Consider the following 144,179-nt stretch of genomic DNA (forward strand, 5'->3'; position numbering starts at 1 on the left):
GCTAGATTTAAAATTAAATCTGATAATTTATTTCTTGCCACTTTTGGACCCAAAAGCAGGACCTCTGTTTTGTTGCTGTTTAGAAGGAGGAAGTTACGCAACATCCAGCCTTTCACGTCTTTTACACAGTCCTCTATTTTCTTTAATCTGTGTCTGTCATCGGGCTTGGCTGAAATATACAATTGTGTGTCGTCTGCGTAACAGTGAAAGTTAATGTCATGGTTTCTTATAACTGTGCCTAGCGGTAACATGTATAATGTAAATAATAATGGTCCTAAAATAGAGCCTTGTGGAATTCCAAATCTTACTTTAGAATAATTTGAATTTAGATTGTTTACTTTTACGAATTGATAACGTTCCGTTAAGTAAGATTTGAACCATAATAGGGCTGTCCCTGTGATTCCAACCATGTTTTCTAACCTTTCTATGAGAATATTGTGGTCTATTGTATCGAAGGCTGCGCTTAGGTCAAGAAGCACCAACAGGGTTACGTGGCCTTGATCAGAGGCAAGAAGAAGAGCATTTGTTATCTTGACTAGAGCTGTCTCTGTGCTATGATGTTGCCTGAATCCAGATTGGAATTTTTCATATATATGATTCTTATGTAGATATGATCTAAGTTGTTGGGCCATAGCTCTTTCTAAGATCTTGGACAGAAATGGCAAATTAGAAATAGGCCTGTAATTAGACAGTGTACTAGCATCAAGATTTGGTTTCTTGATCATAGGTTTAATAACTGCTAGTTTAAAAGCTTTGGGTACATGGCCCAGACTAAGGGATGAGTTTACTAGAGTTAAAAGAGGATCAATAATAGCTGGTAGTACATCTTTGAGCAACTTTGTGGGAATTGCATCAAGTGTGCAAGTTGTACAGTTTGCGGAGGTGATAATCTTCTCTAGTTCTAATTGTGGGAGTGGGTAAAAGGTTTCAAGTCTTTCTTTTACAGTTACATTATATTTTATATCATTCACATCGGGTGGCAGCCAGGATGGATTTGATCCTGTGGCTTGAGTTTGTTTTCTAATATTCTCAATTTTATTATTAAAAAAGTCCATAAAATCTTTACTGGTGAGAGTTGCTGGAATTAGTTGTTCAGAACCTGCTTGATTTTTTGTAATTCTAGAAAACACACTAAACAGTGCTCTCGGATTATTTTTATTATTGGAGATCAGCGAGGCCAGATATGCTGAGCGAGTGTGATGATGTACAGTACCTGTGACACATCACCAAGAGAAACCATTATGTATACTTACCTGTACTTACTCACCTGCATACGGGTCATGTGAGAGGGAAAAGAGTACTATCTCTTGATGCTGAGTTTTACTTACCTGGTTGAATCCATCCTCCACAGAGGGAAGGGGGAACTAGCATCTAGAAGAGGGAAAATATATTATCTAATAAATATTGATATTATGAATGAACGTTAAACATGCCATGGCTGTAACTGAATCTTGGTACAGTTGTTAGTTCATTGTTAATTTTTATTGTTTATGAAACTTGTGTATCGAAGATACAATAACTTTTACCTCTTCAGGGAATGGTATATTCTAAGGGGCGGGGCTACCTATATATATACCACACAAGGGTAAAAGAAGAAGACTCTGCTAGACCGTAGCGAGAGGAGCATAACCTAAGGGCATAATAAGACTCATGATTTAATTGTCTTTATCCTTTTTGTCTCTGCTTATAGAGAATTTTGTTTTGTTAATTTTTTTTGTTCACAAGGAGCGCGCGTGTATATATATTGTAAATAGTAATTTAAAGTCTGGTGTGTAAATAAAGGTGGAAGGGAACCAAAAATCGAACCTCTCGGTGTTATTTCGAGTCGACCTTATAACATCTCAGGCCTCTCGCCCGACTCTACCCATAGAGAACACCTCCCACCATTTCACTTTGCGATGGTGTAGGGGTGAGCTTTATCACAAATGGTGGCAGTGACTACGAACCTGATGACAGCAACCACATATAGTCCAAGACAAGAAACGAGAGAGAGGTACGATGCCGAAAAGCAGAGGAGCGTTGTGCAACCCCAACAATTACCACTAGGAGAAGATGGCTCCCAAGAAACCACCAGTCACCCAGACAGAGAGCGAAGAAGAGGAATGCGAGTCAACCACCGACAAAGGGAATACAGTGGAGATCACTAACTTACAGCTGATGCTCGAAAGCTTTTTCAGCTCTCAACAGCAGAGAGATGAAGAACTGCGGAGAGAAGCGACGAAGCAAGAGCAGAGGTGGCGTTCCCTATAACACCAGTTCGGCCTTCTACAGGAAGAAGTACGGAGGGGCCAAAGTGGAGTACAACAACACAGGGAAATGGAGCATTCCGCAACAGCATCGCACACAAGAATATACAGACCCGCGATTCCGGCAGTAAGTGCATACGACGCGATGGGAGAACAATTAAGGTCAACACAGGTAGCGTGGCCGAGACTCCCGCAACTTAAAGATGACGATGACATCGAACATTACTTCATAATGTTTGAGCGGTTAGCGCTAGCGGCTAGATGGCAGAAAATGGACTGGGCTTTTCATCTGGTCCCCTTGCTGGAAGGAAAGGCAAGAGCAGCCTACGTCGCCATGAGCGTTGAAAAGATAAATGACTTTGAAGCAGTAAAAGAGGCTATTCTCAGGAAGTTTGAGATTAACCCTGAGACTTACAGACAGCGTTTCCGTAAAGGGCACGTATTAAAGCACGAGACGCCGAGGGAACTATTCACGCGGCTCACGGGACTTTATGAGAGATGGATACGTCCAAAAGACAAGACAAAAGAGGACATCGGACAAACCATCGTTCTGGAACAGTTCCTGAGCGTAATCAATCCAGAATTGAAGAGCTGGATATTGGAACGCAGCCCGACTTCTGCGGAGCAAGCGGTTGAAATGGCAGAAGCTTTCATCGCGGCACGGCAAGCCGAGGGAGAGTTCCAGCTCGGAAAGTCAACCTTCACCAAACAGACCAGTAAGTTTGAGAGACGTGACTATGGTAGTGGTGTTGAACGTTCAAAGCCAGCCTTTAAAATGCAGTGGCATAAGTCCAGTAAAAGCTCAGCTGAAAAACCAAAAATAAGATGTTTTAGCTGGAACCAAATAGGACACAAAAGCTCTGAATGTCAATATCCTCCCACTAGCTCTAACCAACTGTGCTACACCCCTAGAAAAGAAAATCCCTTTAGTACACAGGAATGTAGTGATGAAACCACAGTAACTGTTAAATTGAATGGCAAACAGTTTAGGGCTTTATTAGATACTGGGGCAAGCCAAACTTTAGTCACACAAGCATGTCTTGAAAACTCACAATATGGCCTTACAGGTACATTAAAGGTCAGATGCATACATGGTGATGAGCAGATTTATCCTACAACTGAGGTTAATATATCAATTAAAGGGCAATCCTACCTGGTACGCGTAGGCGTGGTACAAAACGCTCCATATCCCATCATATTAGGCAGAGACATTCCTATTTTGATTGATTTACTGAACTATAAAAATATAAAAATGGCAGAGGCTATGGTAGTGACCAGGCAAAGCAGAAAAAATTTAGCCAAAGATACCACAGAACTTTTTAAGGAATTGCCTTATGCTGCAGAAACTAAAAAAAAGACAAGGAGAGATGTAAGAAAAGCTAAAGTTATGGGAACCAAATGTCTGGAGAAAATAGAACTGCCAGATACAGATAACATTAGTTTACCCATTAACTTTGAACAACTCCAAACATTAGATGAAACTTTAAAACCACTATTTGAAAAAAGCAAACACTATAGTGACATCTCTGATAAAGGTTGCCACTTAGCGATTAAAGATAACAAACTATATAGAATCACTGATAAAGGTGAGCAACTAGTACTCCCGGTAAGCCTTAGGGAGAAAGTGCTTAAAATGGGACATTCAGATCCCTGGGCAGGCCACTTCGGGCAAGCTAAAACATTCAGCCGCATAGCATACAGATTTTACTGGCCAGGTCAGTATGCAGATGTGATTAAATACTGCAATAATTGCCCGGAATGTCAACTCACTGCAACTCTAAAAAAGTCAGACAAGGTGCCTATGGTGAGCATGCCTATAATAGACATACCATTCTCTCGCATAGCAATGGACGTAGTAGGGCCGTTACCTAGAACAAAAAACAGAAACCGTTACATTTTAGTAATATGCGACTATGCGACAAAATATCCAGAGGCTTTTGCCCTCAAAAACATTAAAACTCGTCAAATTGTCAATGCTCTGATACAACTTATTTCAAGAGTAGGGATCCCGAAAGAGATATTGACAGACAAGGGCACAAACTTAACTTCAAAACAAATAAAGCAAGTGTACGATTTATTAGGCATTAAAAGTATTCACACCACACCATATCACCCTCAAACTGATGGGCTAACGGAACGTTTCAATAAGACTCTGAAACAAGCTTTACAGAAGGTGACGAACAACAACGGTACAGACTGGGACATGTGGTTACCCTATGTGCTGTTCGCGTATCGTGAAGTACCTCAAGCTTCCACCGGCTTTTCCCCGTTTGAACTCCTTTACGGAAGACAGGTGAGAGGTCCGATGGACGTCCTGAAAGAAGCTTGGGAAGGTGAGCAGAGTGAACAGAAACTGAACATTTTAACGTATGTCTTGAAGATCAGAGACAAGTTGAGTCAATTGACAAGTACTGTCCATGAAAACATGGAGAAAGCTCAAGAACAGCAAAAACACTGGTATGATAAAGTGGCAAGGAAGAGAGTTCTGCAAATCGGGCAGAAAGTACTTATTCTACTACCCACCAGTGACACTGGGCTTTTAGCCAAATGGCAGGGGCCATATAAAGTGCAAAGACAAGTTGGAGAAACTACATATGAACTCCACCTGCCTGACAGACGGAAGAAATTTCAGAGCTTCCACATTAACATGTTGAGACCCTGGAAGGAGCCTGAGAATAAGAGTTCGGAGCAGCTATGGATAAGGGCCGTTCATGATGAAGACGAGGTGGCCGAACAGTATTTCCCCACAAGAAATGAAGGTTTCGTTCTTCCAAAGGTGCCCCACTTAACATCACAGCAACAAAAAGAACTACTGCACGTGGTCCCACCTAAGCTTTTCTCAGATGAACCAGGATTAACAGACGTGACCCAGCATAACATCAGACTCATCAAAGATGAACCGATTAGACAGTTCAACTGCAGAGTTCCAGCACGACTTGTCCCACAGTTGAAAAAAGAAGTTGAAGCAATGATCAAAATGGGAGTAATAGAACCATCGAAGAGCGAATGGTGCAGCCCTGTCGTCTTGGTCCCCAAGAAATATGGAGGCTTACGGTTTTGCATTGACTTTTCAAAGCTAAACGCCGTGTCCGCTTTTGACCCATATCCCATGCCAAGAGCAGATGACCTAATAGAGAGGCTAGGGAAGGCTAAAGTTCTGTCCACGGTGGATTTATGCAAGGGATACTGGCAAGTTCCACTCAGCCAGTCCGCTAAGGAATTGACTGCATTTAGAACACCATCAGGACTATACCATTTCCGTACAATGCCATTCGGATTACACGGTGCGGCTGCAACCTTCCAGAGGTTAATGGACGACGTTCTCAGAGGTACGGAGGACTTCGCGGCAGCTTACATTGATGATGTGGTGATCTACAGTTCATCATGGGAAGAACATCTACAACATCTAGGCATTGTCCTGAGGAAGATCGCAGATGCAGGTCTAACAGCAAACCCCAGCAAATGTCATCTCGCTCGTGAGGTCTCATATCTAGGTTACATCCTTGACGGAGGTCAAATAAGACCTCAAGTGGACAAAGTAGAGGCCGTGAGGGCAACACCCCAACCTAATACAAAGAGGAGGGTACGTTCATTTTTAGGTCTTGTGGGATGGTACCGCAGATTCATTCCTAATTTTTCGTCTAAAGCAGCAGCACTGACGGATTTAACCAAGAAGGACATGCCTCAAAGGGTTAAATGGACAGAGACCTGTGAGTACGCTTTTAAAGACCTCAAAAATGCATTATGCCAGGAGCCAGTTTTAGCCAGCCCTGATTTTTCGAAACCTTTTATTGTGCAGACTGATGCATCAGGTACAGGGTTGGGTGCTGTCTTATTACAGGGGGAGGACGATGAGAGAAAACCTATCCTGTATATAAACAGGAAACTGTTTCCACGTGAGACTAACTACTCTACCATCGAGAAGGAGGCTCTCGCTATCAAGTGGGCGCTTGATTCTTTAAAGTATTACTTGCTTGGACATGACTTTGTTCTAGAGACAGATCACAAAGCTTTGCAGTGGATCCAAAGAATGAAAGACTCTAATGCTAGGATCACACGATGGTACTTGTCATTACAGCCCTATCGTTTTGCTATAAAGTATTAAAAAAGGTACCCAAAATGTAACAGCTGACTACCTGTCCCGCCGCTGGGAAGGCGTTGAGCTTAAAGAGGGGGGTGTGTGATGATGTACAGTACCTGTGACACATCACCAAGAGAAACCATTATGTATACTTACCTGTACTTACTCACCTGCATACGGGTCATGTGAGAGGGAAAAGAGTACTATCTCTTGATGCTGAGTTTTACTTACCTGGTTGAATCCATTCTCCACAGAGGGAAGGGGGAACTAGCATCTAGAAGAGGGAAAATATATTATCTAATAAATATTGATATTATGAATGAACGTTAAACATGCCATGGCTGTAACTGAATCTTGGTACAGTTGTTAGTTCATTGTTAATTTTTATTGTTTATGAAACTTGTGTATCGAAGATACAATAACTTTTACCTCTTCAGGGAATGGTATATTCTAAGGGGCGGGGCTACCTATATATATACCACACAAGGGTAAAAGAAGAAGACTCTGCTAGACCGTAGCGAGAGGAGCATAACCTAAGGGCATAATAAGACTCATGATTTAATTGTCTTTATCCTTTTTGTCTCTGCTTATAGAGAATTTTGTTTTGTTAATTTTTTTTGTTCACAAGGAGCGCGCGTGTATATATATTGTAAATAGTAATTTAAAGTCTGGTGTGTAAATAAAGGTGGAAGGGAACCAAAAATCGAACCTCTCGGTGTTATTTCGAGTCGACCTTATAACATGTCAGGCCTCTCGCCCGACTCTACCCATAGAGAACACCTCCCACCATTTCACTTTGCGATGGTGTACGGGTGAGCTTTATCACAGCGAGCTTTAGTGAGGGCATTTCTATACTCTATAAGGCTGTCCTTCCAGGCAGAATGGAACACTTCAAGCTTGGTTGAACATTTACTAACTGTCTTTAGGTGCTTGTTGAGAGGTATGTTATGCATATTTCATAGACTAGCATACGACACTGCTGCTATGACATTCACGTGAGGGTTTAGTCAGAAATGTGTAGCACTGCTATTCAAAACCTGTTCTGTAGATGCAGCAATGTTAGCTGAGCAGACTTAATACCTGGCAAGTTATGCTACCATGTTAGATCGTGCTACCCAGTGTGTATTTACAGGTTTAACTTCCAAAATACAAAGGACACGTGAACGTCGTTAGACCTGTAATTCTTTAATTTTCAACAACGGTTCTGTCTCCAGTTAGCCGTTGGCTATCGGTCTGTATTGCTTTCTTGACAGAATTCGCACATATAGTGTTGTCAACCGTTCCGTTTTTGGACACAATTTTGAACCGATATGAGACGCATTATGTATTTTTGATGTCACACTTTTATGTTTGAGACAGAAACACGCAACTCTCGCTCAGTAGCCTGTTCTGTAGCTGCAGCAAAGTTAGCTGAGCAGACTTTATACCTGGTAAGTTATGCTACCTTGTTAGATTGTGCTACCCAGTGTGTATTTACTGGTTTAACTTCTAAAATACAAAGGTAACACACGTGAACGTTGTTAGACCTTTAATTCTTTCGTTTTCAACAACGGTTCTGTCTCCAGTTAGCCGTTGGCTATCAGTCTGTATTGCTTTCTTGACAGAATACGCACACAGTGTTGCCAACCGTCCCGTTTCGGAAACATTTTGAACCGATATGAGACGCATTTTGTTATGTATTTTTGAGGTCACACATTTATGTTTGAGACAGAAACACGCAACTCTCGCTCAGCCAGAACGAGGGGCAGATTCTCCATGGCTCAACGGAGAACACGCTTTTCATTGGGTGTCACCTTTATTTATCCAATCAGCAGTCAGAGTTATCTGCCCATCATTCAGTGCTGCAGCCAATGGAGTCACAGTCCCTCCTACAGGGGGCGCTGAGAGCAGCAGGTCAAAGCTGAAACACTGGGAACTACAGCTCTGCTTTAGATAGAACTAATGTTATCTTAAGTCCCTCTGGCTCTGCTTAATCTGTATCTTGTCAAAGACATTTATGGGAGAATTGACAGTTAACATAATTAAAAGTCAGCACTTGAAGTGGGTTTGCATTCGCACAGTGTGGACCTCACTGAAATTTGAATTATGGCCCTGAGTGAGGCTTATAGTAAAATAATAAAAAAAAAACATTAAAGTTCCTGTAAATTTGCTTGTCCTTGCATTCTTGAGTTTTAACTATCATTGTGTGGCGCAGCAGGTAGTGTCGCAGTCACACAGCTCCAGGGACCTGTAAGTTGTGTGTTTGAGTCCGGGTGACTGTCTGTGAGGAGTTTGGTGTGTTCTCCCCATGTCCGTGTAGGTTTTCTCCGGGTGCTCCAGTTTCGTCCCATGTGTTAGTGTTAGTAGGTGGATTGGATATATATACATACATATATGAAAACAACATTATATATATATGCACTGAGACTGATTACTTTGTCTTAAACCATTTATGCTTGATGCCTGTTACTGTATTTAAAAATGTTAATTAAGGTAACCTTATTGTAAAGTTAATCATTATTATAAAGTTTGCACACAGGAAAGTGTAATATTACTTGAGGGAGTCTACTATAGACCTAAAAGCAATATGGAAATGGGCCAAATCATGTTAATTAAACATGCTCTGAACTTTTATGTTATAATAAATGCTTTTCACAAGTGTTAACTAAAGGAATTAAGTAGATTATTTACAAACGTGTATTTCTAAACTGTATTTTACACATTACTCTTAGAAGAAATCTGCATGGATATTAAAGTAAGAATACTTTCTGATGAAGTCTCTGGTAGCTAGCAAAATAAAATAGCAGTTTAGAGCATCACCAAGCTTTTCTTAAGTAGCTATCAATCGTAAGTGCATTATAAATCATCACTGCTTGCCATTTGTGTCTTACCTGGTGTAAAAATTGATTCCTTTATTAATCCCACAGCAGGAAATTCACAAATGATACAGAAGCAAAGGGACTGCAATAATAAGATAATATGCTAAGCTTAAACATTGAGTTCTAATAACTGAGGTTTGTATTATTTCCATTAAAGCAAGGCTTAAAACACCCCAACCTCTAAAACTGAGAAGGCACTTACTACAGCAGTTGTATATAAACAATGAACAGTTGGTTGGGAGTGTCTCCACTGCATGCTTATCTTGCCGCAGTGATAAGCAGGTTTGGCCTTCATGGCAAACAGAATATAATCTGTTTTGATGTGTGCTGAGGTCCTGATAGCCCGGCTCCATGGCTCCTGGAGTTCCAGGAGTTATTTCAGTTGTTCCACTGAAATAAGGAGGGAACTGCCCCGACTTTCAACATCCTTTTTCTCTGTGATTTACTGATAATTTTGTTGCTACTAAAAGCTATGTCTGCTGAATATTGTGTGACTGGTTAAAGTGAAACAATCTCATCTCATTTTGTTTAACGACTGAAGACAAGGTTCAAACTCTTTTGGAAAACAGTGGAAGCTCAGTACAGAGTCAAATAATCTTTCACTGGGGCACAGTAGAACACAATAGTGACAGAGGAGGAAAATAATGATCTGTAACAATTAATTCTGAAGCCACAACTTGAAAATAATAAACAAAATTCCATGAACAATCAGTGGCATCTTTTATCACAGTTCAATCACACGTCTCCAAATCCCCAACAATTACACAATTCAGCTTTAAGAATAGTTTTACACTGAATGTGACCCAATCGCATTAATCTCTCGCTCGGTGCTACTGCTTCTGTTCTGGGTGAACGCAGTGATGTTTTCGAACAGAACTCCGACGAGTAAAACTCTTCCCACACTCTGAACACTGATACGGTTTCTCTCCTGTGTGAATGCGCTGGTGTTTTTGGAGACTACTCTGTACAGTAAAACTCTTCCCACACTCTGAACAGTGATACGGTTTCTCTCCTGTGTGAATGCGCTGGTGTTTTTGGAGACTACTCTGTACAGTAAAACTCTTCCCACACTCTGAACAGTGATACGGTTTCTCTCCTGTGTGAATGCGCTGGTGTGTTTGGAGACTATTCTGTTGAGTAAAACTCTTCCCACACTGTGAACAGTGATACGGTTTCTCTCCTGTGTGAATGCGCTGGTGTTTTTGAAGATGACTATGTACAGTAAAACTCTTCCCACACTCTGAACAGTGATACGGTTTCTCTCCTGTGTGAATGCGCTGATGTATTTGGAGACTACTCTGCTGAGTAAAACTCTTCCCACACTCTGCACAATCATGAGTTTTCCTCTTGTGTTTAGTCATCTGAGTTTTTCTGTCAGATGTGTGGGGAGGAACCAAGCATGTTTCCTGAGAACTGGAGCTTCTGCCCTCCATATCCACACATTTAATCCCTCCTGATCTCAACATTGTGTTGTATTCCACTTGGAAATTATTCTTGATACACCAGTGTAAGAACTGTGGAACTCAGGAACTCAGGAACTCCTGGACAAGGCTTATAGTAAGAAAAACAAAAAACATTAAAGTTCCTGTAAGTTTGCTTGTCCTTGCATTCTTGAGTTTTATCCATCATTGTGCGGCATGATGGCACAGCAGGTAGTGTCGCAGTCACACAGCTCCAGGGACCTGGAAGTTGTGTGTTCGAGTCCGGGTGACTGTCTTTGAGGAGTTTGGTGTGTTCTCTCCGTGTCTGCGTAGGTTTTCTCCGAGTGCTCCAGTTTCGTGCCATGGTCCAAAAACTAGTGTTATTAGGTGGATTGACGACTAAAAAGTGTCCACAGGTGTGAGTGACTGTGTGTGTGTCGCCCTGTGAAGAACTGGCACCCCCTCCAGTGTGTGTTCCCGCCTTACACAGGGTGACTCCTGGTAGGCTATGGACAGTGGTTAGAGACAAATTAATGTATTAATGATCTTTTTAATTGTTCTCCATGTTTTTTTTTTTTTTTTTATGCCTTTTTGAGGTTCCAAACCATAAAGATATCACATTCATATTCTGGGGTTAATTTTTTATTTGTTTAATTTTTAAAACTAGAAGCACCAAACACCAGTCACTATCACATCGGTCACATGTCACAGTAATAATATCTAAATTGGCAATCTATCATGTTTCAAAACATTAAGATGAATGATGGAAGGACTGAAAAATTGAAAGACAAACCTAGTGGTAATTTTATATTAGTAACATCCTTGTATAAATTCTAGGTGGATTAGGACATAGATTCACATTTGGGTAAAACCAACACAGCACTTGTAGGGGGGCAGCCATGGGCATAAGATTAGAGAAGTGAGCTTGAGGCTGGTTCAGTTCCCGGGAGCACCAAGGTAAGATTTGTCCATGGCTGAGCATTGCCCTTGGGAAAGGCACCTAGATCCCCAAACTGCCGAGGTGGTCACAGCCTTCTGCTCCGGTTGTGTGTGTTCACTGCCCCTAGTGTTTGTGAAGAATTGCTCACAAGTGTGTGTTCAAGATCACGGATGGGTCAAGTGCAGAGAAATAATTTCCCCAAGTGAATCAATCCTTATTTTTCTTAAACAGATGACTCGTTTGACTCTTTTTAGGTACAAGTTAGTCAGACAAGCACAGTGATTAGTGTTAATGATGTGCATTTATATATACATGCATATAAATGAAAATAAGAATTATATATATGCACTGAGACATTACTTTGTCTAAAACCATTTATTGATGCCTATAACTGTATTAAAAATCATTAATTAAGGTAACCTTATTGTAAAGTTAATCATTATGATAAAGTTTGCACACAGGAAAGTGTAATATTACTTGAGGGAGTCTACTATAGACCTAGAAGCAAAATGAAAATGGGCCAAATCATGTTAATTCAACCTGCTCTGAACTTTTATAATAAATGCTTTCCACAAGTGTTAACTAAAGGAATTAAGTAGATTATTTACAAATGTCTATTTCTAAACTGTATTTTACACACTACTCTTATAAGAAATCTGCATGGATATTAAAGTAAGAATACGTTCTGATGAAGTCTCTAGTAGCTAGCAAAATGAAATAACAGTTTAGAGCATCGCCAAGCTGTTCTTAAATAGCTATCAATTGTGAGTGCATTTTAAATCATCACTGCTTGCTATTTCTGTCTTACCTGGTGTAAAAATTGATTGATTGATTCCTTTATTAATCCCACAGCAGAGATATTCACAAATGATACAGAAGCAAAGGGACAGCAATAATAAGATAATATGCTAAGATTAAACATTGAGTTCTAATAACTGAGGTGTTTGTATCATTTACATTAAAGCAAAGCTTAAAACACCCCAACCTCTAACACTGAGAAGGCACTTACTACAGCAGTTGTATATAAACAATAAACAGTTGGTTGGGAGTGCCTCCACTGTACACTTATCTTGCCGCAGTGATAAGCAGGCTTGGCCTTCATGGCAATCAGAATATAGTCTTTTTTGATATGTGCTGAGGTCCTGATAACCCAGCTCCATGGCTCCTGTTCTCTGAGAAAGAAATTGCTCCACCAACGCAGATCTTTAACCTTCCAAGTGTATACAGTCCAGCCACAGAAATAAGGACGAATGGTGATGATATGGCAGACGGCCAGAACTGTCTCCTCCCCCAGCTCCAGGAGAAGCTGCCCTGAGTCCCGGCTGTGCTCCAGAGCATTGCAAAGCCCCTGCAGGACCTCCTTGTCAGCTGTCTCCTCATCTGCATCAAGGTCTGACAATGACAACATGACAGTTTGTCAACTCCACACTGTACCCATGTCCCTCATCCGTTTGCTGGATGATCCCCTCAGGCTCCTCTGGGTCAGACTGGATGGGTGGTGTGCTGGGCTGTGTGTGGTGCTGCCGATTCCCGGACCGTGTCTGTGGTTTAGTGTAGTTGTTCCACTGAAATGAGGGAACTGCCCCGACTTTCAACGTCCTTTTTCTCTGTGATTTACTGATAATTTTGTTGCTACTAAAAGCTATGTCTGCTGAATATCGTGTGACTGCTTAAAGTGAAACAATCTCATCTTATTTTGTTAAACGACTCAAGACAAAGTTCAAACTCTTTTGGAAAACAGTGGAAGCTCAATACAGAGTCAAATAATCTTTAACTGGGGCACAGTAGAACACAATAGTGACCGAGGAGGAAAATAATGATCTGTAACAGTTCTGAAGCCACAACTTGAAAATAATAAACAAAATTCCATGAACGATCAGTGGCATCTTTTATCACAGTTCAATCACACGTCTCCATATCCCCAAGAATACCACAATTCAGCTTTAAGGATAGTTTTACACTGAATGTGACCCAATCGCATTAATCTCTCGCTCGGTGCTACTGCTTCTGTTCTGGGTGAACGCAGTGATGTTTTCGAACAGAACTCCGACGAGTAAAACTCTTCCCACACTCTGAACACTGATACGGTTTCTCTCCTGTGTGAATGCGCTGGTGTTTTTGGAGACTACTCTGTACAGTAAAACTCTTCCCACACTCTGAACAGTGATACGGTTTCTCTCCTGTGTGAATGCGCTGGTGTTTTTGGAGACTACTCTGTACAGTAAAACTCTTCCCACACTCTGAACAGTGATACTGTTTCTCTCCTGTGTGAATGCGCTGGTGTTTTTGGAGACTACTCTGTACAGTAAAACTCTTCCCACACTCTGAACACTGATACGGTTTCTCTCCTGTGTGAATGCGCTGGTGTTTTTGGAGACTACTCTGTACAGTAAAACTCTTCCCACACTCTGAACAGTGATACGGTTTCTCTCCTGTGTGAATGCGCTGGTGTTTTTGGAGACTACTCTGTTCAGTAAAACTCTTCCCACACTCTGAACAGTGATACGGTTTCTCTCCTGTGTGAATGCGCTGGTGTGTTTGGAGACTATTCTGTTGAGTAAAACTCTTCCCACACTCTGAACAGTGATACGGTTTCTCTCCTGTGTGAATGCGCTGGTGTTTTTGAAGATGACTATGTACAGTAAAACTCTTCCCACACTCTGAACAGTGATACGGTTTCTCTCCTGTGTGAATGCGCTGGTGTGTTTGGAGAATATTCTGTTGAGTAAAACTCTTCCCACACTCTGAACAGTGAAATGGTTTCTCTCCTGTGTGAATGCGCTGGTGTGTTTGGAGATTACTCTGTTGAGTAAAACTCTTCCCACACTCTGAACAGTGATACGGTTTCTCTCCTGTGTGAATGCGCTGGTGTTTTTGGAGACTGCCCTGTTCAGTAAAACTCTTCCCACACTCTGAACAATGATACGGTTTCTCTCCTGTGTGAATGCGCTGGTGTTTTTGGAGACTACACTGTACAGTAAAACTCTTCCCACACTCTGAACAGTGATACGGTTTCTCTCCTGTGTGAATGCGCTGGTGTGTTTGGAGATTACTCTGTACAGTAAAACTCTTCCCACACTCTGAACAGTGATACGGTTTCTCTCCTGTGTGAATGCGCTGGTGTGCTTGGAGACCACTCTGTTCAGTAAAACTCTTCCCACACTCTGAACAGTGATACGGTTTCTCTCCTGTGTGAATGCGCTGGTGTTTTTGGAGACTACTCTGTACACTAAAACTCTTCCCACACTCTGCACAATCATGAGTTTTCCGCTTGTGTTTACTCATCTGAGTTTTTCTGTCAGATGTGTGGGGAGGAACCAAGCATGTTTTCAGAGAACTGGAGCTTCTGCCCTCCATATCCACACATTCAATCCCTCCTGATCTCAATATTGTGTTGTATTCCACTTGGAAATTATTCTTGATACACCAGTGGAAGAACTGTGGAACTCAGGAGCCAGAGTTCCACTCAAGAACTCCTGGACAACAGGAGCCAGAGAAAATATCCAAAGAGATGTTCTTCTGTCCTGGAAGAAAAAGAAGACACAAAAACAAATTAGTTAAATTCACTCTCCCCTGGCGACCAATATTCTGCTGAATGTGTAGTCAGTTCCACCTTCAGTACTGTAACTGAAACATCAAAAATAAGCCAGTGTTGCCTAATGGTGCAAGAATCGAGCAACATTCCTATCTGTTTTCATAGTTCTGAATGTTGGTTGGTTCTATTCCCATGACCAGAAGGAATATTGTGGGTGGAGGAGCGATAATAAAATTCACATTATTCAGAGGATGCTCCTTGTCTAAACAGTTCTCTTTGTTTATTTTGCTCTCATGGTAACCAGAAGATGGATTTTGCCATTTGAATCCCCCCCCCCAACAGTCCCACGTGGCTCTGACCAATCTTTTCCTGTCACTTTTGTTTCAGCAGCACCCACTTGTTGCTAATACCCAGAATTCTGTGCAATTTTTGTGCAAACACCAACTGTATACAGTGCTTTATAAATAAAAAATTCTGAAATATGTAGCACTCTGCTCTTTTCTTCCTGGATCATTCTGCTCTGCAATAAAAGACTAAAGATCCAGAGAAAGAAAGAGACAGAAACAGAGTTTTAATGTTAAAAAAAATATATTAAACAGCATGAGACAGTCTCTTTCTGATATTTAACACACACTTCCTTTCAGGACAACATGGTATAAACGGTATGTTACAGTCCCTCTTTGATCTTTATCTTCTGTAAAACTAGTGGTATAAACTAGTGCTGGGCGATATGAGCACAAATCAACATTATGGTTAATTTTACCATGATCTAACACAATTACAATTACTTGTTGTTGTATTTTTGACCCTCATAGTTCAGTGACGCGGCTGGTGCTGTAAACATGCTCCAGTATTAAAGCTGCGATATTTTTCTAATGTTGCTGGGAGCTTGATCCTTTTTTGAGCACCATTTGTATTTGGTGTGTGATTGTGCTTTGGCTGAAACTGTTTTTCCCCCTCAGCATTTACATTTGACTACTTTTTGTTCAGTGTCGTCTTAATTATAGTCAAAACACAGCACGTACAAACCACAGACACTCTGTTTTTACTACAACAGTGTGGAACATAGTTTCACAGGCACTAGGACTGTTTAAATGAATGATTCCCTAAATCTTGACTTAGAATTACAGTGAAAAGATGCATACAACTCATTTTGTACGTAATTTACAGGAAGCATGAAAAACCTGTTATATTGTGTAGGCATAAAGTGCCATGAGAGCCATATGAGATGCATTGATCAGTTTTGATCAAATATACACAAAACCAAATATTTGACTATACAAAATGTGATACCAGTCATACATAGTGGTGTTTAATGCAGAAACCTGCCAATTATATTTCAGCTGTCACCCATGCATTGAAGACTTGCCTCTATTAGAATCAGGAATAAAACCTGGGATAGTGTAAAATGATCAAAAGTACAGAGAACTTTCTTCCTGACATCCTTGTTAATGTAGATGATGCCACACCAGAGAAAGAGAGCTGGCATACCTCTGAGAGAAACTATATGGTCTTTTTGCAGCTTTGTGTGACCTTTTGTTATACCTCTCAATCCCATCCCCCGTTCCCACCCATCATTCCCCCCCTTTTACATGATACCACTCCTCTCACACCTCTTTCTCCACTTCCTTATTCTCATCAATGCTCTTACCCCACCTCAAACTCCTCTTCTTACTTCTATTCCTTTCCCAATTTTCTCCAGAATATATAAGGCCCTTCTAAAATATTTGGTGTCAGACTGGATTGGGAAAAGATTGGACTGACAACTGAGAACAGACTGAATTGGGCACAGAACGAACTGGCTATAGACTGACAAACTGATGACCAAGCTGTGCCCGTGCTTTTCTGCATGCACGTGAGGAAACCTCAGAACCTCCAGTTTCCAAACTTCTGATCATCCTGAGATAGAATGAAATCACCCAGTTGTGCTCATACATGATCCTGTGTATGTGTAAATAAACTCCACTCCACACCAATCTCCAGTCTCCAGACTCGTCAATGCTGAATTTCAAACACCTCCAAAATGATGGGGAGAAAAAGAACAAGAAAGGAATTCAAGAATTGGAAAATACAATCTCATCTACAAAAGTAGTCAGCGAGCAGCTTCTTGTCTGTTGTGAAGGAAAGGTGGTGACGGATCTAAATGACTAATACATTGACTTAAGTATTAAACATTGAGTTACATAAATTAAAGAAATATTGATGTTTAAAGTAAAATATTATAATTAATAATGATGAAATTGTGAAGCTGGTTCTCTCTGAGACCATTGGTCTGTGTGCTCTGTGAGGCCTGAGAAAGCTTAACAATGACACTGAAGAAGCCCATTGTAGTTCATTAGAATTCTGGTAAACATCACATACACTTTTACATGAACAAAGGCTCTTACAAAAACTGAGTCTTATTATTGAAACACCTGCCTGATCCAAAGGTATTGTTATTATTATTAACCATAAAGGCCTATTAAAATCCTGGGGGTATAAATAAATAAAATCATTAATCGCAATTTTTTGTATGACAAAAAATCGTCAGTTAAATCGACAGTGGCCTTGGCTCTTTTTGGGAGAATAAGTAAATGAATACATGAATAAATGAAAGCAATGCAGGTATGTTGCCTGGTTTTGTTGCTTGCACCACTCTTAAGCATGGAATTAATGGTAAATTCAGCAATAGCTAGGCATCTGTTTTGTTAAGTTTTTAAATCCATTTGTTGGATATCAGAGTTAACTTTAAATGTTTAACTGATTGAAATATGTTCAGATGTGGACTAAATTCTCTCTCTGATCTTTATCTGCAGTAAAACACTGTATAAACGGCGTGTAAAAATCTCTCTCTGATCGATAAAAGTTCTCCCAGTGTTAATCTGAAACATTCCATGTGAACGTTAAATGAACATTCTTTTAACGTTTTCTTACATACGTGTTTTACATCAATGTTTGAGATAAGATACACATTGAAAGATGTGGATCCATTGATTGTGTTCAACTACATACATTTTTTGTCCATTTCAATAATATATTTAAGATAATCTATTACTTTTTATCTTTTACTTTTCCTAAAGTTTCCCACCTGAAATGTAATAAAAACCGCTGTTAGGAGAAATAACATATTTTGCTCCGGGCAGACCATTTGCATACTGTTGCCAAGGTTATAGAGTTTTGACGGTTAGAGGAACCAGTTTTATCGGATGGATCCAGTTTTGTCTGGTACTTTCCAGGCAGGACCCTCTACAGGCAAGGTAAGAAATGAGGAATAAAATAATGTTGTTGATGTTATTACCTGTTTTATGAGATTTGTGCGAGGTTTGTAGAGCATTTTATAAATACATCCAATGGATTTAGTACATTTTAGCTATTTTAATTGATAAATTCAAGTTAAAATTGATTTTAGTTTAACAGCAAACATAAGTTAACGGCTATTTACCATTAGCTATCTTGCTAGCTAACTCAACTCTGCATTAGTCATGAAGTAAAAAAAATATTTGTGTGTGCGCTAACAGCCACATAGCCAAAGAAAAACAAAATGCACTGTTTATATCCGCGAGTATATCTCAAGTATTACAGGTCCAAAGTTGACGGTCAGTGTACCAAATTTAAGCGTCAAGTCTCTTTCATTGATTTTGCTAATATGTAATATTCGATAAATAAGTATTTTTGGTCGAAGTCTAGCTACCTTGCCAGGACAGTTGTTATGAATAAATATTAATCATCTAGCTACAGTATATGTAGTTGTCGCAGATAAATGTGTGATTTTTCAAATAATTCAGAAACTTTTGCACAGAAATGTTTGATGTGTGGTGCTGAGAGATTATACTGAAATAATGTTTTGCAGTTTTCATATTTGATTTGCATAGTTTTGAATGATAATGCTCTCTGCTTTTCAAACCAGTAGTGATAACTTAACATTGAATGGAAGATTTACTGTGGTCATGTGATCAGTTGGGTTGGTGGAAGAAAATTATGACTGCTAATTTTATTATAACTACCGGCAGGAGATACACGAGGACTGAAGTGTTGTTCCTGAAGAGAGACAATTCAGCGTTAAAGGACTGTAACAACTCCTAAATTTCTGTTCAGAAGGTGCATATGGTATGTGACTGTTATTCCTTATGCCTTCATGTGACTCATTGTTTAGTGGGGTTTAATATGTCATGAACAACTTGTTGTAATGAAAAGGCTACGTGGCTAATTGAGTAGTCATAGTTAAGGGGATTTCACTGTAAGAAAAACTAGTAATGTGTTTATTATTATAAAGGGCAATATTTCTTTTATTTCAGTTTTTCACAGTGTTTGAAGTGGAATGGAAGATTAATAAAAGCTTGACAAACATCAGTAACAGTGTGATCTTGTTTGTAAAAAAAAAAAAAAAACAAAAAAAAAAACAATTGGGAGCAGTTATATGTATTCAAAATTTTTGCGGAACCACATTTACGTTAATGTTTACATACATCACTGAACGGGCAGACTCACATGATTATGAGGATTATACTGTAATGCGTTGTCTAAAAGATAAAATCCGAAAGAAATGGTTACTCCAAACGTCAGAGCTCATCCTTAAATAAACCCCAAAACCGTTGCGTCTTGAAGCCTGAAGAACTCAGAAGCCACGAACACAAAATGTATACCAGCGCTTCAAAACGAGACCAAAAATGAGTATTTCCCTCAAACCGTTCATTAGTAATCCTCATGTTTGTGTAGATTATTGCCAATAAAAATACAATAAATAATTACAAAAAAAAATATGATCCCCCACGTTCCATGTGAACGTTACATGAACGTTCTTTGTATGTTTTCTTACATACGTGTTTTACAATGTTTGAGATAAGGTACACTTTGAAAGATGAGGATGAGATCTGAGCTTGTGAGAAGCATACAGACACTAAGGGAAGCTTAGTCTCTCGGCTTTCCAACATCACGTTAATCAAGTCTGTAGACCAGTCGGGCAGAGTTATGGTGATGCACACACAAGGAGGGAAGGACCAACACAGACCCATATTTCAGCAGAACGCTTTAGTTGTCAGCGAGGAACAGACCCAGACGCTTTGAGAGATTCAAACAGATATATTTGGCAGCCTCAAGTTCAACAAACAATGGCCAAGACAAACATGTTTTCAAAGCTTAGATTTTTTTACTAGATGCATTTCCCCCACTGATGCCATTTAAATACAGGAAGGGGTGTGAGGGAGGTTGCCTCACATTACAGCCAATCAAGGTGAAACTCCCGACTCCCAATGCCTCTGGCATTTAAAGGGATAAAACTGGTTTAGAAACACGTGTAAACACCAGAAATAAACTAGATAAATCGGAAAAAAATACACCATAAAGTTTTTTCTTGTTTTGTGAGGGTAAAAGGTCACTAGGAGAGGTACATGAGACTAGTTTCTACATTGTAAGAAATTGATTTAGGTGCAGACAAGATAAATATTCTGTATTTCTGCAGTAAAGTAATAATTTTCCTTATGGTGAGCTTTAGAGACTCCAAAGGGACAATTGAAGAGGCCACCTGCTCACTGTCTACTCCAGCGAATAACTTCAAATCAGTAGGAAGTATCAACTTCAAAGAAAAGCCTATGTTCTAGATAGTTTTGATCAGATTTTGGTTACTTAAGATAAATTTCAATACCTCTAAATGGTTATTCTTACAAATTAACGGCTTTCTGTAAAATTCAATCATGATACTGCCTGTAGTTTATTCACTGACTGAGCAGGAAGCTTCCAGATTTGAGTATGTAATTTCAGGCGGAAAATGGAAAAATAATTAAATAATAAAAATAAAGGCCTGGATTTTATAAGGGGTTAAATTACTATTAATTTGTCACAGATGTATTTTAGATACCATAGCTTCATAGCTGTAACATGTATAATGGCATGAGTACATATACATTGGAAACAAAACAATAAGAAATAGATAAGTTTCTATGAAAAGCACAGCTTTGTACAATTTGTTTATTGTGTTTTAGAGGCTTGGTGGGTCATGCACCCCAAGGGGGCGTCTAAGGTTTTTGAAGAGTGTATTGGGGACACCTTAAAATATGCACCGAACATGGGAACAAGGGTAAGTCACATAATTGGTCATCAATAGATTTTTTTCTTTTTATTTGTTTAAAGAAACATGTCATACTTCAAGGAATGGGTCTCCAAACATTTTTTAAAGGGGGCCAATCTGGATCATATCAATTTTTTAAGGGCCAGTCTCTCTTTTGAAAACACATTCGCACACTTGTATAGAACTTGCACATTCGCAAACCAACATGTCAATCTGTGCAGTGCGCATTACACACCTGTAGAAAGTCTCCTCAGTAATATATATATATATATATATATATATATATATATATATACATATACATACACATACATATGATATATATGATAATTTAGAAATATAAAATATGATTAATCCGTTTTAAAAATGAACACATTAGCCTTGACAGCACTATTTTAAATCTTAAATAACAGGCTCCATTCAATAGGTAGTATGTGCCACACCGAAAAAAAAATTCTAAATGTTTAACTGTAAAACCTATCTAACATATTATTAGCTAGTTTAATCTGCCTTTCTTTCCTCTCCTCCATTTCTCCCCCTCTCTGGCTTGCTTGTCAAGAGATAGATGTGTAGTGCGTTATGCGTCAAAAACTGCTGTGTAACTTAAAAAAATGCTGTGTTTTAGCTGCACCAAATGGCTTGGGTAGATTGGAATAATGCTTTATATGAACTGATATATACAAAGGAATACTTAATAAATCTGTTTGTTTACTTTGCAGGTGGAGCTTAAGGAGACCCCCTAAAGTTTATTTTTTGATGTTGATGATAATAATTAAGGGCGGCACAGTGTCGCCAGTGTCGAGGGAACATTCTAGTGTAATAACCAATAACCAAAACAGAACATTATGGGAAATTTCTAAGAACATTCCTAGAATGTTAAATTACTGATGGAAATAATGTTGAGGTAATGTTCCCAGAACGTTTTTGTAACTTGACAATAACGTTATGTGAACGTTAAAAAAATGGACAAAATCACGTTGAGGGAACATTCTAGTGCAACGTTACCACAACCAAAATGGAACGTTCGGAGAACGTAATTTTGTTAGCTGGGTCTTCAGTAAAACACGGTATAAACGGCGTGTAAAACACAGTAAAAACATTTACCTTCAGTAAAAACAGGTCCTGATTTCTCTCCAACACAGCTCTCGTGCAGAACGGACGCGTCTGATCGCGGAGCAGCGAACATTTGAGCAGAACTGAACGTTATTCAAACGAGTCCGGCCAACGCAGTGCGTCTGTCCAATCAGAAGAGAGCTGGTGTTTGAGTGACGCCTCTACAGTGCAATGAATGAAGACTTTTTTTCTCAGTTCAAAATGACCGTGATTCTGGTTGGACGACGCAGGGCCCACTATTCCGGCCTCACATCCGCCCCCTGAGATACGATTGGCTGGAGTTTAATAACAGCTTGTCTCTGATTGGACATTCCTCATAAAGACAGTGTCCTCAGTCCAATAGGAGCTTTTCCACTGGAGAACACGCATAGTAAGAGGTAAGAAACGAGAGTCTTTACTGTTAGTTTACGTGAGTTATTATGTGTGAGTATAACGAAAACTCGTTTACAGCCTTCCCAAGCAGCAGAGCTTACACATTTACATGGACGGCAGAATAGGCAGCAATATAATACATAAATCTTTGAGGTAGATATTTACAATATTAGTTTTACATAAACTGTAGGATGGGTAGTGATTTCCAGATTCAAGGTTACAGCATATGTTCTGTTACAGTTCTCACCAACAGTTGAGAGGTTGAGTTACTGTGTAAATAAGGAGCAGTTTGTATGTCCATCAGAAAGTGCTAGAAGCAGAATACACATTAATAACAGTTACGAGTAATAAATATCGCTGCTTTAAAGTGTCATTGCACTTACTGTGAAGTAGACACTACAGAACAGACAGAGCATAGAGTTGTTCTCTGTATGTGAGTGAGTGTTCACTGACTGCAAATGAACAGAATGAACACATTCAAAGTGTAAGTGTCACAGATGATCACTGCCACAGAAAAAAGGCAGTCAAGTGCAGGTTTAATAATCCAAATACGTAGTCATAAACAATCCAGGTCAATACCAAATAAACATTTCAAAGATCAAGACAGACTATCCAAAAAACACAACCCCAAACTCATAAAACAAAAACCAAAGCAGAATGTCAAAACCAGGAGAAAAGATCACAAGATATATATGTCGCTCCGAATCGTAGAACAGAACCAAGAACAAGACTTCACAAAGAACCTACTGCACCATGTGCTTTATATATATACACACACAATATGACCGCCAACAGGAACCTGATTAACACTACCATGGTATTCTGGAGAGAGTGACCTCTGCTGGTGTGGAGGGGAACTACCTGCTGCAGACCTGACAGTAAGGTCCTAGTTTATGGGGGTGATGTGGTCAGGAAAGATGGGGGAGTCAGTAGGGTTAGGACACTAGGTTAGGTGTTTGTTTATGTGAACACAGGAACTTCACATTCTCCACACTGCTTCTCCAAATATGTGGAGGTGGGGGTGGTCTGGCTGCTTTGTTCTCCTGAAGATGATCTCCTTTGTCTTAGAGGTGTTAAGTGCCAGGACCTAGTCATTCCACCTCATTCCTGCAGGCTTCTTCATCACCATCTGAAATGAGGCCCACTATTGCTGTGTCCTCTGAGAAGTTTATGTTGTTTAAAGGTGAATGGGATCTACAATGTGCACTGCACAGAGAACAAAGAGTGATTGGAGGTGTGGGTGACAGAGTAAATGCTGTGCATGCTGAAAGATCAACAGTGTTTCAGTAGGAGATTAAACATGGAGTGTTTCTACACACAGCTCAGATGCCACTTAATGGAGTTTGAAATGTTTTTGAGGACTCAACTGAACACATGCAGAAACACTGGGTTAAAAGTTCTCTTTGTGGTTCACTGCTGAGAAATCATCCTCATGTAGAATTTACAGTAAATAACTGGCAAAAAGTTGACAATAATCTACTGTAAAACATACTGTTCATGACTGTAAATCAAATTAGAGTACCCACTGTACACAAGTAAATACTGTTACAAACTTGTAAATACTTGGATACAAACTTATTTTTTTCACTGTAGATCAACTACAAAGTATTTAATGGTTTTTTACAGTAATTATTCATTATACTGTAATCCATTTTACAGTAATTTGGTGTAATATTTACATATACAGTAGTTTACAAGCAATACAATTTGCCAATAAAATTCTATATTTACCATAAAAATGTTTAAAATTACACTGATTTCGAAATCGTTCACAAAACAAGACAACCGACGGTTACAAAATCAAATTTTGTACGATTTTTTTTACAATTTATTTATATAAACATGTCCAGATGGAGGGGTGCACCAATTTTTTTTTAACTTTTTGTAAGTCCGCATCTAAGTAATTCTGCAATGTAACAAATGGTTTGAAATGCTCCATGTGGTCTGAAGTGTTTTTCTTTAAAAGTGTCTATACTTTCTTTCCAAGCATATACAAATTAACATATCAGTATAGATAGTAAATAAAATATATATGATTTGCAGACATTCCTATCACCACCACTGCAAAGAAATCCATATGTGGTGTGGTGTGATCTCCCTGTGTCTGCGTGGGTTTCCTCCGGGTGACTGTCTGTGAGGAGTGTGGTGTGTTCTCCCTGTGTCTGCGTGGGTTTCCTCCGGGTGACTATTTGTGAGGAGTCTGGTGTGTTCTCCCTGTATCTGCGTGGGTTTCCTCCGGGTGACTGTCTGTGAGGAGTGTGGGGTGTTTTCTCTGGGTTTTTTATTTTTATTGTTGTAAAAGAAAGCTTTAAAATCTGAATTGGCCTTTTTTGTTTGTTTGTTTTTCCTTTTTAAACTAAAGACTATATGCTTTGTTTTATTCATGTTTTGTTTGATTATTTCTCATCGAGGAAAAAAACAACTTTGTTTAACAGTTAACCAAGGAGAAAAACCTATCACTATCTGATCACTTTGTGCTCATATTTGGTAATATATATATATATATATATATATTAATGAGCTTTTGAAAAACTCTACACTTTTCTTTTGTGAAGTGCATTTTGAACAGTAATTCCAGTGCTTTTTTAGTTTTTATTCTGAACTGTATCCTGTGTCTGTACAGGATGTATGCCAGTCCATATTTCAGAGTCATTGCCTGTGGGCTGTTTGACGCAGTTTCACTGTGGAATGAAGCAGTAGTGGACCTTGCACTTGTCACAGTACTCATGTGTTTTCCCAGTGTACAGTGGAAATTTACACCTGGTGTCTTCTTTATAAACATTTTATTTTGGCATGTGGTCCAGCACGTCCACGCGGACCTCTTCAGTTGGCTGTTGTTCAGCAGAGATTTTCCAGTGCTAGGGCTGTGCGATATGACCTCAAATCAGTATCACGATCCAAAGAAACCTTTCCTCAATTATGATTAATGAATGATTATTTTTCTTTTTTCCATAGTTTACTAACACAGCTAAATGTATTAAAGCTGAGATATTTTCCAATGAATCGGTGCATATCTTTGATTGTAAAATAATTGAAGGAAACACACTAACTATTTATGGTTATTTAAGTTGCATTTCTTGTAAACAAAATAAATGTGAAACACTGGCTGGCAAAAATAAGAAAATACCTTTAATCTCCTAAAACAAATGTCATTTTAAATAATGTCTCGTCAAATGTTGAAAATAACTTGCCTCTCTGACAGTCATAGAGATTCCAGGTTGTGCAGATATAACAATATACATTATATAAAATACAACATACATATATTACATTATATAGTTTTATATATTTATGTGTATTTACTGTAGGAATTAGGAGTAATAGCGTTGAAAACTCATAAGAAATCTTAGATATTAAACTCAGGGTTAAATATCATATCAATATATATTAAATATCAGGGTTAAATCAAACCAATACCAGACCACTGTAGTTTTGAAGAATATCTCCAGGTTTCACAGCTTTTTTTTTCTTTTAATAATTAGGTGTAATATTTAATATTTAAATATTTTCAGAAATATTCTGAAAAGTATGGATTAATTGTGTAAATGGTAGAATCTGCCATCAAATGCTTAAAATAAACTCTACTGCATTCTTCCAGGTAAAAGGCTCTAATATTTAAACATATGCACTGTAGGATTTGACAGTGACAGTATTATTCCATACATTGCAGAGTTTAAATGCCATAAAAGGGATCACAATTACAGCCTTGAAATATTCACACAGAGAGGAAATGTATTCATTATTTTTTTTTTTTTTGGCTCCTTGATGTACATTAACACAGTGGTCATTAACAATGTGCTTGCTGTATCTAAAGTGATTCTCAGTCACACAGGTCATTCCAGCTTGCAGAATGAATACATTAACATAGTACTCTGTATGTTGTTGCTGTGGATGTTTAGTTTACTATATCATCTGTGAGATGTCCTTCACACTGTGTGTAAATCTCGTGACGAATGACCAATAGAAATGTTCCAGAATTCCTCTGAATTAAAATATTCTCACACTGACTTCTACTGAAGGTTAAGAAGGTCTTTTCCTTCTCCTGTAAAGTTACTATTTTGAGAGATACATGTTTTTCTTTGGACAGCAATAATATTCATGTATTTGCAATATTCATGAGATGGTGCAGTGGAGGCTTAATTGTTCAAAGAAATGATCTTAAAGTTAGTAGGTGTAATTAAATGTAATCTGCCTGTTCTCTTCCGTCTCACTTGAAGAGCTGGTGGTGTTTAAAGGTTTTGGTAGAGAACCCTCAGGCTGAAAGAAGTGAATTTATGACACCCATTTAAAACATTAGCTGCATCTATTTGACAAAAACCTTAAGAAGCGTGTAAACGTGTAATCTTTGGTCACGTTATCACAACAAAATTTTGTGTTAGCATGCAAATTTTTAATAAGGTGTTAATGCGCATGTGTCCACACGTTTAGAGCCCAATGACGTTCCATATGATACACGAATGTGACGTATATCAGGACCTTTTACTGCTTCCCCTGGAGAAAATAGTAAATATGCGTTGGTATTGTTTCATTATGTGTGTTTTCTGTAAATAAAAGTCAGATATTATGATCAGATTAGTTATTATTCAAATAGTTTAATTATTATTTAATGATGCATCACTTGTTCAGAACATTTTCTGTACACTGGGCAGATTTTCAGCCAAACAAGTCGTATTGTTGTCATGCTGCTACAGTGATAATGTCAGCAGTGCATGTTTTCTTGGACCCTGTGAGTCTGTAATGTCTCCCATTCCAGTACTTATCAGAAATAGAAAAAACAGGGAGTACACAACAGATGGTGTTAATATTTCCAACCTAAAGTATGTCCTTAGACATCAGTCAGATCTGGAACCCAATAAAACTATAGTTTTAATAGTGTATGTAGAGAAAACAGAAAAAGTGGTTGAATAGCTGCCCTGTTTAAAAATATATTTCAATGCAAGCATGCAGTATTTGGTGACTACCTTTCTATTGAGTATCTAAGTACTGTGCTAAAAGGTACACCTCAGATTGTAATACTTGTCTTTGGTCTGTCCCAGCTGTGAATGGACCTACCCACAACCATGGGCACACACTGGACTTGGTCATCATCTATATCTGTGAAAGATTTAGGGATCTCTGACCACTTCTGTGTCTTTTTTAATATTGAAACCACTCCAGCTGTTCAAATCAGGTCTGTCAGTGTGAAGAAAAGATATTTTACTGAGAACACAAAGGAGCTGTTTTTGGAGGCTATGTCAAAAACACAGTGCATAATATCTCACTCTCCTGAAAGTGCTCTTGCGAACCTGAACTCCAAAGCTCTGAGTCTTATTGACTGTTTGGCCCCTTTGAAAACAAAAGCTGTATCTGGTAAGAAGAAAGCACTATGGCGATGCAGCATAGAGGTAAAATACAAGAAAAACGAGTGCAGAAAGGCTGAGCGTAAATGGAGGCACACTAAAATTCACAAATTCACATAGAAAGGCCAGACATACCTACTTCTCTGAGATCATTAGTAAAAGCCCTAACAATGCCCGCTCATTATTCACAATATTTCATCCGCTGAGAAACCCACCATCACCGGTAAACCCAGAACTACTGTCTGTGGAAAAATGTAATGAATTTGCAGCTTTTTTTTTTTTTTTTTTTTTTTTTTATATTTTGTTTTTGAAATCACATAAAACAAAACACAGAAATTAAAGACCGATACACACTTGAAAAAATGTACAAACACAGACCTAACTAAAATAGAACACGTACACACCTGTACGCCACCATAATAAACTAAATAGAAAAATTAATTTAAGAAAATAAAAAATAAATAAATAATAATAAAAAAAATAAATAGATAAAATAAAAATAAGATATTTAGGCTGTCAGAAATGTATGAGTTATAAATAGGTTAACAAGTAATACATCAACATAGTGTATAATTCAAGGCAGGGCTGATGTTGGCTGGGCCCGCTCCAAATAGTTCAGAACCTGTCCCCACACACTACAAAAGCGTTTTGGTGCTTTTATAGATTCTTTGCAATATATCTGATCCATTTCTATTATAAATAACATCTCATTTAACCATCTCTTAAAGCATGGCTCAACTGGTGATTTCCATAATAATAGTATAACTTTTTTGGCTGCAACCATACCCGCCAATAAGGCTTGCTGCTGTGCAGATGACAAAGAGACAGAATTATCGAAATAGCCAAAAATAGCCAGTTTATAATCTGGAGGAATACCCACTTCAAATGCCTCTGAGAACCAGTTGAAGATGCTAGCCCAATAATTAATAACTTACGGCAGGACCATATTAAGTGAGATAAGGAACCTTCTGAAGTATGGCATCTATCACACATAGGGGAAACAGAAGCATAGATTTTGTTCAGTTTAGTTTTAGAAAAATAAAACCTATGTAATATTTTAAACTGAATGAGTCTATACCTGGAATTAATTGAGCAACGATGAATACTGGATAAGCTCTTCTCCCACATATCATCCATGACTGCAACCCCCAAATCTTTAGCCCAACTATCCTTTAAGGAAGTGGTATTAGATGATGATGATAATACAGAAACGAAACTAGACACCAAATGTCTGGTGTCAGGAGGGGATGTGAGCAAGTCATAAAAAAATATGTTCTTTTGGTTCAGATGATGTTTTTTTTAAAATAGTGCCTAAGCTGCAAATATCGAAAAAAGTGGGAAGAAGGAAGATTGAATCTTGATTTAACCTGGGCAAAAGAAACAAAACTGTTGTCTGTATAAAAATCTTTAATGCACAATAAACCCTTATCTCTCCAGGTAGCAAATACCTTATTTGACTGAGCTGGAACAAAAAAAATGGTTGCATGTAAAAGGAGTATGTGTAGAAACTAGAGGCAAGGAGAGAAACCTTTTCATTTGATTCAAAATCTTCAAAGAGTTTCTGATGATAAAATTATTGCCAAATGTTTTGATGGAAGGATTTGTCATAGAGAATAATAAGACCGGTAATGAAGTTTTTGTTAGAGACTGGGTCTCTATTCTTAGTCACAGTGGAGTCTCAGAAATTGAATGGTCTATAGCTCCCTTCTGCCAGTAAGTGAGAACCCTTGCGTTAGCTGCCCAGTAATACTGTTTAAACACCGGTAGACCTAACCCTCCAAGTGCTGTATGACGTAAATGTCTTCTTGCTATACGGGGAGGTTTATAGGCCCAAACAAAAGCACATAATTGAGTCTAGTTGTTTAAAAAAGGCTGAGGGGAGGCAAATAGGTATGTTTTGGAATAAATATAGAAAACATGGTAAAATCACCATTTTACTAGCATTGGTGCGTCCAATCATCGAAAGGGGAATCAACTTCCGGCTCTCAATATTTGCTTTTAATTTGTCAATCATATGCAGAAAATTCAATTTAAAAAGATATTTTGGATTTTTTGGAATTTTAAGGCCTAAATATGTGAAATGATCCTCAACTATTTTAAATGGCAAAGAATAAAAAAAAGTAGGACTAAGGTTATTGGTAATATTTATGAATTAACTTTTGGTCCAGTTAATTGAGTAACCTGAAAGTTTACTAAAAGCGTCTATATAATTTAATAAATTAGGCACAGACAGCACCGGATCAGATATAAATACCAACAAATCATCTGCATACAGATTCACTAGGCTCTCAACATCACCAGATTTAATACCATGTATATGTGGATGATTCCTAATCCCTATGGCCAATGGTTCAAGTGCTAAATCAAAAAGAAGATGAGACAACGGGTCCCCCTGATGAACCCCTCGACATAGGTCAAATGGACTAGAGCACTCTCCGTTAGTGAATGGCGGCTTCTTTATCTTTTAGTTTATTTGAGTATAAAATGTTAAGAAGTAGGTGTGTATTGGCAAATGGGAATCTACCTGGTATACAACCGGTCTAATCTGTATGAATTATTTTGGAGATATGCTTTCCCAGTGTAATCGGTAATACCTTGGTCAGCACTTTTTGATCGAAATTCAAGAGAGCTATTGGCCTATAAGAGGCAGGGTCAGACTCCACCTTTCCTTTTTTTAATAATAAAATAATGTTTGCCTCATACAGAGATTTAGGGAAGTTAGCATTCCTAATAGAGTCATTTATCATCCTCAGCATATAGGGGACGAGTTTTCTACTAAAAGCTTTGTAGAATTCGCACCCAAATCCGTCCGGACCAGGACTTTTGCCTGATGGGAAAGCCTGGATAGCCTCTAAAAGATCCGTTTCTGATATCGGAGCATTTAATTCTTCTTTGCAAGACTCAGGCAATTGTGGTATTTCAGATTATCAAAAAAACTGGTTAAAATCTGCCTCAGTGACAAAAAGAGAAGAAGAATATAGGTCAGAGTAGAACTCCCTAAAGCAACTGTTTATTTATTTTGGATCTGTAATTAATTCTCCAGAACTTGAAATAATTTTGTGAATGGCTTGCTTAGATTGTATCCCTTTTAACTGTCTGGACAATAATCTTTCAGGCTTATCCCCAATTCAAAATATTTATATTTTAGTTTAAGCAAATAGATTTCCACACCCTGGCTGAGAATTGAATTGTATTCATATTTTAATTTTAAAATTTGATTATAAATTGATTGTGCTAGAGAAGATCTGTATGTTTTTTCAAGTGCTGTAAGTTCCGTTTGAATTTCCAATAATCTAATGTTGTTGAATTTCTTTTTTTTTTGTGCTTCAAATGAAATAATATGACCTCTCATGACTACCTTCAGGGTCTCCCAAATAGTACAATCTGAAACCTCACCATTATCATTTATCTCCAAGAATTCATTGAGCTTTGCATTAATATATTCATTAAATAGTGGATCTTTAAGCAAAAGAGGGTTAAAGCGCCATCTATATTTTTCTTTGGCCATATTACATTGGAGTTCAAGAGTGACTGGATAGTGATCTGAAATCAAAATATTATGGTACTTGATGTCTTCGATGTTACCAATAAGTTCAGAATTTACCAAGAAATAATTGATCCTAGTAAATGATTTGTGTACATGAGAGTAAAATGAAAAATCTTTGTGAGTGGGATGCTGCAGCCTCCAAATATCTACCATATTTCTAGACTTCATCAACTGGTTCAAAACAGTGACAGACATTAGTGACGATGGTGGACTCTGAGAAAGCCTGTCCATATAGGAGTCTAGGTAACAGTTGAAATCACCTCCCATTATGATGTTCCTAAAATTATCTACTGGGACAGCATCAAACAATTTATTTAAAAAAAACAGGAGCATCAAAATTAGGGCCATACACATTAACCAGAGCTAAGGGAAAAGAGTTAATATGGCCAGAGACTATAATATATCTGCCCTGTGGGTCCGCCACCATAGTTTCTAAGTGAAATGGTATATATTTACGAAAAAGAATAGCAACCCCTCTGGCCTTAGAAGTAAATGGAGCTTGGTAAACCTGGGATACCCAGTCAACTCTGAGTCTACATTGCTGTGTCATACTGATATGGGTCTCCTGAAGAAAAATTATATCAGCCTTGAGAGACTTTAGATGTGAGAATACCCTACCTCTTTTAACAGGGTGACCCAGCCCCTTAACATTCCAAGACACAAAGGTGACCCCCGCTCCATCATTATGAACTACAGACATCTAAGTTTGAAGATAGAAGGAAAAATGTATAGTGACAGCCTGGGGGAAAAAATAACACAATTCCACCAACCACATATAAGACATCCCACCCAAACTCACTAAGCATCTACAAAAGAGAAGCACTGTATTTACCCTTATAGACAGGAACACTAAGCGCACAGAGATAACAATGTATCTGTGGTATATACTACTACTAAATTACACCACCTATTGAGCATCTCCGCACTTTGTTTGAATATATACACAATGTAATACCATCTGCAATGAACGAGGAAAACAAAAACCAACTGTTAAAGAACCTAGCCACTGAAACACACCAGAAGCTATAAAGAACCAACAACACCCATTTAAACTTGTTTAAGCTCGGATTCCACAAATTTCGCCGCTTCAGAAGGGGATGTGAAGCTCCTGAGCTGACCTTCATGGCGAACACAGTGTTTTGCGGGAAAGCGGAGCATGTGTGACACCTTTAGTGCACGCAGCGCCTGCATGACATCCTTGAAGATCCAGCAGCTAGAACTCTTACCAGAACCAAGAGAACCGAGAACATCACTCCTGTCCTCAGGTCACTGCACTGGCTACCAATTAAACACAGAATATATTTTAAAGTGTTATTAATTGTTTATAAATCAAAAAATTGCCCCGGACCAAAAATGAACCCAGTAGGCCCCTCAGATCACTCGGGACTGGTCAGCTAGTAGTGCCCCGGGTCAGAACCACACAGGGGGAGGCAGCTTTCAGTCACTATGCTGTCTGCACCTGTGTGACACCTTTAGTGCATGCAGCGCCTGCATGACATCCTTGAAGATCCTTCTCTGATTTAGAACCTCAGCCGTGTAAAAATGAACACTTTGTGGCTGTTGTAGTCGAGGTTGCGCCCGGCTCGAAGCCTCAAAATTCGCTCCTTCTCGGTGTAGAAATGAACCCAGGCGATAATTGTGCGAGGTCTTGCTCCTTCTGGAGGTTTGGATTGAAGCACACGATGGGCCCGGTCGATAATGAGTGGTTCAGTGAAGTGTGTAGCTCCAAGTAGCCTGGGAAGTAGGCCGACAACAAACTCTGTTGGTTTTCCCTTTTCCTCTTCCTCTGGCACCCCGACTATTTTAATGTTGTTGCGGTGGGATTGACCCTCCAGGTCATCGAGTTTAATTTTGAGAGCTTAATTTTTCTTCTGGATTTCGGTCAAAGAAGTTTCAAGTAAGCTAATGCGCTACTCATGATCCCGGATTTGTTCCTCTGCCACGTCCATTTTCTCCGTGACAGAGTGCAGCGCAGTTTGTAAAGTTTGAAAAGACAGTTCAAACTTATCGAACCTCTCATTTATTGACTTTAAGATCTTATTAGCAACTTTTTCCCAGATCTGAGGCAGGTCCTCATCGCTTCCTTGGCTAGCACCCCGGCTAGTATCATCCTCCATGCTTACTGTCACACGCTGAGGCTCTTTCGGTTGTTTTAGGGCTTTTGGTGGCATTCCGAGGGCCAGAAAGTGTAAACGGGGAAAGTTCAAATTCAGCTTGTTATACAAGCATTAAAAAAATGATTAACAGACGGTGTTAAGAAAAATTGTAAAAAAAAAAGACATTTTGTGCGGAGGAGCTCCGTAAAACATGTCTACTCCATACGACACTCACTAGCGCCTCCCATTTGCAGCTTTCTTTAGCAATAAAACATTCTAAACATCTGGCAAGTGATCTTCAATACGTCTCTTGAGTGTGTGCCCTGTCTGAATTCACCGCTATTGATCTGAATACTCTAGAGAATACTGTCTAGCATCTAAAACCATCCACATGCACATTAGACGTGTTGCCTGTGCATTTTATGAAGGAAGTCTTCTGTCTATCTGAGGACATACTGCAAATAGTAAATGTGTCTCTACTTTCAGGGATCTTCCCTCAAGCATTAAAAACTGCAGTAATCAAACCTCTCTTAAAATAGAACAATTTAGACAGCACTATCCTGAACAACCACAGACCAATTTCTAATCTTCCTTTCATAGGCAAAATTACTGAGAGAGTTGATTCTATTCAGCTCAACAAATTTTTACATGAACACTGTTATTGTGATGACTTCCAGCCAGGCTTCTGTCCACATCACAGCACAGAAACTGCCCTCATAAAGGTCCTAAATGACATCCGTCTGAACACAGACAGTGGTAAGGTATCTGTGCTAGTGCTTCTCGTTCTTAGTGCTGCATTTAATACTGTTGATCACAGCATCCTTTTAGACAGACTAGAGAACTGGGCGGGTCTTTCAGGAACCACTCTCAGCTGGTTACCACTTCGACAAATTCTTAAAAAAAATAAAATGGCCTATCATAGTTATGGAGATGACTCTCAGATCTATTTAGCTCTGTCACCAGGTGACTATAGTCAGTCAAAGTGAACTTTATTGTCATTTAGACAACACACAGCAGTGCACAGCTAAACGAGATTCCGTGTCTCTAAACTCCAATGTGCTATGCAAAATAAGACAATATGTAATTTAAATGGACAAACTCGCAATCAACTATAGGCAATACAACTACACAGAATAAGGCACCATATCTATGAAATTAAATAATAGCAGCAAGGAATGGCAGTATGTATATATATAAATAAATAAATAAATAGTCTCTCTGCAACTGCAGTAAATAACTGAATGAGGGACAGTTTCCTTCAACTAAACAAAGATAGGACAGAGGTGATTGTGTTTGGCATCAAGGAGCAAAGACTTGAGGTCACTACTCAGCTTAACAACAAAGTTCTAAAGACTAAAGGCCAGGTCAGAAATCTGCATAATCCTGGATTATTGGCCAAATAAAGGTAATAACAAAATCTGCATTTTATCACATTAAGAACATATCAAAATTCAAAGGGTATGTGTCACAACCAGACTCATTCATGCATTCATCTCTAGCAGGCTGGACTACTGCTATGGTCTCTTTACTGGACTTCCCAAGTCCACAGTCAGGCAGCTGCAGCTTATTCAAAATGCAGCAGCTAGAACTCTTACCAGAACCAAGAGAACCGAGAACATCACTCCTGTCCTCAGGTCACTGCACTGGCTACCAATTAAACACAGAATATATTTTAAAGTGTTATTGTTTCTAAATCAAAAAATTGCCCCGGACCAAAAAATATTTCAGATCTGCTAGAAGTGTATGAACCCAGTAGGCCCCTCAGATCACTCGGGACTGGTCAGCTAGTAGTGCCCCAGGTCAGAACCACACAGGGGGAGGCAGCTTTCAGTCACTATGCTGTCTGCACCTGGAATAGACTCCCGGAAGACATCAGATTTGCCCCAAATATTACTGTCTTCAAATCTAGACTAAAGACTTTCCTGTTCTCCTGTGCCTTTGAGTAGTGCTGCACTTAGATATGATTTAAAAATGTAGATTTACTTATTTTATTTCTAGTACCATTTTAATAACTGTCCTTATTCTGTTTTTATTGTTTTTACTGAATAGATTTTAATCATTTTTATTTTTATTTTATATTCTGTTTTAAATCTATATTATGCTTTTTAATTGTTTTTATTTTCTTTTACTAAATTCTACTGTAATTATTCTGTATCGCACTGTTAGAAATTCGGCATTGAAGAGTCAGGAGACTGGAGTTTGGCGTTGACTGGAGTTTATTTACACATACACAGGACCATGTATGAGTACAGCTGGATGATCTCAGTCTATCTCAGGATGATCTGAAGTTTAGAAACTGGAGGTTCAGAGGTTTCCTTCACGTGCATGCAGAAAAGCACGGGCACAGCTTGTCATCAGTTTGTCACCAGTTTTCAGTCTGTTCCCAATCCAGTCTGACCTCGATCCAGTCTGATCCCGATCCAGTCTAACACCAAATATTTTAGGAGGGCCTTATATACATTGGAGTAGTGAGAGAAGGGAATTGGAGGAAGAAGAGGAGTGAGAGGAGGGGTATGTAGAATGAGGGTGATGAAGAACGTGTAAAACAGAGGAAGGGGGGAAAAGGTGAGAGAAAATGGAAATCAGGGGAGGGATAGGAGGAAGAATAGGGTTGAGAGGAGGGGTAGGTGTGATAAGGGTGATGGTCAAGGAAAGAAGGAACAAGAGGTGTGAGGGGAGGTGTGTGATGAAAGACATAGTTTCTCTCACTCTGTAAAGCACTTTGAATTGCCATTGTACGCTAAAAATAAATTTGCCTTGCAAAGTGTGCTTTTGGACTGTGGGAGGAAACCGGAGCACGCGGAGGAAACCCACGCGGACACAGGGAGAACCCACCACACTCCTCACAGACAGTCACCCAGAGGAAACCCACGCAGACAAAGGGAGAACACACCACACAGACGGTCACCCGGAGGAAACCCACGCAGACACGGGGAGAACACACCACACTCCTCACAGACAGTCACCCGGAGGAAACCCACACAGACACAGGGAGAACACACCACACTCCTCACAGACAGTCACCCGGAGGAAACCCACGCAGACACAGGGAGAACACACCACACTCCTCACAGGCAGTCAACCGGAGTGGAACTCGAACCCACAATCTCCAGGACCCTGGAGCTGTGTGACTGCGACACTAACCTGCTGCTCCACCGTGCCACCCATATATTTTTTCTTGAATTTGTCAATTTCAGTTAATGTATAATTGTATTGTGGGAAGGGCTGGGAGCTCCCCCGTGAGGACGAGCGGCTACCCTCATGGAATGTTTTTGGGATGCTTCTGTTTGGGGGCACACATTAGATGTTATTTGCATAACTGGGGATATGATGCATGGTATTTGTGTGCTTATGTGATGTATGTTGTTTGACACATGCAGGGCAGTATCCACTGTCAAGGGCAGTTGGGTGGCTGTGGAAACACTAAGCCCGAATGATTGCCTGGTGACTTCTGCCTATAATACCCTTGTGATATCACATAACACCTTTAAAATGTACATACTTTACACTGAATAAGTTTGACTATGTTTCATTGAAAATATGGTCAATATGAAAATGTGATGGGCGGTACAGTGGCGCAGCAGGTAGTGTCACAGTCACACAGCTTCAGGAGCCTGGAGGTTGTGGGTTCGGTTCCTGCTCCGGGTGACTGTCTGTGATGAGTTGGTGTGTTCTCCCCGTGTCAGCGTAGGTTTCTTCCGGGTGCTCCGGTTTCCTCCCACAGTCTAAAAACACACGTTGGTAGGTGGATTGGTGACTCAAAAGTGTCTGTAGGTGTGAGTGAATGTGTGTGTGTGTGTGTCTGTGTTGCCCTGTGAAGGACTGGCGCCCCAGGGTATATTCCTGCCTTGCGCACAATGATTCCAGGTAAGCTCTGGATCCACCTCGACTGGATAAGCGGTTACAGATAATGAATGAATTAATGAATGATGTGATATGCTAATGGAAATGATACATGGTGAATGGTGGTAATGAACACTATTAGACCTCACTGCTAACTGGCTATTCAGTTACAGATTCATCAGAGCTGACTGAAATTATAAAATGTACAACTACTGATGATGAGAATACACATAACAGGCAGCTCCTGCTGTCCAAATGGTGGTTGCCCTCGCTGATTTCTGGCTGTTTTGACCAACAGGCATCTGCCACTGCCACACACACACACACACTCACCTGGAGTTATAACCATATACAGCATTTACCATCAACGTGAAATGATCATTGGGTCACATTAAATATAGAAACATTGCTAGTTTGGAATGTACAAACCGGATTCCAAAAAAGCTGGGACACTAAACAAATTGTGAATAAAAACTGAATGCAATGATGTGGAGGTGCCAACATCTAATACTTTATTCAGAATAAAACACAAATCACAGATCAAAAGTTTAAACTGAGAGAATGTATCATTTTAAGGGAAAAACATGTTTCAAAATTTCATGGCGTCAACAAATCCCAAAAAAGTTGGGACAAGGCCATTTTTTACCACTGTGTGGCATCCCCCCTTCTTCTTACAACACTCAACAGACGTCTGGGGACAGAGGAGACCAGTTTCTCAAGTTTAGAAATAGGAATGCTCTCCCATTCATGTCTAATACAGGCCTCTAATTGTTAAATCATCTTGGACCTTCTTTGTCGCACCTTCCTCTTTATGATGCGCCAAATGTTCTCTATAGGTGAAAGATCTGGACTGCAGGCTGGTCATTTTCAGTACCCGGATTTATCTTGTTGAAAAATGCAGGGTCTTCCCTGAAAGAGATGACGTCTAGATGGGAGCATATGTTGTTCTAGAACCTGAACATAGTTCTCTGCATTAATGGTGCCTTTCCAGACATGCAAGCTGCCCATGCCACAGGCTTCTGAACGGAGCGTTGATTACAACTTGGGTTATCCTTGTCCTCTCTGGTCCGGATGACATGGCGTCCCAGTGTTCCATAAAAAACTTCAAATCGTGACTCATCTGACCACAGAACAGTCTTCCATTTTGCTACACTCCATTTTAAAAGACCCCTGGCCCAGTGCAAACATCTGAGCTTGTAGAGCTTGCTTAGAAATGGCTCTTTGCACTGTAGAGTTTCAGCTGGCAACGACGGATGGCACAGTGGATTCAGTAGAGTTTTACGGCCTTGACCCTTACGCACAGCAATTGTTCCAGATTCTCTGAATCTTTTAATGATGTTATGCACAGTTGATGATGATAACTTAAAAGTCTTTGCTATTTTACGCTGGGTAACACCATTCTGGTATTGCTGCTCCAATCTTTCTGTGCAACAATGGTGGAATTGGTGATCCTCTTACCATCTTGGCTTCAGAGAGACACTGACACTCTGAGAAGCTCTTTTTATACCCCAATCATGTTGTCAATTGACCTAATTAGTGTTAATTGGTCTTCCAGCTGTTTGTTATATGCTCAATTTCCTTTTTCCAGCCACTTATTGCTACTTGTCCCAACTTTTTTGGGATTTATTGACTCAACATATTTTTCCTTTAAAATGTTACATTTACTCAGATTAAACTTTTGATCTGTCATCTATGCTCTATTAAGAATAAAATATTGACGTTTGCCACCTCCACATCATTGCATTCAGTTTTTATTCACAATTTGTTTAGTGTCCCAACTTTTTTGGAATCCGGTTTGTAATAGTAATGGCTGCATTTTGTAGTCACTGGTCTGACGCAGTTTCACCTTTAAGTTGTTTCCGCCAATGAGAAGCCATTTTCTGACATATCTGCCAATGAAAGATAAGTGGGCGTTCCTGTTATATGCGTGTTCTTGATTTACAGAAACGACTTGTTTAACAGAGCTGTTTTCTCTGTTAAAGCTTCTGTGCCAGAGTCTACCCAGTAAACATTTAGCTGTTGATTCAATGTTGAAATAACGTACTTGACTGTCGTCTAATTAACGTTTTCTTAAGGTTGAAAATGAAAGTTGAAAAGACGTCCAAACACAGACGTTGAAAAGACGACTAAAAAAGTCACATTAAAGACATCCTTTTAAAGCCGTTATTTCAACGTTGAAATCACGTATCTAAATGTCATTCAATAAACACTGAATTAAAGTTGAAAAGACATCCAAACATAAACTTTGAAAAGACTAGTAACAGAGTCACATTACAATTGTACTTTCAAAGTACAGTAGGTTTCATTAAGAATTTAATGGTTCAGACTGTTTTTTAATGGTGCCTACATCTAATAGTTTCCATCATGTAATCCCTTAGCACTTAATGGTTCCTAAGAGTTTAACTATTATTTCTTTAATATTTTCCATTATGTAACACTTCTATTAGTATTTAATTGTACCTGTCAGTTCACAATCCTGGTTGGAAAAAACATTACACCCATAGGTAAAAGCAAAATATTCATTAACATATTTGCAAATTTTTGTAATTAGCCCAAAATATATGAAACAAATATGGCATACAATTACATGTATAAATGTGTATATATATATATATAATAAAAATGTAAAAAAAAATATTCCGTATTTGATTACACATATAAATGAAACAAAAATTGACATACTAAGAAAATGAAGTACAGATTTGAAGAAAGTACAAAGTACAGAGTGTACAAAAGCTTGTCACTGGGGCTGTACCACTTTTAGGTACAATACAGTACCTTTCAGTATTCTTTTATGTAGTCATGTTTTTGTACTAGTTAATGTACTTGGAACCATAAGGGGCTAAAATGTATCATTAACATTAGCTTTGTATATACCACCCAAGTTTATGAAATTGCAAATGTAAATGGAATTATTGAATTGTAATTTTGAGAAAAATCTTCAAACTTAGAATTTTATTGCCATTTTGCATATTACATTTTCACTTTTATTTTAATACTGATAAGCTTCCATAATCAAAAGTGTACAAAACAATTACTTAAGTAAAAAGGCAAAATCAAAAATATAGCAATTTTTTAAATTAATAAAAATCCACCTGAAGAGGAAATACGCAAAATTGTCATTTTAATATACACATTAAATTTGACCCTTTTTTAAAATCTGTTTAACCCAATACATTTAATTAATAAAAATATGACAGTGTAAGGAAAATTATTGGTTGTGTTTTCAGTACACATCTGGCAGTCATATACCACAGGTTATACTATACATGTCCACGCACTGGCCAATGTGTTGTTTGAGTTTGGCAAAGATAAACTTTTTATGCAGGAATTGTGTGCATTGGTTCAGTGGAGCCATGAAAGGTTTAGTACAGGAGGTTGATCACTTGAGTCACACTCTGCAACTCCATGTTTAAAATGCATCTCTGGAGAAATGTCATGATGTTTTCAGGTGTGCAGGGTATTCAATTTTGAAGTCCTGATACATACTGGAGTTTGTGAAGAAGGCCTCGTCTACTGCACTATGACAGCAAACCTCAACTCAGCTTTCACCACACTCTGGCTTCCTCTGGAAACACCAGTTTCCCAGTCCTGATCTTTCAGCTGAATTATCAGATATAATGTTGTAGGTTCACCCTACAGAAAAACAGAAATAGACTTGGCATGACACACTAAGGGGCGGCACGGTGGCGCAGCAGGTAGTGTCGTGGTCACACAGCTCCAGGGACCTGGAGGTTGTGGGTTCGATTCCCTACCCGGGTGACTGTCTGTGACGAGTTGGTGTGTTCTCCCAGTGTCTGCGTGGATTTCCTCCAGGTGCTCCGGTTTCCTTCCACAGTCCAAAAACACATGTTGGTAGGTGGATTGGCGACTCAAAATTGTCCGTAGGTGTGTGTGTCTGTGTTGCCCTGTGAAGGACTGGTGCCCACTGCAGGGTGTATTCCCGCCTTGTGCCCAATGATTCCAGGTATGCTCTGGACCCACCATGACCCTGAACTGGATAAGCAGTTACAGATAATGAATGAATGACACACTAAGACATATTACTGACTTTCTGTTGACTGTGACTATTTCAGTTGGTGTGGTAACAGTTTACTTTATCATACTTAATGAGGGGGTCAGAGTTGTAAGTCAAGAAAAACAAGTTTATTCTTGAAGTCAATGCCTATACATCATGAAGATAATAATGCTTTAATAATGATCCCTTAACCTATTAACTATCAATTTACATTGGTGCCCTCCTCAGGAGTTTGGTGTTTTCTTACTGTGTCTGTATGTGTTTCCTCTGTGTGCTCCTGGTTTCCAAACACTCATTGGCAGGTGGATTGGCTACTCAAAAGTGTCCATTGTGTGAGAGCGTGAGTGAATGTGTGGGTGTGTGGTGCCCTGTGAAGGACTAGTGCCCTGTCTAGGGTGTGTTCCCACTTTGTGCAGAGTGACTCCAAATAGTATGTAAATATTTTGTACCAACCACAACCTTGAACTGGACAAGCAGACAATGAATGAATACATGAATGACAGAAAGCACATTGGTGCAATAATTGCTAAATTATTATTTAGGTCAAATACCAACCTGTAAGCTTCTTTGAGGTGGTGGAAGTGCTTCCTGAGGAAGTAGAGTCTCTGTTGTGCCTTCCGCACTTGGGGTTGGGTGTTGAAGGCCCATGTGAGGTCAGCAGAGATGTGTACTCCAAGGAACTTGAAGTGCTCCACTCTCTCAACCTCCACTCCATTGATGAGGAGGGCCGTGGTCCCGGTGCGGGTGGATCTTTTGAAATCCACAACAATCTCCTTGGTTTTATTTGGGTTCAATTTCAGGTTGTTGTTCTTACACCATGCTGCCAAGTGCCGGACCTCCTTCCTGTAGGCTGATTCATCATTGTTTGTAATCAGTCCTACAATGGCGGTGTCATCAGCAAACTTGATGATTTTATTGGAGGTTTGAATGGGGGAGCAGTCATATGTGAAGAGTGAGTAGAGGAGGGGGCTGAGGACAAATCCCAGTGGGGTGCCTGTGTTCAAGGTGAGACTTGAGGATGTGCGGTCTCCCATCCTGACACCATCTGGTCCAGGAGTTTTCTAGTGTTGGTCCTGTGCAGAGCAGATCGGACCTGGTTTGAGTGAAGCTGAATGGGGGTGTCCTTGACTGCACGTCTAGGCTGGCTGCTGGCATCTGGTTTGCTGTTATTCTTAATGTCGAAGCGAGCAAATAAATGAATCAGTGTGTCTGGGTGGGTTCTGTCTGTGGCAGTTGTGGATGTGGTACCGTATCCAGTGAGTGATTTTATTCCTTGCCACATACCTTTGCAGTTATTCTGGTTGAAATACTCCTGGATGCGCAGTTGGTATTTGCATTTGGCTTTTATGATGCTCCGTCTCATGTCAGTCCTCGCTCTTTTGTAGGCCAGCTGGTCCCAGAGTCTGAAAGCAGTGTTCTGAGCAGGGTCCTCAGTTCTTTGTTGAACCATGGTTTCTGATTGGGCAGCACTTTCACAGTAGTGGTCTTGGTCTCACAATCCGCACAAAAGTTGATGTAGTCCAGTACAGCTGATGTGTGTCCATTCAGGTTTGTCCCCTCTGCAAAAACTTCCCACTCTGTGTCCTCAAAGCAGTTCTGTAGGGCTGAGGTGGCTTCTTCAATCCATACTCTGACTGTCTTTGTGGCTGGTTTTTGTCTACAGATGAGTGGTTTATATGCTGGTGTTAGAGACAGGGACAGATGATCAGAGAGACACAGATGTGGTGAGGGTCTGGCTCTGTAGGCATGAGGAATGTTCCAATAGACCTGATCTAAAATGTTCCTCTCTCTTGTGGGATAGTTTACATATCTGTGGAAATTAGGCAGGACAGGCTTCAAGTTGGCGTGATTGAAGTCCCCTGCTACGAAAACAATGCTGTCTGGTTGTACCGCTAGGTGTTTGCTAATGGAGAGGTATAGTTTTTCCATGGCTAGTTTAGCATTAGCCTGAGGGGGTACATAAACAGCAAAGATGGCCACCGATGTAAACTCTCTACTCAAAAATATCTGGGCATTCACACACTAAAATACTTTTTACGTTCAGCAGAGATGCACTGATTGAAATGTTGAAATAGAAATCAGCCTATTCTGAATTCCGATTGTCTTTGCATATTTTCTGGACAGAAAGAGTTATTTCCACTTTTCTTTTAAAGGAAAATTCCTACATCAACATAAAAATATGCTCTAGGTTATAGGTGAAGTTCAGACGTATATCTGTGGATTAAAGGTGTAGTCTGTGGTTTGTGTTTTAAATGAAGAAATGGAATGAAATGAAGGAATGAGACCTTCTGAGAATGAGAGCTACCTTCAGCATCACGTTGTCCTATTTTTAAGGTGGAACAGAATATTCAATAAGTGTCTGGGGAATAACTGACACATTTAAGGTGGAAATAAATATTTTTACATGAAAATTGAGAATAAGGAAATGTCTGCCTCCTAAAATGACATTGTAAATAAGCAGTTCTTATTCGATTTTGTCTCACCGTCTCCTCCCACTCCTTCTGTTTTCTCTCCATCCACAGCTGTTCACTGTCACACAACTCCAGGGCTCTGGGTTTGAGCCAGGCTCCAGGTGACTGCTTGTGAGGAGTGGTGAGTTCTGTGTGTGTGTGTAGGTTTCCTCCAGGTGCTCCGGTTTCCTAACACAGTCCAAACACACTGTCCTGACCTGGACCTGTAACTGATAAACTACTGACAGCTATTTCATTTTTAATTGAGTGTTTATTCTAATTTTTATAACTTTTCTAGTCATTACGGTACAGGTTTAATGGTCCATCCATCCATCCATTATCTGTAACCGCTTATCCAATTTAGGGTCGCGGGGGGTCCAGAGCCTACCTGGAATCATTGGGCGCAAGGCGGGAATACACCCTGGAGGGGACGCCAGTCCTTCACAGGGCAACACAGACACACACACATTCACTCACACACTCACACCTATGGACACTTTCGAGTCGCCAATCCACCTGCAACGTGTGTTTTTGGACTGTGGGAGGAAACCGGAGCTTAATGGTCCAGATATTTGTCATTTATTATTTTTCCAATTTCGATATATACACTGCGGTTCACTGGAAAGAACCAAAGTTCCAAGAATCAGGAACAGAACCTGTTCATGAACCAGAGTTCTTTTGGTGGAAATGTGCCATGGTTGACAGCAACAAATCAGTGTTCTGATTGGTTAAGAAAACCACGCGATCTGATTGGTCCAGCTAAAGCTTTCCTATTGGTCCATCAATTGTCCATCAAAACAGGGTCAAATATCCACAACTGCAAAAAGAGATTCACACACAGCAGAGAAAGTGAATGTGTGGATTTTCTCCACCGTATTCAAAAACTCCCACTGTCACATTTGGAACCTTAAAAAGGTTTGCTCTGGAACATTTAAGCTGTTTGAGAAGGTACTGATTCACACATTCACAACATTTGATTTACAAATGCAAATCTATTTTATTCACATTTGTGAATTTAAATTATTATTATTGTTGTTGTTGTTGTTGTTTTAAATTTGTACATTCCAATACTTGTAGATTTTAGTTTTACGTGTATGTAGTTGCTCAAAGTCCATTACATTTGTGAGTATTGTTTTACAAACTCAAAATCTTTTTGACCCTTTCTTGACTCCATAGGTTTTAGACAGACTTGATTTTTGCTGGACCTGGCAACCCTGCTCTCGGTTTGCTGGTAGAATTGCCAACCTGCTCTCATAAGACATTTACTAACTGTCTTTAAGTGCTTGTTCAGAGGCATGTTATGCATATTTCATAGACTAGCATACGACACTGCTGCTATGACATTCACGTGAGGGTTTAGTCAGAAACTTGTGGCACTGCTATTCAAAACCTGTTCTGTAGCTGCAGCAAAGTTAGCTGAGCAGACTTTATACCTGGTAAGTTATGCTACCTTGTTAGATTGTGCTACCCAGTGTGTATTTACTGGTTTAACTTCTAAAATACAAAGGTAACACACGTGAACGTTGTTAGACCTTTAATTCTTTCGTTTTCAACAACGGTTCTGTCTCCAGTTAGCCGTTGGCTATCGGTCTGTATTGCTTTCTTGACAGAATACGCACACAGTGTTGCCAACCGTCCCGTTTCGGAAACATTTTGAACCGATATGAGACGCGTTTTGTTATGTATTTTTGAGGTCACACATTTATGTTTGAGACAGAAACACGCAACTCTCGCTCAGCCAGAACGAGGGGCAGATTCTCCATGGCTCAACGGAGAACACACTTTTCATTGGGTGTCACCTTTATTTATCCAATCAGCAGTCAGAGTTATCTGCCCATCATTCAGTGCTGCAGCCAATGGAGTCACAGTCCCTCCGACAGGGGGCGCTGAGAGCAGCAGGTCAAAGCTGAAACACTGGGAACTACAGCTCTGCTTTAGATAGAACTAATGTTATCTTAACTCCCTCTGGCTCTGCTTAATCTGTACCTTCTCTTAGAAATTTATAGGAGAATTGACAGTTAACATAATTAAAAGTCAGCACTTGAAGTGGGTTTGCATTCACGCAGTGTGGACCTCACTGAAATTTGAATTATGGCCCTGAGTGAGGCTTATAGTAAAAAAAAAACATTAAAGTTCCTGTAAGTTTGCTTGTCCTTGCATTCTTGAGTTTTATCCATCATTGTGCGGCACAGTGGCACAGCAGGTAGTGTCGCAGTCACACAGCTCCAGGGACCTGTAAGTTGTGTGTTCGAGTCTGGGTGACTGTCTGTGAGGAGTTTGGTGTGTTCTCCCTATGTCCATGTAGGTTTTCTCCGGGTGCTCCAGTTTCGTCAAGTGTTCGTCAAAAACAAGTGTTAGTAGGTGGATTGGCGACTAAAAAGTGTCCACAGGTGTGAGTGTCACCCTGTGAAGAACTGACACCCCCTCCAGTGTGTGTTCCCTCCTTGCACAGGGTGATTCCAGGTAGGCTCTGGACAGTGGTTACAGACAATGAATGTATTAATGATTGTTTTATTTGTTCTCCATGTTTTTTATTTTATGCCTTTTTGTGGTTCCAAACCATAAAGATATCACATTCATATTCTGGGTTAATTTTTAATTTGTTTAATTTTTAAAACTAGAAGCACCAAACACCAGTCACTGTGACAGATGTGATGTCATAGAGTAAAAATATCCAAATTGGTAATCTGTCTATTATCTTCTAAAACATTAAGATGAATGATGGAAGGACTGAAAAATTGAAAGACAAACCTAGTGGTAATTTTATATTAGTAACAACATCCTTGTATAAATTCTAGGTGGATTCTAAGTGCTAGACAGCACTTGTAGGGGGCAGCCGTGGGCATACGATTAGAGAAGTGAGCTTGAGGCTGGTTCAGTTCCCGGGAACGCAAAGGAAAGATTCATCCATGGCTGAGCATTGCCCTTGAGGAAGGCACCTAGCCCTCAAACTGCCGAGGTGGTCACAGCCTTCTGCTTCGGTTGTGTGTGTTCACTGCCCCTAGTGTTTCTGAAGAATTGCTCACAAGTGTGTGTTCAAGATCACGGATGGGTCAAGTGCAGAGAAATAATTTCCCTAAGTGAATCAATCAAATTTTTCTTAAACAGATGACTCGTTTGACTCATTTTATGTACAAGTTAGTCAGACAAGCACAGCGATTATAGTGTTAATGATGTGCATTTATATATACATGCATATAAATGAAAAAAAATTATATATATGCACTGAGACATTACTTTGTCTTAAACCATTTATTGATGTCTATTACTGTATTAAAAATTGTTAATTAAAGGTAACCTTATTGTTAAGTTAATCATTATTTTAAAGTTTGCACACAGGAAAGTGTAATATTACTGAGTGAGTCTACTATAGACCTCAAGTAATAAAATGAAGATGGGCCAAATCATGTTAATTCAACCTGCTCTGAACTTTTATGTTATAATAAATGCTTTTCACAAGTGTTAACTAAAGGAATTATGTAGATTATTTACAAATGTCTATTTCTAAACTGTATTTTACACACTACTCTTAGAGGAAATCTGCATGAATATTAAAGTAAAAATACATTCTGATGAAGTCTCTACCCTGCTGAAAAAAAAAGCACAGATCAGCATGATGCTGGACTTGGTTGTGACCAGCGTTTGTTGTGTTTTTAGCATGTTTTTGTTGGGAATGCTGGTGACCAGCACATACTGGTTTTTGTTGGGAATGCTGGTGACCAGCACATACTGGCCTTTGCTGGTGATACTGGTGATGAGCAAATCATAACAAAAATCTACTTGTAGTTTGTCACATCTTGGCACGTTCCTGTTTGTTTTCTCCTTCCATGTGGCTCTGTCTGTTTCTTGTTTTTCCTATCTCCGCCCTCGTTCCACTCTAGCTCCACCTTTTTGTTCCGCCTCTTTGTCATTGTCCTTCGTTATCTGTGTCAGGTGTCTCTTGTTAAGTTCGTTTATTTAAGCCCTCTTCCCTCACTTCCTGGTATCGGTCATTGTGTTTGTGTTATGTTTCGTTGTGTTTTCGTCCTCGTTCTTGCCCGTCTCTCTTGCTCCTTTCATGCCCCATTCGTGTTTAACCTCTAGTTCGTTTGTTGTTATATTAGTGTTTGTTTTTCGTTTCTCGTTACTCGTTCCTTGTTCAGACTCCTGCCTGTTTCCTGTTCTTTCCTATGTTTATAAGTACTGTTATTTCGTGTTTATCGTCAAGTTAGTTTCGTGGTGTCATCTCGTTATTAACTGTCTGTGTTGTAGCGAGTGTGTCCGTCTCCGTAAATCCACTCTTCACACCCCCGTGACAGAATGACCGATCACTATAAGGACACAGCTAGCACGGACTACTCTCTTAAGAGATGTGTTATTCGCCGGACTCCATTTCACACAGGCCCCAAAGATCCCGTGGAGGAGGCGTTAAGAGCGGCCTCGGAATGAAGTCAACGGCTGCAGCTCATGCCCGGTGCGGTTCCTTTCCCCCGAACAGAGGACTCGATTCATGAATCGAGTAATTGCTCCAGCGGGAATCGACGGATCCTGAGGAGAAAGCGGGCTGGAGTCTCCCCCTCGCTGCAGGAATATCCCCTCAGGTCTGGGGAAATTCTTGGGGGGGGGGGGGGGGGGTTAAGGGTAGGGGCTGTTAGCCTCCTACCTCAGGACAACGGAGGTGAGGCTAACAGGGGTGCACCTCTGGGGGAATCCCTCAAGAGGGCGCCCATCAGACCCCCTAAACCAGATAAATCCACAACTCGTGCTCGGCGAGCAGCACGAGCACCTGCCTCATTGGACGTCTCAGCTCCTGTTCCTGTGAGAGCGGCGCCTCCGGCCGCGCCTGTCCTCGTGAACGCGGCGCCTCCAGCCGCTCCTGTTTCCGTGAGAGCGGCGTTTCCGGCCGTTTCTGTTCCTGGGAGAGCGGCGTCTCCGGCCGCTTCTGTCTCCGAGAGCGCGGCGCCAACGGCCACTTCTGTCTCCGAGAGCGCGGCACCAACGGCCGCTTCTGTCTCCGAGAGCGCGGCGCCAACGGCCGCTTCTGTTTCCGTGAGAGCGGCGCCAATGGCTGCTCCAGTCTCCGAGAGCGTGGCGCCAACGGCCGCTACTGTCTCCGAGAGCGCGGCGCCAACGGCCGCTACTGTCTCCGAGAGCGCGGCGCCAACGGCCGCTTCTGTTTCCGTGAGAGCGGCGCCAACGGCCGCTCCAGTCTCCGTAAGCGCGGCTCCTCCAGCCGCTCCTGTCTTCGTGAGTGCGGCACCCGCCTCTCCTGTCTCCGTGGACGACGTCGCTGCAGGGCCTCCTGTTTCCATGGACGTCGTCGCTAGGCCCCCAGTTCCCAAACACCTCTCTGCACTCCCTCCTGACCTCCAGGAGAAGCTTACAAGCCTCATGGCACGCCTGGAGGTCTCCTTGAAGGCGACGTCCGCCTCTCCTGTCTTCGTGAGCGCGACGCCCGCCTCTCCTGCTTCCGTGGACGATGTCGCAGATTCCTCTGCCTCCGTGGACGTCGTCGCAGATCCTTCTGCCTCTGTGGACATCGTCGCAGATCCTTCTGCCTCCGTGGATGTCGTCGCAGATTCCTCTGCCTCCGTGGACGTCGTCGCAGATTCCTCTGCCTCCGTGGACGTCGTCGCAGATTCCTCTGCCTCCGTGGACGTCGTCGCAGATTCCTCTGCCTCTGTGGACGTCGTCGCAGATTCCTCTGCCTCCGTGGACGTCGTCGCAGATCCTTCTGCCTCCGTGGACGACGTCGCAGATTCCTCTGCCTCCGTGGACGACGTCGCAGATCCTTCTGCCTCCGTGGACGATGTCGCAGATCCTTCTGCCTCCGTGGACGTCGTCGCAGCTTCCTCTGCCTCCGTGGACTTCGTTGCAGCTTCCTCTGCCTCCGTGGACTTCGTCGCAGGTCCTCCTGCCTCCGTGGACGACGTCGCAGGTCCTCCTGCCTCCGTGGACGACGTCGCAGGTCCTCCTGCCTCCGTGGACGACGTCGCAGCTTCCCCTGTCTCCGTGGACGTCGTCGCAGCTTCCCGTCTCCGTGGACGTCGTCGCAGGTTCCCCTGTCTCCGTGGACGTCGTTGTAGGTTCCCCTGTCTCCGTGGACGTCATCGCAGGGTCTCCTGTTTCCGTGAGTGCGGCTCCCTCAGCCGATCCTGTTTCCGTGAGTGCGGCTCCCTCAGCCGATCCTGTTTCCGTGAGTGCGGCTCCCTCAGCCGATCCTGTTTCCGTGAGCGCGGCTCCCTCAGCCGCTCCTATCTCCCTGACTGTGGCTACGGCCGTTTCTGCCCCTGAGACTGTGGCTACGGCCGTTTCTGCCCCCGAGACTGTGGCTACGGCCACACCCCCGGTCATACCCGTAGGACGGCCCCAAGGACTTCGGGGCCGATCCCCAGAACTGTGCCCAGGCTGGTCCCTCAGACATTTCCACGGACATTTGCCAGCCCTGGGCACCCACATGTTATATTTGTTCCAGTATCTGTTCCTGTCTTGGTTCCTGTCTCTCTTCTTGTCCCTGTACCTGTGTCTGCTTTTCTTTCAGTTCCGGTCTCTGTCACCGTGTTAATGTCTGTCCCTGTGAAAGTCCTGGTCCCAGTTCCCTTGCCTCAAGTCCAGTCCCCTGTTAGTTCTGTCCAGTCTCATGTCCAGTTCCCTGTTAGTCCTCTCCAATCATCAGTTAGACCCTCTGTCCAGACCCATGTCCAGTTCCCAGTCCCATCACCTGTCTTGTCACGCGTGTTTTCTCCTGTCTTCTCTCGTTCCCCGTCTCCTGTTTCTAATTTTGTCCATTATCCGTTACGTTCTAGTCCCTTGTTCCCATCCATTTCCTATCTTGTCCTGAGTCTTTTGGTTTCATTTTTGTTTTGTTTCTTCTGGCCCCTCCTGTGCCAGCTCCTGGGGAGTCTAGTTTTTCGCGCTCCGGGAGTTGCGCGTCTTGGGGGGGGCGTCTGTCACATCTTGGCACTTTCCTGTTTGTTTTCTCCTTCCATGTGGCTCTGTCTGTTTGTTGTTTTTCCTATCTCCGCCCTCGTTCCACTCTAGCTCCACCTTTTTGTTCCGCCTCTTTGTCATTGTCCTTCGTTATCTGTGTCAGGTGTCTCTTGTTAAGTTCGTTTATTTAAGCTCTCTTCCCTCACTTCCTGGTATCAGTCATTGTGTTTGTGTTATGTTTCGTTGTGTTTTCGTCCTCGTTCTTGCCCGTCTCTCTTGCTCCTTTCATGCCCCATTCGTGTTTAACCTCTAGTTCGTTTGTTGTTATATTAGTGTTTGTTTTTCGTTTCTCGTTTCTCGTTCCTTGTTCGGTCTCCTGCCTGTTTCCTGTTCTTTCCTATGTTTATAAGTACTGTTATTTCATGTTTATCGTCAAGTTAGTTTTGTGGTGTCATCTCGTTATTAAACTGTCTGTGTTGTAGCGAGTGTGTCCGTCTCCGTAAATCCACTCATCACACCCCCGTGACATAGTTTTATGCCATTTCAAACTGTTAGCTGACTCATGGAAATGGCCAAGATTATAAAACAACTGACTAAAATAATTTTTTTTTTTTACATTAATCAATTTACATTTTTTCTATCATTTTCTTTCTTACTATTTTTAGACATGTGATTGTCTTCTGAAAATGAAAGCACAGAATGTGAGTAAATAAAATTTTATTTTAATCAAAATAGTTACAGATTAAAAATGAAAAACTCTGGTATAAACCTACCAAATGTCATCATTGCTTTACACACACACACACACACACACACACACACACCAATTTTCAGTATTACTATTTTCTGATTTCCATTAACTGGTGTAACTGAGCAATGCTACACCTAGATTTAATGGTAAAATTTGACTCAGTAACCTTATTCTGTGTAACATAACTCAGTTTAACATTAGCCTTGCTCTGTGTAGCCAAACACTAACCCTAACACTTTAACCTCAATAACTAAATGTATCCTTAACAGAAGTAACCAAAACCAAACAATTTTTTTAAATAGTATGTTCTCTCCAGGAAAATACACACACACTACTTTTTTTTTTTTTTTTCTTTTTTGTTGATGTCCATAATTTTTTTAGTTATATAGCATCCTGATTTTGCCATTCTCATGTCCAGATCCCACTTCGCTGTGTTTTTTTTAATAAGCCAATTCTGGAAGCATCCTTCAAGAAAAAACAGAAAATAGAGAGAATAAGTTTTAGTGGAATAAATTTTTGCTGTAATGGGTTTAACTTATATAAATCCATCTGTGCAAACACCAAAAACAAAATAAGCAGGGTGCTTTAAAATTTTGCAGAGCAAATTATTTGAAACAAAATACCCTTCAGTGCTGCCAACTTCACAGGTGTCAATGGCTGTCTAGTAGTTTTTGTGCTGGGGCACATTTTTCCTGTCAGGCTTCTATCTTTCAGGGTATCTGTACTCCATATTGCCACTGCCAACTCTTTCACAAACAGAGAATCCTTGGAGGCTCTCTCAGTTTTGTCCCAGGCCTCTCTCCTCACCCAGACATCGTGACCTATATTGATCTGAAGACAAAGTGGAAAAAATCTGATCACATTTTGTTGTCTAGTGCCGTTTTATGTTCAAGGACAATTCTTGTGATGTAGATCTAAGACACATGCATATCTGGATCTCCAGCAATCATCTTAAAAACTAATTAATGGTACATCAAGGAACCTGGAATTTCACTGGAATTTGAATGTCTAGCTGTCAGTAAATAGAAATGAATATTGAGTAAGGAATGAGAGAAGAAAACATTATATATATATTTTTCAAGGTACCTTCCCATTCTTTTCTAAAAGGTTTGAAGGGTGCATGGATTGTGGTGGGTCTTGCTCTTCTATGGGTCTGTCAGGCATGGTTGGCTGTAGCACCAATGGTGGTGACACAGTTGCAAAGCCAGATTCCTGGCAGGATGCATAAACTTCTGTGAACATAAAAATATGAATGCTGTAACAAAGCTTTCCCCAGATTTTTCAGTTTATGTTAAAATAGCACTATGTAACTCTGATGTTGTGATGATGTACAGTACCTGTGACACATCACCAAGAGAAACCATTATGTATACTTACCTGTACTTACTCACCTGCATACGGGTCATGTGAGAGGGAAAAGAGTACTATCTCTTGATGCTGAGTTTTACTTACCTGGTTAAATCCATTCTCCACAGAGGGAAGGGGGAATAATAGAAGAGGGAAAATATATTATCTAATAAATAGTGATATTATGAATGAATGTTAAACATGCCATGACTGTAAATGAATCTTGGTACAGTTGTTAGTTCATTGTTATTTTTATTGTTTATGAAACTAGTGTATCCAAGATACAATAACTTTTACCTCTTAAGGGAATGGTATATTCTAAGGGGCGGGGCTACCTATATATATATACCACGCAAGGGTAAAAGAGGAGAGACTCTGCTAGACCATGGCGAGAGAAGCATAACCTAAGGGCATAATAAGACTCAATTGATTTAATTGTCTTTATTCTTTTTGTCTCTGCTTATAGAGAATTTTGTTTTGTTAATTTTTTTGTTCACAAGGAGCGCGCGTGTATATATATTGTAAATAGTAATACAAAGTTTGGTGTGTAAATAAAGGTGGAAGGGAACCAAAAATCGAACCTCTCTGTGTTATTTCGAGTCGACCTTATAATCTCAGGCCTCTCGCCCGACTCTACCCATAGAGAACACCTCCCACCATTTCACTATGCTCTTACTTTTGTTTGTACTTGTCTAGGTCTCGCTTTTTTCTTTTTAGTTGTAGTTTGTCCTTAGTTCACTGTGAATCTTTTCTGGAACAACTCCCATATTATTATTATCATCATCACTCTCCGAAATGCTGTCTGTTAGTGTTGCCTCCCTCTTCCTCTTTTTTTCAAAGGTGCAGAGTGGGGGCAGGGTTTTTGCTGCCTTTTTTTCAGCCAAGATTTGCATGAGGCTTTTTCTTTTCTCGTTATCCACTGTTGTTTTCTGGGCTTTCTATAACGTATAAGCCAAAAATATAGAAAAATGTAGTATTGCAGTATGTGTATGTATCTCGTGTGTGTGTGTGGTAATTTAACATACTGGTTCCAAAACAGAAATGGATCCCATAACTATTTCAGCACAATTTAAGTATTCATTTTTCACAAGATAATTATTATTTTTTTTATTTATTTATTTTTAATTATTATTTGTGGTGTATGTTTGTGTGTGTGTGAAAGAGTGTGAGAGAGAAGCACCGTTTAAGGTAGAAATAACGAAGTCAACTTCAGTTTACATAAGAGGGAGGCACGTAACATTGTTTACTCATGTATCCAGTCTGATAACAACTTACTGCCTTCTTTTTTGAAGCATCCTTTCCTTTAGCAGACTGCTCCTCGTTTGTTTTGGTATCAACCTCCATACGAACCTTTGGTATTCTGACCCTTTTGAACGGGTTATCGACTGCCTTTTCAATCTCTTCACGGGTTTCTGAAAGGTACAGAAGGTGAGTTAACTTATTTATTACTAACGTGTTAACAGATTTAGCTACATGGTGAATTCACTGTGAAGTATTGACCCACCACCCCCTCGCTCTGGAGGACTGTTATCCATCCATGTGAGGAACTTCGCTCATACGGTCCTCACAGACCGCCGTCACGAGAATAAATCCGCTTGAAGGACTGGTGCCCCCTCCAGGGTGTATTCCCGCCTTACGCCCAATGATTCCAGGTAGGCTCTGGACCCACCGCGACCCTGAACTGGATAAGCGGTTACAGATAATGAATGAATAATTAAGTTTAAGTTTTAATGGTTTTGTCGTGATGTAAATTCCTATAGTGAAAAATTTACTGAGATAACTTAGCTAGCACTCTCTAGGTTAGGCAACTTTTCACATAAAGGTTACAACTTATCTTTCAATATTAACACTTGACCTTTAAAAAAAGTTCCTTCCCAAAGAATGGAATACAGACGGTTTGTCTTTAATGTTTCTGGTTCGAAATCTTTAATATCAGATACTGAAACAATACACTTGTAGCCGTCTGTGTACTTGACATAAGCAAACATCCTGAGTGGAAAAAGTCTGTCAGACAGATGAAAGGCTGGATTGGTTTCAACGGTGTGCTGAACCCCTCTAGCCAATCATGGAGCGTCTCTCGCGACATTCTGCTCTGAACATCGAGGGAAAAACAGTCAGGGATGGTAGACAGTGAGTATTGACACTTAACATAAACAAATATTTAACGCAATATTCTAGTAAAAGTTTCTACTCTACAAATTAAAGCTTCCTCTGTCCTGCACATTTGTTGGGATTGAGATGAAGCTAAAGGCCTGTTTCAAATGAAAAAAAAATGCACAACTGGATATGAAAATTAAAAAGTATATAAAAAATGTAATAATAAGGTATTTTTTTCTTTTGGTAGAATTCAAAATTCAAAATAGAGTCAAAATAAAAGTCCAAGTTGTTTGGTTATATTGCACTGTGATTTATAGCGAAAAACAAAACATTATTATTTGTCTGACCTTGACAAAAAAAATACACAGTCTATCTAAACCATATATATCAAAACCGTATAACACAACGTTTTAACAATTATTCTGATGATTGATCCGTCTGTATTCCATTCTTTGGGAAGGAACTTTTTTTAAAGGTCAAGTGTTAATATTGAAAGGTAAGTTGTAACATTTATGTGAAAAGTTGCCTAACCTAGAGTGTGCTAGCTAAGTTATCTCAGTAAATTTTTCACTATAGGAATTTACATCACGACAAAACCATTAAAACTTAAACTTAATTATTCATTCATTATCTGTAACCACTTATCCAGTTCAGGGTCGCGGTGGGTCCAGAGCATACCTGGAATCGTTGGGCGCAAGGCGGAAATACACCCTGGAGGGGGCGCCAGTCCTTCACAGGGTAACACACACACTCACACCTACGGACACTTTTTGAGTCGCCAATCCACCTACCAACATGTGTTTTTGGACTGTGGGAGGAAACCAGAGCACCCGGAGGAAACCCACGTGGACACGGGGAGAACACACCACACTCCTCACACCGGAAACCGGAGCGCCCGGAGGAAACCCACGCGGAGAACACACCACACTCCTCATAGACAGTCACCCGGAGCGGGAATCGAACCCACAACCTCCAGGCTCCTGAAGCTGTGTGACTGCGACACTACCTGCTGCGCCACTGTGCCGCCCATAAACCATCTTAATAACCAGAAAAAATTAAGAAACGTCATTATGGTTTGTTCTAAATCACACCTTCCAGGGTATGGCAGAAAGTAGGTTAATCTAAATTACTGTTTTAGTCTGATTAGCCACATATTCTTATAGTAGGTTTCCATTATGAGAAATAACTTAATAATAATTTATATATTATAGCATATATATAATATCTAATTATTGTAAAAACAAGATCTTCAACACTTTATTTTTTAGTATATAGATGCCAAAACGGAAGTATAGGAATTACCTGGAACCCAGCAGCAGCGTGCAAATACCAAGATGTACGCTCAGAAGGATTTGTCATTAGGGGTTTGCCATTGTGGTATGTGTTTTGTAGCTTCTTGTACGCACAGCAGTCATATTTTGATATTAGGAGGGATGGATATGCGATGTGTATGCATTATGACTGAGGTAATGACTGACACAACATACATTATGACTGAGGTAAATACTCTGCAGTGATTGTTACATTACCTGTAATATATCACCTTGCCTCATCTAATGGATTTTATAATTTTTTTTTAAAGGATGAGGTTCCCTCAGAGGACGAATCATCACTTTCAAAAGGACAAGAGAGAGACAGCAATATGATTGAGGTAAATACTCTGCAGTGAATGTTATGACACCTGTAATAGTTCACCATGTCCTGTCTAATGTTTTTTTTTTTTTTTTTAGGTTTGAGGTCCCCTCAGAAGATGAATCATCATGTCCAAGAGGACATGAACACAAGGCATTACAATAGAGGTAAATACTCTTGCAGTGATTGTTACATTACCTGTAATAGATGACCTTGGCTCATCTAATGGATTTTATAATTTTTTTTTTAAAGAATGAAGCCCATTCAGAGGACGAATTATCACGTTCAAGAAATAGCACTGGACATGAGATGTACAGCATTACAACTGAGGTAGATACTTTGCATTATAGGTTATGTTCAAGCTTTACACAGGCGCAATGCAGTCAGACAAGTACTGTTCTCCTGGCAATCACCACACCTAGACTAATCAATCAGATTGTCAGACGAAGAAGCGTGATTTGTCATTGTATAGAGCACGTTTCTACTGCTCTAGATTCCAATGGTGGGGTACTTCATACCAATGCATTCGATGCTTTGCATTGCACTTGGTGATGTAAGGCTTGGATGCAGCTTTTACGTGGCCTACCACTTCGTGGCTGAGTTGATGTTGATCCCAATTGCTTACATTTTGTTATAATACCACTGACAGTTGACTGTGGAATATTTAGTAGCAAGGAAATATCACAGACACACACGCACAGTGTCTGAAACCGGAAAGTTTTTGCTATTTTGTAGTCCAGTTATACACTTGTACCAAGTCAGAGGCATATAAATAAACTAAAGTCCATCCATTATCTGTAGCCGCTTATCCAATTCTAGGGTCGCGGGGGGTCCAGAGCCTACCTGGAATAATAAACTAAAGTAATTATAATAATTTAAAATGGTTTTATAATAAGGGTTTTGGTAGTTGTTATTGTGAAGTTTAAACAAAGCTACATCATGTAAATGTTAGCTGCTTCATTAGCTTTGAAGCTCCAGAGTCATGTGTGTCTCTGACAAATGAGTGATTTGCAAGTCACGGTTTAGTCCCTAATTGACTTGATTGGAACTAAACTCGCAGGTACCAGGTACAATATTTCACTAGTGGAAAAGCAGAAAAGGGGAGCAGAGTAATGTATGTACCATGCAGTGGAAAAGCACCATACGTGGTTAATTTATTTTCTGTAATGTGTTGTCTCTCACTTTAAACAAGGATGATGCCTCTTCAGATGTAGGAAGTGCCACTGAATATGAGACACATTCAGAGACAAATGAGGTACTTTTGTTTTACATGGTTTACATGTACCTTACTTGTCGTTAAACTTTAAGCCTGTATTTTTTTATGCACATTAATCATATGATCAAATTTTGTCCTAGCCTGCATCCCATAAAACACTCCAACGAGTCTAATAACAGATTAGTGATTTTATTTAGCAAAATAACAGCATTGGATTTCAGGTAGTTCAATTTACGTTTATACTGAAATTCATGTTAAATCACTTGACACCACTTTTCCAGCATGGATTCTGTACCTTTGTGTTACCTACTCGCTTTAATATCCCATGGCTTTAGCTTTCAAATAACTATTGAAACTTATTTGAGTCACAAGCTGCATTATGCTTTTCCTTTAAAGATCATGTTTCATTGTGTCCAATTCCAAAGCTCTGTTATTTACACTTTTGAGTAGATGAAGATATTCTAATTCAGAAATCATCAAAACTGCATTAAGATATAATAAAATAAAAAACAGTCGTCCTTTATTTGCTTTTTCTACCTTCAAATTTACAAGGAAGTTCTAGCATTTCAACATGCAATAAATCATGATTAATCACACCACTAATATATATATATTTTATAATGTGATTGTCAGCCTTGGCATTATTTGTTATTTAATCAAATGATGGCACACCATCTTCATTCATTCATTATCTGTAACCAATTATCCAGTTCAGGGTCACTGTGGGTCCAGAGCCTACCTGGAATTATTGGGCGCTGGCACACCATCTTTGAGAACTAAACTACATAATACTGTCAGATTTTGAGGTGGCTATAATGTGTATGTAATTTAATGTGCTTAATTGTGAAATGCCAAAATATCTGTAATACACTTAAGACTTCTTTTCATCCTAGACTTCAGCTTCATCAAATGAAGAGGACAGTTCTTCAGAATATGATGAATTGCCATCAGATGACAGTGTCAACTCATCAGAAGGTGAAGACCGAGTGTGACCAGATGATTTGTATAGTATTAGAACTGACAATGATATAGACACCCCACTGATTTCTGCAGGTACAACAACAAAGGCAGAAGCACTACTTATGGTACTGACATTTGCTGCAAAGCATCAAATAACTGGATCACAGCTTGATGATTTGTTGAAGCTAATCAATTGTTTGTTTGGACAGGATGTTGTGCCAAGATCAAAATATGCTTTTAAAAAAGTTTTTAAAAATGATCTAGAAAGTGTAGATGTGGCCTTGGCTAGTGTTTAAATTAGTGAGAGCCTGACTACGCCACCTAGGGAGTGTCACCCTAGGAAATAACCCCAAGTACTTTCCCAGAAGCACACAGGTATGTTCCGAAAAGAGAAGAGACACGAAATGTTCAGCGTACAAAGTCCTTTACTTAATACCAGTTGTCTTACAACATTTAACCTGTTAATAACAATTTTATTAATAAGTTTAAAAAAAAATAAACACAAGAATACAGTGGGGTTTTACCTATTCACTACTGAAAATAACCCCAACAAGGTTACTGACTAGATTGGCTCACCATACGATCCCACCATTGGCATATATTTTAACTAGTTTCCCAGCAGACGCTCTCCTATACAGAGTTCCAATACTAGAGACTATACAACCCACACACACAGGTTACTAACAAGAGTCCCCATAGGGTAGTGACTCCACACACCACAGATCAAGTGCCCAGGAAAAAGGAAAGAAATGTCCAAAGAAGATAACCAGTCAACCCAAAGAAGGACACTCATGCACCAGGTTGCTCTGCAAGAACAGGTAAAATACACAATTATGTCAAACAGGCAGATCAAAGGTTTAAAAAGGACTGTAATCCCCACAGCCCAAACACAATCCAAAATAATAACCAAAATAAAGGGTTAATTTAAAAAGGCAAAGAAAAACAAAAGAACTCAATAACAAAACAAGAAAAGCCACAAGGGCAAATAATCAAAATAAAAGAAACAACCAGATAAAACAAGATAAAAAGTGGTTCGACCCCACAATGTATCCACAAAGGCAAAATCGCAGGAGACTAGGAGAAGCTCTGCTCCACACCACCTGGGCCACCTCCAATGGTGACACCCCAGAGCACCTAATAAAAGGAACATTTTAATCATAAACATATAAAACCGTCATATAATATGTGGGATAAAGCTAGCCACGTGCTAAGAACACATACCCTCCGTGCCTCAAGCCCTTAAACCCATCTATAACTAAAACATACACCAGCCTAACTAAAAGAATGGAATTCGTACCTTGATGCAGCTTGCCAGCCCACTCGTTCTCAGGCACACCAACATACACCTAAATACGACATTTTCCTGTTAATTCCCCTCCTATTTAGTCGATCAACTTCATTAAAATAGGTACGGTAGCTCCTTATGTCTACTGTCCAACCAATCGTACTCACCAACTGCTTTATATGCACTGTCCCAGATTAAAGCTGCCGCTAACGGCTAGCTGTGTGGTGAATCGACAGGGAGAGTGGCACCTGTCTTCTTTCTGGTAAAATGTCAGAGACGCTCAGCAGCAAGTACTGCGACCCAAATGATAAAAAAGTGGGAGCTTAGCCTACCACATGCTAATTGCTTGTATATATACACTGGAGCTAATGAGCAACAGCATGACCCAGGAGAGAAGTGGGGGGGGGGGGACTACGGTGGCTGCCCAAGCCCAAAAATAACTAATGGCCCAGTGACAGTTCTACCTGCTACATAGATTTTCATTGTTACTGTAAACATTACTGTGGAACACAAAATGATATGTGAATAAACCGCGTTACACATTGTCTTGGGTGTAACTCTGAGGTCAGTCCAAAAACCTTAAATGATGGCTGCTTTTTTATCAATGTTATTTCAATGTTCAAAACAATCAATGTTAATTCTAGAAAATCCAGAACTTCAAAGCAAGCTAAGCTACAAAACAGATAGGCCACAAATGGCAGAGAATGTAATAGCAAATATTTATGATGGTGAGCTGTATAAAGCATTATCAGCACCACAGGCAAAATTCTCTCAGATATTAATAATGTCCTTTACATTCAATTCAGGTGGTGCACCTCTTTATAAGTCGTCTTAAGTTGTCAATCTGGCCTATTCATCTTTACCTAAACGAACTTCCACCAAAGATTAGATTTAAACATGTCATGTTAGCAGGGCTGTGGTTTGGTTCAAGAGAACCTGAGATGCGTATGTTTCTAAAGCCTTTTGTTAAGCAGGCAAGTGACCTAGCATCAAAGGGAGTTTCATGGAAAAGGGAAGGCAGGGTTATGAATACCAAAGTTGTCGGTGCCTGTTGCTATGTTGACAGGCCAGACCAGCAATGCAGAATTTTACTCAATTCAATGGGTATTATGGTTGTAGCTTCTGTTACCACCCAGGCACACTTGTTGATAAACAAGTTAAATACCCAATCTCAGCAATAGAATATCCTGACAGGGATCCTGAAGACATGGTATGTGATATGGAACAAGCTTTAATTCAACAACAAAGTGTAAGAGGAGTTAAAGGGCCATCTCCTTTGATTAATATGCCTTACTTTGACATTGTTTGGGGCTTCACACCTGATTACATGCATGCCATCCTTTTGGAAGTGGCAAGGCAACATACAGCTCTTTTGCTTGAGAGTAGTGATAAAACATATTACATGGGAAGTCCCACTACATTAAGACTTTTGAATGAAAGAATCCAAAGCATCAAATCCCCTCATCTTACCACTCGTCTTCCTAGACCTATCTCTGAGTTCAAATATTGGAAGGCCTCTGAGTGGAGGGGATGGTTGTTATTTTACAGTTTACCATGTTTACAGGGATTTTAGATGCTCAGTACACCAAGCATTTTGGCCTTCTTTGCTCAGCATTATACCTGCTTTTACAAGATGAAATAACCTTTGAAGAGATCAACCATGCTGATGAAATGCTGTTAGAATTTGTCATAAGATTTCAAAAACTGTTTGGGGAGTCTCACATGACATTCAGTATACATCTTCTAACTCATCTCGCGAAGGCTGTGAAGTATTGGGGCCCCTTGTAGACACATTCTGCCTTTGTTTTTGAAAATGCCAATGGTAACCTACTGAAATTAGTGCATGGTACAAAGGGTGTACATGTACAGCTTGTTGTCAAATTCATGCTTTACAGATCACTCCCTTACTTGACATCAAATTTAAGTGCCAGCGATCACGTGCTCCAGTTCTGCAGTGAAGTGAACACATACTGTAGGGTCAAAAAATCTAAAAGAGGTCAAAATGCAGTTGTACTAGATAATGGAAGGGCTCAACAAGTCCCTCAGACGCATGAATCACTCTTTGTTGCAATATGGAAAGTGCCACCAAATGAAGTCCTAGTACACAAACGAATGATCTACAATGGCCTTGTTTTCACCAGTCACGGATACAGTCGAACCCAGAGGCGCAATGATTGGTGTATTAGGCTGACAAATGAGTGTGGAGGGGAGATTCATCAGATCAGTTCATATTGTTCAGAAGGTGGAACTGAAATTGCCTTGCTTTTCATTCCTTTTCAGATATATTCAGAGGCCTTTCCCCTGCCACAATGTCAGAGGATTGTCCCACACATAGCTTGTGTTAGACAATGTGGTGAAGCTCAAATGCATCTGGTTACTTTAGATCAGATACACCAGAAGTGTATCACTGTGGTATCTGCTGGCAAGATGTTTTTGTGTGACTTTCCAAACTCACATGAAAGGGACTAAATTATACTTTATTTTTTTGTAATTTCTTGAGTAAAATTAAAGAGAATTTCTGCATAATAAATGGTTAAAACGTAAACATTGAAAGTAATTTGTTGTGAAATAGTTTTAGTCAGAAATGTTCACAGTGGTGATAAATGTAAAGAGACATCAACCTCTGAATTTGAAATTAAGTAGTTATGAATACACTGCCTAATGACTGAGAAACTCTGTGAAAGTTTTTGACCAAAAATCTAATGTAAAGAACTTTCCATGGCTGAGCAGTTGCATCCAAGCTTTACATCATTAAGCGAGTGCATACTTTTGACAATATAGTGTATTTATTGTTATCCACGGTAGAATATATTAATGGAAAAATTTTATTATCAGGCAACAGTCTCAAAAGGTGTGTCTATCTCTCCCTCTGGTCTGTACTGCAAAGATTTCAGTTTCAAATTTGTCAACATGGCAAACAACTTTGACTATATTTTCATAGAACGAAAGGGGAATGGAGGAATGATGTCTATTATATACAGTCATTTTATTTTCAGATTTATGATTAAACAAGCTCAGAGAACATTAGGATCAAAGGAATCGTATTTCTTTTTTAAGATGGAAATAATTCACTGTCTCAATGTATTGACTTTGAATTTTAAAACAAATTCCATTATTTTTCTACTTACCAAATGAGAAAAAAAACTGGCTATATGCACATAAAAAACAAGTGACATGAAGCACAAACACACACATTCATTCATTCATTATCTGTAACCGCTTATCCAGTTCAGGGTCGCGGTCAAACACACACACACTTAATTTTTATATTTTCCTCACATGCAGTGATTGATTTGTCCATACCTATTTACGTTATATGCTTAGAGTTTTGCTCTTTTGTTAATCTGCACAAGTGGCAATAATAATAACACTGCCATTATTGTTGTTGTTGTAAATGTTTCCTGTGTGAGCAATTGAATGACTGTATGATGTGCTGAAATCTCCGTCCATTACATTGGTTTGGATAGCTGCATCTCGTAAATCAATAAATGTGATATATTAACCAAAATCATTATGTGAACTTGAATAATTAGTTCAAATATATCTTTTGGGGGTGGCACGGTGGAGCAGCAGGTAGTGTCGCAGTCACACAGCTCCAGAGACCTGGAGGTTGTGGGTTCATGTCCCGTTCCAGGTGACAGTCTGTGAGGAGTGTGGTGTGTTCTCCCTGTGTCTGTGTGGGTTTCCTATGTGAAGTATCAATATTTGTGAAGTATTTTGTTCGATTTGGGTGAAGTTTGTTGTAGTTATAGCTCAAAGAGTGCATCGAGCCCTGCCCATGCATATTTGTTAAATAACTGCCACAACAGCATGTCAAAAGTTCAAAGTTTTTTTGATAATTATTTACCTACAGTCTATACAGATTTCAAAAATACCAGTTGTTTATTGATAAGACAAATTTCCAGGGAGGAGTTCGAAAAGCTCCATTTTCACATACCTGAATATTGTGGATAATAGTTGTAATTGCAAAGTTGTAAGACTATGCAGAGTATGCAATAAATTAAACAGCTTGTCAATATGTTTAATTTTCGCAGAGATATTCCATATTTTCATGTTGAAAATTTGAATTGCACCCCCTAGTGGGTATCGTTATGAAACTTTTTATGGGCTTAAGAAGTGCTACCATGGACATGCTATGGAAGTCTCATGATGAAAGGACTTTGTTATGGTCAGTTGCACAACCAAGTACTTATGTCTTCCAACCCTTATAGGGATCAAGCATGTGAAGTATCGTAACATTCGGAGAAAGCGTTTGCGAGTTATAGCTGTATTTGTCTGATATTTGGAACGCAAGCTCCAACCGTGTTTTTGAGTCTGGAAGCTGAGCAGAGATGAAATTCCAACTTTTTTTGATAATTATTAAAGTTCAGGTTCTTAGGATTCTGCTGATACCACATATGTCCATATTGGGTACATTTCCAGAGACTAGTTCACGCTCAAATATTTGTGTGCACTTGTATACTGTGAAAATTCAGGACAAATTCAAGAATGCACACCTTCGACTTCAGGACGTGTTACAACTTCAGGACACAATTGATGTCCTGATTTTTCCAAGCTATTTTTTTAGCGCCACGATGCTCTTTGGCCTTAAAAATGGCTCTTGAGCAAAAAATTTAATTTGTCTCAAATTTTCACAAAAAAATTAAAAATGTGTGTGTGTGTGTGTACTGAAATTTACTCAAAGTGTGTCCTGATGTTGTAACATGTACCAAAGTCGAAGGTGTGCATTCTTGCATTTGTCCTGAATTTTAACAGTGTATAAGTGTTCACACTTGCATTCTACAGCAGAAACATTTCTGCATCAGATGCGCTGTCAACGCAAAATGTGCCATGTGCATGGATTGGCACCTGTGCAGGATATAGTCAGTTTAATGCTCTGGATGAATGTTGTGGGTGGTTGTGTTCACATATACATCTCTTCCGGATAATCTCCGGAGCACTCCTGCATTACCGTGCATAGGTGAAATGGGCTTATGACTGACTTAATTTGGAAGATTAGGGAGCAGTAGCTAGCGTTAATTAGTTTCTGCTAATGCCGACCTTTCACACAGCGGCAAAATGGGCAGAGTTGATTGTATCAGAAACACCTGTGTGGTTCATTAAATTGTTTGTAATATATATATAACACACACCTTCTTCATGTGTTTTGTAATTTGTCCAAAATTAAGAAGGTTTGTGTCTGGACCATTCCAGCACTGCAGGGGAGTTCAAACTTGTTTAGGGGGGCATGAATTTAAATGGAAAAGAAAAAAGTTCTTAAAACTGATTCTCAGAAAATCTTTTTTTTTTTCGTAATTATTTAACTTATTCTAAGTTTAGCTTAGTCATGGTACTGTGTTGAAACAACACTTATAATATACTTATACTAACTGCACAAGCAGGGATGTGGCAGATTTGGCTACAAATCCTATGACATTTATCTCCACCAAACTTACATATGCCAGCCACCCATGTTCCCTCTCTTCAGCCGCCAAGTCTGCATACTTCAGCATCTTCTCTTCGAATGCTCTCAAATGGAACTGTTAACTCTTTGAAATAAACTATCCATTTACTTTTAGAGTAGCACACCATGTCTGGCCTCGGTGTAGTTAACACAATACTGTAGTGGAGTATGGATCGAATAAAGAAATGAAAACTTCTAAATGAAAGACTCTCCACTCCGATAAGGATTTTTTGGAACCAAATCCCACATTCCACAGACTACGTGTGTGCGAAAGACTCTGCACCCCCCCCCCCCCCCCCACACACACACACACACACACTCACGCACACACATAATGTCTACATCAAAGACTGACCAGGACACTTTCCAATGACCCCCGTCTTCTCCAGGGATGTAAAGAAAACAGACCCAGTTTATGACGCTTTTAGGCCAGAAGGAGATCAAACAAAGTTTGGAGACCAGGATCAAAAGGGACCATGGGTGCCTAGATTGGCGTCAAGATGGCGACTAATTATCTTCCGCAAATCACACAGATGGCCCACAGAGCTGACCTTGCGGTGAACTCCTATAGCCCGGCTAAAACCAAACAAATAGTATGGACCAAAAGTGCCCCCAAGTGGACGTTTGCGAAATCATGTTTCGCCCTGCTGTCTTCTAAATGCATAACGAACGCAACGAGTGTTTATAAACATGTTTATATGCAATATGTATGAATGTTACTCTCTGTTATTCTCAAGTGAATGTCTACTAACTAATGAAGTGATGTGTATTACTGTTTCAATCATGAAGGAAAATTTCTGTCTCTGATTAGGAAAACGAATTAGTTTTTAACTTCTAACATAATATTGTAGTGGGGTGTAATCGTAAAATACCCAAAATATATTATTCCATTATTATCTGTAACCGCTTATCCAATTTAGGGACGCGGGGGGTCCAGAGCCTACCTGGAATCATCGGGCGCAAGGCGGGAATACACCCAGGAGGGTACGCCAGTCCTTCACAGGGCAACACAGACACACACACATTCACTCACACCTACGGACACTTTCGAGTCGCCAATCCATCTGCAACGTGTGTTTTTGGACTGTGGGAGGAAACCGGAGCACCCGGAGGAAACCCACGCGGACACAGGGAGAACACACCAACTCCTCACAGACAGTCACCCGGAGCTGGAATCGAACCCACAACCTCCAGGCCCCTGGAGCTGTGTGATTGCGACACTACCTGCTGCGCCACCGTGCCGCCCTCCCAAGATATATATACACAGATATTTGATATTAATAATCCAGGACACTCATTGTGCTATAGTATTTTTTACTTTATTCAGTTTTCTGTGTATACGCGACTCTCCTCCCGCTCTGAAACGTGAAACAAGTCACGTGAGCCTCAGACCCAGGATCCAATCAAAGAAAGGAGACCTCCCAAATGGGCGTGACCGCGCCACAACTGAAAAGGGAGTGCCCAACTCTGTTCTGTTTCTGCTACTCTGTTCAGCCTTTTTGCTACTCTGTTTCTTTCTGCTACGCTCCTCACATCGCACTCTCTTCACTTCACGTGCGACGCTCTACTTCTTCTTACGCCGATGAAACTACTCTCCAACAGAACTTTATAGAGGACCTCACTCAACTTCCAAGGGACGCCTTGTGCTAGTTAGCAGTGTAATACAGAAACTACAGAGTAATGTCGAGCAATTTTCAGTAATCTTTTCTTTGTTTATTTGTGTTCCTGTTTGTCGCCCAATCAAAGTTTTAATTTTACGACTGATCAAAGCAGGTGAAACTTATTCATGGCCAGAATAAAAGACACCGATAAGACAGAGGAAAATCGTAAAATAAGTATAGAATTTAATAATTCAAATCTAGTTCTGGAGATAGGAGGAAAGTCAGCAAACTTCCATCGTGAAGCCCTTCTATCGGGAAGTATAAAACCAGCTAAGCCAGCAACTCTCTGTGAGGGGAATCCCCGGCTGACGTCACACTGTCCGAGGGACGCCAAAAAGGGGCTGAATCATCAGGGAGGGAAGCTCCCCACTGATCCACCCAACTTGAGCCTTGACAAGTCAAGGCCCAGTGAAACAACAGAACGAAGATCTGCGGGACATCAGCAGCTGTGATCATAACCCCGAAATCAAAAGGAAAGTAAGCATAAATTCCTCATTTCCAGAGCTGAAATTTGAATTAAATCTCTTGGTAACATAATCTTAATCAGACCATAGCAACATATCTTTTCCAGGTCATATCGCCTAGCCTATCTCAAAGTGAGGGATCTGACTTGGTGGATCTCCTATTGATTCAGGCCGGATTTCAAGGCAGCAACACTGAGCTTCCCGGTGGTGTGGGGTGCAGATGGGCAAAGGCTCACGCACTTGTGCCCAGATTTTTGACCTTTTGAAGTCAGTCAGTGGTTTGAAGCGATTAAAGAGATCTTTGCCGATGAGGAAGGGAATTGTTTCAAGAGGAGACACATGAACTGGATGCACTAAAGTCATTGGTCCAATGGCTAAGTGTATTAGTGCCATAGATTGGATCGTGAGGCCTGCATGTGAATATGGCTGAATTTTAAGAGAACAGTTTTGGAGCTGTATCTTGCGATTTTCACGCCGCGCAATGGCTCGAACCTGGTGGAACAAGGCAGAAGACATGAGAAAACCTTCCTTACCGTCTAACTGAACAACCAAGACAGCACTGGAGGGTGTTTGTGAGTCACCCCCCTGTACCATTTGGTCCTCAGCGCTTGCCTGGGTCACGAGGAGATTGCACGGTACGCTAGAAGACGGAGCTTCGCTTGTCACTTCTCCTATATAACTCTCTAACATTTCTGGGGTGTTAGAGGATGGCTCTGGGTCCGACCGCACAGAGGTGATAGAAAGAACATCAGGTTTTTCCTTTTTCTCTTTGCAAATCATTGCAAGCTTTCGGCGGATGTCCTCTAACTCCTCAGAGTTATATTCCTTGCCTTTAAACTTGTCTTTGGCGTGATTTTCTTTATTTTGATATCAGTATTTTTCTTTCTTTTCTTTATTAGAATCAGAAAGCTGGTTCTGAGCTGTTCGCTCATATCCCTTATGGGGATGTGCTGGTTTTCCATGGCCCGCACCGCGGTTTTCTGCAGGGTAGTAGTCACGACCATACCCAGCCCTGTCCCGAGGGTTCCAGAAATCTTTGCCGCGATTTCTGTCTGGCCTGCGAGGAGGGTAGCGCTTGTATTGGTGTGAGGGCTGAGGAGATTTTGGGCCCTCACTGGCCCACGGAGTGGGGGAAGGGTCCCGGGCAGATCTTTGTGGATCGGCCTGGGTGGCACCCTCCAACTCTAAATGCGGGGAGTTGGAGTCGACGTTAAAGACTTGGGGTGTTTCGGACCGTCTGTTGGGATTTTTGTTGTGTTTTTAGGAAACCTCTGAGTGCTAAATCACGCAGCTATCTGCTAGACAGGGTGCAAGGGCAAGCTGAGACTCCCAGCTGATGACTGGTGTGGGGATGGAGGTTTTGGATAAATAGTGATTTAAAATTTAACTCTTCCTCCATTCCGGAGTCATTTCTAGGTCTGAAATACGCCTGTCTGAGTCGGTTATAATACTGCTGGGGGGATTCCTGGCATTGCTGTTTTACGTTCAAAGCAGCGGCCAGTCCTGTCTGTGACAGGTAATTTGAGAATTCTTCCTCCAATGCTTGGCACAGCACATCATATCGCGCTTTCACATAGTCTGGCTGACGTTCAATGAAGTTACTGACGTCTCAGTTGGAGGTCAGTTTAATCACATATAGTTTGTCATCTACTGTGATTTCGGGGAACCGTTGGAGGTAGAAATCGATATCTTTCAGGTAAGAAAACATATCATTAGAACCATCTGGATTGGGATCAAAGTGGGTTATATTACGCGCGATTTTGTCCAGGTCCTTGTATGAGGGACCGGGAGAGGGTAGAGGTTGAGGGGGCCAGGCACTGGAGTTTGCAGTGCTCTGGGTCTAGCAGGGCGTTGTAAGGGACGGCTGTCAGGAGACACAGGGGAAGGCGAAATACCTGTTGATACCAGAGGAGGTGCTGCAGCAGCTCTAAAGGTTATGGTCCCTGAGTCTGGTTCCTGATCCTCACTATCTTCCAGCTGGTCTTGTCTTTCTGGAGCGGCACTAGGTGACACATCAGGAGTGACCTGGGGCAGTGTGTTCCCTTCAGCCATTTCGTAGTGGAGCTGACTTAATTCTGCCTCCACCTTTGCCCGCTGTCGCAGTGATACATCAAGTTCACGTTCACTGGCCCTGAGCTGTACTACAGCGAAGATGGCTATTTGACCTAATGCCTCAGTTAGGGACTGGCCCTTGAGCATGTAGGTTAAGTGGCTCTCTATCCACTTGGCCACCATGTGGTCATGACTGACCTGTGAGGCTTTCTGCACTCCAGGCATCACATCACTGGTGAGGCTGGTCAGAACAGCGAATGCATCATTCCACAAGCTATCTAGATATACTTCCAGGGGAGAAGTCCCTTCTGCCATTTAGCTGTGTTTCTAACTGCTAGGTGTACCTTAATTCTATTTAATTAGGATTAGTTCAATTAATCCATTTTAAACTAAACTGAACTAAACTTCACCTGTACCGAGTGCTCTAAGAGTAACTGCTAGTCTGTATGGTGTTGGAGTTCACTTGTGAATCTCTAAAGGAAGTCTGTTAATAGTAGAGTGTGGAGTGAAATTTGCTATATGCAAGTGAGCGGAAAAAAGTAATAATTTTTTTCAATAATTAAAGAATTATTAAAACAAAAATTTTGAATTAAAGAATTGTCAAAATTTCTGATGGGAATTTCCACTGTAGCGGGAAGTTTTAACACTAGAGGGCATTATCAAAATTAAAATCTAAAATGGGAACAAAGATTTCAACACTAAGGTACGTTAAAAGAATTTAATTTGTAATGACAGCTTTTAAGCACCAGAGGGCTGCTAAACACTTAAGGTTGCCTCGGCGAACAACCTCCCAACCACTAGAGGGTGTACGGGAATCAAACGTCAAGGGTAGCACCACACTTGACCACAAGGAGGCGCACGGGAGGACACGCTTCAATAGACGCTAGTTATGAAGTGATTTCCCTGCAATCACGCACTTTAACAACAAGAGGGAATTAGTCTTCCTCTGTTTTGGGGGCGTTTTGAATTTCCCTCCTTAGTTTTAGCTCCGCCCATTCAAAGGGGTCCCTGAATTCGCGTTCAGTTCGCCAGGAAGAGCTGAGCAGAGCAGACTGCTCCCTACACAAGCCGTATTTTCGGCTGTGCTCTTAATTAACCTCCAATCGCCTAGCGCACGATTCATTATTAACGCTGGTAGCGACCCAGTTTTAAAACAAGCAGAGGAATTCTGTTCGGTGGTCTTTCACGCCAGAATCTGCGGCCGAGGGTCGAACCGTGGCAATGGCCCACTGCGGAAAACGCGCAATGGGGGTGCCGAGGCCTTAGTTTAATGCATGCAAAATGGTGCAGAGCACTTCAAACAGCGACAAGTTTATTTTTTCAACAGTATATACCACAGAACAGATTTTCAACAGTAACACACACAACACGAAATTGCCCACATCAAGCTTTGAATTTCAATCGTTATTTAGCAACATAAACAGCGGAAAGCATTTCTATAAACCCAAGCTGAGATTATTTATCAGTGTTTACAGTTTATCCATTAAAAAGACTTTTTCCTGCCCCACGTTGGGCGCCAATATATATGTAGGGTTTTGACCTTATTCAAACTCGTTCTGATTAATGACGTTTTAACTAATGATAATAATTGTTATTATTATGATTGACTTAAATAACAAAAACATTAACAAGTAATTGGAGAGTGAATACTGTCATCGCTACGTGAGTTCTTCAGGATTTTCAGACTCTTAATGAACAAGCTCCACACACTGTTTCTATATGATTAAAAATAATGGGAATATTTTATTAAGAGAAAAAAGAATATTTAATAAACATAGCACAATCATAAAAATTCTCACGGGATCAACGCAGGTCAAACCGGTTCAAATTTAGAGGAAGAGGAAACGGAGCCCATAGTGGCCACATCAGAGACTGCAGTCTCTTCCTGGCCCCTTAATGCCATGTTAGAACAGCGGAGCACATTTCTGTGCACTTTCACTAAGCCTACCACAACAGACACTCCTGGCCTTCCCATCATGAATGGTCTCACAATGCAGGACCATCATGTGGACAATGTAGTTCTGGCTCTGTGGACTGACAAGTCCGCCATAAGCCAAACCCTCTTTGAGACCCTGCGCCTCACTCAACCAAATATTCATTTGGTGAGCAGTCCTTGTCGCTTTCCTCTCGACCCGACATCAAAAGTAATGTCACCCACTGATGGAATTTGCGCTCTAACCATCCAGTGGAACAAAAGGGTACTCACCCATTATTTTTTTGTCGTCCCTAACTTGCCACATGATGCTTACATTGGAAGTGACTTCTTGGTGTGCCTTGATGTCCACGTAGACACCCTCAATATTGTGCTGTGGTCCTTGACTGATGTTTCAAAAGAAACCTGGTCCTCAGATCCCAGCAACCTAGGCTCAGGACAAGCTATTCCCGAGGTATGTCAGGTTACTAACCAAGGTCCACTGATGGTACTGCTTGGTCATGCGACCTGGCCAACACTTAAGCCACGCGCATGCACCCTTGACAATTCCTCATTCATCTCCTCTGGGTTGGTTGGTCAGTACGAAATTCCATGACTTCGAGTTGCGAATCCCGATTATAGGACCAATGTCTGAATCCCTGCTTCTTGATCATCCAGAATCAAAGGTGTTCTATACTCATCAGACACGAGCTGTTGCTCTCTTCTCGGCTCTGGACATGGGTAAAGACGGCATTTGCAGAATAGATCTTGCTGATGATGATCAAATGACGGTCATGGTTCTTTCTTTAGATTCATCCCTGGAATCCTCCTGGAAACCATCTCTTCTCCCCGAAACGGGAGAAGACACTTTAAATTCATGCAATTCGAAAGAACTATCTGACTCTGAATTTAGGATTCAAGTCAAACAAGTTCTAAAGGAGGCAGATGCCCTCCAAAGCGAAGAAGAACGCGAGAAACTCTGTGAAGTAATTCTTAAATACCAAAAATCTTTTGCTAAAGATTCAACGGACTGTGGTCTCACTGACATTCGTTCAGTGTGCATTCCCACTCGTCCAGGAGCACCACCCACATTTGTCCGCCAATACAAAATTCCGTTGGCATCCTATGAACCGGTACAAGAAATCATTGATGACTTGCTGGAAAAGGGCATAATTCGACCCTGCAACAGCATGTACTCGGCACCATTATGGCTCGTTATAAAACCCAATGGTAAATGGGTAAATCGGAAACTAAATCAACAGGTTCCCTTGTCTTGGTGGCCGATGACACAACTAGAGCAAGAACTTCCCTCGGTCTGAAACACTAAATACTTTTCCACCATCGATGTACCCTCTGGCTTCTGGACCATCCCAGTGCAAGCAGAAGACCAACACAAGCTAGCCTTCACCTTCGCAAACCGACAGTACACATTCACTCGGTGCCCCTTTGGGTATGCCAACTCTCCAGCGGAGTTCAACATTTTCTTGAACAAAGCATGACCTGATGCCCGCGAGCGAGGCACCCTCATATATGTGGATGACATACTCATGCGTAACCACTCCCTACAGGCACACATTGATGAGATTGATCATGTTCTTGACCAGCTCACAACAGCAGGTGCGAAAATATCACTCTCCAAATGTCAGTGGTGCAGAACAAAGGTGAATCGGTCTGCTCGTAGGCACTGATGGTGTTGAACCACAAGTGAGTCGAGTGCAAGGGGTAACAGACCTCGCAGCACCCACCAATCTTAAGGAACTCCGCAGTTTCTTAGGAGTATGCAACTACTCATGCCAGTTCATAGAAAACTATGCGGATCTAGCTCATCCACTGTATGACCTACTAAAAAAGGATACTCCATTCACCTGGGGCGAAGCCCAGGAACAAGCCATGCAGGCACTGAAATCGAAACTGTGCACGGCCTCATGCCTTGCCTATCCTGACAGTAGCAAAGAATTCTACCTAGAAGTAGGGTTCTCTGACCACTGTCTCAGCTCCTGTCTGTATCAATTACATGACAGAGACAAACGTGTCATAGCCTATGCTAGTAAAACTATGCTGGATGCTGAACACAAATATAGTGACTGTGAAAAAGCACTACTAGCAACAGTGTGGGCAGTCAAACATTTCTCCAACTACCTAGGTGGTCAGAAGGTGATTGTTGAAACTCATCATCAGCCAGTCACATTCCTGAACAACCAACAAATTCAAGAGGGTGTAGTAACTAATGCTCGAGTAGCCTCCTGGCTAATGGCTCTCTAAAGCTTTGATTTGGAGGTACGTTACGCACAAAACTACAAGATCCCCCTAGGCACAGGCCTTGCTTCCTGCAGGCGATGTGAAGGAGACATTCCTTCCCAAGTGCCACAGGCTCCAGAAACCCTCTTACCTACCGTGGCTAACCACCACTATTTCGACCCTAACACATGCAAAGACCTTGTCACTGCATATGTAGATGGTTGTTCGTTCCGCCGAGAACACACCCTAATGGCAGGGGTGGGTTTTGTCGGAATAAACGGGTGGCCTCACGAACCCCTAATGTTCAAATTGGGTGCTCAGTCCTCCCAATATGCTGAAATAGCAGGAATTCTCATCACAATTCAGGCTGCGGTCCAGAAAAGCGTAAAAACGTTGGTGATCTAACAGACTCCAACTATGCGCGCCTAAGCTTCACATGCCACTTGAAACTGTGGAAAACCAACAACTACACCACATCAAACAAAAAGCCAGTCAAACACAAAGAGCTTTTCGCAGCTTGTGAACACTTGGTAGACACACATGACCTGCAGATCTACTGGAAGAAAGTGAGGGGTCACTCCCGAGTCAAAGAATTCAAGAATGACAAAGAATTCAATGACCAGGCAGATAGCTTAGCCAAACAAGGGGCCCGCGAAGGCACATCATGGACATTCGATCCCTCCCTTTATCCAAACCCACCCGACATCGAAGTCCTAGCTATTACATGGTCTCAAACTGTAGCGACGGCGTCGCCTGACAATACTAAAACTACCATTGTCTCTATTAAACCTGCTTTTTCTGACGCTGACTTAGTTACTCTCCAAGCTCGAGACCCTTCTATTTCTAAAATGCTTCTGAAAAAATCTCTGACCCATCTACATGTCCCATCTCAGCCCAAGATCTTGACACCATACCAGGCCTTAAAAACCTATACTGCGCCAGAGCGTCCCTCCAAGTCGTCAAAGGCTTGCTTGTTCATGCCACTGACTCGCCCACTTCACCTGCGTTCGTGTGGTGATGCTGATGCACGCCCATGACTCCCCATCTGTGGGACACAAAGGGGTCAAAGCAACATACCATGCGCTCCGGCAGGTGGCATATTGGCCCCACATGGTAAAAGATGTGGCTGATTACATTAAAGGCTGTCTGGTATGTTGCCGATTTCAACCCTCAAATCCTCTTTATAGAGCCCCCTTGCAAAAGAAAGGGTTATCCTTCCCTTGGTCAAACCTCCAGATAGACTGGGTTGGACCACTCACTCGAACAGTAAGAGGTAACAAGTACTTCCTCACAGTCACGTGTGCATTCACTAAATGGGTAGAATGCCTCCCCGCACCGAATGACACAGCGCTAACCACTGCATACTTACTGATGAACCATGTCTTCTCAGGGTTTGGCCTACCCAGCCGTGTCGACTCTGACAGAGGGACACATTTCACAGCTGAGGTCATGCAGCAGCTCTGGCAACTCTTAAGAGCAAAAGCCAGCCTTCACATTAGCTACCATCCTCAAAGCTCAGGTCAGGTAGAGCGAGCCAACCGAACTGTTGTTAGCATACTGAAAAAGTACGTAGCAGCAAACCAGCGAGACTGGGATGTCAAGCTACCCCTTGTACTGATGGCCATACAGGCGACCCCACATGATGCGGTTGGGGTCTCACCCTTTGAGTTGATGACAGGGAGACAGATGACTCTGCCTCTACATCTGTTATATCAGCCAGGTGAAGCTAGCATAGCAGTAGCCTACACCACTCATCAGTATATGGAGGATCTGCAGAAACACCTCAAATCCACTTTTGTCTTTGCCCAGCAGAAACTGGAAAAAAGTGCAGAAGGTCGCAAAGCGTACTATGATCACAAGGCATCCCACGACGAACTCCAAATAGGGGACAAAGTATGGTACTACATCTTTGTCCAACCTGTTGGAAGGTCGCAAAAAACGGGGGAATCTGGCCCGCAAATTCCTACCCCGATGATCCGGTCCCTATAAGATCACAGACAAACTGCCCCCGTTGTTTACAGAATCAAGATAAACAAAGTTCGAGGCAGTACTGAGCTCAAGTGTGTCCACCGCAACCAAATCAGACCACACACAACTCCCATGGGACTTGTAGGGGATACTAACGCTTGTGTTAGGTCATAAACAATAGAATCAAAGGCAAGAAGGGTGTTGGTTAAGAAACAACTACAGCCTTCTACTCACACCTTAGTTCATCTATCTCTTTTCTCCCTTTCCTGTCATTCTTCAGCAGGCAACAAGCTTCTAACCAGACTGAGGACACTCAGGGTGCAAGACCCTAGTCCCTCATCGTCAATTATTGTAGAGTGTTTATTCTAGGAAAATTTTATCAAAAGGGGGGTATAGTTAAAAATTGTATAACTTGTCTAAAACGACTCTCCGTAAATACCCTAAATCTAACCATGAGCATCTCCAACCATGGCCCCGCTGCTCATTCTCCTGATCGTTGGCTCCGTAGGAACCGCCGTGCTCCCTGAAGTGATTGAACCGGGTCCTGACTTCGGAATAATACTGAAAGACCAGCCGGGACTGCTAATCACTAATTGTCGCCTCCATACCCAGAGAGTATTCGTACGGTTGAAGCATGCCGAAGCCGAAGCGTGTAGTAAAAACCTACCGATAACCACCTTGCAAACTGGCCGGAATGGAGTTAGATGGACTGAAAAAAGCTATCAGCCATGTCAAAGCTGACGTAACTCATATGCTCCACCAGCTACAAAAGTTTACCATAACGCAATCAGAACTAAGTGGTTTTAACAAACGGTCTAAACGTTTCATAGGCGGATTGCTAATGGCTGCTGCAACTGTGGGATCGCTACTGAATGTCGGAACGTCCGCCGTCAATGTAGCCACTGTCAAACGTCAAGTAGGAGAATTGCAGGTTGAAATTCCAAACATTAAAACCCAATTAAACAAGCAGCAGCAACACCTACAAACAATTGGGCAAACCCTACGTGGCACCGTCGTAGTACTCAATGCTCACAGTGTCGCTTTGAACAAGAATATGCTATTGTCTGATATGCTACAAGAAATCAGCTCCTCTGTGGATAGCCTAGCCATGGGGAGAATTCCTCCCTATCTGGTGCCTCTATCCTTAGTACAGGAGATTTTGTCTACAGCAACTTGAGATGTAGTTACTGATCTCCAGGTCCACCTAGCCTATACCTTAGGTAGCGCCATCCCAATTTATGTCAATCCTCAAGACAGAGAATTAGCATTCATCATTAACCTTCCCATAATGGCGCCTGAAAACATCTACCGTTTGAAAGATGTTGTCAACGTTGGCTTCTGGCAAGATTCTGCCTATGTTCATGTAAAGACAACATCTCTTGTAGCATACCAAGATGATAACCCTGACCTATATCTGGTACCCAACTTGCTTATGTGCACACTCACTAAAGACATCCACTACTTGTGCTCTAGCAAACCTTTTATTCGTGACAGTGCAAATGGGATCTGTGGCCTTAAGCCTATGATGAGTAATACTCAATGCCCGGTGGTCATCACACCCCAACGTTTGGTAAACAGTACCCAAGCTGAGATTGTTGTAAACCGTTGGTTGGTTAACACCCCCTTTAGAGAGGCCCTACTAACCTATCATTAACATGACACCTCAGAAAGGGTACCCCTTCCTAGCCAGACTTTCTGGGAAGATGTCCCCGTAAACGCAATTCTACATGTAGGAGACCTGGCCCTGTATCACCTGAACCCTGACCAATATGAGAGCGACATAGAAATCTCAGAGTTCTTCTCCAAACACACCATCGAGCTAGATACTAAAACACTAACTCACCTAGAATATGAGGGAACGCAAGTCATTGACCTAACCTCTATTGATAACACCCTTAGAGAGCTGTCGTCTCAACCCCTCTGGCCAGTTCAGCCTGTCACCTATGCCTGGTCCACTCCAGATACCTTACTAGTTACACTGGTAGGATTAGAATATCTTTTGACCTTTGGTATAGCTTGGTTCTATTTCAAACGCACTTGAGCCCTATAGAGCAGGTTAGAAACTTGGTCTCATAAAATGGTTAAATTCATTAGACATAAGAGAGCCCAGAGAGGTGAACCCCCAAGTTTTAGATATGAAGCCGAAGGCCATGTCGAAGAACCAGCTCTCGAGGTTGTGTTTGAACAAGACCTACCCCTAAATAATTAGAATCCCTTCAGCATGCAAACATCAACACTCCATATGCACCCATACACTGATAGGAAGACATCAGCTCTGGAAATGTGTTTGAATATGCTTGCTGATCTCACCTTCCTCCACAGCAAAAATTCTTTTCAGCTCCATGCTCCCTGCTGGACCATAAAATTAAAAAAGGGGGGAATGTAGTGGAGTATGGATTGAATAAAGAAATGAAAATTTGTAAATGAAAGACTCTCCACTCTGATAAGGATTTTTTGGGACCAAATCCCACATTCCACAGACTACGTGTGTGCGAAAGACTCTGCACCCCCCCCCCCACACACACACACACACACACACTCACGCACACTCATAACGTCTAAATCAAAGACTGACCAGGACACTTTGCAATGACCCCCGTCTTCTCCAGGGATGTAAAGAAAACAGACCCAGTTTATGACGCTTTTAGGCCAGAAGGAGACCAAACAAAGTTTGGAGACCAGGATCAAAAAGGACCCCAGCCATGGGTGCCTAGGTTGGCGTCAAGATGGCGACTAATTATCTTCTGCAAATCACACAGATAGCCCACAGAGTTGAACTTGTGGTGAACTCCCATAGCCCGGCTCAAACCAAACAAATAGCATGGACCAAAACGGCCCCCAAGTGGGCGTTTGCGAAATCATGTTTTGCCCTGCTGTCTTCTAAATGCATAACGAATGCAACAAGTGTTTATAAACATGTTTATGCAATATGTATGAATGTTACTCTCTGTTATTCTCAAGTGAATGTCTACTAACTAATGAAGTGATGTGTATTACTGTTTCAATAATGAAGGAAATTTCTGTCTCTGATTAGGAAAACAAATTAGTTTCTAACTTTTAGCATAATATTGTAGATATATAAACATAGATATTTGATATTAATAATCCAGGACACTCATTGTGCTATACCACAAATATGTATAAGTATTTTTTACTTCACTCAGTTTTCTGTGTATACATGACTCTCCTCCTTCTCTTAAACGTGAAACAAGTCACGTGAGCCTCAAACCCAGGATCCAATCAAAGAAAGGAGACCTCCCAAATGGGCGTGACCATGCCACATCTGAAAAGGGAGTGCCCAACTCTGTTCTGTTTCTGCTACTCTGTTCAGCCTTTTTGCTACTCTGTTTCTTTCCGCTACGCTCCTCACGTCGCGCTCTCTTCACTTCACGTGCGACGCTCTACTTCTTACGCCAACGAAACTACTCTCCAACAGAACTTTATAGAGGACCTCACTCAACTTCCAAGGGATGCCTTGTGCTAGTTAGCAGTGTGATACAGAAACTACAGAGTAACATCGAGCAATTTTCAGTAATCTTTTCTTTGTTTATTTGTGTTCCTGTTTGTCGCCCAATCAAAGTTTTAATTTTACGACTGATCAAAGCAGGTGAAACTTATTCGTGACCAGAATAAAATACACTGATAAGACAGAGGAAAATTGTAAAATAAGTATAGAATTTAATAATTCAAATCTAGTTCTGGAGATAGGAGGAAAGTCAGCAAACTTCCATCGTGAAGCCCTTCTATCGGGAAGTATAAAACCAGCTAAGCCAGCAACTCTCTGTGAGGGGAATCCCCGGCTGACGTCACACCGTCCGAGGGACGCCGAAAAGGGGCTGAATCATCAGGGAGGGAAGCTCCCCACTGATCCACCCAACTTGAGCCTTGACAAGTCAAGCCCCAGTGAAACAACAGAACGAAGATCTGCAGGACATCAGCAGCTGTGATCATAACCCCGAAATCAGAAGGAAAGTAAGCTAAAATTCCTCATTTTCTAGAGCTGAAATTTGAATTAAATCTCTTGGTAACATAATCTTAATCAGACCATAGCAACATATCTTTTCCAAGTCATATCGCCTAGCCTATCTCTAAATTCGAACCGGTTTGACCTGCGTTGATCCCGTGAGAATTTTTATGATTGTGCTATGTTTATTAAATATTCTTTTTTCTCTTAATAAAATATTCCCATTATTTGAATTAACAGTGTGTGGAGTTTGTTCATTAAGAGTCTGAAAATCCTGAAGAACTCACATAGCAATGACAGTATTCACTCTCCATTGCTTGTTAATGTTTTTGTCATTTAAGTCAATCATAATAGTAACAATTATTATCATTAGTTAAAACATCATTAATCAGAACGAGTTCGAATAAGGTCAAAACGCTACAATACACTCTGGGACCTGCAGATTTTTTTCTACATCCACCAGCAATTTCCAATCTCATGCTTCACCCCATCTACCAATATGTGTAGCCTGCACACTTTCTCGAAAAAATTCGTCATAAGTTGCTCCTAGCAAAAACTTAATATGACTTCTCTAGATTGTCCTATCAAAGCCACTGGCCTCGTTTTGCCTGTGACGCTGCTGTTGCACACGGTGTGTCTTCCTCTTGTTCGCGATTAAATCAAGTCATCATTTGCCTTCTCTCTGGTGATGTGGCCTTTCCACGACTCACCTGACCCAAGGCCTGCTCTTCTGCAATTTACTTGGCCAATCACATCTCTTAGTTCTAATGAGCTCCTGGCTGCCTGCACAGCCACTTTCGAATTTCACGTCCTTCCTGTTTTTATGATTGGCACAGTCCTTCAAAACATGCCCAGGTATATTGTCAGGACCAGCAGATTTGATTTTTTATTATAATTTTTTATTTTTTTTGTATGTATTTTGTTTTACACTTTTAGGTTTAGAAACATATATGTGTGACATGTCCTAAATTTGCCCCAATTCAGACTGGTCAGTGTGTGTAATGACTACTCGATTTTGTATGTTAGGTTGTATTTGGCTTTACACTTTTAGGTTAAGAAATAGATATGTGGGACGTGTCCTAAATTTGCCCCAGTTCAGACTGGTCAGTGTGTATGACGACGACCTGATTTTGTACGTTAGGTTGTATTTGGCTTATACATTTTACGTTTTTATGGGTTCAAATGTGAATGTTACCCAACCTTAGCGATAAGGTACATTCATTTTAAAGATTAATAATCCTAACTAAATATATGCATTTGTTTTGTGCGACTGATAACACAGACTCAAACCCAAGGGCCCAGTGCTGGGAGGCGAACGTGCTAACCACCAAGCTACCATGCCGCCCAATTAATACTGCACATGTGATTAAATAATGTATAATATCTGCATAGATGTCACAGGCAATGCCATGTTTTTAACGTACAAATCATAGAGTTGGTATGCCTGTCTTTACAATTTTATTTATATTACCATTTTCTAGGTGTACTGTCACTTTAAAAACATGTAGCTTCATTGCTTGCGCTTTCACCTTGTGTGGCTTTAAGATTTCAGTTAGGGATGCACCGATACCACTTTTTCCCTACTGATACCAATATTTCATGTTAAAGTATCTGCTGATATGGAGTACATATACCAACTCGGTCTATTTGAAATACTAGATTGGTGCATATAAATCCAGATATTTATATTGCTATACTTTTGGTAAAGATGTTATCAGTGTCACTACTAAGATATAATAAGCTTGAATGAACTGAATTTACTTTTTATTAACTGCACATTAAAAACTTTAAACACCACATTAACACCATCCCTACAACCTCATCCCCTCCACACAATCCTACATTCTCAGTCCCTCCACATCACCCATCCCTCAACACTATCCCTACATCCTCAACTCCCCCACATTCTCAGTCCCTCCACATCACTGATCCCTCAACACTATTCCTGCATCCTCAACCACTCCACACCATCCCTACATTCTCTGTCCTTCCACATCACATATCCCTCAACACTATCCCTATATCCACAACCCCTCCACACCATTCCTACATTCTCATTTACTCCACATCACCGATCCCTCAACACTATCCCTACATCATCAACCCCACCACATCATCCCTACATTCTCAGTCCCTCTACATCACCCATCCCTCAACACTATCCCTACATCCTCAACCCCTCCCCATCATCCCTACATTCTCAGTTCCTCCACATCACCCATCCCTCAACATTATCCCTACATCGTCAACCCCTCCACATCATCCCTACATTCTCAGTCCCTCCACATCACCCATCCCTCAACACTATCCCTACATCCCCAACCCCTACACATCATCCCACATTCTCAGTCCCTCCACATCACCCATCCCTCAACACTATCCCTACATCCTCAACCCCTCCCCATCATTCCTACATTATCAGTCCCTCCACATCACCCATCCCTCAGCACTATCCCTACATCCCCAATCCCTTCCAATCATCCCTACATCCTCAATCCCTCAACACCATCCTAACATCCTAACACCCCTCCATGTCATCCTCTATAGTTGGGGCAGTTAAAAAATATTATTGAATTTAAGGTGTATAAATTGTGGAGTTGATGTACTGTAGAAATTACATACTGGGATTGATAGATAAAAATATGTAGGCTGATTCAGGATAGGGATATAGGTCATTTTATGATGTTAGTATAATGTAAAGGGATTGAAGAAAGTGATGTAAAGGTTTTAAGGACAGTAATGTAGGGAATGGAGGATATTGAAAAGATGTAGAAGGATTGAGACTGTAGTTCAGGATGCAGGCGTGTTGATGGGGTCCCAAGTGAAGGTGAGGGTTTCATACACTTTTATTTATTTATTTATTCATTTATGGAGAATGATTGTGAATATAGTGATGTAGGGGTTGGGGATGTAGAAGTATATATGGGGGTTCATGGTGTAGTGATGTAGGGGTTTGAGGCTGTAAATGTTTTGGGGTATTGGTTGAGGATGGAGAGATGTAGGGGGATTGAGGATGTATGGTGACTAGGGTACATGTTATTGGGGTTGAGGATGTATAGTGTGGGGGAACTGAGGACAATTTAGCGCTTTAAAATATAGGATATGTTTTTAAGCTCTTTAAAAAAACATTAAAATAAGTTTTCTTAATTTTTTTATTTAAATCTAGTTGGTCCTCTATTTTTTTTATTTATCACTATATTGACTGGTTATACTGCAATGCAGTCTTGTAAAGTTCATGGAATTAAAAAAAAACAAAAAAAAAAACATAAAGGCTGTGCCCAAGATCAGTTGGGGTCTATGTTCTTTTACAGTTGTATTTTTTGTTCATCCATGGAATTTATTGCTTTTAGAAATTTTTAACCGGTTGATTCTTTTTTGTTCAAGGAATTTGCTTATGTTACTAAAAACAAAACATGGCCAGATGAATTGCTGCTTTGTTACATTTAATGTTTTCCTTGCTTTACATTTACAAATACTATTTTTGAAGTATGTCATATATTGTACTTTTTTATCCATACTCACAGTAACAGCCGGTGGAGAAATTTACTGACTTGGAATGTACAACATTTTGCACAATTTATCTTATTCTAAATCAGAACCAAAGATAAAAGGGGATAATAGTGTTAAACTCAAGTCCACAAGGAACAGTTCAACATAATTGCCCCCTCCTGGTGCCCAGGTGAGTCAGGGTGAAGCAGATGAGTGATGGACACATCTGTAGGTCAGTCAGACTGGTTAGTCTGACTGTAAGTCAGTCAGACTGTTAAAGTTTAACAGCTTTTAAATTATTATGGGATGTTTTGAGGCAGTGGGTCTGTTGTCCTTGATTTTAACCATAAGAAAGGTGTGTAGTCATGTACCCAAATTTCACAATTATCCAATTTAGGGTCGCGGGGGGTCCAGAGCCTACCTGGAATCATCGGGCGCAAGGCGGGAATACACCCTGGAGGGGACGCCAGTCCTTCACAGGGCAACACAGACACACACACACACATTCACACCTACGGACACTTTCGAGTCGCCAATCCACCTGCAACGTGTGTTTTTGGACTGTGGGAGGAAACCGGAGCACCCGGAGGAAACCCACGCGGACACGGGGAGAACACACTAACTCCTCACAGACAGTCACCCGGAGCGGGAATCGAACCCACAACCTCCAGGCCCCTGGAGCTGTGTGACTGATGTTGGTTGACCAACAAAACCAGCAAGGTTTTACTGATCAACCAGCTTCACCAGTAAGGTTTTATGACTGTCAATTCTGGTTGACCAATGAAACTAGCTAGATCACACAGGAAAACCAGCTTTTCCAGCAAGGTTTGCTGGTCAACCAGCAAAACCAGCACCAAACCAACAAAAACAGTTTGGGGAGGTAGATCCCCAAACTGCCAAGGTGGTCACAGCCTTCTGCTCCTGTTGTGTGTTCACTGCCCCTAGTGTTTGTGAAGAATTGCTCACAAGTGTGTGTTCAAGATCACGGATGGGTCAAGTGCAGAGAAATAATTTCCCGAAGTGAATCAATCCTTATTTTTCTTAAACAGATGACTCGTTTGACTCTTTTTAGGTACAAGTTAGTCAGACAAGCACAGTGATTAGTGTTAATGATGTGCATTTATATATACATGCATATAAATGAAAAAAAAAATTATATATATGCACTGAGACATTACTTTGTCTTAAACCATTTATTGATGCCTATTACTGTATTAAAAATCGTTAATTAAGGTAACCTTATGGTAAAGTTAATCATTATGATAAAGTTTGCACACAGGAAAGTGTAATATTACTTGAGGGAGTCTACTATAGACCTAGAAGCAAAATGAAAATGGGCCAAATCATGTTAATTCAACCTGCTCTGAACTTATATTATAATAAATGCTTTCCACAAGTATTAACTAAAGGAATTAAGTAGATTATTTACAAATGTCTATTTCTAAACTGTATTTTACACACTACTCTTAGAAGAAATCTGCATGGATATTAAAGTAAGAATACGTTCTGATGAAGTCTCTAGTAGCTAGCAAAATGAAATAGCAGTTTAGAGCATCGCCGAGCTGTTCTTAAATAGCTATCAATCATGAGTGCATTATAAATCATCACTGCTTGCCATTTCTGTCTTACCTGGTGTAAAAATTGATTGATTGATTCCTTTATTAATCCCACAGCAGAGATATTCACAAATGATACAGAAGCAAAGGGACAGCAATAATAAGATAATATGCTAAGCTTAAACATTGAGTTCTAATAACTGAGGTGTTTGTATCATTTCCATTAAAGCAAGGTTTAAAACACCCCAACCTCTAACACTGAGAAGGCACTTACTACAGCAGTTGTATATAAACAATGAACAGTTGGTTGGGAGTGTCTCCACTGCACGCTTATCTTGCCACAGTGATAAGCAGGCTTGGCCTTCATGGCAATCAGAATATAGTCTGTTTTGATGTGTGCTGAGGTCCTGATAACCCAGCTTCATGGCTCCTGTGCTCTGAGAAAGAAATTGCTCCACCAACGCTGATCTTTAACCTTCCAAGTGTATACAGTCCAGCCACAGAAATAAGGATGAATGGTGATATGGCAGACAGCCAGAACTGTCTCCTTCACCAGCTCCAGGAGAAGCTGCCCTGAGGCCCGGCTGTGCTCCAGAGCATTGCAAAGCCCCTGCAGGACCTCCTTGTCAGCTGTCTCCTCACCTGTATCAAGGTCTGACAATGACAACATGACAGTTTGTCAACTCCACACTGTACCCATGTTCCTTATCCATTTGCTGGATGACCTCCTCAGGCTCCTCTGGATCAGACTGGATGGGCGGTGTGCTGGGCTGTGTGTGGTGCTGCCGATCCCCGGACCATGTCTGTGGTTTAGTGTAGTTGTTCCAATGAAATAAGGAGGGAACTGTCCCGACTCTCAACGTCCTTTTTCTCTGTGATTTACTGATAATTTTGTTGCTACTAAAAGCTATGTCTGCTAAATATCGTGTGACTGCTTAAAGTGAAACAATCTCATCTCATTTTGTTTAATGACTCAAGACAAAGTTCAAACTCTTTTGGAAAACAGTGGAAGCTCAATACAGAGTCAAATAATCTTTAACTGGGGCACAGTAGAACACAATAGTGACCGAGGAGGAAAATAATGATCTGTAACAATTAATTCTGAAGCCACAACTTGAAAATAATAAACAAAATTCCATGAACGATCAGTGGCATCTGATATCACAGTTCAATCACACGTGTCCAAATCCCCAAGAATTACACAATTCAGCTTTAAGGATGGTTTTACATTGAATGTGAACCAATCGCATTAATCCCTCACTCGGTGCTACTGCTTCTGTTCTGGGTGAACACAGTGATGTTTTTGGACCGAACTCTGACGAGCAAAACTCTTCCCACAGTCTGAACAGTGATACGGTTTCTCTCCTGTGTGAATGCGCTGGTGTTTTCGGAGACTACTCTGTTGAGTAAAACTCTTCCCACAGTCTGAACAGTGATAGGGTTTCTCTCCTGTGTGAATGCGTTGGTGTTTTTGGAGACTGCCCAGTTCAGTAAAACACTTCCCACACACTGAACAGTGATACGGTTTCTCTCCTGTGTGAATGCGCTGGTGTCTTTGGAGACTGCCCTGTTCAGTAAAACTCTTCCCACATTCTGAACAGTGATATGGTTTCTCTCCTGTGTGAATGCGCTGGTGTTTTTGGAGAGTACCCTGTTCAGTAAAACTCTTCCTACATTCTGAACACTGATACGGTTTTTCTCCTGTGTGAATGCGCTGGTGTTTTTGGAGATGACTATGTTGCGTAAAACTCTTCTCACACTTTGAACAGTGATACGGTTTCTCTCCTGTGTGAATGCGCTGGTGTGTTTGGAGACTACTCTGTACAGTAAAACTCCTCCCACACTCTGAACAGTGATACGGTTTCTCTCCTGTGTGAATGCGCTGGTGTTTTTGGAGACTACTCTGTACAGTGAAACTCTTCCCACACTCTGAACAGTGATACGGTTTCTCTCCTGTGTGAATGCGCTGGTGTGTTTGGAGACTATTCTGTACAGTAAAAGTCTTCCCACACTCAGAACAGTAATACGGTTTCTCTCCTGTGTGAATGCGCTGATGATTTTGGAGATGACTATGTTCAGCAAAACTCTTCCCACACTCTGAACAGTGATACGGTTTCTCTCCTGTGTGAATGCGCTGGTGTTTTTGGAGACTGCCCTGTACAGTAAAACTCTTCCCACACTCTGAACAGTGATACGGTTTCTCTCCTGTGTGAATGCGCTGGTGTTTTTGGAGACTACTCTGTACAGTAAAACTCTTTCCACACTCTGAACACTGATACGGTTTCTCTCCTGTGTGAATGCGCTGGTGTTTTTGGAGATGACTATGTTGAGTAAAACCTTTCCCACACTCTGAACACTGATACGGTTTCTCTCCTGTGTGAATGCGCTGGTGTTTTTGGAGACTACTCTGTTCAGTAAAACTCTTCCCACACTCTGAACAGTGATACGGTTTCTCTCCTGTGTGAATGCGCTGATGTGTTTGGAGACTACCCTGTTCAGTAAAGCTCTTCCCACACTCTGAACAGTGATACGGTTTCTCTCCTGTGTGAATGCGCTGGTGTTTTCGAACAGAACTCTGACGAGTAAAACTCTTCCCACACACTGAACAGTGATACGGTTTCTCTCCTGTGTGAATGCGCTGGTGTTTTTGGAAAGTACCCTGGTCAGTAAAACTCTTCCCACACTCTGAACAGTGATACGGTTTCTCTCCTGTGTGAATGCGCTGGTGTCTTTGGAGACTGCCCTGTTCAGTAAAACTCTTCCCACACTCAGAACAGTGATACGGTTTCTCTCCTGTGTGAATGCGCTGGTGTTTTTGGAGACTGCCCCGTTCAGCAAAACTCTTCCCACACTCAGAACAGTGATACGGTTTCTCTCCTGTGTGAATGCGCTGATGTGTTTGGAGATGACTCTGTACAGTAAAACTCGTCCCACACTCTGAACAGTAAAATGGTTTCTCTCCTGTGTGAATGCGCTGGTGTTTTTGGAGACTACTCTGTTGAGTAAAACTCTTCCCACACTCTGCACAATCATGAGTTTTCCGCTTGTGTTTACTCATCTGAGTTTTTCTGTCAGATGTGTGGGGAGGAACCAAGCATGTTTCCTGATAACTGGAGCTTCTGTCCTCCATATCCACACATTTAATCCCTCCTGATCTCAATATTGTGTTGTATTCCACTTGGAAATTATTCTTGATACACCAGTGGAAGAACTGTGGAACTCAGGAACAGAGTTCCACTCAGGAACTCCTGGACAACAGAAGCCAGAGAAAATATCCAAAGAGATGTTCTTCTGTCCTGGAAGACAAAGAAGACACAAAGATAAAATTAGTTAAATTCACTCTCCCCTGGCGACCAATATTCTGCTGAATGTGTAGTCAGTTTCACCTTCAGTACTGTAACTGAAACAGCAAAAATAAGACAGTGTTGCCTAATGGTGCAGGAATAGAGCAACATCCCTATCTGTTTTCATACTTTTCAACGTTCTGAATGGTGGCAGGTTCTATTCCCATGACCAGAAAGATTATTGTGGGTGGAGGAGAGATAATAAAATTCACATTCAGAGGATGCTCCTTGTCTAAACAGTTCTCTTTGTTTATTTTGCTCTGGTGTCAACCAGAGGATGGATTTTGCCGTTTGAAATGAGCACAAATCAACATTATGGTAAATTGTACCATGATTTACCACTATAACGATTACTTGTTGTTGTATTTCTGACCCTCATAGTTCAGTGACAAGGCTTGTGCTGTAAATATGCTCCAGTATTAAACTGGGATATTTTTCTAATGTTGCTGGGAGCTTGATCCTTTTTTGAGCACTATTTATATTTGGTGTGTGATTGTGCTTTGGCTGAAACTGTTTTTTCCTCCCTCAGCGTTTACATTTGACTTCTTTTTGTTCAGTGTCGTCTTAATTATAGTCAAAACACAGCACATCCAAACCACAGACACTCTGCTTTTACTACAACAGTGTGGAACATAGTTTCACAGGCGCTAGGACTGTTTAAATGAATGATTCCCTAAATCTTGACACAGAATTACAGTGAAAAGATGCATACAACTCATTTTGTACGTAATGTACAGGGAGCATGAAAAACCTGTTACATTGTGTAGGCATAAAGTGCCATGAGAGCCATATGAGATGCATTGATCAGTTTTGAAAAAAGTCAAATATACACAAACCCAAATATTTTGACTATTTAAGATGTGATACCAGTCATAAACATAGTGGTGTTTAATGCAGAAACCTACCAATTATATTTCAGCTCTCACCCATGCATTTAAGACTTGCCTCTCTTAGAATCATGAACAAAACCTGGGATCGTGTAAAATGATGAAAAGTACAGAGAACTTTCTTCCTGACATCCTTGTTGATGTAGATGATGCCACACCAGAGAAAGAGAGCAGGCATACCTCTGAGAGAAACTATATGGTCTTTCTGTGACCTTTTGTTATACCTCTTAATCCCATCCCCCATTCCCACCAATCACCTTCCCACCCTTTATATGATACCACTCTTCTCACACCTCTTTCTCCACTTCCTTATTCTCATCAATGCTCTTACCCCACCTCAAACTCACCTTCTTCCTCCTATTCCCTTCCCCATTTCTCCAAAATATATAAGGCCCTTCTAAAATATTTGGTGTCAGACTGGATTGGGAACAGACTTGACTGGCAACAGTAACAGACTGAATAGGGCACAGAACAAACTGGCTATAGACTGACAAACTGATGACAAAGCTGTGCCCTTGCTTTTCTGCATGCACGTGAGGAAACCTCAGAACCTCCAGTTTCCAAACTTCAGATCATCTTGCGATAGAATGAAATCACCCAGTTGTGCTCATACATGATCCTGTGCATGTGTAAATAAACTCCACTCCACACCAATCTCCAGTCTCCTGACTCGTCAATGCCGAATTTCTCTCGAAACACCTCCAAAATGATGGGGAGAAAAAGAACATGGATAAGAAAGGAATTCAAGAATTGGAAAATACAATCTCATCTACAAAAGTAGTCAGCGAGCAGCTTCTTGTCTGTTGTGAAGGAAAGGTGGTTACGGATCTAAATGACTAATACATTGACTTAAGTATTAAATATGGAATTACATAAATTAAAGAAATATTGATGTTTAAAGTAAAATATTATAATTAATAACAATGAAGTTGTGAAGCTGGTTCTCTCTGAGACCGCTGGTCTGTGTGCTCTGTGAGGCCTGAGAATGCTTAACAATGACACTGAAGAAGCCCATTGTAGTTCATTAGAATTCTGGTAAACATCACATACACTTTTACATGAACAAAGGCTCTTACAAAAACTGAGTCTTATTATTGAAACACCTGCCTGATCCAAAGGTATTGTTATTATTATTAACCATAAAAGCCTATTAAAATCCTGGGGGTATAAATAAATAAAATCATTAATCGCAATTTTTTGTATGACAAAAAATCGTCAGTTAAATCGACAGTGGCCTTGGCTCTTTTGGGGAGAATAAGTAAATGAATACATGAATAAATGAAAGCAATGCAGGTATGTTGTCTGGTTTTATTGCTTGCACCACTCTAAAGCATGGAATTAGTGGTAAATTCAGCAATAGCTAGGCATCTGTTTTGTTAAGTTTTTAAATCCATTTGTTGGATATCAGAGTTAACTTTAAATGTTTAACTGATTGAAATATGTTCAGATGTGGACTAAATTCCACATAATTCACCAGTCTTCAGTAAAACACGGTATAAACGGCGCGTAAAAGTCTCTTTCTGATCTTTATCTTCAGTGAAACCCGGGATAAATGGTGTGTAAAAATCTCTCTCTGATCTATATCTTCAGTAAAACACGGTATAAACGGCGTGTAAAAATCTCTCTCTGATCTATATCCCCAGCTAACAGAGAACGTTCCCACCACATTGGCCAACATTACTTAAAAGGTTCTCCTAATGTTAGAAGCAAATGTTCTTACAGTAACGTTGGAAAACAATGGAACGTTCCATGAACGTTATTAGACATCGATAAAAGTTCTCCCAGTTTTAGTCTGAAATGTTCCATGTGAACGTTAAATGAACATTCTTTTAACGTTTTCTTACATACGTGTTTTACATCATTGTCTGAGATAAGATACACATTGAAAGATGTGGATCCACTGATTGCGTTCAACTACATACATTTTTTGTCTAATTCAATAATATATGTAACACAATCTATTACTTTTTATCATTTACTTTTTCCTAAATTTTCCCAACTCAAATGTAATAAAAACCGCTGTTAGGAGAAATAACACATTTTGCTCTGGGCAGCCCATTTTGCACACTGTTGCCAAGGTTATAGACATTTGACCGTTAGAGGAACCAGTTTTATCGGATGGAGCCAGTTTTGTCCGGTTCTTTCTAGATGGGACCCTCCACAGGCAAGGTAAGAAGTGAGGAATAAAATAATGCTGTTGATGTTATTACCTGTTTTATGAGATTTGTGCGAGGGTTGTAGAGCATTTTATAAATACATCCTATGGATTTAGTACATTTTAGCTATTATAATTGATAAATTCAAGCTAAAATTGATTTTAGTTTAACAGCAAACATAAGTTAACGGTTATTTACCATTAGCTATCTTGCTAGCTAACTCAACTCTGCATTAGTCATGAAGTAAAAAAAATATTTGTGTGTGTGCTAACAGCCACATAGCCAAAGAAAAAAAAAGTGCACTGTTTTTATCCGCTGGTATATCTCAAGTATTACAGGTCCAAAGTTGACGGTCAGTGTACCAAATTTAAGCGTCAAGTCTCTTTCATTGATTTTGCTAATATGTAATATTTGATAAATAAGTATTTTTGGTCGAAGTATAGCTACCTTTCCAGGACAGTTATAAATAAATATTAGTTATCTAGCTACAGTATATGTAGCTGTCGCAGATAAATGTGTGATTTTTTTAAATAATTCAGAACACTTTTGCACAGAAATGTTTAATGAGTGGTGCTGAGAGATTATATTAAAATTATGTTTTGCAGTTTTGATATTTGATTTGCATAGTTTTGAATGATAATGCTCTCTGCTTTTCAAACCAGTAGTGATAACTTAACATTGAATGGAAGATTTACTGTGGTCATGTGATCAGTTGTGTTGGTGGAAGAAAATTATGACTGCTAATTTTATTACAACTACCGGCAGGAGATACACGAGGACTTAAGTGTTGTTCCTGAAGAGATACAATTCAGTGTTAAAGGACTGTAATAACTCCTAAATTTCTGGTCAGAAGGTTCATACGGTATGTGACTGTTATTCCTTATGCCTTCATGTGACCCATTGTTTAATGGGGTTTAATATGTCATGGACAACTTATTGTAATGAAAATGCTACGTGGCTAATTGAGTAGTCATAGGGGGATTTCACTGTAAGAAAAACTAGTAATGGGTTTATTATTATAAATGGCAATATTTTTTATTTCAGTTTTTCACAGTGTTTGAAGTGTAATGGAAGATTAATAAACGCTTGACAAACATCAGTAACAGTGTGATCTTGTCTGTACCAGAAGAAAAAACTTTGGGAGCAGTTATAATATATATTCGAAAATTTTTGCGGAACCACATTTGCGTTAATGTTTACATACATCACTGAACGGGCAGACTCACATGATTATGAGGATTATAGTGTAATGCGTTGTCTAAAAGATAAAATCCGAAAGAAATGGTTACTCCAAACATCAGAGCTCATGCTCAAATAAACCCCAAAACCATTGCGTCTTGAAGCCTGAACAACTCAGAAGTGACAAACACAAAAAGTATACCAGCGCTTCAAAACGAGACCAAATTTGAGTATTTCCCTCAAACCGTTCATTAGTAATCCTCATGTTTGTGTAGAGTATTGCCAATAAAAGTACAATAATAAAATAAAAATATATAGTCGCAAGAGGTTAGCATATGACATGTCATCATACAGGAGCCACACTTTAGTATAGACTTTGTAGAGCTTTTACATATGATCCTTGGTGTTCTGGTGTCTCAGCAGAGCAGGATTTTAAGAGGGAGTGGTAGTGAATGAGTGGGTGAGTTTTTGGTCTGCAGACAGGTGAACGTGGGACTTGGGGTACAGAGACAGCACAGAGCACAGAACTTACTCTGGAGTTTCACCCTGGACTCTGACCCAATGTTCAGGACCCCCACAAAGCAGATATGATTTGGGTGGTGGATAATTCTCAGCACTGCAGTGACACTGACATTGTGGTGATATGGCAGTGTGTGTAGCGCTCTTATGAATGGATAAGACACAGCAGTGCTGCTGGAGATTTTAACACTTGTGTCAACACCTACTCTGTTGGCCCACATTATAGAAATGAAGGCAGAGGCAATAGCTCATACATTTTCAGCATAGCTGCTGTGTAAGTGTTCTGACCATTGAAGAACATGTGAAAAGGGGCAATGAAAGTATGCAGAGCAAGTGGTGGACCCCTCTCTGTCATTTTAGATCTACAAAGTTCTCTTGTGGACAGTGGAGCTGAAAACACTGAATGTAAAATAAAGAGGTGGTCATAATGTTATTGCTGATTTGTTTAGATCTGCGGTCAATTGTGTGTCGTCGTCGTCATTGGTGTCGTCATTTCCGGCTGACAGTTCACGCGCTCAGTTTGTTTGTTTGCTTGCTGCTGTTTAGTACTGTTCCTAAGCTCTTTACTTAAAGTCTTTACTGTTAATACCTTGTTAACTTATCCTAACTTAAGTTGTGCTTAGTGTTAGTTGTACACTGTTAATGCCACTACCATTTTATTATTGTTGTTTTCATATTAATAACTTCTCTCAATTAATAACTCCTTCTCTCCTGATTATGGCGACCGCGGAGGAGCGATCACTCTCCAGGCTCAGCACGAGCAGTTGGGCCGCCGAATTCAGCGTCTCCTGGAGAAGCAGACGGAGCTCCAGCGGGAGAAGACGAGGCTCGAGGACGCCCGCGATGCCTCCTACGCGGCCGTTGGCACGCCAGCTCCTCCGTCGCGGCGGCTCCCCAGGACGGCCATCTTCACTCCAGCCCCGAGCTGGGAGCGTCAACGTGGGCGTGGGAAGCCAAGGTCGTCTCCCCCTCTACCGCTGCCAGTCTTGTACATGCCCACATTATTATCTAAAGCGCTCACTAACCCCATCTACAGCCCCTAAATTTACTGAAAACATCACTGATTTATTGACCTCAGTCAGTAGTCCAGCAGACCCACTGGAGCTGGACAGACTAACTGACTACTTAGATAACACTCTTCGATCAACTTTATATAGTGTAGCACCACTTAAGCGTAAAAAGCTACAACAGAAAAAACTCGCTCCCTGGTATAATGAAGAAACACTCACCCTAAAACAAACCGTAAGGAAATTAGAGCGGAAATGGCGGTCGACTAAACTGGAAGTATTGTGCCTGTGCCTGGAAAGACAGCCTTATCCAATATAGAAGGGCACTCGTCAATGTACGACCTGCACACTTGATGCAATACCAACAAAACTATTTAAAGAAGTATTACCAGTCATAATCAATCCCATTTTAACAATCATAAATTCGTCCCTTAGACTAGGTCACATACCCAAAGCATTTAAACTAGCAGTTATTAAACCCCTGATCAAAAAAACGAATCTTGATCCTAGTGTACTATCCAATTACAGACCCATCTCTAACCTTCCCTTCATATCTAAGATCTTAGAAAAATTTGTGGCTCAACAACTTAGGTCATACTTGCATAAGAATAACATATATGAAAAATTTCAATCTGGTTTTAGGCCACACCATAGCACCGAAACAGCTTTAGTTAAGATAACAAACGACCTTCTTCTCGCCTCTGATCGAGGCTGCGTATCCATGCTAGTTCTACTAGACCTCAGTGCAGCTTTCGATACAACTGATCATACTATTCTGCTAGAAAGATTAAAAAACATGGTTGGAATAACAGGAACAGCCCTATCATGGTTTAAGTCTTACCTCACAGATTGCTATCATTATGCAGCTGGTCTGGTCTGGTCTGATATGTGGTATCATGAGAATCGTAAGAACCTGAACTTTAGTAATTATAAAAATATGTGGAACTTTCATTACTGTGTGATTGCAGCCTCTGCTTAAATAGAGATGTGCAGCTTGCCGTTGAAACATCGCATAAAAAACAGCTGTAACTCAAAAATGCTTTAGGCATATGTTATGAAAATGAACAAGGTCCTTTCCCATGATGTTCAGAATATATGAACAGAAGCGCCCCCTTTCTGTGCAATGTGGTCATATTTGCCACACTACCTCAGAGTAATGACATACATATGTGCACCAAGTTTTGTTTGATATGGGTGAAATATGTTGTAGTTATAGCTCAAAGAGAGCATCGCGCCTCGCCCATGCATATTTGTTAAATAACTGCCACAACAGCGTGTCAGAAGTTCAAAGTTTTTTTGATAATTACTTACCTACAGTCTATACAGATTTAAAAAATAGCAGTTAAATACCAGACAAATTTCCAGGGAGGAGTTTGAAAAGCTCCATTTTCACATACCTGACTATTGTGGATAAACTATGCATTTTTTGACAATAGTTGTAATTGCAAAGTTGTAAGACACTATGCAGAGAATACAATAAATTCAACAGCTTGTCAATATGTTTTAGTTTTGCAGAGATATTCCATATTTTCATGTTGAAAATATGAATTGCGCCCCCTAGTGGCTATCGTTATGAAACTTTTTATGGGCTTAGGAAGTGCTACCATAGACATACTACATGTGTGGAAAGAGTCCCTTCCTTCAGACTTCTGGGTATGCACATCTCTGAAGATCTCCCCTGGACCACCAACACCACAGCTGTAGTTAGGAAGGCACAGCAGAGACTCTATTTCCTGAGAATTCTCAGGAAAAACAACCTTCAGGAGAAGCTGCTGGTGTCTTACTATCGCTGTGCCATCGAGAGTGTGCTGACCTACTGCATCTCAACATGGTACAGCAGCTGCTCAGTGGCAGAAAGGAGAGCTCTACAGAGAGTGATCAACATGGCCCAGAAGATCATCGGTTGTCCACTGCCCAGGCTGGAGGATCTGTTCAGCTCCCGTTGCCTAAGCAGGGCAGCCAATATACTGAAAGACTCCTCCCACCCTGGACACCATCTCTTCTAACAGTTGCCCTCAGGAAAACGCTTCAGGTCCATCACATCCAGGACAAACAGACTGAAAAACAGCTTTTACACCAGTGCTATACAGGAACTGAACGCACATACCTCTTAAGCCACTCGGGGCCTGTGCAATACACAGCAAACACACACACACATTAATCTCTTCTACTACTCAGGGCTAGTGCAATAATTGTTATTTATATTGTAAAAAAAACGTGCATTTTTCTACTTTCACTATTTTTTCACTTTAAGGATTGCTGCTCAATTTTGTTGTACATGTGCAATGACAATAAAGGCTATCTTACTATAGAAGTCTCATGATGATAGGACCTTGTTAAGGTCATGAAACAGCTGCTGAAATTTGATTGGCCGATGACGGCCATGTTTTTTCGAATATGACATCATCCTCACAGAATCTCATTCAGGACATCACCCACTATATGCATACCAATTGGCATGTCAATCAGACAATCCTGTGAAGCATAACGAATTCTTTGTTGTTATAGCGCCCCCTATGCTTGCAGTTGCACAACCAAGTACTTATGTCTTCCAACCCATATAGGGATCAAGCATGTGAAGTATCGTAACATTAGGAGAAAGCGTTTGTAAGTTATAGCTGTATTTGTGTGATTTTTGGAACACGAGTCTGGAAGCCGAGCAGAGATGAAATGTTCTTAGGATTCTGCTGATACCAGATATGTCCATATTGGGTACATTTCCAGAGACTAGTTCACGCTCAAAAATGTGTATGATTTTGCATATTATGCAAATTAGCTCAAAATCTAAGTGGGCGGAGCTTATAGGTTCTTGAGGCTCTTTTGTAGGGTCTGACCTGAGGAATCAGGGAAAAGAAGAATTTCGTATCTACGTCACACGGGGTATGAGATAAAGGGAGCGCCGCATTCCACGCCGCTATAGTACCACCATCAGGCCGATCGGGCTGATTCTTTGCACCTGAGTAGCGAGAGGGTTTACTACCAGTTGACCAAACGGCAAGTCTGTAGGAACTACAGTTTGGGCTGCCCATCGTGTTTCATCAGAGAAAAAGAAGAAGAAGAGGAAACAGTCCAAAAACAATAGGGCTCCAGCACTTGCAGTGCTTGGACCCCTAATGAAATATGATCCCCCACGTTCCACGTGAACGTTACATGAACGTTCTTTTAACATTTTCTTATATACGTGTTTTACAATGTTTGAGATAAGGAACACTTTGAAAGATGAGGATGAGATCTGAGCTCGTGAGAAACATACAGCCGGGTAGCTTAGTCTCTCGGCTTTCCAACGTCACGTTAATCAAGTCTGTAGACCAGTCGGGCAGAGTTATGGTGATGCACACACAAGGAGGGAAGGACCAACACAGACCCATATTTCAGCAGAACGCTTTAGTTTTCAGCGAGGAACAGACCCAGACGCTTTGAGAGATTCAAACAGATATATTTGGCAGCCTCAAGTTCAACAAACAATGGCCAAGACAATAAACATGTTTTCAAAGCTTAGATTTCTTTTACTAGATGCATTTCCCCCACTGATGCCATTTAAATACAGGAAGGGGTGTGAGGGAGGTTGCCTCACATTACAGCCAATCAAGGTGAAACTCCCAACTCCCAATGCCTCTGGCATTTAAAGGGATAAAACTGGTTTAGAAACACGTGTAAACACCAGAAATAAACCATAAAGAAAAAATACACCAGAACAAAGTTTTTTTCCTGATTTGTGAGGGTAAAAGGTCACTAGGAGAGGTACATGAGACTAGTTTCTACATTGTAAGAAATTGATTTAGGTGCAGACAAGATAAATATTCTGTATTTCTGCAGTAAAGTAATAATTTTCCTTATGGTGAGCTTTAGAGACTCCAAAGGGAGTCTGTCTACTGTCTACTCCAGCGAATAACTTCAAATCAGTAGGAAGTATCAACTTCAAAGAAAAGCCTATGTTCTAGATAGTTTTGATCAGATTTTGATTACTTAAGATAAATTTCAATACCTCTAAATGGTTATTCTTACAAATTTTAACGGCTTTCTGTAAAATTCAATCATGATACTGCCTCTAGTTTATTCACTGACTGAGCAGGAAGCTTCCAGATTTCAGTATGTAATTTCAGGCGGAAAATGGGAAAAAAATAAAGGCCTGGATTTTATAAGGGGTTAATTACTATTAATTTGTTAACTCAAGGTGTTGATAGCCAGCAAGCTAAATAATTGTAGCTGTTAGAACAGTTAATCATTAGCCAGATATGTGCAGCTATGCTTGAATATAAACATTTATGTAAATGTAAACATTTTCACACAGTGGACAACACATAGGGAATAGGAAGGCTTTTGAGACTGAGCATGTACTGTGACCAGCTGTCTTCACACTGCAGGCTAACTTGTTTTGTGTTTTTATTTATTTTAAGTAGGATAACTTAACAGAGTTCTCTTTATTAAGTACATAAAGTCACAGATGTATCTTAGATACCATGTTGAGGAACACTTATGTAACTTAGAAGTTAAAAGACAGAATGTAATAGTAATAATAATAATACTGATAGTAAAAAACAATTTTGCACAAAGCAAAGTGCTTCATAGCTGTAACATGTATAATGGCACAAGTACAAATACATTGGAAGCAAAACAATAAGTAATAGCGAAGGTTCTACGAAAAGCACATCTTTGTACAATTTGTTTATTGTGTTTTAGAGGCTTGGTGGGTCATGCACCCTAAGGGGGCATCTAAGGTCTTTGAAGAGTGTATTGGGGACACCTTAAAATATGCACCGAACAGGGGAACAAGGGTAAGTCACATAATTGGTCATCAATAGATTTTTTTCTTTTTATTTGTTTAAAGAAACATGTCATACTTCAAGGAAGGGGTGTCCAAACATTTTTTAAAGGGGGCCAATCTGGATCATATCAAATTTTTAAGGGCCAGTCTCTCTTTTGAAAACACATTCGCACACTTGTATAGAACTTGCACATTCGCAAACCAACATGTCAATCTGTGCAGTGCGCATTACACACCTGTAGAAAGTCTCCATTAGGTAGTATGTGCCACACAGAAAAAAAAATTCTAAATGTTTAACTGTAAAACCTATCTAACATAATATTAGCTAGTTTAATCTACCTTTCTTTCCTCTCCTCCACTTCTCCCGCTCTCTGGCTTGCTTGTCAGAAGTGTAGAGATAGATGTGTAGTGCGTTATGCGTCAAAAACTGCTGTGTAACTTCAAGAATGCTGTGTTTTAGCTGCACCAAATGGCTTGGGTAGATTGGAATAATGCTTTATATGAACTGATATATACAAAGGAATACTTAATAAATCTGTTTGTTTACTTTGCAGGTGGAGCTTAAGGAGACCCACTAAAAAGTTTGTTTTTTGATATTGATGATAATAATAAACATTTTAAAATTCATTAAGCTTACACTGATTTTGCCTCAGTATATCTTTATCATAGCTGCTTAGTTTCATTATTGAAATAGACCAGAAGGTTACAAAACTGGACAAAATCAAAATTGGTTCCCAATAACCAAAACAGAACATTATGGGAAAGTTCTAAGAACATTCCAAGACAACATTCTTAGAATGTTAACTTATTGGTGTTGAGGTAATGTTCCCAGAACATTTTTGTAACTTGAGAATAACATTGTGAGAACGTTAAAAAAAACTGGACAAAATCATGTTGAGGGAATATTATAGGGCAATGTTCCCACAACCAAAATGGAACATTAGGGGAATGTTCTGAGAACGTAATTTTGTTAGCTGGGTCTTCAGTAAAACACGGTATAAACGGCGTGTAAAAATCTCTCTCTGATATTTATCTTCATTAAAACACACCCAGTAAACAAGGAACTTCCCTGGACGTTCAAAATAGGTTTAAAAGTAGTCTGTAAGTCAAGGACGTATTTTAAACGTCAATGGCCGTCCAAAATCCATCTTAAGAAGTTAGTTAAGTGGTGACCAATTGATAACGTCAGTTGACGTCCAAAATGCGTTTTATACAAGTAATTTATTTCGGGATTTGTAAAAGTCTCTTTCAGGCCCAATCCTGGCTGCATGTTGGCACTGTTGGCTAGCTGAGGCTCGGCGTGAATGCGACACGCTGAATCTGGCTCGTTTGCTGCGGCACGTTGGCACTGGCGAGGCGATTGCCATTGCAGTTAGCACACTACACTGATCAGACCATTTTATTAAATACTGCGTATTAATATAAAAAAAGAATGTGCCCCACATCTAAAAATAAAAGAAAATACTGGTAACGGTCTGGAAAACGATGTCATAAATGTTAAATAAAATAATCATTATTTTAACTTGTTAAATGGCATACAGTTATAGGTAAGCTCTGTGTTGTAATATTTTAGAATATTGATGTAATGACTGGGACACGAACGACAGAAATGATAAATAGGGTTAATAAGGAGACAGTGCCGTGCTGAAGGGAGGAAATAGTTAAAGTTTTTGAAGATGACAGCTTTAAAATGAATCCATCTGAATGAGAAAACTGAAGGTGGCAGAAGCGAACCGCTGTAAAAACAAAGAAGAAGAGGACGATGAAGGTTTGCGCTCTTTTCTGTGACCACGGCACACGAGCAGCTCTTACCGGCCTCAGGGAACAGCTTCATCCTGTATGTATTTCAATTTAACCTTATATTTTCGGATACATAAACATTTTGGTATCACCCAAATGCAGTTAACATTGTTAATGTTATGTACGTTATTCTATAAACTGCTATACGTTACATACCATATATTGAACCGTTTTTTTTTTTTTTCAAATGACAAACTTTATAGCTAACCTGTTTAACTCTAGCTAGCTCTTTTTTTTCCCCTCTGACATAGAAAACATTTAAATCACATAACAATCACTCATACATGAGTTATTTTAATTTGAGTAATTATGTGGTTTGATGGCGTATTTTAAAAGAAGATGTGAGCATTTTTGTGGGTTTTTGTGTCACACAGAACCGCATACCTCAGTATAAGAAATTAAATAAGAAATAAAACTGCTTAAACACGTTAAGGTACTAGCTAAATAGGTTAAAATACATTCTCAATATCAGTGCTGGTTTTTGGTGTAATGTAATGTTTTAAATATATAATTCCACATACACTAATCCTTTATTAGGGAGTAGCAGCGATTTTGGGCTAGTGATTAATGCACTGTAAAAAATCTAACTTCAAATTTAGTTGATTATACTTGAAATAGTGTGTTGGGAATAGAACTCAATTGTGTGATAGTTCATCTAACTCAAAATGTATTGTTCTGATCAACCTGTAGGCACAACATAAAAATGTGTTGAGAAAATTTGTTTGGAAAAGTTGCTGATCAACATAAACCTGCACATGCTCAGTGGGAGGTTCGGGAATACGCGCGAAGGACGGTTGACTCCTCTTTGTTGTGGCTCGAAGTTTGGAGAAATTCAAGATTGAGGTAAACTAGTTCACAAAGCATTTTAAATTTATGTTTCTAGTTTTAACACTATCTTAAAGCCACGAATATGTGAGGGAAATTGCCGTGGCATTGTTATATTAGCTAACTTTGCCACCTCGACGGTAGCCATGGAAAGTTGGATTATGAGCCGTTTGTTTCATTTAATCAAATGCCCAACGTAACAGACTTAAACCGGCTGTGTAACAAGCCTGATCGATTTCTTTAAGTTGTATTTTGAAAATGTTATGTACCTTTCAAAATGTCATAGTAAATGTAGTGCCATATGTACCCAGATCAAGAAATGAAAAATTAAGACTTTGACTCTCCACTCTGATGATCTTGTGGGACAGTACCTACATTCCACAGAGTGTGTGTGTGTGTGTGTGTGTGTCTGGAATGTAGGTCCTGTCCCAAAACTTATCATCAGAGTGGATGATACACACACAAACTCACACACACACCTATGTCTGACAACAAAGGCTAAGCAGAACACTTTCCAGTTACCCCAGATAACTACTCCCACTTCTTCGGGAATATAAAAGTGGAAACCCCAAGTTTATGACCCCATTAAGCCTAAAAGATCAATCAGAGACTTAGAGACCAGGATTAAAAAACCCCAGCTTTATTACCATCAGCATCGGGATGGCAACCCCTTATCTTATCCAAAATCAACAGATGACTCAGGACTGCCAATGGTGATCTCCAACGCGAGTTCAAACCAGACAAACAGCATGGACCAACAGTGCCCACAAGTGGACATTTGCGAAATCATGTTTTGCCCTCTCTCCCTCTAAACACGTAACGGATGCATAGGGGCCACTGTTTATAAACATGTTATATTATGCAACGTGTATTAATGTTATCCTTTGTTATTCTCAGGTGAATGTCTACTAACTAACCGAGTGATGTGAATTACTATTTCAATCACGAGGAAAAATTCCTGTCTCCATTTAGAAAGACGAATTAATTTCTAACATCTAGAATAGTTGGTAATGTACTTGAGATATATATATGTTTGATAAAAGTAATCCAGTACACTCATGCTATATTCAAATATGTATGAAGTATTTTGATTCAATCAAGGTTATGTATCCGTCCAGAAAATGTGAATTTCTGAGAGGCGAAACTGGAGAGGACTGTGAAACCGTCACGTGAACCTCAGACCCAGGAACCAATCAGAGAACAGGGCCTCCAATGTTCTAACAATGAACTCATTCCTGTTACTTTTCTCTCTCTTAACTCGCTGAACAGCTATTCCATTTTTCTTGATCTCTTCTCGTATGGTTCTCGTACGCTTCTTAGGCTCTTGTCTTCTCTCTACGCCGACAAGCCGACTCTTCAAAGACTCTTAAAGAAAAGGACTTCACGCAACTTCCAAGGGATGCCTTGTGTCAGTGAGCAGTGCAATACAGAAACTAAAGAGTAAACGTAGAGTAATTGTCAGTAATCTTTTCTTTGTTTTATTTGTGTTCGTGTTTGTAGCCCAATCCAAGTTTAATTTTACGACTGATCAAAGCAGGTGAAACTTATTTTGGCCAGAATAAGGGCCACTGCTGGGACAGAGAAAAAAATCGTAAAATAAGTATTAGCTAATTAATTTGAAAATTAGCTCTGAAGATTGGAGGAAAACTGCTAAATTATTCTGACGTACTTTCATCTGAAAAAGAATATCGCTCATCAACGCTCTCTCGAAAGAACCGTGAGAGCCAGGCTGGACCTCTCTCCAATCACCTCAAAAGTGCTGCTGTACCCATCGAGTGGTTGAATCGTGGAAAAAGTAAGCTAAATTTTCAGAGCTGAGATGGAATTAAATCTCTTGATAAAATTATACCCTAATTAAATAATTTAGCAACACATCATTCACAAGTCATATAGTCTAGCCAATTACTAAATTTGAACTGGTTTTACCTGCGTTGATTCCGTGAGATTTTAATGATTGTGCTATGTTTATCAACCTATTATCTTTCCTCTTAATAAAGTGTTCCATTATTTTAAATAATACAGTGTGTGGAGTTTGTTCCTTAAGAGTCTGAAAATCCTGAGAACTCACGTAGCAACAGTATTTGCCTCTCTAATTAATTGTTAATATTTTTGCCATTTAAGTCAGTAATAATAATAATTATTATAAGTTATAATCACCATTAAGCATATCCAGCTCGAATATTGTTACTCCGCTACATAAAAGTATCCACATGTCACCAAAGTTCTACCTTCAAATGTGAGCTTTGTGATTACAAAGATGTTTGTGATATAACCCTGCAGGGCTGAGTGAGGATTCCTTGGAAGAAGAGAGAAAGGCAATGAGGGCTGAGATGGATAAAATGGGTCCAAACATGAGTTGGACTTTTTTTTTTTTTTTTTTTACGGCGGAAGGAGGTTGTTGAGCAGGAACTTCTGGTTGGTCTGGTTCGAGCACTGTTCTTGGAGAGTCAGGTGAGTAGTGTGTTTGTTTGCTGTACTTGTGACTCTGGCCCATTTCAGCATATTTTTCTTTTTATAATTTTTTAGGATTGTTTCACACTGCAAAACCTAGTGTGAACCAATCTAGTTTACTTGTCTAAAATGATACTTAACATTTTTCCCCCGAACAGTTCCAAAACTCTTATAATGCGCAGTCATCATCTGTTTGGATTGTTTATTTATTTACTTATTAACCAAGAAGCGTACAGCATTGTCCAACCACAGTAATGTTATTTAAAAGGCAACAAGTTTTATCGCACACAGTACTTATCACGAAAGCGCCCCATAAGAGCAATTTTCCTGTGGGCTATTTTTTTGGCCTTGGGATGACGGGATGGTTTTAGTCTGGATCCCTGCATAACTTTTATCAAGTGAACCAGTGTTTGTCTAGAAATGTACAGGCTCTGTACATAATGATGGATAATCTGTATTCTCTATTGTTTACTCTTACCTCTCTCTCTAGATATGCAGTGAGTTTCGTAGAATGACTGCCATCAACCTGAAGAGTCAGTTGCATGGTGTACTGGACACATGTGCCAAAACACCCTAAACTGTACAGGAATAGAAGGGCAGCCTTTGGAGGAGATGTGCAGGCCATTCTTGATAATCTAGATGAAAAGGTTTGTTGCTTATTTTAAACACATTTGTTGCTACTGCATTTCAACATGATTGGGGCATAGGGATTGGAGGCCGAATAGACTACAGGTCATAGTGTGAAGGCTGCATAGTGTTGTATAATTATTCAATTTTGCCTTCAAATTTATTGCATTCAAAATTACTGTACAGTATTTCTAACTCACTTTTTTAAATGATTGCCATTTTCCCCTTTTAGATGTTGGACATTTCGATGCACAGAAAAACAGCTGCACTTAAAGGGTCTTCAACTGGTTTTTTTTAAAGGAGGTCCATGCAAATGCTATCCTGAAGACCTGCTTGGTAAATATTAAAATGTAATTTTATGCAAGGTGCTATTTGAGATTCTCTGTCCAGCTAGGTTTTGGAGTTCTGTGTTAACTTGAACTAAAAAGCAATTTAGCTACATCACTACTTTTAGACCTATATCACCATAGTCCATTATAAAACAAGTTGAGCAAATGTGATATTTGATATGAAGCATTACCTGCTTGTGTTTAATGCAGTCAAACAACATGCCACAGGCTTTTATCATTTTGTGTCAATTGGTATCACACACATTAATAGGTTTAGTGTCTTGTCCATTGTTTCCTGATTTTTCGAAACCCCACCCCTCCTCCCGTGTTCAATAGATGACGAATGCTGAAGAGAAGTATACAAAGGATGTGAAGGTGGCATCTTGACTGTCCTAGATGATCATGGAGGGGCTCAGTGTTCTTCCCAGATGCGATTGACTTCTCTATCGAGCTTGAGGAAAGTGTTGTCGTGGAAGGCAGCAGTGACCTGTCAAGTGCATTTCTTCTCCTTGTGGGACTGTAATTAATATTTTATTAATATATATGAAAATTGTGTACATTTAAACTTTATATGTGCTGTGAGTGTTCAAAACATGATTGTCCTTGTCCTGATGTATTTGATTTCTAAATTGGCTTAAGTTTTTTAAACCTGCATTAGTAAGTCATGTCAACTTAAATAGACAAGTACTGTAGATGCAAACTATTAATTGATGCAACCTATTTAAATTTGTTTTGTGCACTTGAGAAATAGAAAGTCTGAGTTTAAAAAACTTGCATTTATAAGTTATGTAAGCTTAAATTAGCAAGTATTCTAATTTGCTGCAACTCAATTTAACTAGTTGAAGGTACTTGAGCTAAAACTTTTTTTTTTTTTGAGTTAATGTAACTTTTTGCATAAGTTCTGCTTACTCAAACGTTAAGTGCAGAATGTTGACTTATATTTTTTTTTGTTTAGGCCACTTCAAATTTTTTACAGTGTGGGTTTTCTTTATGTAATTATGTAAAGATGGACTGCAGTAATAAAACTAGTGGGGCAGTGAATAATGCAGGTGGGCAGGGAGAAAAGCAGATAGGAGGTAAATTTAATTTATTTAGATGAGACCTTTAGCATCAGTTGTAGCATAATCATTTGTACTATAGCCTGATAATCTTTTACATTTGAAGTTCTGTAGTTAATGAATCTGCATGCATAAGCAGTTTACAGTTTTTCATTAAATATTTTTAAAGAAAATATATTGAAGAGAACAGAACATGTACATAATCTCTATGTTTAATTATAGAGCTGGAATTCAACAAGAAGTACAACTGAGGTGGCTACTAAACTGCACATCCTGAAGATCCCTGTTGTCCAGGCTGACAGAGATGAGGATACGGCTGATATTTCCATCATTGTTGAGGGCAGTGAGGTATTGACAAAGTGTGACAACACAGCAGAGGCTTGCAAACTGTTGATCGAACTGATGTGTGCCATGAATAAGTGTCAAACGTGTACTTCCACACATTTGAGGAAACTCAAACTGTTTTAAAAGGACCTTTCTGCCTTTTTTTTTTTTACTTTTCCAAACATACTGGTGAGTTTTAAGTGATTTGTTATATGGCCTTAGCATAGTATATTTTTAAAGAAAAGTCTGAATTTAAATGGCAGTTCTTAGGGTGTAAAAACAATTGTTTTATTTTTTAAATACAGTATTTGAATGTTAATTGGATTTAGGAAATCATGACACTGCCAATTTCAAATTTCAATGCCATTTCAATGTATTTTCTATTTATTGATTTTATGTACTGTTTGTATACATTGCAATTGCTGTATGTTTCCATTGTTTCAAAGTTGTATGAAAAGCACACTTACTGATATTACATTGTCAGATATGTTGTCATTGTGGTGGTACCCTCAATTGTACATATTTGTACATTTAATTAGGGAAGATGATTATATTATAATTGTAGATTTTAAAATGTGTTGATTTCATAAACCCTTTCATCTCCAGGACGTTTATTATGTTTTTGTTATATGACATTTCCATAATGAAAAATACTACAAACATGTATCTCTCCCTCTGGAGAAAAGAATGCAATGTACCTTTAAGTAACAAAACTGGATTTTTAAACACTTGTACCTTTAGTGCCCAATAATATACTTTTTTTTCTGAGAGTGTAAGTTATTTAATAAAGCAGTAATTTCACCATGAACCTGATTGTACCCTTTTCTGGGGGAAGGGAGGTGTGTGTGTGTGTGTGTTGGGGGTGGCAGGGCGGTGTATAGAAATAAACTATTACAACCGATAATGAGCCAGATCTAGGCCGAGTCTGGCACTAATGGCGTGCTTCTGGCTCAAACTCGGCCGTGGTCCAGTTATCGCGATTTAGTTATGGCTTTCCGGACTAGGGCCGAGTCATTTGAGCTGCGCCTCAGCCAGAGTTTCCCAGACTCGGGCCAGAACTATCGAAAAGGATATCTCTGCAGGCCGGAGGCAGCTCCAAGTGGGTGGTACAGGTCCAAGTGGGCACGGAAGAACATTTTAAGCACGACTCAAACATGTGGCCGGCTTCGAGATATGTAGTTGTCGTAAAGACTCTGGAGACGACCCAGAGGCTAAAGAACCTTTTTTATTTGTTTTTGAAAACAGGGCTGATATGGAGCTGTTTCTAAAAGCTTGTGTTGATGAGCAGGGTCTCAGGGTCAATGCGATGTTTGTGGTTACGCCATGCCCCTCACCCCAGAATTTTTAAGGCATGTAAACTGGACTGTAGCTGCCCCCTCACCTCAATTCTTAAGGCACAGATACTAGACTGCAGGGCACCTTATACACCACAGTTCAGACAGTGTGTATAGTCTGATACTTTTAGAAACCTAGGCTGTCTGGTTCACTGTGACGTCCTGCTTTGTGTAAAATGCCCTGCACAAAATAGGTATCCAAGTTATTTTCTCTCTTCTAACAAATTTCCATAACTAATGCAGCTCAGATTGCTCTGTTTGAGCATTGTTTGGAAGTTTAAGAGAATGACAGTGAGTTCTTTGGGACGTTGTGTTAGATTATTGTGTATTTTGTAGTACAGCTCTATGCCTGGTGACCATGTAACAACTGTTCTGTTTTCAGTGTTAATATTGTACCTTGTAAGCATTGAGTACATTATATGGAGTACATTTTCAGCATTATGTGATTTACAGACTTGTTTGTGGTTGGCTTAATATGTGAAATTCTTGCAATAAATAAAGAGAATAACCATTTAACTGAGACCACACTGAGAATGATAATGTTTGCTCACATATAGGCTACTACTCACTTCCTAAAAAAAGACATGACAGTAAATATGGGTTCATCAGCACAGCTCAGTGCTGGGGTGCTATTTATTCTTCGCCTGGCATTAGGTTCATGTTTCTCTACTCCAAAGAATCCAATTCTATTGTCAGTATTTCTCTACAGGGATTAGAGAGGCAGTGTGTGCACGTCTGTGTTAGTAACGGTTGCAACTTAATGTAGAATACATTCATTACAACTTTGTCCTCAAATATTTGTACATATGGTGTATTTCTGAAATAAATTAAACTGAATAAATGAACTATATTAAAATAAACTGATAGCCCTTCGGCCGGCACGGTATTGCGGCAGGTAGTGTTGCATTCACACAGCTCCAGGTTGTGGGTTTGAGCCACACTCCATGTGACGGTCTGTGAGGAGTTGAATTAGATAAGCAGTTTCAGACAATGAATGAATGAATGAATGATAGTCCTTCTACAAATTCACATGCACAATCCAGGTAAGAAGAAAGGGGGCTTTCTGACAGTCTAAGCTAGTGTTATCCAACTCTGATCCTATTCTACCTGTTCAAACAAACTTGATTCAACTAATTTTGTTAGAAGGTGTTCCAGGACCTGGTTCTGATGTCAAATCAAAGTGTATGTGATCATCTGAACACAAAGAGTAATACATAATACTCTACAACAAGGACATACTTCTATAAAGGATCATTTAAAACAATGCAAAGGAACTAAATGAAGTACAGTGAACTTCTCTGAATGTCTGTTTATATTCTTAATTGAGCCAAATTTCCTGAAAGGTTGCACCACTATCTTGGAATTCATTAAACAATAACTAAATTACAGTGAACTTCCATCTTATTACGTTCACCTCACTTGTAGCTACAGGCACTGACTCTATTGTCATATACACCCACTATGACTGAGTTCTTGTGGGAGGTTTGCTGAATGATTATTTGCAAATTATTAGCACCATTTCTCCCATGTCCATTAATGGAAAGGAGCTGCTTTAAATATTTGTTTGAACAGTGGGCCATAAGTGTTACTTAAGGGTTTACACATTTAAACTGATTATAATCCAATACTGTGCTGAGTACAAAACAAATAATACAGTCCTATAATTCTGTAATCAAATTAAAATAATGATTGTAGACATGAGAGACCTAATGGATTTCATAAGTCTGCAGTTCACCCCATAATCAGATTACCACAAATATATCATTAAAATATCAGAAGTGCTATGTATTTCGTTTTCACTGAAACCTAATATTTTAAACTACAACTAGTGAAGGGTACCTAGTTCTGTTGGAGATAAACTATGCACTTTTTTTGTTTCACATCACAAAGGCTGCATTTCCTACATTCGCCTTCCCACAAAACATCTAGATCCCCCACTTGCTGGCCTCCATATGTACTCGGAACTATCGGCCCACCCTACCGCCGTACATCACGGCCGAGACAATGCCGTGAACAATGGTTTTTGTTCCTGCGTGCGATATTCGGCCCGAGTACGAGCCGATACAATTTTGCTAGCTGGGTCTGATCTTAATCTTCAGTAAAACACGGTATAAACGGCGTGTAAAAGTCTCTCTCTGATCTTTATCTTCAGTAAAACACGGTATAAACGGTGTGTAAAGGTCGTACACAGTAAAAACATTTACCTTCAGTAAAAACAGGTCCTGATTTCTCTCCAACACAGCTCTCGTGCAGAACGGACGCGTCTGATCGCGGAGCAGCGAACACTTGAGCAGAGCTGAAGGTTATTTAAACGAGTCCGGCCAACGCAGTTCGTCTGTCCAATCAGAGGAGAGCTGGTGTTTGAGTGACGCGTCTACAGTGCAGTGAATAAAGCCTTCTTTCCTCTCTTCAAAATGACCGTGATTCTGATTGGACGACGCAAGGCCCACTATTCCGGCCTCACATCCGCCCCCTGAGATACGATTGGCTGGAGTTTAAGAACAGCTGGTCTCTGATTGGACAGTCCCCACAGACACAGTGCCCTCAGTCCAATAGGACCATTTCCACTGGAGAACACGCATAGCAAGATGTAAGAAATGAGAGTCTTTATAGTTAGTTTACGTGAGTTATTATGTGTGAGTATAACGAAAACTCGTTTACAGCCTTCCCAAGCAGCAGAGCTTACACATTTACACGGACGGCAGAATAGGCAGCATTATAATACATAAATCTTTGAGGTAGATATTTACAATATTAGTTTTACATAAACTGTAGGACGGGTAGTGATTTCCAGATTCAAGGTTACAGCATATGTTCTGTTACAGTTCTCACCAACAGTTGAGAGGTTGTGTTACTGTGTAAATAAGGAGCCGTCTGTATGTCCATCAGAAAGTGCTAGAAGCAGAGTACATAATAATAACAGTTAAAAGTAATAAATATCACTGCTTTAAAGTGACATTGCACTTACTGTGAAGTAGACACTACAGAACAGACAGAGCATAGAGTTGTTCTCTGTATGTGTGTGAGTGTTCACTGACTGCAAATGTACAGAATGAACACATTCAAAGTGTAAGTGCCACAGATGATCACTTCCACAGAAAAAAGGCAGTCAAGTGCAGGTTCAATAATCCAAATACGTAGTCATAAACAATCCAGGTCAATACCAAATAAACATTTCAAAGATCAAGACAGACTATCCAAAAAACACGATCCCAAACTCATAAAACAAAAACCAAAGCAGAATGTCAAAACCAGGAGAAAAGAACAGAAGATATAGATGTCGCTTTGAATTGTAGGACAGAACCAAGAACAAGACTTCGCAAACAACCTACTGCACCATGTGCTTTATATATACACACACACAATATGACCGCCAACAGGAACCTGAGTAACACTAGCCTAGTATTCTGGAGAGAGTGACCTTCTGCTGGTGCGGAGGGGAACTACCTGCTGCAGACCTGACAGTAAGGTCCTAGTTTATGGGGGTGATGTGGTCAGGAAAGATGGGTGAGTCAGTAGGGTTAGGAGACTAAGTTAGGTGTTTGTTTATGTGAACACAGGAACTTCACGCTCTCTACACTGCTTCTCCAAATATGTGGAGGTGGGGGTGGTCTGGCTGCTTTGTTCTCCTGAAGTCCACGATGATCTCCTTTGTCTTAGAGGTGTTAAGTGCCAGGACCTAGTCATTCCACCTCATTCCTGCAGGCTCCTTCATCACCATCTGAAATGAGGTCCACTATAGCTGTGACCTCTGAGAAGTTTATGTTGTTTAGAGGTGAATGGGATCTACAATGTGCACTGCACAGAGAACAAAGAGTGATTGGAGGTGTGGGTGACAGAGTAAATGCTGTGCATGCTGAAAGATCAACAGTGTTTCAGTAGGAGATTAAACATGGAGTGTTTCTACACACAGCTCAGATGCCACTTAATGGAGTTTGAAATGTTTCTGAGGACTCAACTGAACACATGCAGAAACACTGGGTTAAAAGTTCTCTTTGTGGTTCACTGCTGAGAAGTCATCCTCATGTAGAATTTACAGTAAATAACTGGCAAAAAGAGGACAATAATCTACTGTAAAACATACTGTTCATGACTGTAAATCAAATTACAGTACCCACTGTACACAAGTAAATACTGTTATAAACTTGTAAATACTTGGTGTTAGGGATGTGGGGTGCAGACTGACGTAGGCGGACGCAAACGCTAAGAACACAGACTTTATTGAACACAAAATTAACAAAACAAACATTAACAAACTAGAGGGAAAACACGAAACGAGGAAAGAGCAAAACTACGAACGAGAACCAGAAACAACATGACTAGGAATACTAACAAATAGAGCACTTGAAACAACACGAGAATAACATGGGCTGAAAACGTACCAAGAACATTACAAAGAACACGAAGAACAACTGACATAGCAAAGAACACTGCAAAGAACAATGAATGACACCAGGAAGTGAGGGAAGGGGACTTAAATACAATAACAAACGAGAAACCTGAAACGGATAACAAGGGTAAAGACGAGGAGGCGGAACAAAGGCGGGGCATGAACATAAACAAAACGAAGCCATGTGCGGAGATAAAGAAAACAGACAGACAGGTCCACATGGCGGGGGAAAACAAACAGGATTGGGCCAGGATGTGACACTTGGAAACAAACTTATTTTTTCCCTGTAGATCAATTACAAGTATTTATTGTTTTTTTACAGTAATTATTCATTATACTGTAATCCATTTTACAGTAATTTGATGTAATATTTAAATATACAGTAGTTTACAATTTGCCAATAAAATTCTATATCTACCATAAAAATGTTTAAAATTACACTGATTTCGAAATCGTTCACAAAACAAGACAAGACAACCAACGGTTACAAAATCAAACATTTATTTATTTATATAAACATGTCCAGATGGAGGGGTGCACCAATTTTTTTTAGAACTTTTTGTAAGTCCGTATCTAAGTAATTCTGCAATGTAACAAATGGTTTGAAATGCTCCATGTGGTCTGAAGTGTTTTTATTTAAAAGTGTCTATACTTTCTTTCCAACCATCTACACATTAACATATCAGTATAGATAGTAAATAAATATGCCGCAAAACATAATAGCTATGATTTGCGGACATTCCTATCACCACCACTGCAAAGAAATCCATATGTGGTGTGGTGTGATCTCCCTGTGTCTGCATGGGTTTCCTCCGGGTGACTGTGAGGAGTGTGGTGTGTTCTCCCTGTGTCTGCGTGGGTTTCCTCCTGGTGACTGTGAGGAGTGTGGTGTGTTCTCTCTGTGTCTGCGTGGGTTTCCTCCGGGTGACTGTCTGTGAGGAGTGTGGTGTGTTCTTCCTGTGTCTGCATGGGTTTTCTCCGGGTGACTGTCTGTGAGGAGTGTGGTGTGTTCTTCCTGTGTCTGCATGGGTTTTCTCCGGGTGACTGTCTGTGAAGAATGTGGTGTGTTCTCCCTGTGTCTGCGTAGGTTTCCTCCGGGTGACTGTGAGGAGTGTGGTGTGTTCTCCCTGTGTCTGTGTGGGTTTCCTCCGGGTGACTGTGAGGAGTGTGGTGTGTTCTCCCTGTGTCTGCGTGGGTTTTCTCTGGGTGACTGTCTGTGAAGAATGTGGTGTGTTCTCCCTGTGTCCGTGTGGGTTTCCTCCGGGTGCTCTGGTGTCCTCCCACAGTCTAAAAGCACTGTAACGTCCCAAAAAACACAGAGAAACTCAAGGATCCAATTGCAGGAGTTTTATTTAAGGTTAGAATTAAGTGAATCGTAGAGACGTGAATGGTCCAGACGGGTTTATTCCAGTAAGCGTAGTCAGGGAAAGCGTGGGTCACACCGGGGAGGCAGAGTCCAGTGGTGTGTTCTCCCTGTGTCTGTGTGGGTTTTCTTCGGGTGATTGCCTGTGAGGAGTGTGGTGTGTTCTCCCTGTGTCTGCATGGGTTTTCTCCGGGTGATATTATGGTTATTTATGGTTGTAAAAGAAAGCTTTAAAATCTGAGTTGGCCTTTTTTTGTTTGTTTGTTTTTCCTTTTTAAACTAAAGACTATATGCTTTGTTTTGTTTAAGTTTAGTTTATGTTTTGTTTGATTATCTCTCATCAAGAAAAAAAACGTTGTTTAACAGTTAACCAAGGAGAAAAACCTATCACTATCTGATCACTTTGTGGTCATATTTGGTAAAAAGTATATATATATATATATATATTAATGAGCTTTTGAAAAACTCTACACTTTTCTTTTGTGAAGTACATTTTGAACAGTAATTCCAGTGCTTTATTCAGTTTTTATTCTAAACTGTATCCTGTGTCTGTACAGGATGTATGCCCGTTCATATCTCAGAGTCATTGCCTGTGGGCTGTTTGACGCAGTTTCACTGTGGAATGAAGCAGTAGTGGACCTTGCACTTGTCACAGTACTCATGTGTTTTCCCAGTGTACAGTGGAAATTTACACCTGGTGTCTTCTTTATAAACATTTTATTTTGGCATGCGGTCCAGCGCGTCCATGCGGACCTCTTCAGTTGGCTGTTGTTCAGGAGAGACTTTCCAGTGCTAGGGCTGTGCGATATGACCTCAAATCAGTATCACGATTCAAAGAAACCTTTCCTCAATTATGATTAATGAATGATTATTTTTCTTTTTTCCATAGTTTACTAACACAGCTAAATGTATTAAAGCTGAGATATTTTCCAATGAAACTGTGCATTCTTTATGATATTATAATTTACTTATGTAAAATAATTGAAGGAAACACATTAACTATTTATGGTTACTTAAGTTGCATTTCTTGTAAACAAAATAAATGTGAAACACTGGCTGGCAAAAATAAGAAAATACCTTTAATCTCCTTAAACAAATGTCATTTTAAATAATGTCTCATTAAAGGTAGAAAATAACTTGCCTCTCTGACAGTCATAGAGATTCTAGGTTGTGCAGATATAACAATATACATTATATAAAATACAACATATATATATATTACATTTTATATTTTTATATATTTATGTGTATTTACTGTAGGAATTAGGAGTAATAGCATTGAAAACCCATAAGAAATGTTAGATATTAAACTCAGGGTTAAATATCATATCAATATATATTAAATATCAGGGTTAAATCAAACCAATACCAGACCACTGTAGTTTTGAAGAATATCTCCAGGGTTCACAGCGTCCTTTTTTTTTTCTTTTAATAATTAGGTGTAATAGTAATAGAAATATTCTGAAAAGTATGGATTAATTGTGTAAATGGTAGAATCTGCCATCAAATGTTTAACCCTTGTGTTGTCTTGCGGGTCAAAAGTGACCCACTATCATGTTTAGCTGTAGAAAAAATACCTTAAACTATCTTTTTCCAACTTGAAATTTTATGACTTTTCCTAAAGAGACCCCTTCATTAGAAAAAATGATACTTTGTTTTTGTTTATGTTTCCATGTGAGCTGTACACCACTAGGGTACAAAGATTGTCTTATGGGTCATTTTTGACCCGTGAATTATAAAAGCATTTAAACACCAGAAAAAAGTTCAAAGGCCACACACAAATTCTCTCTAATACACACACACACACACACACATAAAAGAAACTCCGGCCTAATAACACATGATCAGTTCTTAGGTCGGAGTTTCTTTGATGGGACCCTGAATCAAAGTACCCCAGTTGGTTGCTTGCTGAAGCCATGAATAGACATTTCAGTGCCCAACAGGTCCTGGATGAGATATTTTCAGGAGCTCTGGAGGAACAAGAGGATGAAGATGTATCTGAAGAGGAAGATGGGGAGGAATGCAACCCAGAGGATGATGCATCTTCAGATGAAGAAGAAGAGGAATTCCCTCACGCTGAGAGAGAGACTTTTTTGTCAAAGAACGGCAAAATTACATGGTCCTCATCAAATTCAGACAGCAACCAGGGAAGAACAGCAGCATCAAACATCATAAGGATGACTCCAGGGCCAACAAGGTATTCGGCTGCCCATGTCCAAGACATTTTATCCACCTTTCTCCTGTTCATCAAACCAGCCATCGAAAAAATCATCCTGGAAAACACAAATTTGGAGGGTTTCTGGAAATATGGAGAAAACTGGAAAAAAATGGATGAGATTGACCTGCGTGGCTACATAGGGCTTTTGATGGCAGGAGATCAACCCAACCTGGATGTCAGGGAAGAAAAACAAGAGAAGGATGTTCCTTGAGCAGTTGGGAAAGGCTCTTGTCGCCCCATGTATTGAGAGAAGGGAGCGCCTGCCCTGCACAGAAGCCTCTGCAGTCATTGTGGAAGCTGTTCAGGGAGTTGCATCTTGTCCTGATCCACCTGAGTCTGCAGCTGGGTCACTCAAAAGAAAAAGGTGCCAGTTCTGCCCCTGGAAGAAGGACTGCAAGACAAAAGCTGTGTGCTGCACATGTGAGAAATACATCTGCAAAGCCCATTCTCATGTTCGCACAAACTGTCCTACATGTGCTAAATACAGTTTATGTTGAATATTGTTCACAAAATCAAGCAACATTTTGCTGTTTTGTTAGTGTTATGAGAGAAATATTTTTATAATTCACTTCCTAAAAAATATAAAATAAAAACTGTTGACAAAAAAGTTCCAGATTGTTGACTGTATTTTCCCTTTCAATATAATTAATTCAGAAGTAATAACTTCACATTTATATTATAGCAATAATAAACCTCTACTGTGTAAAAGAAAACTGTTGTGACAGTGTAATCTTTTTCACTGGTGATCTTCTTGTATTGTGTAATAAGCTTTGGTAGGGCGGGTCATTTTTGACCCATAGGACAAGGGGAGTAAACAGAATGTTAAGATCGCACAAGGGTTAAAATAAACTCTACTGCAGTCTTCCAGGTAAAAGGGTCTAATGTTTAAACATATGCACTGTAAGATTTTATGACAGTGACAGTATTATTCCATACATTGCAGAGTTTAAATGCCATAAAAGGTATCACAATCACAGCCTTGAAATATTCACACAGAGAGGAAATGTATTCATTATTTTTTTATTTTTTGGCTCCTTGATGTACATTAACACAGTGGTCACTAACAATGTGCTTGCTGTATCAAAAGTGATTCTCAGTCACACAGGTCATTCCAGCTTGCAGACTGAATACTCAAACACAGTACTCTGTATGTTGTTGCTGTGGATGTTTAGTTTACTACATCATCTGTGAGGTGTCCTTCACACTGTGTGTAAATCTCGTGACGAATGACCAATAGAAATGTTCCAGAATTCCTCTGAATTAAAATATTCTCACACTGACTTCTACTGAAGGTTAAGAAGGTCTTTTCCTTCTCCTGTAAAGTTAATATTTTGAGAGATACATGTTTTTCTTTGGACAGCAATAATATTCATGTATTTACAATATTCATGGGATGGTGCAGTGGAGGCTTAATTGTTCAAAGAAATGATCTTAAAGTTAGTAGGTGTAATTAAATGTAATCTGCCTGTTCTCTTCCGTCTCACTTGAAGAGCTGGTGGTGTTTAAAGGTTTTGGTAGGACTGAAAGGTGTGAATTTATGACACCCGTTTAAAACATTAGCTGCATCTATTTGACGAAAACCTTAAGAAGCGTGTAAACGTGTAATCTTTGGTCACGTTATCATAACAAATTTTATGTGTTAACATGCAAATTTTTAATAAGGTGTTAACGCGCATGTGTCCACACATTTAGAGCCCAACGGCATTCCATATGATACATGAATGTGACGTATATCGCGACCTTTTACAGCTTCCCCTGGAGAAAATAGTAAATATGTGTTGGTATTGTTTCATTATGTGTGTTTTCTGTAAATAAAATTCAGATATTATGATCAGATTAGTTAATATTCAAATCGTTTAGTTATTATTTAATGATACATCACTTGTTCAGAACATTTTCTGTACAGGGGGCGGATTTTCAGCCAAACAAGTCGTATTGTTGTCATGCTGCTACAGTGATAATGTCAGCAGTGCATGTTTTCTTGGACCCTGTGAGTCTGTAATGTCTCCCATTCCAGTACTTATCAGAAATAGAAAAATCAGGGAGTACAGAACAGAGGGTGTAAATATTTCCAACCTAAAGTATGTCCTTAGACATCAGTCAGATCTGGAACCCAATTACTTTGTTTTAAAACTAGCTCTTATTTATATTAGGTCACTTACACAACTTATCACCTTGCACAATTCAGACTTCTTGCTTTTAACAGAACCCTGGCTAGAAAACAGCACCAATGCTGCTGTCCTTTTAGAATCCGCTCCCCAAGACTATAGTTTTAATAGTGTATGTAGTGAAAACAGAAAAGGTGGTGGAATACCTGCCCTATTTGACCTATCCACAACCATGGGCACACACTGGACTTGGTCATCATCTATATCTGTGAAAGATTTAGGGATTTCTGACCACTTCTGTGTCTTTTTTTAAAATTGAAACCACTCCAGCTGTTCAAATCAGGTCTGTCAGTGTGAAGAAAAGATATTTTACTGAGAAGACGAAGGAGCTGTTTATGGAGGCTATGTCAAAAACACAGTGCATAATATCTCACTCTCCTGAAAGTGCTCTTGCGAACCTTAACTCCAGAGCTCTGAGTCTTATTGACTGTTTGGCACCTCTCAAAACAAAAGCTGTATCTGGTAAGAAGAAAGCACTATGGCGATGCAGCATAGTGTCAGGACTCGTGGAGTGCGGACTGACGGAGGCGGACGCACTAGCTAAAAACACAGCGAATTTTATTTAAACAAAACAGAACTATGCAAAACAGACTTCAAAAGAAAGGAAAACAAATCACGGCAGAGGAAATGAAACGAACAGCATAGACAGACTAGACTTGGAAACGAAACAAAACGACGACGTGGAAAACAGTGGAGACAGACTTGATAACATGACAGAGGTAACAACAGGGACCGAAACAGTACAAATGACTGACCAACGGGAGAGACACAAGGGAACTTAAATACCAGACACAGACAAGATACACCTGGAACAGATAATGAGAGGGCAGGGTAACAAATGAGACACAGACGAGGAGGTGGAACAAAGGCAGGACTAGGGTGAAGACATGGACAACAACAAACAGAGCCATGTGCTAAGTGAGCACATGGCAGGGAAAACTGATATAACAGGGCAAGGGCGTGACAGATGCCCCCCCCTGAACGCGCAACTCCTGGGGCGCGTACACCTAAACCCCCTAGGAGAGGGCACGGAAAACAAGACAACGAACCAACGGGAGACAAGACTCAGGACAAGACAGGAACAGACACAGGAAATTGAGCTGGGGACTTGACAGGACCGGAAACTGGGGACTGGACTTGGGACAGGACAGGAGACTGACAAAGGGGGGTTACAGGAGACTAAACAAGAGACTGGACAGGTGACTTACAAAATGAAACAGGAGACGGGAATAGGGACTGGAACGGACTAGATAGGACGAGAGTGGACACATCTGGACAGGGTGATTAAACAGTGGACAGGAGACTAGACTGAAATGGACACTGGACAGGACTAGAACCAACAGATGGGACTTGGGACAAGACAGAGGACAGAACTGGAGACAAGGCAGGAGTAGGTACACGTGACTAGACGGAGGACATAATAGGGTGCTGAACATTGGATAGTGGTGCTGAACAGGCATAGACAACGGAGACAAGACTGGGGACAGAACGGGACTAGAAACAGAAGGTGGGACAGGAGCAGGTGACTGGACAGGGGACTGGAAGGGAGACAAGACAGGTGACTGAACAGGGGACTGGACTGGATTAACAAGTGACTGGACAGGACTTGGCAGGGGAACAGGGACCAGGATGTTCACGAGGACAGACATGAACACAGTGACAGGGACAGGAACCGAGACAAAAGCAGAGACAGAGACAGGAACTAGGACAGGAACAGACATGGGAATTAAAACAACTGGTGGGTGCCCAGGACTGGCAAAAGTGTGTGGGGAAGTCTGAGGTACCACCCTGGGTATCGGCCTGGAAGTCCTTGGGGCCGATTTACGGACACGAACAGAAGCGGACGGGGCCACAGTCACAGGAGCGGCTGAGGAAGCCGCCTTCACAGGGACAGGAGCGGCTGAGGAAGCCGCATTCGCTTGGACAGGAGCGACTGAGGAAGCCGCCTTCGCTTGGACAGGAGCGGCTGAGGAAGCCGCCTTCACTTGGACAGGAGCGGCAGGTGCCTCTTTTACGGAGACAGGAGCGGCGGGTGCCGCCTTCACGGAGACAGGAGCGGCGGGTGCTGCCTTCATAGAGACATCCAGAAGTGCCAAGAGGCTTGCAAGCTTCTCCTGGAGGTTAGGAGGGATTGCAGCGACGTCCTTGGGAGCAGGGAGCCCTGTAACGACGTCCACGGAGGCAGGGGGCCCTGCGATGACATCATGTAGTGGAGCTGTTAAGGGTTTAGGGCAGGGGTCTCAGACCAAATCCACGGAGGGCCGCTTGGGTGCAGGTGTTCTTTTCCAACCACGCAAAAGCCCCACACTACTGAAAGTCAAGATCTATTGATTAGATCCAATGATTAAAAACAGGTGGAATGAGGTGTGTCTTCTGCGTGGTTGGAAAGAAAACCTGCACCCACACGGCCCTCCGTGGATCTGGTTTGACACCCCTGGTTTAGGGCGTCTGATGGGTGCACTCTTGAGGGATTTCTTCAACCATGGATCCCCCAGATGTGTGTGCCCCTGTTAGCCTCACCTCCGTTGTCCTAAGGTTGGAGCCTAACAGCCTCTACCCTTAACCCCCCCCCCCCCCTCCAAAAAAATTCCCCCGGACCTGAGGGGGTAATCCTCCAGTGAGGAGGAGACTCCAGCATGCTGCTTTCACCAGTTTCCTTTGCTCCTACGTCTCAGGCTGGAGAAGTCACTTGATTCACGAGTCGACTCCTCTTGAAGGTGCTGAGCGTGAATGTGCTGAAGCTTGCTACTCCATTCCGCAGGCGCCTCTAAAACATACCCCACAGGATCTCTGGGGCCTGTACGGAACGGCGTCCGGCGAATAGCGCACCTAGCAAATGGGTTTTCAGTTTTAGCTGCGTCCTTTACTGGATCGGTCATTCTGTCAGGACTCGCGGAGTGCGGACTGACGGAGGCGGACGCACTTGCTAAAAACAGTGAATTTTATTTAATTTTATTTATTTATTTTATTTATTTATGACACATAGAGGTAAAATACAAGAAAAAGGAGTGCAGAAAGGCTGAGCGTAAATGGAGGCACACTAAACTTCACATTCACTTGGAAATTTCTGAAGAGTAACTCATTAAGTACAATGTGGAAGTTAGAAAGGCCAGACATACCTACTTCTCTGAGATCATTAGTAAAAGCTCTAACAACGCCTGCTCGTTTAGACAGCACTGAACAACCACAGACCAATCTCTAATCTTCCTTTCATAGGCAAAATTACTGAGAGAGTTGATTCTATTCAGCTCAGCAAATTTTTACATGAACATTGTGAACATTGTGATGATTTCCAGTCAGGCTTCTGTCCACATCACAGCACAGAAACTGCCCTCATAAAGATCCTAAATGACATCCGTCTGAACACAGACAGTGGTAAGGTATCTGTGCTAGTGCTTCTCGTTCTTAGTGCTGCATTTAATACTGTTAATCACAGCATCCTTTTAGAAAGACTAGAGAACTGGGTGGGTCTTTCAGGAACCGTTCTCAGCTGGTTAAGATTGTATTTAGTGGATAGAGACAATTTTATTGCTATTGGAAATGATAAATCAAGACGAACATTGCTGACCTGCGGTGTTCCACAAGGATCAATTCTTGGACCTCTACTGTTTAACCTTTACATCTTACCACTTGGACAAATTCTTAAAAATAATAAAATTGCCTATCATAGTTATGCAGATGACACTCAGATCTATTTAGCTCTGTCACCAGGTGACTATAGTCAAAGTCAAAGTGAACTTTATTGTCATTTAGACAATATTTCAGATCTGCTAGAAGTGAATGTACCCAGTAGGCCCCTCAGATCACTCGGGACTGGTCAGCTAGTAGTGCCCCGGGTCAGAACCACACAGGGGGAGGCAGCTTTCAGTCACTATGCTGTCTGTACCTGGAACAGACTCCCGGAAGACATCAGATTTGCCCCAAATATTACTGTCTTCAAATCTAGACTAAAGACTTTCCTGTTCTCCTGTGCCTTTGAGTAGCGCTGCACTTAGATTGAATTAAAAATGTAGATTTACTTATTTTATTTCTAGTACCATTTTAATAACTGTCCTTATTCTGTTTTTATTGTTTTTACTGAATAGCTTTTAATCATTTTTATTTTTATTTTATATTGTTTTAATTCTATATTATGCTTTTTAATTGTTTTTATTTTCTTTTACTTTTGAAATTCTACTGTAATTATTCTGTATCGTTCTGTAAAGCACTTTGAATTGCCATTGTGCGCTAAAAATAAATTTGCCTTGCCTTGCAAAGTGTGCTTTTGGACTGTGGGAGGACACAATGAGACAATATGGCAACATGGGGAAAATACGCAGAGGGCAGACATGGTCCATCTAATGCCTGTCATACTCTGTTTTGAAAACACAGCAATCTTTACGTCCAGCAGTACACTCTGCATCTGAGGACTGAGAAGTGAGTTCAGTGAGAGAGACGGGTTGGGTGTCCAGAACACAGGCTTCCTGTAAGAGAGGAAACAATGGATCATTTTGAGCAGCAGGCTTGGCTGCTGCATCTGTGAGGGCATTGCCCCTAACAACCTCTGAAGTGTCTTAAGTGTGAGCCTGACACTTTGGGCAAAATAATTGCTTTCAATAAAGGCACCAGTAAAGTGTGATCAATGTTTTTACCTGTAAATTTAAGAAACGTCCTGTATGACTACATTAGGAATAAGCATATCTGTAATCTGTCCAAATATTTACACTCTTACCCTCAGTTTACAGGCCACTGTTAGAGCCACCAGTGCTTGAGCTGAGAGCAAACCTGGCAACCTGACAGATCACAAACACTCATGCAGAGAAACAACAGCAAAACCAACTTGGTTCTTTCCAAAAGTGTCATGGGATGCTGACCCATCAACAAATAAATTAAGCATTAGGAATTGGAATATGCCTTAAATCAGGTCTCAGGGAGCAGACCTGAGAGATGGCTGCCAAAAATTCATGAGGCTCTCCATCATAGAATAGAACAGAAATCAACTTTATTGTCATTGCACATGTCATAAGTACAAAGCAACGAAATGCAGTTTGCATCCATCCAGAAGTGCTTAGTAGTAAAAAATAAAAATATAAATATGTATATTACAAATGTACAGTACATTGTTTGGGTATGGTGTAAATAAATATAAATATGTACAGGTTATGAATGTGCAGACTATGAACAGGTTATAAATATTAATGTGAAGGTGTATAAACAGAGAGTATAATATATGTGTGTACTTATGAACAATGTAGGCTAGTCATACAGTATGTAAAATAGTGGGCAATATATACAACAGATGAGAGAGCCGGTAAGTGGTGTTTAAGTCCATGTGTTATTAGCGTGTGCTAGCATACAGTTTGTCATTATTGTTTGGATATCGGGAGGCAGAGTTCAGGAGTGTGACAGCTGTGGGAAAAAAGCTGCTCCGGTACCTGGTGGTCTTAGTCTGAAAGCTCCTGTAGCGCCTCCCAGAGGGCAGGAGGGTGTCTGTGTGCTGGGTGACTGGGATCTTTGATGATTTTTCCAGTCCTTTTCAGACAATGCTTCCTATAGATGTCCTCTATGGCAGGAAGTGGTGCTCCGATGATGCATTGGGCGGCATTCACCACCCTCTGCAGTGCCTCTGGCCTGAGGCAGAGCAGCACCTATACCATACTGTGATGCAGTTGGTCAAGATGCTCTCAATAGTGCAGTGTTCCTTCTGAAGTCCACGATGAGCTCCTTAGTCTTATCAGTGTTGAGCAGAAGGTTGTTATTGTCGCACCACTCAGATAATCCAAGCCAGACAATCCACCTCCTTCCTATAAGCGGTCTCATCGTTAGTGATTATCATAGTGATTCTGTAACCCTGAGACAATCGGGTCCATGTCCACAATTTACCCTTCAATAAAAAGGCTTTCTGGGTGCAGAGGAATGCTGAAAAACACATTCGCTGAATCAATCACAGAAAAATAAGTGCTGTTAGCAGGTTTAGCATGTACCAGGGATAAGACTGTGTGCTGATTTGGAACTTCTGGAGAGGGTGGAATCTTAGGATTTACTGCCTGCAGGTCTTGCACAAACCTTTACTCTTTTTTTTTTCTCTTTTTTTTTCAAAGTCACTTCTGTAATGTAATGTAGCAATGTTTCTATATTTAATGTGACCCAATGATAATTTCACATTGATTGTATGTATATGCTGTATATGGTTATAACTCCAGGTGTGTGTGTGTGTGTGTGTGTGCTGTCCGCTAGTGCTCCATAGCTGACTAATTTGCTGACATGAACACCCTCAGCCTGACCCAGTATGAAGAAGAAGAAGCAATTCATCAGCCCTCACACTTGAGCGAAGTGGATGTGAAACGCTGGCCTGTGTTTAGCGTTATTTCCATGGATTCGGAGCCCCAGGTGCAACATTATTGAGAAGGAGCTCTGGATACACTTTTGGTGGAAAGTGAGTCTCCGCTGTTAAACACACACACACACCAGAGAGCAGTAAGTTGTGCTTGTTCACTCCGGTTTATCTAGTCTACTTCTGTAACGTTTTCCTAGAGTGCATTTAGAGTCGTTTCACAGATTGAACTTTGCATTACAGTTAAAGAGGAGCCAGGGTTTCCCCATCCACCGAGTTTTTGCGAATTATGGAAATGCGCATTACAATAAAATAAAAAATAACTTAATGGGAAACTACGACGGAGATTCCAAGATTAAGGTCAGAATTCCGAGAAAAAATCTCAGAACAATTCGCTGCGTATAATGGAGCAGACATAGTTTAACTGTGGAATGCAGTGTGTTGCTTAAGTCATGCTATGGTATAGATTTCAGGAATAAGCACTCAGTTCTCTTCCACATCAGGACCACAGTGTGATTAGTGTTTAAACCCTGAATCAGTGCAAAAACCCATGGCATGTAGTTTCACATGATACAATTAATGATCACAAAACTGATGGATCCAGAGCGAGTAGAACTCCGGTGCCCCTGAGGTACAGTGTGACACAGTGTCCTGGAGAAGACTCTGAGCTTCTCCAGTCTGTACTTCAATTTAAATTAGTCACTAGATGGGTAGATCATTCAGCGTCATGGCACCCAAGATCTGGAAATCTTTATGACAAAGGTGTTGCCCCTGCTTTTTAAATCTTCTTTTGAATCTCAGCTAAAAACCTACCTCTTCTCCCAGTACTCCCAGTTCTCCACTCCATGGTCTTAAGTGTCATCACTTTCTCATGTGTTCTTTTCTACATGAAGAGACCTTTAATATTAGAAAGCTGCTACATAAATAGTTTATTACCAGTAACAGTCCCATCTGTAGCCACTTGGCGTACCTTTAATGGCCCCATTGGACCTATCTGTAGCTGCCCTGTCCACAACTGTGTCCCAAAAACAGTCAGAGGTTAACCCAGTGTCAAAGGAAGGTGGAGTGAGGGAGATCTAAAAGACTGTAGGTGTCCATATAAAACTGTTTAATGTGATTAAGAATCATTAAAGATGAGACTGCTCCTTTAAATTATGATCTGAGGGGTAGTTCAATAAAATCTGCATGGTCAATGTTTCAGGGACTGTGTCGTTATTTCACTCCTCTGTGCAAAGGCCAGGAAGGGACAGGGTGGGGAGAGAAAGGTTTGATGTAGGTTCAGCGTATGTTCAATGGATGATGAATGGGGAGGAACCAAGCTACATTCACAAGCAGGGAAAAGTGGGCCAAATCCAATTATTTTGTGATCTATCCGACATCAGTACAAATCTACATAGATCATGAGGGTTGTCTCATCTAAATCTGTCCAATCACAGTGCTGGCACCATGTTTATATAAAAGTGCAAAACAAACAAAGAGCACGAAGAAACAGAGTACAAACTGAGAAAACGATAAAAGAGAAGAAAGAGAACCTGGCAAAAATGGCTATAAGCCAGAGCTTCATCTCCTTGCTCCTCACTGCTGTGCGCTCAGGGTTGGGGTAAACAGCGAGCGGCTCATTATTATTTAAATGAACAGGTGCTGAAAGCAGCCAATGTGACGAGCTGTTTAGACCGAGAACGCACCTGTGGTCAGACATTTCATTACCAACCAAAACTCTTCATTTTGTGAAGGGGGGGGGGGTAGAACAGTAAGTTGATTCTCCACAATCGACTGCCCTCGTTTTCTTCGTTCTGCTTCAGGACCTACGTTTAAGAATCAATACTAATCCAGTGCCTTGTCACAGTTGGGACTTGTAAGCCGTTGAAAACCAAACAAGTCAAAACACATGCAAGTTCTGGACACAGTTTATATCACAGAACATTTCAGGGTGTGTTTTAAAAAAAGAAATTCATCAGTTAAAGTTTCTCATTCATGACTTAATCCACAGAGCAGGACAGGAAACACCTGAAGATTAATTAATCTTCAGTAAAAAACTGAAGATTACACAGCAAACAATACAGCGTTAACAGCGATGTTCTAGATAACCCATTAATAACAGTCCTGTGTCGAGTACATAGTATGTCTGTCCACAGAGGAAACCCTTCTGCAGGGTGTCGAGGTTAAAACACAGTGAGGAAACACGGGGTCAGTTTGTTCATAGGGCAGTGGGTAGAGAGAGCAGCTAGTGATCTGTTCTGTACGACTTCAGTAAACTTCACAATACTTTTTATTCTGGAACTCCTGCACCTAAAATAACATATCTGAAGACTGAAGAGTGAAAACTGTAGAGAATTGTATGAGAGTCATGATAAAGCTGGTCTCTCTTCATAGCATCTGTCAGGGTGACTCAATGGCAGTTTATTTTTTATGAATCAGAAATGAGAATCCCATTATTTGCCAAGTGTATTACACACACAAGGAACATATTTTGGTGAGAGCACATGTATGACATGTAACATACTAACAGACCGGACAAGCACAGACTATTAACAAGTATTAAGCATGTATTAAAGGCAAAATATAAAGAGTAAAACTAATAAAGAGCCATGGAGAGGACCTAAGGAGAAGCGTGAGCTGGTGAGAATTACAGAATAATATGAATACAGCAGAATTTAAACATCTGTACCACTGTGAAAATAGCAATACATTCCAGAAGAGTCACTGTAGTACAGTAGGGGAGTTTGGTGTTTCAGTTTAAGTTTAAAGTGCAAAGTGTCCACTGTGGTTGATGAGTGTTACGGCTCTAGGAAAAAGCTGTTAGCGTGTCCGGTTGTGCTGGTTTTGATGGCCCTGAATCTTCTGCTAGAGGTAAGTGTTTGAAAGAGGTGACGTCCAGGATGAAAGGGGTCAGCTATAATTTTGCTGACACGCTTCATTACCCTGCTGCTGTATATGTCCTGAAGCGTTGGCAGACTACATCCAGTGATTCTCTTGGCAGTAAGTCAAGCTTGTTCAGTGTGGGCATTGGACTCCGTCAGGGCTGTGCCTTGTCTCCACTCGAGGCGAGGCGTAGTCTGAGACAGGAAGGCTTCGGTCGAGAGGCTCAGGAGGTGGCATCTCTGCTTTTTGCGGACGATGTTCTTAAGGCTTCTTCACACAGGCTTCCAGCGTTCACTTTAGCAGTTTGCAGCCTAGTGTGAAGCGGTTGGTATGTAGATCAGCACCTCTAAGTCTGAGGCCATGGTTATCTCCCAGAAACAGATGGCATGCTCCCTTCAGGTAGGAGGTGAGAACCTACCGCAAGTGAAGGAGTTTGAGTATCTCTGGTTCTTGTTCACGAGTGATGGGAAGAGGGATAATGAGATTGACCGTAAATTAGGTGCAGCGTCTGCAGTGATGCGGTCACTGTACCGGACCGTCGTGGTGAAGAGAGCTGAGCCATAAAGCAAAATTCTCAATTTACCAGTCAGTCTACGTCCCCACTCTCACCTATGGCCATGAGCTCTGGGTAATGACCGAAAGAATGAGATTGTGGATACAAGTGGCTGAAATGAGCTTTCTCTAATGGGTGTACTCTCCGTGATCGGGTGAGGAGCTCAGGCATCTTATAAGGATGCCTTCTGGACACCTCTCAATGGAGGTATACCAGACAGGTCCAACTGGAAGGAGGACCTGGGGTAGACCCAGGACACCCTGCAGGGATTATATCTCATATGTTGGCCTGGGAACACCTGGGGATCCCCCAGGAGGAGCTGGTGGAAGTTGCGTGTGACAGAGATGTCTGGGCTTCTTAACTCACCCTGGTGCCACCGTGACCCTGAACTGGATAAGGGTTACAGACAATGAATGAATGAATACTATTTTTAAACAATGGTATTCAGGGAAGAAACAGATGGATATGAACATTTGAATGTCACACAAGAGGCATCATCTCACCCCTCCCTTTATCATCCCACCGCTTCCCTTTTCTTCCTCTACATCTGTCTCTACGCATCATCCCACCCCTCCCTTTCTCTTCCTCTACATCTCTCTCTATGCATCATCCCACCCCTCTCCTTTTCATCCCACCCCTCCCTTTATCATCCCACCTCTTCCCCCGTTGCAGCCGCAGCTGCATGCCTCAGACCTTCTAGCTCGCACCCCTTTATTGGTGCTGCGGCAGGTCTGTCTCTTGTCCAGCCCTCTGAGCACTCGACACTGTCTACTCTATGTAGGTCTATGCTGCGCATCATCCCACCCCTCCCTTCATCATCCCACCTCTTCCCCCATTTCAGCCGCAGCTGCATGCCTCAGACCTTCCAGCCTGCACCCCTCTATAGGTGCTGCGGCGGGCCTGTCTCCTGTCCAGCGCTCTGGGCACTCGATTCGGTCTTCTCACTGCATGGCTTCCTCATTGCTGATTCATTTTCTTTCCACCCTCTACCCCTCCTACTTTCCAGCTCGCATCCCCTCTACAGGTTGCTGTTTCGGGCCTGCCTCCTGCCTGGCGCTCTGGGCATTCTATGCAGTCTCCTTGCTGCACAGCTTCCTCACTCTAGATTCGCTCTCATCCGATCGTCTCATTCTCCCAGTCTCTACATCTGCAGCTTGCATACTTCACGGACGCTCATCCCAACCTCTTCAATTTGCGGCCGTGCCATACACTGCCTCTAACATTATAATTCTCATTTTTCTATTTAGGTGCTGCTGCAGACCCTCATCCTGACTCCTCTGCTGATGTGCTTCTCCCACCCTCCGGCTTCCAGTTTATACTCTCTTTTCAGATGCTGCTGTGGACTATCGTACCGGACCCTCCCCTGTGCTGCCTTGCTGCTCACACTCTACAGCTTCTAGCTCCTGCTGTTTTCAGGGGCTTCGGTGGATTTTCATCCCCCACGTCGTGTTGCTGCACTACTCCGAATCTCTGACTTTCCAGCTCATCGTCTTCCCAGGTGCCGTTACAGGCCATGTCCTAATCCTCTCCTTTGTGGCTGTCCCGCACCCCGCCTCTTCCTTTACAGCAAACCCTCTCTCCTTATGTGAACCTTTATCCTAATCCCCTTCCCCTCATGGTTTCGCTGCATTCTGCCTCTTCCTTTACAGCCCTCCTCTCTCATGCCACAGACCTTCGTCCCAACCCCATAGCCTTGCAGCCGCACCGCCCACCTCCAACTTCCCCTCACAAACAAACAGCGCCCTGCATCCACTCTCCGGCTTGCACTCTCTCCTGCTGGATCTTACCTTCTGCTTCTGCTTGCAGCTAAGCTTCTCCTAGCGACTGCACCTCGTACTAATTCTTCCAGCAGCTGCGGGCTTTCAACCTGACCCCTCCTCTTCGTGATCATGCCGCTCCGACCCCCTAAGTTCCAGCTTATGCTCTCTTCTCAGGCGTGGCCTTGGACCAGCCCCCCTACGCAGCACTCGGGCCCTCGACGCCACCTCAAATTCAATTCACCCTCTCACATACAGCCTTGTCGCTCTCAGCTTCTAACTTTCCAGCTCGTGCCAGCGGGGACCTTACTCTTTCATCTCTCGCTAGCAACAGCACCTCACCCTGCATCCTATGGTACTGTTCGCACTGATTCCTCCAGGCGCTGTGGACCTTCAACCTGTCCTCCTATCTTCATAACCACGCTGCTATCTAGCCCCTAAGTTCCAGCTTATGCTCTTGCCCAAGGTTACCTCGGACCAGCACTCAGGCACTTAACGCCACCTCTGGCACCTGTTTTTTCAACACCCTCTAGGCATCTTCGTTATCTTGTAGTCAACTTTTCTACCTTGTCTCCTTGCTTGAGCCCCTGAGCACCTTTTGGATTTTTCTCTTTCAGAGTTTTCTCCCGTGTGACAAAATGCCTTCTATCTATCTCGCATATCCTGCGGTGCTGACCTTTTTGGGCTTCTTAACTGGCCTCATCTGTCATCCCTCTAGATCCCGATTACATTCTCAATTCCCTCTATGCCATTGGAAAGGCACCAACAGGGCACACCTGCCAACAAAGCATATCTCGCTGCCCCTCTGTAGTACTTGACTTCAAGGCTGCTACTAATCCACTTTCCACCTATTGTTGCCAGCCTAAGACCCCTCACTATTACCCAATCACCATCAATTGCACCTAAGTAGACTTAGCAAAACTCTGTCCAGTGCATCCAGCATGATGCACTATCATGGTGGCCCCAGATAAATGTCACTATTATTGTTACACTGTAGCTTAATGACATTTAGCTGGTGATACTTTAAAATTTTATTATTAGTTGATCAATATGATTTCTGCTGACGCGATGATCTTGTCCATCTTAAGACCAACTCTGACTCTATATCACTTTTAACAATCATCACCCCTTTACCGCTGCGGCATCTGAATACTCGAATTACCAGTCACGCTAGAATTTCCGTTATCATAATCAATAAAGGACATTCAACTTACTCATGCTATTTCTCTACCGTCTCACATGACACTTAGTCATGCACCAGTTTATTAAAGGTAGTTCATTCAAAGACTCACTAACCCCTTCATTCACCTACACACAATCAGGACACCAATCAAACCCTTGACCAGAGTACCTGAACCTATCCATTCTGCAGCACTTAATGACATGTAACATTTTGGGGGTCTGGCTTCATACGCATTCATAAGCCGCCCTGAACTCTTCCCCAAAATACTTCTGAGTTTATTTCCCTGTTTCAGCCTCGACGGGCATGGTCCGTACTAGCAAAGTGAAGTTATGTATTAACATAATTTTGGGAGTAGGACCAAGCCCGAACTCCTCCTCTCAGCCCTATATATACCCTGCAAATTCACGTCATTTACACGTCGGACAAACTCGCCTCATTTAGTTCAGGAGATGGATCTCGACTCAACTGCTTCATGACATCAGCTCGCTCCTCCGCGCTGGGTCATTTCTGCTGATCCCCATATTCGGAATTGTGTTCGGCCTTTATCAAGCCCACTGAGCTTCCTGTTTTAAACTCGTTACTCGTTAAAATGTTACTTTCTAAACTACGAAGAGTCTGTTAAGCTTGTGGATCAAATGACATAGTCCATTATCTACAGAAGAGAACCAGGGGTTTCACAGGCAAGGCAAGTTTATTTATAGAGCAACTTTCAAAGACAAGGGAAAATCAAAGTGCTTTACAGAGTCAAAAGAATCCAATAAAATAAAGACAACATATGATTATTAAGATGTAATAAAAGAATAAAGCTAAAGCATAGTTCATATTCGGAAGTGGCTCGGAAACACTCCGAAATGAATATTCTATTCTCAAATGCTACTTGTAGGTCCATCACTCACTTCCTATTCTTCAGTGTCATATCACCAATATATTAATATATCACCAAAATATTAATATATCACTAAAATACTCTAAAATATTGTGATATATATATATATCAGTAAAAATCTAAATAAATAAACATAATGTAATTAAAAGTCAATACATTTAGAAACATGTGTGTGTGTAAAGCTTTATCTTGTGTGTGTGTGTGTGTGTATAAAGCTATATATATGAAGGCGACTGGCTAATTATTTTGACCTTTATTTATAATTTGTCCTATTTCGGTATGCACTGCGGTTCACTGGAAAGAACTAAGGTTCCAAAAATCAAGAATGGAGTTCTTTTGGTGGAAAAGCGCCATGGTTGACAGCAACAAATCAGTGTTCCGATTGGTTAAACCAGGGGTCGGCAACCTTTACCACTCAAAGAGCCATTTGGACTCATTTCACACAGTAAAGAAAACACTGGGAGACACAAAACCCTTTTGAAATTTTAAATCAAATAACACTGCGCATAACAGGGTTTTTTGCCTTTGTGCTATGTGTAGTGTATGTTGGGTATACACCGTGATATATATAAATATATATAGTATATATATTTATATATTGTGTTTATAGCGTTGACCTTATTCAAACTCTTATGATTACTGATATTTGACTAATGATAGTAATTAAAGTTTATGATTGGCTTAAGCAATTAAAACGTTAATAATTAGTTTGAGAATGAATGATAGTCAAGCTAAGTGAGATCTTCAGGATTTTCAGACCTTTAATGAACAGACTCTACACACTGTGATTTCAAATAATGAAGGTATTTATTAACAAAAAGAAGAAGGATATTCACTTAACATATCATAATCTTGAAATCTCACGGCATCAACGTAGGGGAAGCCGATTCGACTTTAAAGATGAGCTAGGCGTTATGGCTTGTGACTAATGTGTCGCTAACTGAGGTTTAATTAACGTATAAATTTATCAAGAGACTTAATTAGGCATCAGCTTCTGGAGAATGAATGAATCTTAGCTTACTTACTTGTTTGCCGTTTTACTGAGCCGTTGAGTCCCGCTGTTTAACCTCCGTGCTCTGGGGGTTGTTTCTCGTCCTTCCCGAGTTGTGGAATGTAAGCCTGCTTGTGAAGGAGATTCCCTCCAGGTTGAGTAAGGCACTCTCGGCCTTAGGCGGGGCGGCGTCGATCGGGATTTCCCTTTTTCGGTGAATTGCAGGCTTGGCTGGTCTCTCCCGAGTGGGGTGGCTTCTTCAGAGTGTTTAGCTCGTCAGTCGAATCTCCAGAGACTGTGCCCTCAGAAGTCGGTTTATAAAGCTAATATATCCGCTTTCAACTAATCTAAAGAGGTGATATCTTATTCTGGGCACGAATAAGTTTCACCTGCTTTGATCACTCGTGAGATTAAACTTAGATTGAGTGATAAAACAAACACAATTAAAAAGAAAAGAAGATATTCAAATCACTCGACGTTACTAGTAAAGACTTCATACTCTAGCTAACTCAAGACGTCTCCTGGGTAGCGGAACGAGGTCCTTTGAAAGTCTTTGTTCGTCGGCGTGAAGAGGAGAAAACATCTTGCTTGGAGAGGTTGGAGCTTAAAGAAATAGCTTAAGATAGAGCGCGTGAAGTAAGAGAGCGATTCGTAAATTAAGAGAGTAAGAAAACAAGAGCGAAGCGTAAGAGCTTCAGAATAGGAAGTTCAGAGAGAAGCGTACGAGCGGAAACGTAAGAGAGCAAAAAGTAAGAGAGTGAAAATGAGTCGGCACTCTCTTTTCAAAGGTAGCGCGGTCACGCCTTATTGGGAGGTGTCCTTCCTTTGATTGGATCCGGGGTCCGAGGCTCACGTGACTGGCTTCATGAGACAGGAAAGGGGGAAGGCAGGATCAGAGATTCAAAAAGTAATAAGATAGAAAATTCGCGTATACCGAAATTTCCTATACATGTTAGTGACATATCACAATGAGTGTCCTGGATTATTAATATCAAACACCTACAGAAAATTTTATTTTGGGTGCGTCGTGCTTACGTCCCATTTACAATATTATGTTAGAAGATATTAATTCATTTTCTTAGACAGAAGTTTTCTTTCATGATTGAAAACAGTAATACACATCACTTCATTGATCGGTAGACGTTCGTCTGAGGACACAAAGAGTGACATTCATACATATCGCGTACACATATATATCAGAATTTGAATAATTTTCGTTATTGTTTAGGCGACCTCGGGCGAGGCGTAGTTTCGCCAATGTCCACTTGGGGTCGATGTTGATCCATGTTGTTCGTCCTTTGCGGATGAGTTTCCAGGAGTTCAGTGCAAGGTCAATTTTTTGGGGCCACCTGTTAGTTGGTCAGGAGATAACGTTCCGACATTTAGGCGCCACGGCCATAAACCGGGATTATAACTCCCCACTTTGTTTGAAGTTCCTTTTTCTTAAAAGCATCATAAAAATGGGTTTGTTATCTGGCCGTAACCAGGCGTCCTTTGATGTAGACTTTAGGTGAGTTTATGTGTGTGTTTTAAAACGGATCTGCGCACACACATAAAATTCTGTTGCAAACGAAAATCCTTGTTAGAGTTGAGAGTTCCTCACTCAGAATTTTTCATTTCTCGATCCATACTCCACTACATATGTATAAACAAACTATACTGTGTAACATTTATGAAATCAATGAACGACTGCAGAGAAAATGAAATAACATTTCTGCATGCAACAAAACATTTTTAACTCTGGGTTGGGTTGAAGGTTAAGTAAAATACTCAATGTCTATTTGAGTCCTTGTAGCAATGGAAAAAAAAACCGCCGAACTTAAATTATCCACTGGCAGCAAACAAAAATGCTGTCTTCTCTCTGCGTGCCGCTCTCTGGGGCTAATGGAGTACATTGGGAAAGCTGCTGTCTGATGAATTAGATGATTTTTCCACAAATCAGTAAATATGAAAATATAATGTACCATGAAATCACTTCATTTTGTGTCTCCTTTGATTCAGCAGGGATACAATTCAGACAAGACACAGGGCTGAAGAGAAATACAAATATGACCATTGTATTTGCAAATAATCAGACCAAGAGTGCACACAATTTAATTTTCTAGATACTGTTTGACAATGTAAAAATGCAGCCTTCTCCAAAAGAATCATCACCAGTGTCTGAGTGATGTTAGGACCCTTTGGGCACTGTTACATGGAGAACAGTTCCACCAGATTACACTTCCTCATGTAGTGGAATTTACCAAAACAAATTCAAAATCTTTATAAGACATAGTTGATCTAAAACTTGTATAATAAGCAATGTGCAATAAACAATGTGCAGTACAACACACAGTAATACCACAAAACAGGAAAAAAAAGTGAATCAATCCTTATCTTTCTTAAACAGATGACTCATTTGACTCTTTTTAGGTACGTTAGTCAGACAAGCAGTGATTATAGTGTTCATGATGTGCATTTATATATACATGCATATATATATATATATATATATATATATATATATGAAAAAAAATTATATATATGCACTGAGACATTACTTTGTTTTAAACCATTTATTGATGCCTATTATTGTATTAAAATTTGTTAATTAAGGTAACCTTATGGTAAAGTTAATCATTATTATAAAGTTTACACACAGGAAAGTGTAATATTACTTGAGGGAGTCTACTATAGACCGCGAATCAATATGGAAATGGGCCAAATCGTGTCAATTCAACCTGCTCTTAACTTTTATGTTATAATACATTCTTTTCACAAGTGTTAACTAAAGGAATTAAGTAGATTATTTACAAATGTCTATTTCTAAACTGTATTTTACACACTACTCTTAGAAGAAATCTGCATGCATATTAAAGTAAGAATACTTTCTGATGAAGTCGCTGGTAGCTAGCAAAATAAAATAGCAGTTTAGAGCATCACCAAGCTATTCTTAAGTAGCTATTAATCGTGAGTGCATTATAAATCATCACTGCTTGCCATTTCTGTCTTACCTGGTGTAATAATTGATTGACTGATTCCTTTATTAATCCCACAGCAGAGATATTCACAAATGATACAGAAGCAAAGGGACAGCAATAATAAGATAATATGCTAAGCTTAAACATTGAGTTCTAACAACTGAGGTGTTTGCAAGTAGCATTTCCATTAAAGCAAGGCTTAAAACACAGCAACCTCTAAAACTGAAAAGACACTTACTACAGCAATTGTTTATAAACAATGAACAGTTGGTTGGGAGTGTCTCCACTGCACGCTTATCTTGGCGCAGTGATAAGCAGGCTTGGCCTTCATAGCAATCAGAATATAGTCTGTTTTGATGTTTGCTGAGGTCCTGATATCCCAGCTCCATGGCTCCTGTGCTCTGAGAAACAAATTGCTCCACCAACACTGATCTTTAACCTTCCAAGGGTATACAGTCCAGCCACAGAAATAAGGACAAATAGTGATTATACGGCAGACGGCCAGAACTGTCTCCTCTCCCAGCTCCAGTGAGAAGCTGCTGAGTCCCGGCTGTGCTCCAGAGCATTGCAAAGCCCCTGCAGGACCTCCTCAGAGTTAGTCAGCTGTCTCCTCACCTGCAACAAGGTCTGACGGTGACAACATGACAGTTTGTCAATTCCACACTGTACCCATGTCCCTCATCCAGTTGCTGGATGATCCCCTCAGGCTCCTCTGGGTCAGACTGGATGGGCGGTGTGCTGGGCTGTGTGTGTTGCTGCTGAACCCCTGACCGTGTCTGTGGTTTAGTGTAGTTGATCCACTGAAATGAGGAGGGAACTGCCCCGACTTTCAACGTCCTTTTTCTCTGTGATTTACTGATAATTTTGTTGCTACTAAAAGCTATGTCTGCTGAATATCGTGTGACTGGTTAAAGTGAAACAATCTCATCTTATTTTGTTTAACGACTCAAGACAAAGTTTAAACTCTTTTGGAAAACAGTGGAAGCTCAGTACAGAGTCAAATAATCTTTCACTGGGGCACAGTAGAACACAATAGTGACCGAGGAGGAAAATAATGATCTGTAACAATTAATTCTGAAGCCACAACTTGAAAATAATAAACAAAATTCCATGAACAATCAGTGGCATCTTTTATCACAGTTCAATCACACGTCTCCAAATCCTCAAGAATTACACAATTCAGCTTTAAGAATAGTTTTAAATGGAATATGACCCAATCACATTAATCCCTCATTCAGTGCTACTGCTTCTGTTCTGGATGAACGCAGTGATGTTTTTGGACAGAACTCTGACGAATAAAACTATTCCCACACTCTGAACAGTGATACGGTTTCTCTCCTGTGTGAATGCGCTGGTGTTTTTGGAGATTACTCTGCTGAGTAAAACTCTTCCCACACTCGGAACAGTGATACGGTTTCTCTCCTGTGTGAATGCGCTGGTGTTTTTGGAGATGACCATGTACAGTAAAACTCTTCCCACACTCGGAACAGTGATACGGTTTCTCTCCTGTGTGAATGCGCTGGTGTTTTTGGAGATTACTCTGTACAGTAAAACTCTTGCCACACACTGAACAGTGATATGGTTTCTCTCCTGTGTGAATGCGCTGGTGATTTTGGAGACTACTCTGTTGAGTAAAACTCTTCCCACACTCTGAACAGTGATACGGTTTCTCTCCTGTGTGAATGCGCTGGTGTTTTTGGAGATTACTCTGTACAGTAAAACTCTTCCCACACTCTGAACAGTGATACGGTTTCTCTCCTGTGTGAATGAGCTGGTGATTTTGGAGACTACTCTGTTGAGTAAAACTCTTCCCACACTCTGAACAGTGATACGGTTTCTCTCCTGTGTGAATGCGCTGGTGATTTTGGAGACTCCTCTGTTGAGTAAAACTCTTCCCACATTCTGAACACTGATACGGTTTCTCTCCTGTGTGAATGCGCTGGTGTCTTTTGAGACTACTCTGTTGGGTAAAACTCTTCCCACACAGTGAACAGTTATACGGTTTCTCTCCTGTGTGAATGCGCTGGTGTTCTTGGAGACTGCCCTGTTCAGTAAAGCTCTTCCCACACTCTGAACAGTGATACGGTTTCTCTCCTGTGTGAATGCGCTGGTGTACTTGGAGACTGCCCTGTTTAGTAAAGCTCTTCCCACACTCTGAACAGTGATACGGTTTCTCTCCTGTGTGAATGCGCTGATGTGTTTGGAGACTACTCTGTACAGTAAAACTCTTCCCACACTCTGAACAGTAATACGGTTTCTCTCCTGTGTGAATGCGCTGGTGTGTTCGAAGATTACTCTGTTGCGTAAAACTCTTCCCACACTCTGAACAGTGATACGGTTTCTCTCCTGTGTGAATGTGCTGGTGTTTTTGGAAACTACTCTGTTCAGCAAAACTCTTCCCACACTCTGAACAGTGATACGGTTTCTCTCCTGTGTGAATGCGCTGGTGTTTTTGGAGATTACTCTGTACAGTAAAACTCTTCCCACACTCTGAACAGTGATACGGTTTCTCTCCTGTGTGAATGCGCTGATGTGTTTGGAGACTACTCTGTTGAGTAAAACTCTTCCCACACTCTGAACAGTGATACGGTTTCTCTCCTGTGTGAATGCGCTGGTGTTTTTGGAGATTACTCTGTACAGTAAAACTCTTCCCACACTCTGAACAGTGATATGGTTTCTCTCCTGTGTGAATGCGCCGATGTATTTGGAGACTACTCTGTTGAGTAAAACTCTTCCCACACTCTGCACAATCATGAGTTTTCCATTTGTGTTTACTCATCTGAGTTTTTCTGTCAGATGTGTGGGGAGGAACCAAGCATGTTTCCTGAGAACTGGAGCTTCTGCCCTCCATATCCACACATTTAATCCCTCCTGATCTCAACATTGTGTTGTATTCCACTTGGAAATTATTCTTGATACACCAGTGTAAGAACTGTGGAACTCAGGAACTCCTGGACAACAGGAGCCAGAGAAGATATCAAAAGAGATGTTCTTCTGTCCTGGAAGACAAAGACACAAAGACAAATTAGTTAAATTCACTCTCTCCTGGCCACCAATATTCTCCTGAATGTGTAGTCAGTCCCACCTTCAGTACTGTACCTGAAACAGCGAAAATAAGCCAGTGTTGCCTGATGGTGCAGGAATAGAGCAACATCCCTATCTGTTTTCATACTTTAAATGTTCTGAATGCTGGCAGGTTCTATTCCCATGACCAGAAGGAATATTGTGGATGAAGGAGAGATAATAAAATTCACATTATTTAGAGGACGATGTTTCTCTAAACAGTTCTCTTTGTTTATTTTGCTCTCATAGCAAGAAGAGGATGGAGTTTGCCGTTTGACTCCCCACCCCCCAAGGTTTCTTACTTCTGCTCTGACACATCTTTTCCTGTCACTTTTGTTTCAGCAGCACCCACTTGGTGCTAATACCCAGAATTCTGTGCAGTTTCTTTGTGCAAACACCAACTGTATACATTCATTCATTATCTGTAACCGCCCATCCAATTCAGGGTCCAGGGACCAGAGCCTACCTGGAATCATTGGGCGCAAGGCGGGAATACAGTCCTTCACAGGGCAACACAGACACACACACACATTCACTCACACCTACGGACACTTTTTGAGTTGCCAATCCACCTACCAACGTGTGTTTTTGGACTGTGGGAGGAAACCGGAGCACCCGGAGGAAACCCACGCGGACACGGGGAGAACACACCAACTCCTCATAGACAGTCACCCGGAGGAAACCCACGCGGACACGGGGAGAACACACCAACTCCTCACAGACAGTCACCCGGAGGAAACCCACGCGGACACGGGGAGAACACACCAACTCCTCACAGACAGTCACCCGGAGCGGGAATCGAACCCACAACCTACAGGTCCCTGGAGCTGTGTGACTGCGACACTACCTGCTGCACCACCATGCCGCCCCAACTGTATAGTGCTTTAAAAAAATTAAAAAATAAAATTCTGAAATATGCAGCACTCTCCTGTTTTTTTTTTCTTGGATCATTCTGCTCTGTAATAAAAGACTAAAGATCCAGAGAAAGAGAGTGACAGAAACAGAGTTTTAATGTTAGAAAAAAAAAAGAGTCTCTTTCTGATATTTAACACACAATTCCTTTCAGGAAAACACGGTATAAATCGTATGTAACAGTCTCTCTCTGACGTTTATCTTCTGTAAAACTAGTGGTATAAACTAGTCCTGGGCGATATGAGCACAAATCAACATTGTGTTTAATTTTATCACAATTACGATTACTTGTTGTATTTTTGACCTTCATAGTTCAGTGACGAGGCTTGTGCTGTAAATATGCTCCAGTATTAAAGGCTGCGATATTTTTTCTAATGTTGCTGGAAGCTTGATCTTTTTTTGAGCATTATTTATATTTGGTGTGTGATTGTGCTTTGGCTGAAACTGTTTTTTTCCCCTCAGCGTTTACATTTGATTTCTTTTTGTTCAGTGTCGTCTTAATTACAGTCAAACCCAGCACGTACAAACCACAGACACACTGTTTTTCTTTGATATGAGACACTCGAGTCGCTCGGTCGGCCTCTACGTTTAGGTCACTTCCATGTGACAGATAGGGGCAGAATCATGTGACTACAGCTTGTTAGTGTGGCTTTAAAGGGACAGTACATGAACACAGTGGGGACATAACAGAATAAAAATAATCTATATTATTGATATAGACTAGATTATCCAGTGGATTTTTTCCCCCATCAGTACGGCATGTGGCTTAACAGTGAAATAAAGAACACATAGCGTAGGTTAAGTTTTGTGTCAACTTCCCACCCAGATTGCTACATTTTTTACCCGTTTGCCCGTTGACACAGTAAGGTTTTGATTAAACTGTATTACATGAGCACACAGGTTCATTCCTTAGTAGGGGTGTGCAGTATATGGTGGGGGTTAATTGTGTTATAGACTGTAATTGGTCTCTGATTCATATGATTTGACGTGTGTTAATCTGCAGAGTCTGTGTGGGTTTCCTCCGGGTGACTGTCTGTGAGGAGTTGGTGCGTTCTCCCTGTGTCTGCGTGGGTTTCCTCTGTGTGCTCCGGTTTCCTCCTACAGTCCAAAAACACACGTTGGTAGGTGGATTGGCGACTCAAAATTGTCCATAGGTGTGAGTGAATGTGTGTGTGTGTGTCTGTGTTGCCCTGTGAAGGACTGGCGCCCCCTCCAGGGTGTATTTCCGCCTTGCGCCCAATGATTCCAGGTAGGCTCTGGACCCACCGTGACCCTGAACTGGATAAGCGGTTACAGATAATGAATAAATGAATGAATAATGGTGTTATAGACTGTAGTTGGTCTATGATTTATATGATTTGACGTGTGTTAATCTGCAGAGTAACTGCCAAAATTTTACTACAACAGTGTGGAATAAAGTTTTACAGGCGCTAGGACTGTTTAAATGAATGATTTCCTAAATCTTGACACAGAATTACAGTGAAAAGATGCATACAACACATTTTGTACGTAATGTACAGGGAGCATGAAAAACCTGTTACATTGTGTAGGCATAAAGTGCCATGAGAGCCATATGAGATGCATTGATCAGTTTTGAAAAAAGTCATATACACAAACCCAAATATTTTTGACTATCCAAGATGTGATACCAGTCATAAACAAAGTGGTGTTTAATGTAGAAACCTGCCAATTACATTTCAGCCATCACCCATGCATTGAAGACTTGCCTCTATTAGAATCATGAACAAAACCTGGGATAGTGTAAAATGATCAAAAGTATAGAGAACTTTCTTCCTGACATCCTTGTTAATGTAGATGATGCCACACCAGAGAAAGAGAGCAGGCATTCCTCTGAGAGAAACTATATGGTCTTTTTGTAGCTTTGTGTGACCATTTGTTATACCCCTCAATCCCATCCCCCATTCCCACCCATCACCCCCCCCCTTTTTTTACATGATACCACTCCTCTCACAGCTTTCTCCACTTCCTTATTCTCATCAATGTTCTTACCCCACCTCAAACTCTTCTTCTTCCTCCTAATCCCTTCCCCCATTTCTCCAATATACATAAGGCCTTCTAAAATATTTGGTGGCAGACTGAATTTGGAACAGACTTGACTGGCAACAGTCACAGACTGGACTGAGAACAGACTGAATAGGGCACAGAACGAACTGGCTATAGACTGACAAACTGATGACCAAGCTGTGCCCGTGCTTTTCTGCATGCACGTGAGGAAACCCCAGAACCTCCAGTTTCCAAACTTCTGATCATCCTGAGATAGAATGAAATCACCCAGTTGTGCTCATACATGATCCTGTGTATGTGTAAATAAACTCCACTCAACACCAATCTCCAGTCTCCTGACTCGTCAATGTCGAATTTCTAACACCTCCAAAATGATGGGGGGAAAAAGAACATGGACAAGAAAGGAATTCAAGAATTGGAAAATACAATCTCATTTACAAAAGTAGTCAGCAAGCAGCTTCTTGTCTGTTGTGAAGGAAAGGTGGTGACGGATCTAAATGACTAATACATTGACTTAAGTATTAAACATTGAGTTACATAAATTAAAGAAATATTGATGTTTAAAGTAAAATATTATAATTAATAATGATGAAGTTGAGAAGCTGGTTCTCTCTGAGACCGCTGGTCTGTGTGCTCTGTGAGGCCTGAGAATGCTTAACAGTGACACTGAAGAAGCCCATTGTAGTTCATTAGAATTCTGGTAAACATCACATACACTTTTACATGAACAAAGGCTCTTACAAAAGCTGAGTCTTATTATCGAAACACCGGCCTGATCCAAAGGTATTGTTATTATTATTAACCATAAAAGCCTATTAAAATCCTGGGGGTATAAATAAATAAAATCATTAATCGCAATTTTTTGTATGACAAAAAATCGTCAGTTAAATCGACAGTGGCCTTGGCTCTTTTTGGGAGAATAAGTAAATGAATACATGAATAAATGAAAACAATGCAGGTATGTTGTCTGGTTTTATTGCTTGCACCACTCTAAAGCATGGAATTAGTGGTAAATTCAGCAATAGCTAGGCATCTGTTCTGTTAAGTTTTTAAAATGATTTGTTGGATATCAGAGTTAACTTTAAATGTTTAACTGATTGAAATGTTCAGATGTGGACTAAATTCCACATAATTCACCAGTCCTCAGTAAAACACGGTATAAATGGCGCATACAAGTCTCTCTCTGGTCTAAATCTTCAGTAAAACACGGTATAAACGGTTTAAAAGTCTCTCTCTGATCTTTGTCTTCAGTAAAACACGGTATAAACGGTGTGTAAAGGTCGTACACAATAAAAACATTTACCTTCAGTAAAAACAGGTCCTGATTTCTCTCCAACACAGCTCTCGTGCAGAACGGACGCGTCTGATCACGGAGCAGCGAACACTTGAGCAGAGCTGAAGAGTCCGGGCAACGCAGTGCGTCTGTCCAATCAGAGGAGAGCTGGTGTTTGAGTGACGCCTCTACAGTGCAATGAATGAAGCCCTTTTTCTCAGTTCAAAATGACTGTGATTCTGATTGGACGACGCAGGGCCTACTGCTCTGGCCTCACATCCGCCCCCTGAGATACGATTGGCTGGAGTTTAAGCACAGCTTGTCTCTGATTGGACATTCCTCATAAAGACAGTGTCCTCAGTCCAATAGGAGCTTTTCCACTGGAGAACACGCATAGTAAGAGGTAAGAAATGAGAGTCTTTAGTATTAGTTTACGTGAGTTATTATGTGTGAGTATAACGAAAACTAGTTTACAGCCTTCCCAAGCAGCAGAGCTTACACATTTACATGGACGGCAGAATAGGCAGCAATATAATAAATAAATCTTTGAGGTAGATATTTACAATATTAGTTTTACATAAACTGTAGGATGGGTAGTGATTTCCTGATTCAAGGTTACAGCATATGTTCTGTTACAGTTCTCACCAACAGTTGAGACGTTGTGTTACTGTGTAAATAAGGAGCAGTCTGTATGTCCATCAGAAAGTGCTAGAAGTAGAATACACATTAATAACAGTTATGAGTAATAAATATCGCTGCTTTAAAGAATCATTGCACTTACTGTGAAGTAGACTCTACAGAACAGACAGAGCATAGAGTTGTTCTCTGTATGTGTGTGAGTGTTCACTGACTGCAAATGTACAGAATGAACACATTCAAAGTGTAAGTGTCACAGATGATCACTGCCACAGAAAAAAAGGCAGTCAAGCGCAGGTTTAATAATCTAAAAACGTAGTCATAAACGATCCAGGTCAATACCAAATAAACATTTCAAAGATCAAGACAGACTATCCAAAAAACACAACCCCAAACTCATAAAACAAAAACCAAAGCAGAATGTCAAAACCAGGAGAAAAAAACCCAAGATATAGATGTCGCTTTGAATTGTAGGACAGAACCAAGAACAAGACTTCACAAAGAACCTAATGCACCATGTGCTTTATATATACACACATACACACACACAATATGACCGCCAACAGGAACCTGAGTAACACTAGCGTAGTATTCTGGAGAGAGTGACCTCTGCTGGTGCGGAGGGGAACTACCTGCTGCAGACCTGACAGTAAGGTCCTAGTTTATGGGAGTGATGTGGTCAGGAAAGATGGGGGAGTCAGTGGGGTTAGGAGACTAGGTTAGGTGTTTGTTTATGTGAACACAGAGGGACTTCACACTCTCCACACTGCTTCTCCAAATATGTGGAGGGGGAGGTGGTCTGGCTACTTTGTTCTCCTGAAGTCCACGATGATCTCCTTTGTCTTAGAGGTGTTAAGTGCCAGGACCTAGTCATTCCACCTCATTCCTGCAGGCTCCTTCATCACCATCTGAAATGAGGCCCACTATTGCTGTGTCCTCTGAGAAGTTTATGTTGTTTAGAGGTGAATGGGATCTACAATGTGCACTGCACAGAGAACAAAGAGTGATTGGAGGTGTGGGTGACAGAGTAAATGCTGTGCATGCTGAAAGATCAACAGTGTTTCAGTAGGAGATTAAACATGGAGTGTTTCTACACACAGCTCAGATGCCACTTAATGGAGTTTGAAATGTTTTTGAGGACTCAACTGAACACATGCAGAAACACTGGGTTAAAA

At 40.8% G+C, this 144,179-nt stretch overlaps 2 protein-coding genes and 1 long non-coding RNA gene across 3 annotated transcripts; 1 reads left to right on the forward strand and 2 right to left on the reverse strand.

Annotated features, from left to right (window-relative positions):
* Positions 1 to 12,136: 12,136 nt before the first annotated feature.
* LOC136695301 (zinc finger protein 850-like) lies at positions 12,137 to 109,727 on the reverse strand. The gene is made up of 4 exons (XM_066669310.1): positions 109,656 to 109,727; positions 86,167 to 88,142; positions 49,900 to 49,909; positions 12,137 to 14,763 (listed from the first exon to the last, which is right to left on the reverse strand). Exons 2-4 carry the CDS (start codon positions 87,974 to 87,976, stop codon positions 13,545 to 13,547), a joined length of 3,039 nt encoding a protein of 1,012 aa, XP_066525407.1. The 5' UTR covers positions 87,977 to 88,142; positions 109,656 to 109,727; the 3' UTR covers positions 12,137 to 13,544.
* LOC136695309 (uncharacterized) lies at positions 22,515 to 47,052 on the forward strand. Its single transcript, XR_010802266.1, has 3 exons — positions 22,515 to 22,614; positions 43,975 to 44,044; positions 46,701 to 47,052. It is a non-coding gene; the product is annotated as an uncharacterized lncRNA (long non-coding RNA).
* A 24,942-nt stretch (positions 109,728 to 134,669) lies between the features above and the next one.
* LOC136695302 (zinc finger protein 665-like) lies at positions 134,670 to 142,470 on the reverse strand. The gene is made up of 2 exons (XM_066669311.1): positions 142,399 to 142,470; positions 134,670 to 138,094 (listed from the first exon to the last, which is right to left on the reverse strand). Exon 2 carries the CDS (start codon positions 137,977 to 137,979, stop codon positions 136,336 to 136,338), a length of 1,644 nt encoding a protein of 547 aa, XP_066525408.1. The 5' UTR covers positions 137,980 to 138,094; positions 142,399 to 142,470; the 3' UTR covers positions 134,670 to 136,335.
* Positions 142,471 to 144,179: the final 1,709 nt, after the last annotated feature.

This window comes from Hoplias malabaricus, chromosome 4, assembly GCF_029633855.1.
Source record: "Hoplias malabaricus isolate fHopMal1 chromosome 4, fHopMal1.hap1, whole genome shotgun sequence".
NCBI lineage: Eukaryota > Metazoa > Chordata > Actinopteri > Characiformes > Erythrinidae > Hoplias > Hoplias malabaricus.

Excerpts from the sequence above, each read along its gene's own strand:
- LOC136695301 (XM_066669310.1), bottom strand. The coding sequence starts at position 87,976 with ATGGAGGACAGAAGCTCCAGTTATCAGGAAACATGCTTGGTTCCTCCC.
- LOC136695302 (XM_066669311.1), bottom strand. The coding sequence starts at position 137,979 with ATGTTGAGATCAGGAGGGATTAAATGTGTGGATATGGAGGGCAGAAGC.